The sequence below is a fragment of the Oncorhynchus tshawytscha genome, linkage group LG19, assembly GCF_018296145.1.
Source record: "Oncorhynchus tshawytscha isolate Ot180627B linkage group LG19, Otsh_v2.0, whole genome shotgun sequence".
In the NCBI taxonomy this organism is placed as follows: Eukaryota; Metazoa; Chordata; class Actinopteri; order Salmoniformes; family Salmonidae; genus Oncorhynchus; species Oncorhynchus tshawytscha.
In genome coordinates, this window is record NC_056447.1 from 25,680,253 (window position 1) to 25,801,954 (window position 121,702).

General features: G+C 42.6%; 3 protein-coding genes across 4 annotated transcripts; 1 reads left to right on the top strand and 2 right to left on the bottom strand.

The window, feature by feature from the left end:
• Positions 1 to 16,977: 16,977 nt before the first annotated feature.
• On the bottom strand, positions 16,978 to 19,518 carry zgc:158868 (uncharacterized protein LOC791147 homolog). Its single transcript, XM_024380321.1, has 6 exons — positions 19,314 to 19,518; positions 18,933 to 18,987; positions 18,089 to 18,303; positions 17,643 to 17,810; positions 17,410 to 17,520; positions 16,978 to 17,271 (listed from the first exon to the last, which is right to left on the bottom strand). Exons 1-6 carry the CDS (start codon positions 19,452 to 19,454, stop codon positions 17,158 to 17,160), a joined length of 804 nt encoding a protein of 267 aa, XP_024236089.1. The 5' UTR covers positions 19,455 to 19,518; the 3' UTR covers positions 16,978 to 17,157.
• A 20,673-nt stretch (positions 19,519 to 40,191) lies between these two features.
• Positions 40,192 to 78,329, top strand: LOC112218539 (partitioning defective 6 homolog alpha). The gene is made up of 3 exons (XM_024379407.2): positions 40,192 to 40,522; positions 50,525 to 50,747; positions 73,740 to 78,329. The coding sequence occupies exons 1-3, from the start codon at positions 40,427 to 40,429 to the stop codon at positions 74,645 to 74,647; spliced, it is 1,227 nt and encodes a 408-aa protein (XP_024235175.1). The 5' UTR covers positions 40,192 to 40,426; the 3' UTR covers positions 74,648 to 78,329.
• Positions 78,330 to 88,585: 10,256 nt separating this feature from the next.
• Positions 88,586 to 120,437, bottom strand: LOC112218540 (ran-binding protein 10). Of its 2 annotated transcripts, none has more exons than XM_024379408.2 (15): positions 119,915 to 120,437; positions 106,356 to 106,467; positions 106,051 to 106,103; positions 98,743 to 98,910; positions 98,529 to 98,551; positions 95,606 to 95,790; positions 95,396 to 95,508; positions 95,157 to 95,265; positions 94,190 to 94,338; positions 93,853 to 94,060; positions 93,587 to 93,726; positions 92,762 to 92,907; positions 92,213 to 92,324; positions 91,756 to 91,897; positions 88,586 to 91,535 (listed from the first exon to the last, which is right to left on the bottom strand). In XM_024379408.2, the coding sequence occupies exons 1-14, from the start codon at positions 120,111 to 120,113 to the stop codon at positions 91,767 to 91,769; spliced, it is 1,848 nt and encodes a 615-aa protein (XP_024235176.1). In that variant the 5' UTR covers positions 120,114 to 120,437; the 3' UTR covers positions 88,586 to 91,535; positions 91,756 to 91,766. The 2 variants fall into 2 exon arrangements, with proteins under 2 accessions (XP_024235176.1, XP_024235177.1); XM_024379409.2 differs by having other exon boundaries at positions 93,865 to 94,060; positions 119,915 to 120,435.
• Between the last annotated feature and the right edge of the window lie 1,265 nt (positions 120,438 to 121,702).

Below are 121,702 nucleotides of genomic sequence, written 5' to 3' on the forward strand. Positions count from 1 at the left end.
AACCTATTTCCACAACAACGTCAATCACTAGTTATATAGACATCTATGTTAATTGTGGATGGACACACAAGAACAAACTCTGACATTATGCACTTTTAGTGAGGTTAGTGGAGTTAATCTTATGCAACCATGATATAAAAGAGGTACTGAAAACATGTTGATAATATATCAACATATGTTAGTTTTTAATATTCTTTGTCATTGTTCATATATTTTGGTGATCTGAGTGAGGCAGCTGTTATAATTTGCACTGATTGGTTTGTATAATAAACTAGCCTACTACACCCTGTTACTGAGCAAAATACTGTACATCCGTCAGATCAACTGAGCCTGGACATGGGCATCTGCCTTGTAAATTAATAAAGAGATGTTAAACTGGGCTCCACTTCTGCCCGAGTCTCTCTCTGGGTAGACTCAGAGTGCTTTAGGGATAGAAAGAAAGGCCTCCCAAACTAGAAATGTTGTCCAAGGATAGAATTGTATAGTATTTATTTGAGCTCAATCTGTTAAAGGATCCAACTTAACCAAGCATTGCTTGGGTAAGAAGTGGGGGGAGTTGGGGCGGTGTCTGGGACACCAGCTCTGAACGGACATCTGAACTTCCCACACAGAGACTCACACATCACACATGTCAATCAAACACTCAAATGAAAAATCATACAATGTTTATGATAAGAATATTAAATATCTTACTCTCAAGGCTATGTAGTAAGACAAACATAGAGGAAGTGTAAAGTGTGTGTGTGCTATACCTCCCTCTTTGGCACCATTGCCCTTTCATCAGGAAGCACTAGTCAGCCAGACCCACACTGACATTCAAAAGCAGTTCGATGAGCGGAAACACTGGCCAGTCTTTTCCTGTGACTATACTGTCATCACAGCCCACACTCAGAACATGCACTTTATTAACATCATACATGTATTTCTAGATTATCAAATACAAAACGTGTACGCAAATTCACCCCAAAATGCCAGTTTTTTCCCGGAGCATCAGTAACATGGTTATATTTAGCTCTCTAAAAAAATATTAAGATGTAAATTCTATGGATTTAAAGGGCAACATTTGTTCACATGTGTACAGTAACATGTGACCATTATTTTCCTGTGATTGTGAGGTCATGCTGTAACCCAAAGCCCCATCCTAAACGAGGGGTGAGATAAGTACTAACAGATCAGAATACAACAGCTTCTAATTCTCACAGTCAAGTTAATAGGTCAACATTTTAAATGTAATATTTCTAAAAAAAACAACTAATCCCTTTGAAAACAGCCTATGTGGCATCGATGAGTCAGGAACACTTATACTAATGTCAAAATTGACTACAGTGTAAATAATATAATATTGGTCATGAAGTCAGTCTCATCTAAAAGGGAGTGGAACCTCAGTCACAATGAGTAAATGTAGGTTCGGTTTGGATAACAATTATCTCAATTATGCCCCCTTTTGCTTCCACCCACTTCGCATCCCTTCATGAAATGGGGCTCTGTTGTTTCATTGCCTCCACCACGTTCAAAGGATCACGGCCGTTTGAGACTGAAGCGCCCTATACGGATTGACCATGCAGCAGGATGCAAAGCCAATGACCCTATCATGCAAAATAGGTGGTTGGAGTTCGTTGGTCCCCAGTGGTGGTGAGTATAACTAGTTAGCCATACCATAGACTGCTGGTTATGTATCTGTTTATGTATATTTTTTATAATCATTATCACTAGGGTTGCACATTTTGGGGAATATTCAGAGGTGGAAACTTTCCATGGGAATTAACGGGAATATATGGGAATTAACAGAAATATATGCAAATTAATTTTAATACCATTTAAATGTAGATGTTTTTTTGCAGTGGATATATTTACCATACAGTATCATACGGAGACAGAAACAGAAACATTTTACCTTATCATAAGTAGACATAATTGCTAATGATTCAATCCTTCCAGTAGAATTGAACTTTAATTAAATGAGTTGACTCTTCGCATGGGATGATTTCACTGAAAAATAAAAGGGAATATTGATTGATCCTCAATGATCCATAGCATCTCCAAAAACGTTTTCAACATACATCTGTAAAATAATAGTCCAGAAACTAAACTTTGGTTGTCTTCCTCTCAGGCTTCCATGTCTTCTCCCTGGACCTCCTCATTGTCCACCTCTTGAAAATCAGACTTTGAGGCCTCATCTTCACTGTCACTTTCCAACCTTGTTGAGGATGGCTCATTGTCAGGCTCAAAGAAAATCAAATTTGATGGAGGCAATAGGGGAAAGAGCCTCAGATCCACAAAGTCCATTCCACCAGGTGGCTGATGAGATATGTTGGAACGACTGCCATATTGCATTTCCATCCCAAAGCTCTTGCTTGGAGGTGTACTTCGCCAGACTGCCAAGAACCTTGCCCTCATCCAGGCCAAGGTGGCGAGACACAATAGTGATGACACCATAGGCCTAGTTGATCTCTGCACCAGACAGGATGGTCTTGTCAGCATACTTGGGGTGCAACATGTACACTGTGGTGTGTATGGGCTTCAGACAGAAGTCTTCATGCTTTTTGATGTATTTCAGAACTGCAGTTTCCTCTGCATGGAGCAACAGTGAAGTGGGCAGGACAGTACGGATTTCTTCTCTTACATCTGCAAGCAGAGCCTGAACATCAGACAGGATGGCATTGTCTCCCTCAATCCGTGCAATGGCTACTGCTATATGTTTCAGGAGTTTCAAGCTGCTGGATCCTCTCGATGGGGCTGTCCATATCGGCAGACTGTGATATGGCTATTTCTTGGAGAGACTCCTTCCCCTCCAGGAGACTGTCAAACATGACGACAACACCACCCCAACGAGTGTTGCTGGGTAGCTTCAATGTGGTGCTCTTATTCTTCTCACTTTGCTTGATGAGGTAGATTGCTTCGTTAACTGGATGACCCTTCACATACCTAACCATTTCCTTGGCTCTCTTGTAGAGTGTATCCATTGTTTTCAGTGCCATGATGTCCTTGAGGAGTAGATTCAATGCATGAGCAGCACAGCCAATGGGTGTGATGTGAAGGTAGGACTCCTCCACTGTAGACCAAGCAACCTTCATGTTCGCAGCATTGTTTGTCACCTGTGAAAATATCTTCTGTGGTCCAAGGTCATTGATGACTGCCTTCAGCTCATCTGCAATGTAGGGAATGGTGTGTCTGTTGTCCCTGGTGTCTGTGCTCTTGTCGAATACTGGTTGAGGGGTGGAGATGATGTGGTTAATTATTCCTTGCCCACAAACATTCGACCACCCATCAGAGATGATTGCAATACTGTCTGCTTTCTCTATGATTTTCTTGATCTTCACTTGAACTCTGTTGAACTCTACATCCAGCAAATGAGTAGATAAAGCATGTCTGGCTGGAGGGGTGTATGCTGGGTGAAGGACATTCAGAAATTTCTTCCAATAAGCTAACTTTTTTGATGAATTTAAACAAAATTCCCAAAGTTCCGGGGCTTAACTTTCCATGGAAAATTTCAGGAAAATTACCGGAACGTTTCCAACCCTTTGAAACCATAGGTATCACTATCATTGCTAGCATAGCTGACGTTCGCTAGCTAGCAACCCTAACTAGCTAGCTACCTACCCTAACTAGCTAGCTACCTAGCTAGCTGGCTAATGTTAGCCTACCTCAATACATTTGGCTTGGAAACATGATTTCAGAAGATTGAGAGGGGTACTGTATTTTAGCTAGCTAACATTAGCATTGCTAGCTATTTTTGACGAACTTTGCTTGTCACAGTAATGGCAATATTGCTATCTCTTTTAATGTTAATTGATTACATGAAACATAATTTAAGTAAACTGTAATTATTTGTTGCTTATTTTCTACTTATTAGATGCATATAATGTCCAGCCTGATCACTGTGTTCACCATTCTATTTCACTTCACATGTTATCTGAAGTGAAAAGAAAGGTGATCAGGTTGATCATAACCAGTACTGCTAATGTAGTCAATGCTCTGTGTGTGTGTGTGTGTGTGTGACCATCCCATCAATAGGGATCTGGCAAAGACCTCACCTCCAGCCTCACCTCTTGCCTGCTCACCAACGGTTTTCGATGGGGAGGACATAATTGGGTACGTACACTCCTGTTGTATACAGGACACTGCACAGGAAGGTATGACCACCCTGACATGTTTTCCAAGGTAGCATTACCACCAGACAACATGCCGATAGGCACAGTATCTGTATTGGCTGGGAATGACAATGAAAGGAGCACATTGTTATATTGGCAGTGTTTCTATGGTGTTACATCTATTTGTTTGTTTTATTTAACTAGGCAAGTCAGTTAAGAACATTACAATGACGGCCTGGGAACAGTACCTTGTTCAGGGGCAGAACGACAGATTTTTAACTCGTCAGCTCTGGGATTCAATCTAGCAACCTTTCGGTTATTGGCCCAATGCTCTAACCGCTAGGCTACCTGCCGCCTCATAAAGTGTTGTTAATTCTACATGGACATTTTACTACATTTGAAAGTTATCAAAACACTTAGTTTAGAACATCTACATAAATTCCGCAATTGCATTCTTCTCATATTACTCTGTAGGCTACTGACCTATTCAAAGCTTCCTCCGGCATCTCACCATACATCTGCCTGTAGTTCTTGAACTCAACCTGCAGGAGGTTTGTTTGTGGTGATTGAGTGGGGGGAAACAGCTGCGGTCAATGTTCTGACAGATGGGTGAGTCTTGATGGTGGCAAGGACACAACCAAGAAACACCCACATCAAACCACACCCCCAAGCCAACTCACATTTGGCTTCTGTCATGCCATGCATTTCTTGAGGAGCAAGCCAAAAATTAGGCCAAATCAGCAGGTGCAGTTCCCCTCTAAGATTTAAGATTTCTGTACAGGATTTATATATGCAGTGCATATGATGCAGTACATGTTATGAATTTGCAGTCGCAAACTTTTTTATATGAATTGAGCAGGAAACAGTTGAGAGGACCACTCGTAAAGACTAACCACTACAAAGGACCAATTTAATATAACACACACCCTCCTTTACTGTGGTGAGTGTCCACTCGGTAGTATTTATGACCGTGGTAGAGGCACCTTACCCAACAAGGGGTGAAACTCATTGGAATGCATGATTCATAGTCTTCCTGTAGTCTACATGGATGCTATGGCTTCATATGTAGCACTCAACACTTAACTCAGTATTGTATGATTTGATCACAAGATAAAGAATTTGCATTTCTTAAATAGCAGAAATCCGTCACACAAACACACACTCGTGCACACACACATGTACGCAAGCACGCACACACACACATTCTGACTTTTCTGATTATGAGACACATTCAATTCCCTATGCCTCATTCTTGCCACTTGACAACCTCAATCAGGAAGAGAAGCATCCCTGACACAACTTTCTCTCTGTCTCCATTTCAGACCCAGTACATCTGCACCCAGCACATCTGTACTATTAAACACTTTCCCTTTCCCCATTCATAACCATCTATGTATCTCTTACGTTGCAGACAATGTAGGTTTTCCTGCCAACTTTCCTTGAGACTATTTCTTGTGTTTGTTTCCAGATGTTAGTGAGACTGACTGAAGATTAGAAATGGGTAAAAGAGGGCAGAGTAACTGTGTGAGAAAAGGGTTGGGCCTGAGAGACAGAGGCCACACAGAGATCAATGCAGGTTCAAAACTATAATGGCTCAGTGTTTTTAACAGGATGGGTGAATAATTTGTAACATAATCAACTCCGCTGTTAGCAAAAAGTACTCTGCTGTCCCGAGTACTTAATAGTTAAACTGGTGCACTGGGTCCCGGTCCACTAGTTCTCTAATAAGTTAGTTTTGTACCAGATTAACAAAGGTCTTTGTGTTTTTTCAATTTAAGACCCATGAAAACATATGCTGTAAGTTCAGTGTTTGTGTGGGCTTTGAAAGCAATGATTCTAAATTAATTACTTTTCCCTCTATATAAAAAAAAACTGGTGAAAAAAAACAACAACACTTTAGCCTTGGGGGGCCCAGGGCAAACACTACAGAGGGGGAGGTATAGAGTCATAAACATTCCTCCATCACGAGGTTGGCATGTCGTCAGGGGTCGATTCACACAGGACACAGCTAAGTAAAACAATCAACCACCAGTGTGTAACTGACTGGTGTCAAACGCTGGTCACCAACTATCCACACTCCAACCATACATATTACCTCTTAGACACATACACTTAAACAGATGTTATAGCGGGTGCAGTGAAATGCTTGAGTAGCCAGCTCCTCAAAAATGCAGTAGAATGTCAAACAAAAAGTCAAGAAAAAAGGAAAATAAATCCAAGAATTATCAGAATGAATCCAAATAACAATCTGTGCGCGTGTGAAGAGGATGAATGTACATGAAGATACACAGTACCAGTCAAAAGTCTGGACACACCTACTCATTCAATGATTTTTCTTTATTTTCACGATTTTCTACATTGTAGAATAATAGTCAAGACAAGTTAAAAAAACATAAAAACAAAATATATTAATTTTGGGGGGGATATTACATGATTCCATATGTGTTATTTCATAATTTTGATGTCTTCATTATTACAGTTTTTCTCAATTGCTAAAACACAATTTCTGAAACCTTGCTCCATTTCCTGAAAACATGAAACACAAACCTCATCTTCAAGAACTATTTACATAACCTCTGACTCCTCTCGCAAAATGAAACATTTGCCTTACCTGAACACAGGTAAAACAGTTTTACCTGTGTTCAAAATCAAACACAAAATCAAAGTGATCAAAAATATATACTCTCAAGCAGTCAGTTAACAATACACCGAAAAATAGAGAAAACATTGTTCAAAACATACAATTCTCAGGGAGAAGTACATTTTTAATCTAAAGAAATATTCATATTTTTCCGTCATTGTCTTTTGATGAACGAAAACATGTTCTATCATAGTAGCTCAAAATTGATCAGAAATTACTACTCCGCTTTGCTCTTTACAATTTTGTTTTATGTTCTTCCTCCTCCTTGTACCCCTATTTTTACAGTACTGTACACTGTATCTCACAAACGTGTCCTTTATCTCTGTGATACTGTAATTCTTGTTCTTTGTTGACATGAACCTGAAACCAGTCAAAATCTATTGAGCAGTAAGTACTGTTAATAAATGGAAAGCACAATGTTCAGGGCCATACAATTTGTCCATTGTACAGTACAATGCACTGCCTACAATGCACTGTACTACAGTATACAAAACTAAAAGGGACAAAAATCAAAGGAGTAAACATGTGATCAATGTGCTTCTTATTGTCTTTGGGCTGGGTCAGGCCAGAGCACTTCGTCGACATCACAAGCAATATTGTCCCTCCTGAGGCAACGAAGGAAGAAGCCTCTTGTGTGCCGTATCCAGCCCTTACATGATTCCTCACCTATATCACCACAGGCTAAATCCATGGCTTGCAGCAGATTTACTCTGGTGTAGGGTTGTCTATCATACACTTTCCATCTCCAAGAGGAGAAAAACTCCTCAATCAGATTCAGGAAAGGCGAGTATGGAGGGAGGTACAAGTTCATAAACTGCCCATTTGATGTTAAACCATTCCCTTACCTGAGCAGCTCGGTGGAAACTGACATTGTCCCACACTATCACATAGGTGGGAATGGGATTCTCATTTAGCTCTTGACCCTGCTGCTCTTGAACCTGCTGCTCAAATAAAATATCTCTTAGATTGGCAATAAATCTTAGAAGGTGCTGGGTGTTATATGGCCCGAGTGTAACATGGTGATGTAGAACACCATGGTTGCTGATAGCAGCACAGATTGTGACATTGCCACCTCGTTGACCAGGGACTTCAACTATGGCCCGCTGTCCAATCATGTTTCGGCCTCTCCTTCTCCTCTTTGTTAGATTGAAGCCTGCTTCATCGACAAAGATGAACTCATGGGGTCTGTCCAAGGATTCCAAGTCAAATATTGTCTGTGTAGAAATATAATATACTGTATGTAGGGTTTTGTAAGTCGTACAGAGACAGTACATATACTGTAGAGTACATTGTATGTACTGAAGAGTAATGTAATTCACATAGTATGTGTTAATACTGTAGACAATCTGGATTACAGTAAATGTTTCTGAATGTACACTTACTTGCACATACTGGGCTCACAGTTCTTTCACCCTTGGTGAGTTGTGCTCAAAAGGTACTCTGTATACTTGTTTCATTCGCATCCTGTTACGATGGAGGACACGGTCAATTGTGGAAATGCTCACACTTTCGATTCCCTGGAAGTGTGTGTTGTCTTGTATCACTCGTTCCTGGATTTCTCTGAGTCGTATTGCATTATCTTGAAGGACCATGCCAACTATAACGGCTTCTTGCTCCCGAGTGAATATAGCTGTCCTTCCACCTGCATGTGGCAGCCTTGCAATTCTACAAAAAGTAGTTGTGCAGTTACAAAACATATTCATGCAGTACAATACATACAGTGATTAACTTTACAGATGTCTATTGAAACAGCTGCATATAGTGTAGTACAGTAAATTTGCAATTACAAAAATACAGTAGTATCCTGTACCTGTTCTCTTCTCTGAATGTCCTTACTATGGTGGACACAGAAAACCGGCTCAAATTGGGTTGCACTCTAAGTCCTGGTCTATAACTGTTGCTCGAATTTCATCAGATATTTCCACTTTGTCTTCCTCTTCCTTTTTCTTGCCCTCCTCTTCCTCCTCGTCAACCACCTCGCATACGCACTCGTCCTCTCACATTGTTTCTTCTATACATTCTCAGACGTTCTCCTTCCCACCTTCAACAACCTATTTGCTCTCTGAACTGGCGTATATTGGTTGTGTCGCATCATTTGAAACAGGTTAAATCAATTTTGAGTGGTTGTGTTCAATCAATGACATGTCTTCTCTATTTGTATTTGATTGTTGCCACTTGTGTTTATCAGTATGGGTGACATGTGCATTAGAGTGCAGAATGTGTTTTGAGAATGAGAATATGTTTAGAGTTTTGCTGGAAAGTCTAAGTGAGATCTGCAAATTGTGTTTTACCATGTGAAATGGTTTAAGGTATTGACAACAGACTGCATCATTAGCTAAATGAGTCCAGGCAACTGAGAACTTTGTTCAGCCAATGGGTTTTTAGTGTTTTAGCAATTGAGAAAAACTGTAAGGGTAGGCAACAACACATCTGCCACGCTGATCCTCAACACTGGGGCCCCTCAGTGGTGTGTACTTAGTCCCTTCCTGTACTCCCTGTTCACCCACAACTGCGTGGCCAAACATGACTCCAACACTATCATTAAGTTTGCTGACGACACAACAGCCTGATCACGGACGACGATGAGACAGCCTATAGGGAGGAGATCAGAGAACTGTCAGTGTGGTGCCAGGACAACCTCTCCCTCAATGTGAACAAGACAAAGGAGCTGATCGTGGACTACAGGAAAAGGCGGGCCGAACAGGCCCCCATTAACATACACAGGGCTGTAGAAGAGCAGGTCGAGAGTTTCAAGTTCCTTGGTGTCCACATCACCAACGAACTATCATGGTCCAAACACACTAAGACAGTCGTGAAGAGGGCACAACAAAACCTTTCCCCCTCAGGAGACTGAAAAGATTTGGCATGGGTCCCCAGATCCTCAAAGTTATATAGCTGCACCATTGAGAGCATCCTGACCAGTTGCATCACCACCCGGTATGGCAACTGCTCGGCATCTGACCGTAAGGCGCTATAGAGGGTAATGCGTACGGCCCAGTACATCACTGGGCCAAGCTTCCTGCCATCCAGGAACTATATAATAGGCGGTGTCAGAGGAAAGCCCAAAAAATTGTCAGAGACTCCAGTCACCCTAGTCATAGACTGTTTTCTCTGCTACCTCACGGCAAGCGGTACCGGAGCACCAAGTCTAGGACCAAAAGGCTCCTTAACAGCTTCTAACCCCAAGTTATAAGACAGCTGAACAATTAATCAAATGGCCACCTGACTATTTACATTGACACCCCCTCCATTTGTTTTGTACACTGACTCGGTACCGGTACCCCCTGTATATAGCCTCGTTATTGATATATTATTGCGTTAATTTTTATTAAATTTTTTACTTGAGTATATTTGGTAAATATTTTCTTAACTCTTCTTGAACTGCACTGTTGGTTAAGGGCTTGTAAGTAAGCATTTCACGGTAAGATCCACACTTGTTGTATTCGGCGTACGTGACAAATAAAGTTTGATTTGATTCTACAATGTCAAAAATAGTACAACTAAATAAAAACCCTGGAATGAGTAGGTGTGTCCAAATGTTTTGACTTGTACTTTACCTTGAATGATATGCACAACAATAGAGATATTAGAGTGAGCTCCGTTGAGTATATCTAAGCACTATACAGTATGTGAAGTGACCAGTGTTCAATGTCTCTACATACATGGGACAGCAGCGAAGACGGAGAGTGTGTGTGTGAGTCTGTGTGTGTGAGCGGAGGTGTATGTCAGTCAAATGTATTTATAAAGCCCTTTTTACAGCAGATGTCACAAAGTACTTACACAGAAACCCAGCTTCAAAACCCAAAGAGCAAGCAATGCAGATGTAGAAGCACAATGGCTAGGAAAAACTCCCTAGAAAGGCAGGAACCTAGGAAGAAACCTAGAGAGGAACCAGGCTTTGAGCACCTGACATGGTCCTATGTGTGTGTGCAAGAGACTACGTGTGTGTGTGGGCTTGTGTGGATGTTTTTGTGTGAGTGAATGTTTGCAAAAAAGTGTCTAAGATGCAGGTAGGGTTGCACATTTTGGAGGATATTTAGAGATGGAAACTTTCCATGGGAATATGGGAATTAACAGAAATATGTAAATTAATATTAATACCATTTAAATGTAGATGTTGTTTGCATTGGATATATTTACCATACGGAGACAGAAACAAACCTTTTACCTTATCATAAATAGACAATTACAAATTATTAAATCCTTCCAATAAAAATAAAAACAATTTAGTTACGAATGTAACTTCAATTAAATTAGTTGACTCTTCACATTGGATGATTTCACTGAACAACAAAAGATAGGGAATATTGAATGATCCACAATGATCCATCCCAAAAACGTTTTCAATATACATCTGTAAAATAATAGTCCAGAAACTAAAGCTTTGGTTGTCTTCCTCTCAGCCTTCCATGTCTTCTCCCTGGACCTCCTCATTGTCCACCTCTTGAACATCAGACTCTGAGGCCTCATCTTCACTGTCACTTTCCAACCTTGAGGATGGCTCGTTATCAGGCTCAAAAAGCCTCAAATTTTTCCGGGTGGCCACAAGTTTTTCAATCCTTGTGTTGGTCAGCCTGCTGTGTGCTTTGGTATGTGTGTTCCCAAACAAGGACCAGTTGCGCTCTGAGGCAGCTGTTGTTGATGGGATTTGGAGGACGATGGAGGCAACAGGAAAAATAACCTCAGATCCACAAAGTCCCATCCACCAGGTGGCTGATAAGGTATGTTTGCACGACTGCCATATTGCATCTCCATCCCAAAGCCCTTGCTTGGAAGTGTACTTCGCCAGACTGCCAAGAACCTTGCCCTCAGCCAGGCCAAGGTGGCGAGACAATAATGATGACACCATAGGCCTTGTTGATCTCTGCACCAAACAGGATGCTATTGCCAGCATACTTGGGGTCCAACATGTACACTGCGGCGTGTATGGGCTTCAGGCAGAAGTCTTCACACTTTTTGACCAGAACTGCAGTTTCCTCTGCTTGGAGCAACAGTGAAGTGGGCAGGGCATCACAGATTTCTTCTCTTACATCTGCAAGCAGAGTCTGAACATCAGACAGGATGGAATTGTCTCCCTCAATCCATGCAATGGCTACTGCTATATGTTTCAGGAGTTTCAAGCTGCTTACCACTCTCTCCCAAAATACATCATCCAGGAGGATCCTCTCGATGGGGCTGTCCATGTTGGCAGACTGTGATATGGCCATTTCTTGGAGAGACTCCTTCCCCTCCAGGAGACTGTCAAACATGATGACAACACCACCCCAGCGGGTGTTGCTGGGCAGCTTTAATGTGGTGCTCTTATTCTTCTCACTTTGCTTGATGAGGTAGATTTCTGCAATAACTCGATGACCCTTCACATAGCTAACCATTTCCTTGGCTCTCTTGTAGAGTGTATCCATTGTTTTCAGTGCCATGATGTCCTTGAGGAGCAGATTCAATGCATGAGCAGCACAGCCAATGGGTGTAATATGAGGGTAGGACTCCTCCACTGTAGACCAAGCAGCCTTCATGTTCACAGCATTGTCTGTCACCATGGCAAATACCTTCTGTGGTCCAAGGTCATCGATGACTGCCTTCAGCTCATCTGCAATGTAGAGACTGGTTTGTCTGTTGTCCCTTGTGTCTGTGCTCTTGTAGAATACTGGTTGAGGGGTGGAGATGTTAATTATTCCTTGCCTCCACCCATCAGAGATGATTGCAATACTGTCTGCTTTCTCTATGATTTGCTTGATCTTCACTTGAACTCTGTTGAACTCTGCATTCAGCAAATGAGTAGATAAAGCATGTCTGGTTGAAGGGTTGTATGCTGGGTAAAGAACATTCAGAAATCTCTTCCAATACACATTGCCTGTGAGCATCAGAGGTGAACCAGTTGCGTACACAGCTCGAGGAAGAGATTCATCATCATTTCTCTGACTACGTTCCTCAATTGAGTCAAAAACTTCTGATTCCAGGAGGACCATGAGCTGTTGCTATCGATAAGGTTTCTGATTTATCATTTTCACTTCAAATAGAAGTAGAGGGACTTTTGTCAGACATTGCGTGTTGTGAGCATTGAGGGAACTTTATGCACTTGGCCAGTTGATTCTGTATCTTTGTTGCATTATTCACATATGACTTGGCACAGTATTTGCAAATGTACACAGCTTTTCCTCCTACATTAGCTGAAGTGAAATGTCTCCACACATCAGATTTTCCTGTAAAAATGAGAAAAACATTTGTAAAAAACCCCAGATACTATTTAATGTTCAGAAATAGTTAGATTAAAACAACTCCTTTGAAAGATAAATGTTTTAAATGAAACATGCATGGGAACATGCATGAATTAACACTCCTCAGTAACAGGCTCAAGCAAGCTAAACCCCACCTGGTAGCAAAAACTAACTAGCAGAAATTGTTAACAAGTTAGAAATTATTTAACCACTTTATCAAGGCGAGACCCAAATGCAGACACAGGAGGCAGATGGTTGGAGTCTTACAATGTTTATTAATCCAAAGGGGTAGGCAAGACAATGGTCGTGGACAGGCAAAAAGGGCAAAACCAGATCAGAGTCCAGGAGGAACAGAGTGGCAGACAGGCTCGTGGTCAAGGCAGGCAGAATGGTCAGGCAGGCAGGTACAAAGTCCAGAAACAGGCAAGGGTCAAAACTGTGAGGACTAGAAAAAAAGGAGAATGTCAAAAACAGGAGAACAGGAAAACCTCTGGTTGATTTGGAAACATACAAGACAAACTGGCACAGAGAGACAGGAAACACAGGGATAAATACACTGGGGAAAATAAGCAACACCTGGAGGGGGTGGAGACAATCACAAGGACAGGTGAAACAGATCAGGGCGTGACACATTTTGCTGTAGGTTTGTATTTACTAGTTAACAAAAAATTGTGTATGTCACATAAAATATATTCACCCCACCCTGTATTGTAATCAAAACTTACCAGAAAGCATATAGTCCTTGGTTCAGACAGTGTAGTAGTGTGGGCTCAATAGCATCTCATTAGTGTGCAAGATCTTGAGAATCAGCTGTACATGTGATTCCATTGAATTGGAGATAGTTTAACCAAAATATGCCACAAGACCTAGAATTGCCTTATGTGTATCCCACAAAAAGGTTCACTGTTATAAGCTAATTTTTTTGATGAATTTAAGCAACATCCCCAAAATTCCGGGGCTTCATTTTTCGGAAAGATTATCACACCCAGGGCGCTGAGTTTAGTGACGAGCAGGGATGTCGTGCTGCCGGAGTGTGAGGTAGCAGCGCTCCCTTACTATTTTCAAGTTGAGAATACAACTGGTAAAAATATTTATATAATATTTATATTTCCATATAATAAGTCCATATTATATAATAATATTCAATAGGCTGATCGAGAAATTTTTTGGCGCTCCCGCATCTAAAAATAAATAAAAATAGTACTACTGTCATGACTCCCTCCGAAGTTGGCTCCCCCGCCTGTTCGGGTGGTGCTCGGCGGTCGTCGTCACCGATCCCTTTTTCTTATCGGTTAGTTTTGTCTCATTTGTTGCACCTGTTCCTATTTTGTGTGCTTGATTTGCTTCCCTATTTAGCGTGTGGAACCCGCCCCTTTATTGTGCGGGATTGTTTTGTTGTTCACGTTGTGTCGTTAGTGCTTTGGACCTTGTTACCCGTTGTTTTGGGTTGGTCAGTGGTTTGCGCATTTCATTTTGGTGCCGCATTAAAGTGCATCTTTCCCCTGGACCTCTCTGCGCCTGATTCCTCGCTACACACCTAGCCAGCCGTGACAACTACTCCACTGGTGACGAGTTTAGAGGGCACTAACCTAGCTTCCTATCCAGGAGCGATAGTTGACTTTCTTGGTCTCAGGCAAATTATACACACACTGTTATCATTTGATCAAGGAATCAATAGGCTTGCAAAACAGAACAAGTTCAAGGTCTTGATTGGTTGATGGCTGTAAGTAACCTAAAACAAACATTCCACAGCTGAACCACGGAATGATCCAGGATTATTATTATTTTTGAACATGGTAGAGGCGGGAAGCTGAACCTACAAGTAATGGTGCATAATACTATCTTCAGATACAGTTTTCATGGATACAATACAGATTCCCTTAGACATAGCATAGATTCCCTGGGTGAGAGATTCCTTTCTGAATGTTAGTTTGTTCATGTGGGAGGTTGGAAGACAGGTGGTCACCCTTTCTCTCCTAATATAGAGAAACTCTGCCAAAAGCAATTGGGACAACGAGAGTGCAACACCGAAAGTCGGGGGGAGGTGGGCACTGTCAGTCCAGTTTCTTCCACTGGAATATCCAAGGCTGGCTCCGAACCACCCAAAACCAGTGAGCTAATGATTAAACAACAGGGCCGTGGGACAGAAAAACAGTCACATTTTTCAGTTGCCACATAGTTAACACAGTAAAATGGAAAGCCATAACAAAGTGTAGGGCTTGGGTTTAAACACCCCCAGGGTTAAACGCCCCCCTCCTAGAATTTTAGACTTTTTTTTTCAATACTTTCCCTGGATGACACTTGTCTAACTAAAAATGTCATTTGTCTCATAAACTTTTTTTGTCACTCCAACAAAATGATTTTGGGGTACGCTGATCTAATATTTTGTCATTTAGAAAAAGTTCTATATATCATCTAATGAAGTTAGATCTATAAACTGTATATATATATACACTACCATTTAAAAGTTTGGGGTCACTTAGAAATGTCCTTGTTTTTGTCCATTAAAATAACATCAAATTGATACAGTGTAGACATTGTTAATGTTGTAAATGATTATTGTAGCTGGAAATGGCAGATTGTACACCTATGTAGATATTCCATAAAACAGAGGCCCATTATCAGCAACCATCACTCCTGTGTTCAATGGCATGTTGTGTTAGCTAATCCAAATGTATCATTTTAAAAGGCTACGTGATCATTAGAAAACCCTTCTGCAATTATATTAGCACAGCTGAAAACTGTTATGCTGATTAAAGAAGCAATAACACTGGCCTTCTTTAGACTAGTTGAGTATCATGAAAATGGCCAGAAACGTACTTTCTTCTGAAACTCGTCCGTCTATTCTTGTTCTGAGAAATGAAGGCTATTCCATATGAGAAATTGCAAAGAAACTGAAGATCCCGTACAACGATGTGTACTACTCCCTTCACAGAACAGAGCAAACTGTCACTAACCAGAATAGAAAGAGGAGTGGGAGGCCCTGGTGCACAACTGAGCAAGAGGACAAGTACATTAGAGTGTCTAGTTTGACAAACAGATGCCTCACAAGTCCTCAACTGGCAGCTTCATTAAATAGTACCCGCAAAACACCAGTCTTAACGTCAACAGTGAAGAGGCGACTCCGGGATACTGGCCTTCTAGGCAGAGTTGCAAAGAAAAAGCCATATCTCAGACTGGCCAATAAAAATAAAATATTAAGATGGGCAAAAGAACACAGACACTGGACAGAGGAACTCTACCTAGAAGGCCAGCATCCTGGAGTTGCCTCTTCACTGTTGACGTTGAGACTGGTGTTTTGCGGGTACTATTTAATGAAGCTGCCAGTTGAGGACTTTTGTTTCTTCTGAGGTGTCTGTTTCTCAAACTAGACACTCTAATGTACTTGTCCTCTTGCTCAGTTGTGCACCGGGGTCTCCCACTCCTCTTTCTATTCTGGTTAGAGCCAGTTTGCTCTGTTCTGTGAAGGGAGTAGTACCCAGTGTTGTACACAGCATTGTACGAGGAGTAGGGGTGTCGATAAATCAACATTAAAAATAAAAAAAGTGTAAAAAAATAATGCAAATATGTCAATCTGCATCACCTCTTTATGTTTCCATCATCTGTCTTTCACCCATCCCCACTGGGCACGCACTCGTTGAAGCAACATTGTTTCCACGTCATTTCAATGACATTATGTTGAATCAACGTGGAATAGATGTTGAATTGAGCGGTTGGTCCTTCCATATTTTCCTCTGTTTTTCATTTCATTCTGCCACTGATCTGCTGTGATAGAGTGATGCCCATCACAGGGACAGTTGCAGGAAAACACTCACATCTATTTCCATTATGCTCAACTTTAGGATGGCTCATCATTTTGCCCATTAGTTTAACAGTTCTTATATAGTCATAACGAGTGCATCTTTTGGATACGTCCTACAAAGTAAAGTGACAAGTTATTGTATGAACAAATATTATAAATGCTGTTGGCACATTTTGTTTTGTGTCCCGAATAATGATAAACTGTTTTTAGAGGATTACAAATGATCAATGAGAGTCTTGCAGTCAGTTTATTGAGTTAAGAAATTGAATCCGAATGAAAAATGAAATTACAGATTACAGACTCGCCTTAAGGAAGACAAAAAATTATTCAGTCATACTAAGAGATTTTTCACAGAACTCAGAAGTCTAAGTCTATTGGTCCCAGAGACTGGACCATTGGCCTGGAACATCACCATGGGATACCATTCCCTTCCCAGTCCATAAGGCTGCCATTGTGCTTCTCTGTGAGGGTTGACATCACATGCAGAATGCCTTTGGCACTGTCCTCAGTCGTCACCGGTGCCTGTCGAACAGAAACCCATCACAGACAAACAGTTTTAGATCTGTGCCATTCTGCTATGACTCTAGTCCTACCTTATCTAGTCCTACCTTATTCTACACTTATAAACAAATATGTATTTTTACACCCCCCCCCCCTCACATTTGGGCCTCCCATGTCAGTTTTCACCCAGCCAGGGTGAATGGCCATGACCAGAATCCCATCCCTCTGGAAGTCCTCTGCCAGGCAACATGTCAGCATGTTCAGTGCTGCCTAGTGGAGAATAGGACAAAATAAATCACTTTATCCACATCTTCCTTATTCAGCATGTTCCACTATCAGCCAGAAGAGTGTTAAGGATCAAATTAGAAGTAGGCCTACTGATGGTGGCATACCTTGCTGGCTCTGTAAGGATACATAGGGGCCATGGAGAAAGTCTCACGACACTTCTCAACCGAGGACAGCAGAGTGGAGATGTTGATGATGGCTGCCCTGCTACAGGACATCCCTGTTGTCACAGGACCTGATTGGTCAGCTGCCTTCTGCAGGTATGACCTGAACTCCTGCAAGAAAGGACAGATAAAGAAGTCATTTTCTTAATCTCAGTGTCAATACATCAAAGATCTGGATCTTGTAACTTTTTCATACACCTTTGCCCTTTAGGAATCGATCCCCCCCAAAAATGTGTAGCATGTATTCATTGAGAGATTTACAGAGAGCAGATAACTCAAAGTACAACTTAACAACATTCCTGAGAAGGGAGTAAGTAAACAATGAAACAGTAAGACAAAAGCCTAGTCTTCTGAAGCACTTCATGGAATAGTGCATGTACAGTATCGACCTTAGCGATGAGCATGGGTCCCACTGCGTTGGTGACAAACAAATCCACCATCTCCTTCTTGCCCGTCACTGCCAGTGTGCCAGGGGGGTTATTCCCGTTGTTCACGGCAGGGCCATTAATGGCAGCGTTGTTAATGATCAGATTCAGGCTGCCGTCAATCAGTTTATCACCGACTACCCTGGAGGCCTCGGATATACTGACTGGGTCTGCAACGTCTGTCAACACAACATTTTTTAAATGTAGACGTTTAGGAAGGAAGTATAGCTCACTCAGCTCTTGTTGTCACCCTATAAGAAATACATTTTTTGCACCAAGTTGTCTCTGTGTGTAAGGGAGTGCGTAACTGGCGGCAGGGAAGTTAGGCGCAGGAGAGCAAAACTGGGTAATCAACGGAGCAGTTTTTTTTTTCATAAAACCACCGGAACCAGAACAACAAACAAATAGGTACAAAACCCGTTGCGCACCAGAGAAAACGTGCACATGCACTTACAATAAACAATTCCTCACAAAGACATGGGGGGAACAGAGGGTTAAATACACAACATGTAATGAGGGAAATGAGACCAGATGTGTTGGAAGACAAGACAAAACAAAAGGAAAATGAAAAGTGGATCGATGATGGCTAGAAGACCGCCGAGCGCCGTCCGAACAAGGAGAGGAACCGACTTCGGCGGAAGTCGTGACACTGTATTTTTATGGCAGGTCACAATATGCAAAATATAAGCCTCAACATGGGACATTTGGGCTATTGGACATTTTATTTTACAACACGTTCATTGAAATTGCAATAGAGGTCAAATTTGTTTTTGTGTTTTCATAAAGCCAAAGTAGCAGAAACCCTTACCCAATCTCACAATAGTGAGCAGTTGGGGATGCCTCTGCGCCAGCTCCTTCAGTGCCTTGAAGAAGGAGCAAATGTGTTGGGTCAGGGCAGGCTAAATTCTAGGATCTTGATTTACTCCAACAATTTCCATAGAGAATTAAGTGGATATACAAAGTCAGGTGCTAATGAATCTTACCAATTCAAATACACAACAAATGTACAGTACTTAATGAGAGAATCTACGTATTATATTTAACTCAAATATCTTGCTACATAAAACAGAAACCATGCTCAGTTTTCTATTGTTGCCAACCTCTACATACTCTGTGCCATGCATTAGGCTCTGGAGCTCTCTGATACTTTGCTACTTTCTGTATACTGGCCTTAGAGGCTGTGGACTACCTGAGCTCCATATAGATCTCGACACGCGGCAAAGATCTGGGCTGGAGCACTGGTGGACTCTGCCAGCTGACGGACTAGCTCTAGACCGATTCCACGGTTAGACCCTGTCACCAGAACACTGCCTCCTATCCTAGCCGCCATAGTCGCTGTCTGCCTATTGAATGAATTTATCCCACACTGACACTGTCCTTATGATTATGTGTAATGTATGTGCGGGGGGGAACAGTATTTAGAGTTCATAGTTAATCTTCACCTATGTTAATGTTTAATCTGCATGGGCTGCACCTTAGTACCAGCGTCATCCCATTTCACAAATAATGCCCTGCACACTCACTATTCAGCAAGCATTTGGACAACAGACTCTTTAGGGCAAGACCAGTAGGAAACGAAAGATGGACAATTACCAGGAAAACGGTAGTTGTGAAATACATACAATATTTATTTTATACTGAACAAAAATAGAAACACAAAATGTGCTGGTCCCATGTTTCATGAGCTGAAACATAAGATCCCAGAAATGTTTCAAGGATGTTCCATACACACAAAAATGTTCCATCTCAAATTGTGTGCACAAATTTGTTTACATCCCTGTTATTGAGCATTTCTCCAATGCCAAGATAATCCTGACAGGTGTGGCATATCAAGAAGCTGATTAAACAGCATGATCATTACACAGGTGCACATTGTGCTGGGGACAATAAAAGGCCACTCTAAAATGTGCAGTTGTGTCACACAACGCCACAGATGTCTGAAGTTGAGGGAGCCTGCAAGGGAGCCTCCTTTTTTATTTTATTTTTTTAACCTTTATTTAACTAGGCAAGTCAGTTAAGAACAAATTCTTATTTTCAATGACGGCCTAGGAACAAATCAAATCAAATTTATTTATATAGCCCTTCGTACATCAGCTGATATCTCAAAGTGCTGTACAGAAACCCAGCCTAAAACCCCAAACAACAAGCAATGCAGGTGTAGAAGCACCTGCAGTGGGTTAACTGCCTGTTCAGGGGCAGAACGACAGATTTGTACCTTGTCAGCTCGGGGATTTGAACTTGCAACCTTCCGGCTACTAGTCCAACTAGTCCAACGCTCTAACCACTAGGCTACCCTGGCTACCCTGCATGCTGATTGAATGTTCCTTTCTCTACCATAAGCCGCCTCCAACTTCATTTTAGAGAATTCCAACCGGCCTCACAATAGCAGACCTTGTGTAACCAGGACCTCCACATCCGGCTTCTTCACCTGCTGGATCGTCTGAGACCAGCCACCCAAACAGCTGATGAAACCGAGGACTGTTTCTGTCTGTAATAAAGCCCTTTGGTGGGTAAAAACTCATTCTGATTGGCTGGGCCTGGCTCCCAAGTGGGTGGGCCCATGCCCTTCCAGGCCCACCCATGGCTGTGCTCGTGCCCAGTCGTGTGAAATCCATAGATTAGGACCTAACACATTTTTTTAATTGACTGATTTCCTTATATGAACTGTAGCTCAGTAAAAAACATTTAAATTTCGTTTTTATATTATTTAGTTTCGGTGTTTGGGATAGAAAGTAGCCTATGCATGGGAGGCTAGGAGCTATTTATGTGTAGTTTCCTTGGGGGGGTAGTCCCTCCTTGACACTGGGGGGCAGTAAAACATAAGGTAACGGGCCAGGACCATAGACTTGGCTAGACATAACATCTCTGTATATGTGTCATGATGGTGTCTGTGAGAGGATGGGCAACGCCATTAAGGCCATCTCCATCTTGAAATAGTAAATGTTATTTTAAATGTAATTCTTTGGCTGATCCCTTTTGTCACGACTCCAACCGGGTCATCATGTCATGCCAACCAGGTCATCAGGAGGGATTAGCCAATGAAGTTGGAAGTCCCGCCCAGTTGACTAAATCAAAATGGTGAAAGTCCTCAATGGCGCTGCCCATGCTAATACAGGTTTTTGTCCAATAGAGGACTCCATACAACTGGCCAGGACATGGTTAGGTTTAAATTATAAATCAATCCTTATGTAACTTGGATTGAAAGAATAAGCACCTAGACTGGTGCAAGATATATGGTGGAAGAAAACCCTCTTGCCCATGTTTACACCAATCCAATGCCTTTTCTTTGATTTTAGTAGTACCTGTAAGAAGAATTAAGTACATTTACCCGACAGAAAGAGAGGAAAAATCATGGCACATTTGACATGTTATGTAATATTAAACATGTATCACTGACTAACCCCTTCAAATAGTGTTAATAAAAACAGCTGCAACAACAGCAAAAACATAAGCAATACAAAATGTCTTCACAAATCTATCAGTTCATAGCCAGCTAATTTGCGTGTGTGTGTGTGCGCCAAGGTTTTTATAGTAAACAAAAACTGAAACTAAAATAAAAACAATTTGAAAAACAATTTTGTAAACTGAAATAAAAATAAAAACAGTTGAAAAGCTAAAACTATACTGAACCAAATAAATTAGTTTTAGTTTTATTCTTCTAAACTTTGGGAAAAAATAAAATGGGGTTTTCAAGCTTCTGAATCTGGCAGGTAAATGCTGGCAGTAAATGCCGATGTTTCAAATAGGCTTATCTTGTGCATCACTATCACTAGCTAACAGGGAAGAAATCTGAGGGTGAGCATGAAGCTTAACTGGGCCAAGCTAGAACAGCTTGTGAAGTTGCTGGAGCCATTCGCGATCCACACCAACCAACTTCAAACTGACAGCCAGTTGCTGTCTGATGTGGTGCCCTGCCTTCTCAACCTTGAGGCAGACTTGCAGTCAACTACTGTTGCAAAACAGTTGGCACAGGTCCTCCTCAAGCCACTTCGTGAGTACTTCACATGCAAACTGAATCCTCAGGCAGCCAACTTTGATCTAACCCCTGCAGCAGCTTGCCTGATTGACCCAAGTGGGTCTCTGGCACATCGTTCAACAGAAATGGAGCCACTGATGAGGGAGGCAAGCCCTTTGTACTTAAGCAAATCAGAAAATACACTTGTGGAGCAGCAGGACCCTAGGAAGATGCCAGCATGATGAATCCAGCAAGCATCTCGACCGCATCGTAGATTGTGTCGGAGGTCACTGTCTAGCCGGAGGGTCAACAATAAGGAGGCCTGCATCTTGTGACCGTAGGGTCCGTGTATTTATGTACTGCTGGACCAAATCGGAGAGAGATGGATAGAAGCAAGCCCATGTAATGCTTTGTAGGTTAGCAGTAAAACCTTGAAACCAGCCCTAGCCTTAACAGGAAGACAGTGTAGAGGCTAGCACTGAAGCAATATGATCACATTTTTTGGTTCTAGTCAAGATTCTAGCAGCCTTGTTCAGCACTAACTGAATCCCTGGGACCATGTCTCAGGACTACCTGACGACTCCTTGCTGTCCCCAGTCCACCTGGTATTGCTGCTGCTCCAGTTTCAAACTTTTCTGCCTACAGCTATGGAACCCTGACCAGTTCACCGGATGTGCTACTTTGTCCCGGGAACTGCTGTTTTCGACTCTCTCCCTACCGCACCTGCTGTCGAACTGAATGCTCGGCTATGAAAAGCCAACTGACATTTAACCTGAGGTGCTGGCCCTCTACAACCACTGTGATTATTATTTGACCCTGCTGGTCATCTATGAACATCTTGGCCATGTACTGTTATAATCTCCACCCGGCATAGCCAGAAGAGGACTGGCCACCCCCCAGAGCCTGGTTTCTCTCTAGGTTCCTGCCTTTCTAGGGAGTTTATCACCTGCATTGCTTGCTGTTTGGGGTTTCAGGCTGGGTTTCTGTATAGCACTTTGTGACATTGGCTGATGTAAAAAAGGGCTTTATAAATACATTTGATTGATTGACCTGGAGAACAAACAGCCCTTTCAGTCAGGTAACCATGGTGACATTTCACATTCCAGTTACAGCACTCAAATTTCAAGAATAAGACTTGTTTTCACCATTCATGTTTGGTACTTTTTAAAGTCGATGGTCAAGGAAATATGTCAGTGCAAATGAAGAATATCTAAGTTCTGTAACAGAATGGAACATTCAGTGGTTCATCCCGGGAGAAGATTTAAGTTGTAAATTAATCTTGAATCCTCACGCAGTCATGATGAATCACATTGAAAAGTTGCAGATTTATGGATGAGTAAAAAAACAAAACAAAGAAGCGATCAGATAAGCTAACTACTTTTTATCTTCAAGGGACCTAAACTTCTGAACAAGCTTATGTATGCTGTGGCATGCTTGGCATTTCAACCAGACAAAAAAACATTACAAGAAGGAGTGCGTACAAGCCTGTATTCTCCTTTGGGCAACCTGACTGATTTTAGGCCATCCATAAGTAGTTCTCTCTCACTTCTGTCTCTATGCCATAGTTTGCCTCCTACAAAGTATATTAGAGTCACCCATCACTGTCAAACATTACTCACAGAGTTAAGTCTCTTTATTTTGATGCTTGACTCAGAAACATCTGAATCCTCCAGTAAAAGACATGTGGGACCTCAACAGCAACTTGTCTTGCACTCGCTACAGTGATATTGTTACGTCCATCGTTAGTGGTAGAATGACCGGACCAAGGTGCAGCGTGGTAGGCGTACATTTTCTTCATTAAATGTTCCACCACCCAATAAAAAATCAACACAACGAACGTACCGCTTCAGATTTCAACAAACAAAGACAAGATCCCACAACCTAAATGTGGGAAAAAGGGCTGCCTAAGTATGATCCCCAATCAGAGACAACGATAGACAGCTGCCTCTGATTGGGAACCACACTCGGCCAAAAACAAAGAAACAGAACACATAGAATGCCCACCCAAATCACACCCTGACCTAGCCAAATAGGGAAATAAAAAGGCTCTCTAAGGTCAGGGCGTGACAGATATACCATACAGGAATCGTTTGAGTGAAGCCCAGAGGAATGCTAGGTAGGTAGCCAGGCAGCTCTGAGTCAGCGGGTCGGCCTGGTAACCTGCTGATAGGTGTGGAAGTCAGAGAGCTGAGGGAATGCAGGGCCCAGAGCGGACAGGCTGGTCTGACAACATTACTCCCCCCTTCTAGAGCACGTGTCAAACTCATTCCACAGAAGGCCAAGTTTCTATGAGTTTTCACTCCTGCCTTGGACTTGATTGATGAACTAAGGTCACTAATTAGTAAGGAACGCCAGGTGTTAATTGAAAGGAAAAACAAAAACCCGCAGACACTCAGCCCTCCGTGGAATGAGTTTGACACCTCTGTTGTAGAGCATTCCACATTACTTCCTTCAGAACTCTGAGCCCTGTACAGGATCCACCTGCATCATCCACCTTGTGTCTTTTTACTGGGGGATGGCTTGGCTATGTCTATTTACAGTACTAATATACACTTTCATTCAATGAAAAAAAGTTTTATCTCATGAATCACTTGCTGCTTGCAGTGCCACACTAACATTGGTGTCTCTCTGAAATCCTTTAACCCTGACGAGTCTTCAGCACTATTGTTACAAGTATTCTAAACTCACTTTTGCTCAGGTAGTGGTGGTGGTAATAATATGCTCCGGTAAGTTACAGGAAAGGTAGAGCATATTCAGATACTGTTCCCTATAAAATCTTATCAGAGAAAAGGTGTGGAGACAACTTTGCCAATTAAGTAAGTTAATAATCTAATTTATAAATATTATCTTTGAGGAGGATGTGAAAATGTGAATAACCAGAGAGGTGGCAGTGAACAGGTAGAAACCACAACAGTGTGTGAGTGGCAGCTGCTGAATACAGCAACAGGAATCCCAACGATGAGACTGAGAACCGCCCTCCATTGCCTGTTTGGCAGCAGGATATGAATAGAGGCATCTCAAAGAAACATCTCCTGAATGTCATCACCTGTCCCATCCACCAGTCTACCAGCTATCACAGGGCTCTAGGTTTTTGTTAGTGCTCGTGCTTCTGATATATAGGCTCCTCGAAACTCCCTGTAGCATTTGCCCAGTAGTTTACTGTAGTTTCTTCAAATTAGAGATGTCAGACATCACACGTAAACTAATATCATATCACTTTGTTTTGGAAGAATTTTGCATTTCAGGATACCAGTTAATTTCAGTCACTAAAGAGTGAATAACATCCCTGTTAGATGAGAATGTTTTTCCATGGCAATCACCAGAAGGACAGGGAGACAGGCGTGGGAGTATTATATATCTTATCAACATTACTGCTCAGCAGCCTGACATGGCTGACTCACATAGCTCACATACTTAGGCAACAACCAGAGGAAAGTCTGATGGAAGTTGTCCTGGAAACAGATCCAATGACTCTCTCAAGGGTGTGGCTATGAAGGTGAAACTGCAAACATATAGAGTTTCTCTGACGTGCACCCTTTCCTCTTGGGTGATGGAGGCTTTTCATGAGGAGAATCTGTTTCTCTGCAGCCTGTACCATATTAAATATAATATTTGTGTTCAGGTGGGTAGGTAGGCTTGCATGCATTTACAGGAAGCTTCCTCTGAGAAGAGCTCAGGAAATTGCTTGGCCCCCTTGGCAGCGGTGTGAAGATCAAAGCACTGGCAGGCGTTAGGCAACATCCACTGAGGTTGCAGGATTATTGTCTCTCTTCACTCCTGCATTCCTGCTCTCTCTATCATCTGAGATACTGTGGGACCAGTGGAGGGGGTGAAGGGGGGCAGAGCTCCACACTACTGCATATGAGTGTGCTTCTACAGATTTGGTCGGGTGAATCACATTGATGGTTTCCCTGTCAGCTTTTAGTCAGGATGTTGTCATTGTCCCAGTCTGAACAGGTTGAACTGTGAATGAAGAGATAGATGGTACAAAATACAGGGGTGAAACAGAGAAGGTTCAATCACAAACATCTCCTTAATTAATTATTGCATTAGCTATGCACAAAATTAACAATCTAATCCTTAGTATCCTAATCTGTAACGCTTTGAGGGATTTACATAATTTAGTAGAGGCCATGCCCTACCAAACCCATGTTCCTTCGTCAGAGACACACACAGAGTGGTACTGATTACACTAGGTCATGGTACTACATCTTATTGAGTGGAGGATAAAGCTGGAGTGTCAGTGCTCAGATAATTTATGAAATCAAATCAAAATATAATTTTGTTGGTCACATATATGTGATAAGCAGATGTTATTGTGGGTGTAGCAAAATGCTTCTGCTTCTAGTTCAGACAGTGCAGTAATATCTAACAAGTAATATCTAACAAATTACACAACATATACCCAATACACACAAATCTAAGTAGGAATGAATTAAGACTATATACATTTGGACGAACAATGTCAGAGCGGAACGGACTAAGATACAGTAGAATTGTATAGAAAAGCAGCATATACAGATGAGATGAGTAATGCAAGATATGTAAACATTATTAAGTGACTAAGATACCGTGGAATAGTATAGAATACAGTATATACATATCAGATGAGTAATGCCAGATATGTAAACATTATTAAAGTGCCTAGTGTTCCATTACTTAAAGTGACCAGTGATTCCTAGCCTATGCCTATAGGCAGCAGCCTCTAACGTGCTAGTGATGGCTGTTTAACAGTCTGATGGCCTTGAGATAGAAGCTGTTTTTCAGCCTCTCGGTCCCAGCTTTGATGCACCTGTACTGACCTTGCCTTCTGGATGATAGCGGGGTGAACAGGCAGCGGCTCGGGTGGTTGATGTCCTTGATGATATTTTTGGCCTTCCTGTGACATCGGGTGCTGCATGTTTCCTGGAGGGCAGGTAGTTTGCCCCCGGTAATGCGTTGGGTAGACCGCTCCACCCTCTGGAGAGCCTTGCATTTGCGAGCGATGCAGTTGCAGTTGCAGTACCAGGCGGTGATACAGCCCGACAGGAGGCTTTTAATTGTGCATCTGCAAAAATTTGTGAGGGTTTTAGGTAACAAGCCACATTTCTTTAGCCTCCTGAGGTTGAATAGGCTCTGTTGCGCCTTCTTCACCACACTGTCTGTGTGAGTGGTCCATTTCAGTTTGCAGTGATGTGTAAGCTAAGGAACTTGAAGATTTCCACCTCCTCCACTGCGGTCCCGTCGATGTAGCTAGGGGGGTGCACCCTCTGCTGTTTCCTGAATTCCAAGATCATCTCCTTTGTTTTGTTGACATTGAGTGAGAGGTTGTTTTCCAGGCACCACACTCCCAGAGACCTCACCTCCTCCCTGCATGCTGTCTCATCATCGTTGGTAATCAAGCCTACTTGGGCTGAGCACGCACCCATATGGGACCCCAGTGTTGAGGATCTGCGGAGTGGAGGTGATGTTTCCTACCTTTAACACCTCGGGGCCAAGTTTCACAGGGCAGGGTTCAGACTCAGGGCCTCAAGCTTAATGATGAGCTTGGAGGGTACTATGGTGTTGAATGCTGAGCTAGAGTCAATAAACAGCATTCTTACATAGGTATTCCCCTCGTCCAGATGGATAGAGCAGTGTGCAGAGTGATGGCGTTTGCATCGTCTGTGGATCTATTGGGGTGGGAAGCAAATTGAAGTGGGTCTAGGGTGACAGGTAAGGTAGAGGTAATATGATCCTTGATTATGATGAAAGAGGTGAGTGCTACGGGGCGATCGTCATGAAGTTCAGTTACCTTTTCCTTCTTGGGTACAGGAACAATGGTGGCCATCTTGAAACATGTGGGGACAGCAGACTGGGATAGGGAGAGATTGAATATGCCTATAAACACACCAACCAGGTGGCCTGCGCATGCTCTGAGGACGCGGCTAGGGATGCCGTCTGGACCAGCAGCCTTGTTAGGGTAAACACGTGAGGGTAAACTCACGTCGGTCCCGGAGAAGGACAGCCCACAGTCCTTGGTAGCAGGCCGTGTCGGTGGCACTGTGTTATCCTCAAAGTGTGCGAAGAATGTGTTTAGCCTGTCCGGAAGCAAGACGTCGGTCTCGGCGATGTGGCTGGTATTCTTTTGTAGTCCATGATTGTCTGTAGTCCCTTCCACATACGTACCGTGTCTGAGCCGTTGAATTGCGACTCCACTTTATCGCTATACTGATGTTTAGCTTGTTTGATTGCCTTACTGTTTATGTTCTGCCATTTTACCAGTCCCCTTGCCATTGTTTATTGCGGTGGCTCGCGCTTTCAATTTTATGTGAATCATACTATCTATCCATGGTTTCTGGTTAGGGTAGGTTTGTGTCTAGACTATTTTCGCTCGCTACCCAAAACATATCCCATACCAGCGTTGAATTGTATGAAGCACGGGTACTTCCTGTTTGGGTTTCTGCCTATAGGATGTTGAGGAGTAAGATGGTGTCGTGGTCAGATTTGCCAAAAGGTGGGCGGGGGAGGGCCCTGTAAGTATCCCGGAAGTTTGAATAGCAATAGTCGAGAGTCTTATTAGCACGAGTAGGACAGTCAATATGTTGATAGAATTTTGGCTGCCTAGTCCTCAGATTTGCTTTGTTAAAATCCCCAGCTACAATAAATGCAGTCTCAGGATATGTGGTTTCCAGTTTGCATAAAGTCCAGTGAAGTTCTTTGAGGGCCGTCGAGGTTTCAGCTTGAGGTGGGTTGTAAACGGCCGTGGCTATGACGGAGGAGAATTCTCTTGGGAGATAATATGGTCGGTATTGAATTGTGAGGTATTCTAAGTCGGGTGAACAAAATTACTTGAGTTCCAAGAATTACACCAGGGGTTGTTAATGATTATGTATTCTGTCTCTCTGTGTTTCATAAATGTCCTTCAATTCGCAAGAGGCTGAATATATCTCACTGGAGAAAGCATCCGAACAAACGAAACAGCGCACCCTCTGTCTCAGTATGTGTAGACCATCTATCTGATGCTGTCTGGTCCAAAAGAGTAGGACACTGTTGTCGCCCTGTGCAAATACAAAGGAAGACGGCGAGCATTTGGCCTCCCTTGACAAAAAAAGTATAAAACAATAGCCAATCAACATTGAGCTAAACTGAGTGAGCACAGCTGTGAATGGTCCTGGTGGTTTCACACCAATCACATCACATCTGAAGCTAAACGTCATTGACAGAATTTTAAAAAAATTGTTGCATCTCTAAATCAGCCATGGATGGAGATAGGGATTAGGACTTTTAAAAACATAATTCTTTGTATTGGCCAATGATTATAACAGTGATTCTAATCCACCCATGTGTTCATACATTGTACCCCTGGCCTGAGAGTATGGAGGTTCAACATGTAACTAGATGTAGGAGGCTAATGGCCTGGCGCATCACTGCCCATGAAAGGAAGTTAGGCTAGCGAGCAAGAATTTTTGTCAGGTAGGACAACAAAAACTAAAAGCGTGTACTGTGTGAAAGAGTCATAGAACATTTAAGCATCATGAAAGAGGAGGGTGGTATTGGCGATTCTCTACAAGTACTGTAGGATGAGTCAACATGTTTTTTCTACTTGCACACACGCACACACACACACAGAAATCAGTAGCTAACAGGGACAGCCACATCATATTTAGCTTACATTGGTAGGACTAAATCATTTTTGGTATCTTTCAGTTGTTACTGTATTAGACTAAGCATAGGTAATTAAATGATGTTGAAATGTTGAAGTTGAAATGGTGCTGGAATAGTGGAAGCAGAGTGTTTAATTTGAATCTGTAACTCCCTGTGGTTCTAAACCAATAGTTGTCTAGTAACTCGAAAATGTCAGTAACATTAACTTGCTTGACAATGCTGTAAGACATGTTACTGTTTGTTACTTGTAATATGTTTTGTGGACTACACTGGACAGATGTTGCTCTTGGGTTTTGTGATGAAACAATGGTGTGGTTGAATTTATTCTGCCAGCTTTGTTTTCTTATTTCCTCGGCCTTAGGCCTAAATATCATGTTGTCAAGGAATATGAACTAACAGGTTATAGAGCAAACAACACAATTATCACAACACATACAGTACCAGTCAAAATTCTAGACACACCTACTCATTCAAGGGTTTTTCTTTATTTTTACTATTTTCTACATTGTAGTTTCTGGTTTCTACAATAGTGAAGATATCAAAACTATGAAATAACATATACGGAATAATGTAGAAACCAAATAAAGTGTTAAACAAATCCAATTATTCAAGATTATTCAAATTAGCCACCCTTTGTCTTGATGACAGCTTTACACACTCTTGGCATTCTCTCAACCAGCTTCATGAGGTAGTCACCTGGAATGCATTTTAATTAACAGGTGTTCCTTGTTAAAAGGTCATTTGTGGAATTTCTTTGAGACAATCAGTTGTGTTGTGACAAGGTCGGGGTGGAATGACAGAAGATAGCCCTATTTGGTAAAAGACCAAGTCCATATTATGGCAAGAACAGCTCAAATAAGTAAAGAAACAACAGTCCATTACTTTAAAACATGAAGGTCAGTCAATCCAGAAAATGTCAAGAACTTGAAAGGAAAGAAAACCACTACTAAAGGACACCAATAACAATAAGGAGAAACTACTACTAAAGGACACAAATAAGAAGAAGAGACTTGTTTGGGCCAAGAAACATGAGCAAGGGACATTAGGACGGTGGAAGTCTGTTCTTTGGTGTGATGAGTCCAAATTTCAGATTTTTGGTTCAACAGCTGTGTATTTGTGAGAAGCAGAGTAGGTGAACGGATGATCTCCGCATGTGTTGTTCCCACCATGAAGCATGAAGAAGGAGGTGTGATGGTGTGGGTATGCTTTGCTGGTGACACTGTCAGTGATTTATTTAGAATTCAAGGCACACTTAACCAGCATGGCTACCACAGCATTCTGCAGCGATACGCCATGCCATCTGGATTGTGCCTAGTGGGACTATCATTTGTTTTTCAACAGGACAATGACCCAACACACCTCCAAGCTATGTAAGGGCTATTTGACCAAGAAGGAGAGTGATGGAGTGCTGCATCAGATGATCTGGCGTACTCATTTACCCGACCTCAACTCAATTGAGATGGTTTGGGATGAGTTGGACCAAAGAGTGAAGGAAAATCAGCAAACAAGTGCTCATCGTATGTGGGAACTCCTTCAAGACTGTTGGAAAAGTAGTCCAGGTGAAGCTGGTTGAGAGAATGCCAAGAGTGTGCAAAGCTGTCATCAAGGCTAAGGGTGGCTACTTTGAAGAATCTCAAATATAAAATATATTTTGATTTGTTTAACACTTTTTTGGTTACTACATGATTCCATATGTTATTTCATAGTTTTGATGTCTTCACTATTATTCTACAATGTAGAAAATGATAGAAAATAAAGAAAAACCCTTGAAAGAACAGGTGTGTCCAAACTTTTGACTGGTACTGTAGGTTGTAATATGGCTTTTTTTCCCTGGCTTGGCTTCCCCAGTGATTTAAACCATGCACCGCTACTGCTGCTTAAACAAACCACACTGAGAAGAATTGGCAATCCAAAATGGTGACCTATGAAACACTCATTTTGAAGAAATATTAAGACATTCAAATTCAAAACAAAAAGAAATCTATAAAAAATGTAAAATTCTTGAATCAGCCATTAAATACAACCAGAACCCGTTGGATTCCCCAATAACACAAAAATAACTAATCGGGAAAAATACAGGTCCTGCAACTCAGAAAATCTTGTGGTCCTGACGTAATATTGAAGGAAATGATAAAATACACAGACCACAGAAATAAACATACACATTTATTTCCCCAAAAGTGCAGAGTAAAACAGGGGAACAACTTGAGTCTTTTTGAGCTCCAAAGGTATTGGGAAAGTGACACATGAAATGAAATGATACAATGACTATTATTATTTTTTATTTTTTGTGTTATTACTTATCAATTAATTTATACATTTATAATTAGTAGGTTTTGTTATGTGTTTAAACCAATTTGTTTTGTACTTGTTTATTAAAAATGTGTTTTTAGCTGTCTAGTTGTCGATCACTTGTTTTCTTTGGTGCGAAAAACAAAAAAGACAAAATAAAAACTAAAACTAAGGAGTAGACAGTCAGCTTTCATTTGTGGGTGTTTTCATCCATGTCGGGTGAACCGTTTCGAAATTACAGCGCTTTTTGTAAATAGTCCCCTCAATTTAGAGGACCAAAAGTATTGGGCCAAATGCACTTATATGTGTATTTAAGTAGTCAAAAAGTTAAGTATTTGATTCCATATTCCTAGCACGTAATGATTACATCAGGTTTATGACTCTAAAACATTTTTGGATGCCTTCCCTGTTTTTTTGTAGGTGTTTAAGATTATTTTGTGCCCAAGAGAAATGAATGATAAATAATGTATTGTGTCATTTTGGAGTCACTTTTATTGTAAATAAGAATAGAATACTTATCTAAACACAACTACATTCATGTGGATGCTACCATGATTAAAGATAGTCCTGAATAAATCGTGAATAACGGTAAGTGAAAAAGGGAGCAGAGGTTAGCATTTTTTGGAGGGGGGTATGATATTTGTGCGTCTAACTTTTTCACTCATCATTATTCATGATTGATTCAGGATTATCCGTAATTGGCAAAAACACTAGAACAATAAACTGCCACCGGTCTCACTCTTCACGATACAGAAATAAAATGGCTCCTGTATGCAGATAACCTGGTGCTGTCCCCCACAGAAGAGAGGTTACAGCAACAATTAGATCATCTGCAACAGTTCTGTCAGATGGGCCCTGACAGTCAATCTCAAAAAGACAAAACAATGATATTCCAGAAAAGATCCAGATGTCAGGGAAACCGATATCCATTTTTACTGGGATCCACTCATATACTGAACAAAAATGTAAACGCAACATGCAACAATTTCAATGATTTTACTGAGTTACAGTTCATCTAAGGAAATCAGTCAATTGAAACCAATTAATTAGGCCTTAATCTATGGATTTCACGACTGGGCAGGGGCGCAGCCATGGGTGGACCTGGGACGGCATAGGCCCACCCACTTGGAAACCAGGCCCACCCACTGGGGAGCCATGCCAAGCCAATCAGAATGAGTTTTAGACAAAAATACTCTTCAGTTTCATCAGTCATCCGGGTTGCTGGTCTTAGATGATACCGCAGTTGAAGAAGCTGGATGTGGAGGGCCTGGCGTGGTTACATGTGGTCTGCTGTTGTGAGGCCGATTGGACGTACTGCCAAATTCTCTAAAACAACATTAGAGGCAGCTTAGGGTAGAGAAATTAACATTCATTTGAACATTCATTTCTTTGGCAACAGTTCTGGTGGACATTCCTGCAGTCAGCAGAGTCAATGTGCAGGTGTACAAGGTAGTTGAGGTAATTGAGATAATACAGTATGTAGATGTGGGTAGGAGTAAAAGTGTGGCAATCTGGATATATACTGAACAAAAATGCAAGTCGCATAAAACTTCAGACATCTGTGGTATTGTGATGTGTGACAAAACAGCACAAGGTGCACCTGTGTAATGTTCATGCTGTTTAATCAGCTTTTTGAGATGCCACACCTGTCAGGTGGATGGATTATCTTTGCAAAGGAGAAATACTCACTAACAGGAATGTAAACAAATGTGTGCACAACATTTGAGAGATACGCTTTTTGTGCGTATGGAAAATGTCTGGGATCATTTATTTCAGCTCATGAAACATAGGACCAACACTTTACATGTTCCATTTACATTTTTGTTTAGTAGAGAACCAACACACACCTACACATATTTGGGACAACAAAAAAAAATCAGCTCCACAGGGAACTTCAACCTGGCCGTGAATGAACTAAAAGACAAGGAGGGCTTTTTATGTCATTAAAATATCTATCAAATTAGACAAACCAATTAGGATCTCTGCTCAAAATATTCAAATTAATAATAGAACCAACTGCACTATATGGCAGCGAAGTGTGGGGTCTGCTTACAAAACAAGAATTTGACAAATGGAACAACACACAATTGAAACCCTGCATGCGGGGTAAGAGCATCCTCAGAGTACAGAGAAAAACTCCAAACAAAGCACGCAGAGAGGAATTCCCTCTTCTTATTAATATCCAAAAAAGAGCCACCAAATTGTATAATCATTTAAAAACAAGTGACCCCCACTCCTGCCATTTGTATTTGTATTTTTTATTTGTTTTTATTATGGATCCCCATTAGCTGCTGCCAAGGCAGAAGCTACTCTTCCTGGGGTCCAACCACACCAAGGCACTTATATTACACATAAAACAAAAGATACAACAGTACATCATATAATATTGTTACACCACTACATATCTACAACATAAAGTATATGATACAAAGCCCTCAATTGCCATGAGGTGACCATAGAGAAGAGTCCCCTACGCCAGCTGGTCCTGAGGCTCAATTCACTAACGACTACCAACCCAACAAAGCCTCAGGACAATACTCAGCAAATCTGGCCCAACCAAATTATCACAGATAAAAAATAAAAATATATCACCTATTGGAAAGAAACCACAAAAAATTCTAAGTAAACTTCAATGCTATTTGTCTCTAAACAGACAGTACACGGTGGCAGACTATCTGACCACTGTAACTGACAGAAAACTGAAGAAAACACTAACTATGTACAGACTTAGTGAGCACAGTCTAGCCATAGAGACCGGTCGTCACAGGCAAACTTGGCTGCACAGAGAGGACAGGCTTCTTCCAGGAAGAGATAGAGACAGAGCTGCATTTTCTGTCAAACTGTGACAGATATTCTGACATAAAAAATACATTCCTCCCCAAAATTATAAAACAATACGAATAATTTGAATACCTAAATGAGGAAGACAAACTTAAATACATGCTGTATAGCAGCCAAATTTGTGGCCACCTGCCACAACCTGAAGGACAGCCAGTGAGAAGTGTATAGTGTGATTCTTCATATTTGCCTATTCTTTATTATTATTTGTTGTAATTGCTGTTAATATGAGTATCACTATCATTATTATTGCTTAATTACAAACAGTCTAGTATATTCAAATCAAATCAAATTGTATTAGTCACATGCGCCAAATAAAACAGGTCAAATCAAATCAAATCAAATTTTTATTTGTCACATACACATGGTTAGCAGATGTTAATGCGAGTGTAGCGAAATGCTTGTGCTTCTAGTTCCGACAATGCAGTAATAACGAGCAAGTAATCTAACTAACAATTCCAAAAAAAACTACTGTCATACACAGTGTAAGGGGATAAAGAATATGTACATAAGGATATATGAATGAGTGATGGTACAGAGCAGCATAGGCAAGATACAGTAGATGATATCGAGTACAGTATATACATATGAGATAAGTATGTAAACCAAGTGGCATAGTTAAAGTGGCTAGTGATACATGTATTACATAAGGATGCAGTCGATGATATAGAGTACAGTATCAACGTAGGCATATGAGATGAACAATGTAGGGTAAGTAACATTATATAAGGTAGCATTGTTTAAAGTGGCTAGTGATATATTTACATAATTTCCCATCAATTCCCATGATTAAAGTGGCTGGAGTAGAGTCAGTGTCATTGACAGTGTGTTGGCAGTAGCCACTCAACGTTAGTGGTGGCTGTTTAACAGTCTGATGGTCTTGAGATAGAAGCTGTTTTTCAGTCTCTCGGTCCCAGCTTTGATGCACCTGTACTGACCTCGCCTTCTGGATGGCAGCGGGGTGAACAGGCAGTGGCTCGGTGGTTGATGTCCTTGATGATCTTTATGGCCTTCCTGTAGCATCGGGTGGTGTAGGTGTCCTGGAGGGCAGGTAGTTTGCCCCCGGTGATGCGTTGTGCAGACCTCACTACCCTCTGAGAGCCTTACGGTTGAGGGCGGTGCAGTTGCCATACCAGGCGGTGATACAGCCCGCCAGGATGCTCTCGATTGTGCATCTGTAGAAGTTTGTGAGTGCTTTTGGTGACAAGCCGAATTTCTTCAGCCTCCTGAGGTTGAAGAGGCGCTGCTGCGCCTTCCTCACGATGCTGTCTGTGTGAGTGGACCAATTCAGTTTGTCTGTGATGTGTATGCCGAGGAACTTAAAACTTGCTACCCTCTCCACTACTGTTCCTTCGATGTGGATGGGGGTGTTCCCTCTGCTGTTTCCTGAAGTCCACAATCATCTCCTTAGTTTTGTTGACGTTGAGTGTGAGGTTATTTTCCTGACACCACACTCCGAGGGCCCTCACCTCCTCCCTGTAGGCCGTCTCGTCGTTGTTGGTAATCAAGCCTACCACTGTTGTGTCGTCCGCAAACTTGATGATTGAGTTGGAGGTGTGCATGGCCACGCAGTCGTGGGTGAACAGGGAGTACAGGAGAGGGCTCAGAACGCACCCTTGTGGGGCCCCAGTGTTGAGGATCAGCGGGGAGGAGATGTTGTTGCCTACCCTCACCACCTGGGCGGCCCGTCAGGAAGTCCAGTACCCAGTTGCACAGGGCGGGGTCGAGACCCAGGGTCTCGAGCTTGATGACGAGCTTGGAGGGTACTATGGTGTTGAATGCCGAGCTGTAGTCGATGAACAGCATTCTCACATAGGTATTCCTCTTGTCCAGATGGGTTAGGGCAGTGTGCAGTGTGGTTGAGATTGCATCGTCTGTGGACCTATTTGGGCGGTAAGCAAATTGGAGTGGGTCAAGGGTGTCAGGTAGGGTGGAGGTGATATGGTCCTTGACTAGTCTCTCAAAGCACTTCATGATGACGGATGTGAGTGCTACGGGCGGTAGTCGTTTAGCTCAGTTACCTTAGCTTTCTTGGGAACAGGAACAATGGTGGCCCTCTTGAAGCATGTGGGAACAGCAGACTGGTATAGGGATTGATTGAATATGTCCGTAAACACACCGGCCAGCTGGTCTGCGCATGCTCTGAGGGCGCGGCTGGGGATGCCGTCTGGGCCTGCAGCCTTGCGAGGGTTAACACGTTTAAATGTCTTACTCACTTCGGCTGCAGTGAAGGAGAGACCGCATGTTTCCGTTGCAGGCCGTGTCAGTGGCACTGTATTGTCCTCAAAGCGGGCAAAAAAGTTATTTAGTCTGCCTGGGAGCAAGACATCCTGGTCCGTGACTGGGCTGGGTTTCTTCCTGTAGTCCGTGATTGACTGTAGACCCTGCCACATACCTCTTGTGTCTGAGCCGTTGAATTGAGATTCTACTTTGTCTCTGTACTGGCGCTTAGCTTGTTTGATAGCCTTGCGGAGGGAATAGCTGCACTGTTTGTATTCAGTCAGGTTACCAGACACCTTGCCCTGATTAAAAGCAGTGGTTCGTGCCTTCAGTTTCACACGAACGCTGCCATCAATCCACGGTTTCTGGTTAGGGAATGTTTTAATCGTTGCTATGGGAACGACATCTTCAACGCACGTTCTAATGAACTCGCACACCGTATCAGCATATTCGTCAATGTTGTTGTCTGACGCAATACGAAACATCTCCCAGTCCACGTGATGGAAGCAGTCTTGGAGTGTGGAGTCAGCTTGGTCGGACCAGCGTTGGACAGACCTCAGTGTGGGAGCTTCTTGTTTTAGTTTCTGTCTGTAGGCAGGGATCAACAAAATGGAGTCGTGGTCAGCTTTTCCGAAAGGGGGCGGGGCAGGGCCTTATATGCGTCAGCGGAAGTTAGAGTAACAATGATCCAGGGTCTTTCCACCCCTGGTTGCGCAATCGATATGCTGATAAAATTTAGGGAGTCTTGTTTTCAGATTAGCCTTGTTAAAATCCCCAGCTACAATGAATGCAGCCTCCGGATAAATCGTTTCCAGTTTGCAGAGAGTTAAATAAAGTTCGTTCAGAGCCATCGATGTGTCTGCTTGGGGGGATATATACGGCTGTGATTATAATCGAAGAGAATTCTCTTGGTAGATAATGCGGTCTACATTTGATTGTGAGGAATTCTAAATCAGGTGAACAGAAGGATTTGAGTTCCTGTATGTTTCTTTCATCACACCATGTCACGTTGGCCATAAGACATACGCCCCCGCCCGTCTTCTTACCAGAAAGATGTTTGTTTCTGTCGGCGCGATGCGTGGAGAAACCCGCTGGCTGCACCGCTTCGGATTGCGTCTCTCCAGTTAGCCATGTTTCCGTGAAGCAAAGAACGTTACAGTCTCTGATGTCCCTCTGGAATGCTACCCTTGCTCGGATTTCATCAACCTTGTTGTCAAGAGACTGGACATTGGCAAGAAGAATGCTAGGGAGTGGTGCACGATGTGCCCGTCTCCGGAGTCTGACCAGAAGACCGCTTCGTTTCCCTCTTTTTCTGAGTCGTTTTTTTTTTTGGTCGCTGCATGTGATCCACTCGGTTACACTGGTTGTAAGGCAGAACACAGGATCCGCATCGCGAAAAACATATTCTTGGTCGTACTGATGGTGAGTTGACGCTGATCTTATATTCAGTAGTTCTTCTCGGCTGTATGTAAAGAAACCTAAGATGACCTGGGGTACTAGTGTAAGAAATAACACGTAAAAAAACAAAAAACTGCATAGTTTCCTAGGAACGCGAAGCGAGGCGGCCATCTCTGTCGGCGCCGGAAGTACTAGGTGTAGACCTTCCAGTGAAATGCTTACTTACGAGCCCCTTGCCAACAATGCAGTCTTAAAAAATATAACAAAATATTAATAAGAATAAGAAATAAAAGTAACAAGTAATGAAAGAGCAGCAGTAAAATAACAATAGCGAGACTATATACAGGGGGCACCGGTACAGAGTCAATGTGCGGGGGCACCGGTTAGTTGAGGTAATTGAGGTAATATGTACATGTAGGTAGAGTTATTAAAGTGACTATGCATAGATAACAACAGAGAGTAGCAGCGGTGTAAAAAGGGGGGGGGGGCAATGCAAATGGTCTGGGTAGCCAGATATCCAGGAGTCTTATGGTTTGGGGGTAGAAGCAGTTTAGAAGCCTCTTGGACCTAGACTTGGCGCTCTGGTACCGCTTGCCGTGCGGTAGCAGAGAGAATAGTCTATGACTAGGATGGCTGGAGTCTTGATCACGTTGAGGGAGAGGTTGTTGTCCTGGCACCACACTCCCAGGTCTCTGACCTCCTCCCTATAGGCTGTCTCGTCGTTGATCAGGCCTACCACTGTTGTGCCATCGGCAAACTTAATGATGTGTTGGAGTCGTGCCTGGCCATGCAGTCATGAGTGAACAAGGAGTACAGGCGGAGATTGAGCACGCACCCCTGAGGGGCCTCTGTGTTGAGGATCAGCGTGGCGGATGTGTTGTTACTTACCACCTACGGCCGGCCCGTCAGGAAGTCCAGGATCCAGTTGCAGAGGGAGGTGCTTAGTCCCAGGGTCCTTAGCTTATTGATGAGCTTTGAGGGCACTATGGTGTTGAACGCTGGGCTGTAGTCAATTAATAGCATTCTTACATAGGTGTTCCTTTTGTCCAGGTGGGAAAGGGCAGTGTGGAGTGCAATAGCGATTGCATCATCTGTGGATCTGTTGGGGCGGTATGCAAATTGGAGTGTGTCTAGGGTTTCTGGGATAATGGTGTTGATGTGAGCCATATTCCTATCTTTGATCATTGTAGCTATGTTAATTTTGATAATGTACGTGTTTACTTTCCAAGTCAATAAAGTATACTTAATTGAATTGAGAGAGAAAAAGACAGAGAGACTGGTGAAACTGGATGTCAATGCATGGGTCATCGCTGATGAGATAAATCCATATGTAGAACACATATGTAGAAATGTTTTTGCCAAGTCTTTTTCCATGGTATACAGTGTGAGAATACTGCAGTGGCAGCAAAGACCATTTCCCAATATTACAAGCAAGGGTAGGCCTATTTAAGTACCACATTGCCACTTTTTCTATTTGCATATATTTATTTTGTAAAAATCCTGTCCATTACCGTTTTGTCATTGAATGACCTCAGGGAAAATCTCATCATCACATCATCACATTAATTGAGTTGAATAATAGGGATTCTGTTCTTAGTCACTTCCTAAAAATTACTTTTGACACTCACTCATTGGAGAAATGTGAGTCAGTGAACCTTGTCTCACCTTCTTTATGCCTCCTGGTCTCCTGGGCAACACCGACTGAAACATTTCAGCTGACCCCACGCACGACCCCATCCCCGCCTTCAATCGGCGTGTCTAGTTGACGTCATTGTTATTGAGGCAGTGTAGCTCTGCCCATCGCGAGGACAACATTTTCCATCACAGATCTGATTCCTACTACAGAACCAGGACTGTTTAAGGACTGCTGTACCTGTGCGTCTATCAGCTCGCATGGTGCTGCGAGCAAATGCGCTTACGACGAAGTGACTGACTGACTGCCTGCTTAAACCTGTTTCGAGGAAAGCCTGTGGATGGTCCTATCCACTGGGGTTCAACGCGCTAACATGTCAAGGTACCAGAGGACCCCCTTGAAAAACACTGACAATGTGGTCGAGGTCAAGAGCAAAGTAAGTGGCTGGTTTATTAATTTCACATTCATAATGCGGTTACCGTGGACCGCAGTTTATTTGCTGATAGGTTACCTTATCAGGCACGCGCATGGATAACACCTGCGGTGTTCAGGGCTAAACCAAATCAAGCCGTATAAATTGGATCTGTCGGTATTGCGCTATCCGCTCTTGAATTCCCCACGTAACTAATCATAATCAGAGCGGGAAACACTGATGTTGGTGCCTTTGTCGCCACGACGTTTTGAGACGGAGCAGCTTGGAACGTGTCTGCCTCTATTTCAATATGTAGTAGCCTAGGAGGCAATGACAGTTCGCATTGTCGCTCTCGGCTATGAAAGTGCACTATCCGTTGCTGTTGTAATTTCTTTGATGCATGTAGCGCGCTGTTATGCTGCAGAATAGAGCGTAGCTGTTCGCGGTTAATTATAACATTAGGCCTGGCTGATTAATTATGCATGAAACATGGTATTAGTAGCGATAAACCATATGGCTTAGTAAGCTCACTGTCAATGAATTCACCGATTCACCATAACTGAATAGACCACATAGGCCATATCCTACCTGTAAAATAAATATTGACAATTTACAATAAATTATATGTATTTATATATGTATTATCAGCCTACACGGGGTGATTATTCGTTTATTATTGTTATCATCATCATCAGTGTAGCACATTAAAATGAACTGTCTGTCAATTATACTCCGTCAATGTGTTTTTTAAAGAAAAAAATAATAGCATGACAATACTTCGAACACACATTGTCTGTCATGGCAACACATGTTTTTCAGTAAAACCCATGTGTCTCTATGGACTTCTGTCACAAAGAGCAAACATTGTAACTGCGTGTATGGAAAGTGTTTAAATGGAGTTAATGACTCTGATTATTACTTTTTAAATGTTTTACTATTGTTGTTCGCTACAGGTCAGAATCTTTAACAATCTAGTATGCTCAGAATTCTCCATACTAGTGTGTATGTCAAATTCTGACAATATGCTACGGATTGTGGTGTTAACTGTAAGTTGGAGATATCTATACATGCATTCTCTGTGCAGTGCAACTGCCTCACTGTCTGTCTCTCCTCAACAGTGATTTTTAACAACTCGTTGACAGTGGATTCTATTCTAATCATGTTTGTATCTCAAGTATGTGCCTCAGCTGCAGCACAGCGTCTTAAAATGTATCAAAGGCAATGTCTCGAAGGCAAACAGGTTCTCTGTTTATTGTCAGTCTCTTCTTATTCTCTCTAATAGCTATGTGTTTGGTGGGAGAGAATATATGAATGAATAATGAAAAGAAAACACTTCAGCCTTTCACATGGTTCTACAGGAGGCTTGCTTCTCCAAACAAGTACAGACACTCATGACTCAGCAAAGTTGTTCTGCCTATTGGAGCCCTGGGATAGTGGGGGATATAGTATGATCCGCTACAAATAATAATCCAAATTATTTTCCAATCATTTCGTTCTGAACAGAAGCACACTTTTTTTGTTCTGTTCCGACCAGCAAAATAAAGTTCTCAACTGGTTAGAACAAAAAAAAGGTAACAGTTTATATCGTTCCTTTGTTCCTTTTTAAAACTTGATTTATATTTCATTTTTACATTTAGCTCGATATTAAATTACTTCACCAATCAGTGCGGATAGAGCAGCTTGCTATGGAGTGGCTAAGCGATAATTGTTTACACATACATTGGACAGATGTCAGACAAGTGTAGGGTGCGAAATACGACTGAAATGTTGCATGTGTGAAGAGGGTGGAGGACGATGCTTAGCTTGAAGTGCTGGGCATCTTGTTATGACATGCATTATCTGAATTAGGCCCACAGAATTATACCTACGGAGGAGCAGCTTCAACGGAGGAACTTTTAATGTCTTTGACCTTCAGAGAGTTGGCTTTAACGTTGGACCAAGATAGCTTGTGTTGTGCAGAGTGGCACCAGAATTCAAATAAAACACTTCTTACCTTTTTGTAGTTAATAAATCCAATGTTAAACGTGATACCTATAGTATCCTTAAACTTTTCACAAGTACCAACAAACGGGTGTGATAATTCTACAGTGGTCCCTGTTGTGTACGATCAAACCGATGTGATTAGAAGGCTTGATTAGAACGCTTATTTAGAACGTCCATTTTCGATTGACGCAACAATCATTTGAGCTGGTCATACTTTTTTTTTTTCACAGAAACATTTTTGCACAAACACAGTCCTTACAAAGTTATGTCCAGAATGTGACCAGTTTATTATAGGATGGAATAATCAGACATTCACATAAGCAGCTACACCATAACACAATCATCCAATTGAAAATATGTAGGCTACATTTGTTCTAGCGCTAACTGAGGAAAGAGTGAGGTAACACAAGCGGTCATATATATCGAAAGTAAACAGACATGGGTAGATGGGTAGCCGCCATGCTTGTTTTTGTCTCATCAACCAAAGATAATGACCTCTGTCATTGCCAACAAAGGGTATATAACAAAGTATTGAGATAAACGTTTGTTATTGACCAAATACTTATTTTCCACCATAATTTGTAAATAAATAAATTAAAAATCCTACAATGTGATTTTCTGGATTTTTTTTCTTCTCATTTTGTCTGTCATAGTTGAAGTGTACCTATGATGCAAATTACAGGCCTCTCATCTTTTTAAGTGGGAGAACTTGCACAATTGGTGGCTGACTAAATACTTTTTTGCCCCACTGTAGCTGGCAAATAGCTTAGCTCATTATAATCAGTACAACCGTCAAAAAAGTATTTTGCACACATCATAGGTGTCCATTACAATATATGCAATAATCAGAATGCATTATTTGTCACCAGTAATTGAAAACGTGAATAAAACTGTAAATACATTGTGCTCCATACATACATACAGTGGGGAGAACAAGTATTTGATACGCTGACGATTCTGCAGGTTTTCCTACTTACAAAGCATGTAGAGGTCTGCAATTTTTATCATAGGTACACTTCAACTGTGAGAGACGGAATCTAAAACAAAAATCCAGAAAATCACATTGTATGATTTTTAAGTAATTAATTAGCATTTTATTGCATGACAAAAGTATTTGATACATCAGAAAAGCAGAACTTAATATTTGGTACAGAAACCTATGTTTGCAATTACAGAGATCATACGTTTCCTGTAGTTCTTGACCAGGTTTGCACACACTGCAGCAGGGATTTTGGCCCACTCCTCCATACAGACCTTCTCCAGATCCTTCAGGTTTCGGGGCTGTCGCTGGGCAATACGGACTTTCAGCTCCCTCCAAAGATTTTCTATTGGGTTCAGGTCTGGAGACCAGTACCTTGAGATGCTTCTTACGGAGCCACTCCTTAGTTTCCCTGTCTGTGTGTTTTGGGTCGATGTCATGCTGGAAGACCCAGCCAAGACCCATCTTCAATGCTCTTACTGAGGGAAGGAGGTTGTTGGCCAAGATCTCACAATACATGGCCCCATCCATCCTCCCCTCAATGCGGTGCAGTCGTCCTGTCCCCTTTGCAGAAAAGCATCCCCAAAGAATGATGTTTCCACCTCCATGCTTCACGGTTGGGATGGTGTTCTTGGGGTTGTACTCATCCTTCTTTTTCCTCCAAACACGGCGAGTGGAGTTTAGACCAAAAAGCTCTATTTTTGCCTGATCAGACCACATGACCTTCTCCCATTCCTCCTCTGGATCATCCAGATGGTCATTGACAAACTTCAGATGGGCCTGGACATGCGCTGTCTTGAGCAGGGGGACCTTGCGTGCACTGCAGGATTTTAATCCATGACGGCGTAGTGTGTTACTAATGGTTTTCTTTCAGACTGTGGTCCCAGCTCTCTTCAGGTCATTGACTAGGTCCTGCCATGTAGTTCTGGGCTGATCCCTCACCTTCCTCATGATCATTGATGCCCCACGAGGTGAGATCTTGCATGGAGCCCCAGAACGAGGGTGATTGACCGTCATCTTGAACTTCTTCCATTTTCTAATAATTGCACCAACAGTTGTTACCTTCTCACCAAGCTGCTTGCCTATTGTCCTGTAGCCCATCCCAGCCTTGTGCAGGTGTACAATTTAATCCCTGATGTCCTTACACAGCTCTCTGGTCTTGGCCATTGTGGAAAGGTTGGAGTCTGTTTGATTGAGTGTGTGGACAGGTGTCTTTTATACAGGTAACAAGTTCAAACAGGTGCAGTTAATACAGGTAATGAGTGGAGAACAGGAGGGCTTCTTAAAGAAAAACTAACAGGTCTGTGAGAGCCGGAATTCTAACTGGTTGGTAGATGATCAAATACTTACGTCATGAAATAAAATGCAAATGAATTACTTAAAAATCATGCAATGTGATTTTCTGGATTTTTGTTTTGGATTCCGTCTCTCACAGTTGAAGTGTACCTATGATAAAAATTACAGACCTCTACATGCTTTGTAAGTAGGAAACACTGCCGATTTTGCAGGTTATCAAATACTTGTTCTCCCCACTGTACATACATACATACTGTATGCGCCTACAGTAGAAATGACAACATGATATACAGAAAATAAGGAGCTTACTTTGATAGGAACACACACATGTCCAAAGTTATTATGTGTAAGGAAAACAACAAGGAAGGCAAAGCGAGCGCCAGCAACAAAATGTTCCAATTCTTGCAAGACTGTGAAAATATATGCATACTTGATCTGCACAAACATGAGTGAAGTGCGGTGGGCTCTCCTGGAAGAGAGAAGTTTATCCGGCTCAGTAATGCCTCAAACATAAAATGTCCACAACGCTGAAATGGGCTACTTCTATGTGAATTAATGAGGAGGCGGAACACACCTCAATTCAAACTGTTGTTAGAAAATACAACTTGTTAGAAAATAATTAAAAATTGACAAGATGAAACAGCTTATAGATAATTAGCAGGCAGCGCGTGTTAACTGTCCTGTTGCGTAATAATCACATTTTGGAACAGTAAGTGCATTCTGACATCACGTGCATAAAACAACTCACGCTGGGGCGACCGTTAGAGATACTTAAACTTCTAATAAAACATTTTTTTTTCTTCATTTCTGAATTGCAGTTGTAACGTCAGTAGGCTATGGTAGCCTATGGGAGGGGCAGGTAGCCTGGCCACACACACACACGCACTGGCAAAGATTTTCTGAGTGACAGAGTGAGGGCTTTGCATAGGCGCTTTGTGTGTGTTTGGGGGGACTGGGAAAAATGACTGGAACGTAAAATAATATTATTAACGGTTCCCATGCTTTTAAAAATAAGGGTGCTGTTCTGTAATAGTATGGATCACTTTTGTTCCTGGTTCTGATTCTGTTCCCCCAAAAATGTAGCTCTGAATTATATATTTTTTTAAATAGTTTTTAAAATCTTTTTATAGAATATTTAAAACATACAATATACTTTATCTTTTATTGAACCTTTATTTAACTAGGCAAGTCAGTTACGAACAAATTCTTATTTACAATGACAGCCTACCCCTGCCAAACCCTAACCCGGACGACGCTGGGCCAATTGTGTGCCGCCCTATGGGACTACCAATCACTGCTGGAATCGAACCAGCATCTGTAGTGACGCCTGTAGTGACACTGAGATGCGGTGCCTTAGACCACTGCGCCACTCGGGAGCCCATACATGTAGTGAAGCAGCACAACAACTACATCACATTAGTCATCTAACAGCAAAGACATCAAGGACAACAAAAATCATAACAGCAAGGACAACTGAATATGTTTGAGTGCATGTATGGCATTATTTACATGTCTGTGTATGTGCACGTGTGCATTTGAACGAGCGTGTGTGTATATTGCATGTGTACAAACACCTGCACAGCCTCAGGCAAACCGGCATTAACTGTAACAACACTGCCCCTCATTGTCATTCAAACTTACTTTTGTTATGTTTTATTTAGATTATTATTTTTTTACTTTTATCTTTGAGAGTTTCAGAGTTCCTCTGTCCAGTGTCTGTGTTATTTTGTCCATCTTAATCTTTTCTTCTTATTGACCAGTCTGAGATATGGCTTTTTCTTAGCAGCTCTGCCTAGAAGGCCAGCATACCGGAGTCACATGGAATTTCTCGCATGGAATAGCCTTCATTTTTCAGAACAAGAATAGTCTGACGAGTTTCAGAAGAAAGTTCTTTCTTTCTGGACATTTTCAGCCTGTAATCAAACCCACAAATACTGATACTCCAGTTTTATTGCTTCTTCAATCAGAACAACAGTTTTCAGCTGTGCTAACATAATTGCAGAACGGTTATCTAATGATCAATTAGCCTTTTAAAATGATAAACTTGGATTAGCTAACACAACGTGCCTTTGGAACACAGGAGTGATGGTTGCTGATAATGGGCCTCTGTACGCCGATGTAGATATTCCATAAAAAATCAGTCGTTTTCAGCTACAATAGTCATTTACAACATTAACAATGTCTACACTGTATTTCTGATCAATTTGATGTCATTTAAATGGACAAAAATGTGCTTTTCTTTCAAAAACAAGGAAATGTCTAAGTGACCCCAAACCTTTGAACGGTAGTGTATATCAACTCATACACCCTGTACTATGGAATCGGTACATCAAAAATCTCTTCCCAACTATTTTCCAATCTGTATGGCACAGCTGTCAACATCCTGGTCCTCAAATGAAACTGGTATACTTTCCTATTTATGCCATTTTTATTCCTCTGCCAGTTTGATCCTTTATATTGGGCAGACAGACCAGTTCCCGACCTCCTCCCGCTGCCACCTGCCTCCTCCATTTCTTGGTGTAATGCTGTAATCAATTGGTTGTAATCTTGGATTGAGCAGACCTTCTGATACAATTCTGATAACTCCATGAGATACATAACTCTACCATTCCAATGTACAATATCATTTAAAAACAAAATACCCCTTTCAAACATCTTTCCCATAAATACAGGTATTTTATCAACCAGCACATTTGAGTTCAGCCATAATATTTTCTCTATCTTTTCAGGGAGATGAAATTGAAATTGTAGCCAGCTCTGCAATACTTGTTTGAAAAAGAGAGACACTTTAAAAAAAAAAGTATAATTTACAATTACTCGAAAATGAGACATAGCGATCATCAGGAGTAGGCAGCACCATAAGTAAGTGAGTAAACTGAGATATGACTAAGGAGTTAATCAGGGAAATGTTTCCATAAATAGACAGGTATTTACAGTTGAAGTTGGAAGTTTACATACGCTGCCAAATCCATCGTCAGTCTGTACACTACACTCACACAAACTCACACCTTGCTGTAGCTAATAGCTATGAGAGGGGAGAGAGACTAGATAGATGCTAAATAGATATATAACTACTAGATTGATAGAGAGGTAGCTACGTACTAGATACAGTTGAAGTCGGAAGTTTACATACACTTAGGTTGGAGTCATTAAAACTAGTTTTTCAACCACTCCACAAATTTCATGTTAAACAAACTATAGTTTTGGCAAGTCGGTTTGGACATCTACTTTGTGCATGACACAAGGCATTTTTCCAACAATTGTTTACAGACAGATTATGTCACTAATAATTCGCTGTATCACAATTCCAGTGTGTCAGAAGTATACATACACTAAGTTGACTGTGCCTTTAAACAGCTTGGAAAATTCCAGGTAAATTATGTCATGGCTTTAGAAGCTTCTGATAGGCTAATTGGCATAATTTGAGTCAATTGGCGGTGTATCTGTGGATGTATTTCAAGGCCTACCTTCAAAATCTGTGCCTCTCATGGGAAAATCAAAATAAATCAGTCAGGACCTCAGAAAAAAATTGTAGACCTCCACAAGTCTGCTTCATCCTTGGGAGCAATTTCCAAATGCCTGAAGGTACCACGTTCATCTGTAGAAACAATAGTACGCACGTATAAACACCATGGGACCACGCAGCTGTCATACCGCTCAGGAAGTAGATGCGTTCTGACTCCTAGAGATGAATGTACTTTGGTGCGAAAAGTGAAAATCAATCCAAGAACAGCAGCAAGGGACCTTGTGAAGATGCTGGAGGAAACAGGTACAAAAGTATCAATATCCACAGTAAAACTAGTCCTATATCGACATAACCTGAAAACCCGCTGCTCCAAAACCTCCAAAGCCACTGCTCCAAAACCTCCATTAAAAAAGCCAGACTACGGTTTGCAACTGCACATGGGGACAAAAATGGTACTTTTTGGAGACATGTCCTCTGGTCTGATGAAACAAAAATAGAACTGTTTGGCAATAATGACCATCGTTATGTTTGGAGGAAAAAGGGGGAGGCTTGCAAGCCAAAGAACACCATTCCAACCGTGAAGCACTGGGGTGGCAGCATCATGTTGTGGGGGTGCTTTGCTGCAGGAGGGACTGGTGCACTTCACAAAATAGATGGCATCATGAGGGAGGAAAACTATGTGGATATATTGAAGCAACATCTCAAGACATCAGTCGAGGAAGTTAAAGCTTGGTCGCAAATGGGTCTTCCAAATGGACAATGACCCCAAGCATACTTCCAAAGTTGTGGCAAAATGGCTTGAGGACAACAAAGTCAAGGTATTGGAGTGTCCATCACAAAGACCTGACCTCAATCCTATGGAAATTTGTGGGCAGAGCTGAAAAAGCATGTGTGAGCAAGGAGGCCTACAAACCTGACTCAGTTACACAAGCTCTATCAGGAGGAATGGGACAAAATGTATTGTGGGAAGCTTGTGGAACGCTATCTGAAACGTTTGACCCAAGTTAAACTATTTAAAAGCAATGCTACCGAATACTAATTGAGTGTTTGTTAACTTCTGACCAACTGGGAATGTGATGAAATAAATAAAAGCTGAAATAAATAATTCTCTCTACTATTATTCTGACATTTCTCATTCTTAAAATAAAGTGGTGATCCTAACTGACCTAAGACAGGGATGTATTTGGCTAAGGTGTACGTAAACCTCCGCCTTCAACTGTACCTCTCCATGGTTGCAGGATCTTGTCTATTTTTACAAGTTTTCTATTTTAATTTATTGTGGAGATCTCATATCTTTTGTGATATGAATACCGAGTATGTCTACTCCAAGTATGTCTACTCCAATGTCCTTGTTCTGATATCTTCACCCTGCTTCCTCTCTTTTCTGTTTTTGGGTGGAAATGGCATAATCAGTCACCCCTCCTGCTCAGTAAAGCATGCCATGTATTCTTCTTCAATGGAGAGGAAAAGAAGCGCAGAGTAGACCCACTCCTTTTCTGTGAGAGTCCACAATCACTGAGTGCATATCCCATTATTTGTTTCAGACTGTAAATATGGTTGGACACACAAACCAGCCAATCATGTTATCATAAAAACAGCCAATGGATTTTAAGCGGGTGGTGCACCATGCAGTACTCTACTCTATACTGTCTAGCACTGTTTGCTCATCCTGCCTATTTTTCCTTTACTCTGTAATCTGTCTCCTTCACCTGCCAATCTGTCATATATTTGTCTCCCTGTCTTTGTGATTGGGGAAGTAAGTGGCACCAAACATTGATGGGATTGCACATCGTGTTAGAGGAGTGACAACCTGCTGTGTGTGTTTCTATGTGATACGCACCCCAGAGAGAAATTCACTGGCTGTGCAGGGCAGCATCTCCACACAGACAAGCACAGCTCACATCTTGTGTTGTCCCCCACAGCGCTCTTTATGTATTTGTGCTACACGGCTACCTCACAATGATCAACAATCCACTGTGTTATCATTGGGCTGTGCCCTGGTCCCTGCTGCATCTAATAGGAAGTCTCAGAACATGACTCCAGTTGTTACATACTGGACAATGTCTACATGTCAACCTCTGTGATGTAAAAGTAATACCTAGGTTATGTTTTGCAGAATGCATGCAAGACAATGAAAAGCGATGGTGGAATATAGGTGAATTGTGAATGGTTGGGTTAGCAGTGAATGGCAATGTCATGGCCGAGGCTTATGTTGGAGTCTGTTGTTTGTTGATATCATGATGCACCATTCTTCATGAGTTTGCTTTCATGGCACAATATTCCCTGACCTTTTGTTTTCCAGTTTGAGGCGGAGTACAGACGTTTCGCTTTGAAGATGAGTGGCACCTGTGGCTTTCAGGAGTTCTACCGGCTGCTGCAGACCGTTCACCACATCCCCGGTGTGGAGGTGCTGCTGGGATATGCTGACATCCAGGGTGACCTGCTGCCAATCAACAATGATGACAACTTCTACAAAGCCCTCTCCTCAGCCAACCCACTACTCAGGATCATCATCCAGAAGAGAGGTGAGGCTGCATCATGGAGAGAGGGATGGGATGGGAGGGGGCTAAGAGTATATATATTTATAAGAGAAACCTCATTGGTAGCTTACATTGTTGGTTAAAGCTCTCTGCTATTGATGTTGACCTTATTGCAGTTGGAGTCCCTGTATTCTTGCTCCAAAGCCTGTTGGCTGTTGTGTTGAAGTGGGCTTGTCACTCTTGATGCTTGTTCGTTATCGGCACTGTCCTTGGTGTGTTTTTTAAGTTTCAGTTGTAGATCATGAAAAGGAACTTTGAGTCGAGCTAGCAGAAAATTATAGTGTGTGTTTATGACTAAATGTTATGTCTTTTGTTATTGTGCAGTCATTAGCGATAGTGGCTCTATTGTAATGTTGTTGAAAGCTGTGTTTCTTACTGTGACTGATAGTGGAGGTATGAGAGTCAGTCAGTGTGGCAATGGTGATGACGTTGCTTGTATTGTGAGGGGATGAGTGTCTGGGGCTGTGCTCATTGTTGCCATTCTGGCCTGCCTCAGTGGGTAGGACTGTCTGGCGCTGGGCCAGCCCTCAGGAATGCGAAGGCACAGCGCTGAGAAGGGATGGTGCTGGGGGTTGGCGCTAAGGGACTGGAGCTGGGGATAGGGGCTGGAACTGGGGGTCGGGGCTGGCTCCTCTCCCTGATCTCACCCCTAGCCACACACACACACACACACATACAAACCTCAGATGCTCCCTTCTCTTCCCCACCACATGCTCTCTGTCCCTCTTAATCATCTCCCTCCCCTCTCTCCGTCTGTCTGTCTCTCTCTCTCTATCTCTTTAGCTCGCTCTCAATTCCTCCAACCCTAATGCCCCATCACGGTCAGTGAGTTTGATCAAAACCAATTCTGTAGGGCAGCATTCCGGAAATGTGCCACTAATACTCTTAAAAGTTGCTCCCCCATTATTTATAGTCAAGTCTTTCTATGTTCTGTTGTTTTATTGTTTTGTTTGTTTGCATAATTCAGTTGGAAATGCTAATCTGGAAAGAGGAGAATGGCTGCTATTGTTCCCAGTTTTAGAATGCCATCCTGTTTGTAACAAAAAAAATAGCTTACATGAAATTCCCATCATTATGCTTCTTTATTAGCCATGTTGAGCTGCTTTGTGATTGCTACGGGAAGGTATCGATGACTCAATTAGCACTTTACATAATTATCCGTCAGGCTCACGATATTATCCAGGTCAGTGGAGATAGATGGGTATTGTAGTTAACCATCTCTATTTTGTGACTAAACTTAACAAACATACGAAGAAATTATATTACCAAACCAAGATAAATGACAAAATACAATGGAAGATAGCTTTTGAGTACCTTAAATTATATCTTGGCCAGAAACCCCAATTCATCAAGATCGTTCATTGAAGTTAATGGTCATTTATTAAAAAAAAACTTTTGATATTGCCAGTAATTTCAATGACTACTTCACTAGTAAAGTGGAGAAACTCAAAAGTGAAATGACAACATTGAACCACTGTATTTTTTATGTATAAAAGATCTAATAATGAAAGAGAAGAATTGCTGTTTTGAATTTCTTGCCGTTATTGTGGGAGAGGTGGAAAAACTATTGTTATCCATCAATATTGATAAGTCACCAGGTATAGACAACCTTAATGGGAAACTATTGAGAATGGTAGCAGACTGTATTGCCACCTCTCTTTGCTAAATCTTTAACCAAAGCCTAAAGGAGTGTGTCCACAGGCGTGGAAGGAATCACCCTTTGTTGCCTCTAACAGCCGCCCAATCAGTTTGCTGCCTGTTCTTAGTAAACTGATGGAGAGAATTGTGTTTGACCAAATACAATGCTATTTTTCAGAGATCAAGTTAATTAGTGACTTTCAGCATATATATCGAAAAGGGCACTCAACTTGTACTGCACTGACTCAGATGACTAATGATTGGTTAAAGAAATGGATAATAAGATGATAGTTGGAGGTGTATTGTTAGATTTCAGGGTAGGCCGTCATTGTAAATAAGAATTTGTTCTTAACTGACTTGCCTAGTTAAATGAAAAATACATAAATTAAATAAAGATTTCAGTGCAGCCTTTGATATTATTGATCATAAATTGTTATTGAAGAAACTTGCTTGCTTTGACTTTACATCACCTGCCATCACATGGTTGGAGAGTTGTATTTATCCAATAGAACCCAGAGAGTGTTCTTCAATGGAAGCTTTGCTAACGTCTGATATGTACAGTGCGGTGTCCCTCAGGGCAGTTTTCTTGGGCCGTTACTCTTCTCTATTTTTACAAATGATTTGCCACTGATCTTACACGAAGCTAGAATGACTATGCATGCAGATAATTGTACACTCTACATGTCAGCACCCAAAGCCAGTGTTCTCACTGAAATTCTAAATAAGGAGTTAGTCAGTATCAGAATAGGTGATTAATAATAAACTGATCTTTAAATATGTTTTTGACACAAAAATTGCATATACTAGTTGTTCAGGCTCTGGCATTGTCCCATCTTGATTAATGTCCAGTAATATGGTCAAATGCAGCAAAGAAAGACCTAGCAAAGCTGCAACTGATTCAAAACAAGAGCAGGATGCCTTGCCCTTAACTGCACATGCAGACCTAAGATCAACAACATGCATGCCAGTCTTTGCTGGTTGATGAAAGATGAACTGCTTCTCATCTAGCTTTTATGATAAATATTACAATTCAAGATTGTTTGCATAATCAAATAACATTCAGCTCAGACACCCATACATACCCCATAAGGCATGCCACCAGGGGTCTTTTCACAATCCCCAAGTCCAAAAGAAATTCACAGCAATGCACAGTATTATACAGAGTCATGATTGCTTGGAACTCCCTTCCAATTACTCAAGCAAACAGCAAAATTACCTTTAAAACTGATCAACATCTCATGGAACTTGCAGCGCATCAAGCATCAAAAATAGAACCAAGTTCTATTTTAGCGCCTGGCTACTCACACACGCGCAAACAGTTTGGATGAAATGATTGAATAACACGTATGTGTACATTTATTTTGCTACGCTCGCGCACGTAACGCGAGCAGTGTGGTCAGCATGTTACATACACATTATTTTTGTGTTGTATTGTTTGTATGTTGTTGGATTTTAAATTTGTGTGACTGTCCTTGTGTATCAGTGTTTTGTTACTGGTCATTGTGTTTTTTTGTGGACCCCAGGAAGAATAGCTGCTGCTTCTGCAAAAGTTAATGGGGATCCAAATAAACAAATATGTGCTCAGCTGTGTATAGAGACGAGAGAGGAGATGTGCCCTGTAGTTCAACCCCCCTCTGTGTGGTCGCTGAAGCTCTAACGGTTTAGTGTGCTATGTGTCAGTCAGAATAGAGATAGACAGTGCAGCTTAATGCTTCTCTATCCATGGCTCTCTGTGGGAGTGACTCCTGCTGCATCAGCACCAGGCACTGCTCTGCCTTTCATGGCTGGGGAGCACAGTGCCTTGCTGGGGCCTGAGATGAGGTCAACACAGGTGCCGATGGAACTGGACGCAATAACACTGGATGGAGAGAGACTAGGGTGGATGTATAGAGTGACAGAGGCTGCAATAGTAGATTTAAGGGAAGAGCAATAGTAATGCCATTTGTGAGGTACAGTGAGTGAGTGAAGCTCAGAGGGTGCCTTCCATTCAGCACAGACCAGGAGAGCAACGAGCTGACAAGGTACAAATCTGTCGTTCTGCCCCTGAACAGGCAGTTAACCCACTGTTCCCAGGCCGTCATTGAAAATAAGAATGTGTTCTTAACTGACTTGCCTAGTTAAATAAAGGTTAAAAAATGGAAAATAAAATAAAAATAAGTTTGGAAGAAAGGCCTATTTGAATAACAAAGCCGTAGCTTGCACAGTGAATGTCTTTCTGTATACAGTGCTGTGAAAAAGAATATGCCTCCTTTCTAATTTTCTCTACTTTTGTATATTTTTGATACTGTATGTTATTAGATCGTCAAACAAAACCTAATATTAGATAAAGGGAACCTGAGTGAACAAATAACACAACATTTACATATTTAATTTATTTCATAAAAAATGCAACACCCAATGCCCATGTGTGAAAAAGTAATTGCCCCCTTACACTCATTAACTGGTTGTGCCACCTTTTAGTTGCAATGACTCCAACCACTTCCTGTAGTTGTTGATCAGTCTCTCACACCGCTGTGGAGGAATTTTGGCCCACTCTTCCATGCAGAACTGCTTTAACTCAGCGACGTTTGTGGGGTTTCAAGAATGAACTGCTAGTTTCAAGTCCTGCCACATCATCTCAATTGGGATTATGTCTGAACTTTGACTAGGCCGTTCCAAAACTTTAAATATGTTGCTTTTTGGCGATTTTCATGTAACTTGATTGTGTGTTTTGGATCATTGTCTTGCTGCATGACCCAGTTGCACTTCAATTCACATACAGATGGCCTGACGTTCTCCAGTAGAATTATGATACAGACCAGAATTCATGGTTTCTTCTATTAAGGCAAGTTGTCCAGGTCTTGAGGCAGAAAAGCATCCCCAAACCATCACACTACCACCACCATGCTTGTCTGTTGGTATGAGGTTCTTACTGTGGAACACAGTGTTTGGTTTTCGACAGGCATAATGGGACCCATGTCGTCCAAAAAGTTATACTTTTGACTCATCTGTCCATAGAACATTCTTCCAGGAGTCTTGAGGATCATCCAGGTGCCTTTTGGCAAATATGAGTCAACTTTTTGGATGAGATGTGTCCCATTTATCGAAAACCAACTACAGGAAGCATTTGGTTGCAGTCATTGCAGCTAAAGGTGGCGCAACCAGTTATTGAGGGTAAGGGAGCAATTACCTTTTCACACAGGGGAATTGGGTGTTGCATAATTTCATAAAATAAACTTAATTCAATAAATTAAACAAGTATAAATGTAATTACATTTTTATTCAGGTTCCTTTTATCTAATATTAGGTTTTAGTTGAAGATCTAATAACATTCAGTATGAAAAATCTGCAAAAATAGAGAAAATCAGAAAGGGGAAAATACTTTTTCACGGCACTGTATAAAGAGGAAGCCAGCATCCGTGTATGCTCCAGGAGATCCAGCACACATGCTAATTACTCATTAGCTGAAAAAGCCTCCTCGCTTTACAGACAAAGCTCTGATCAATCATTTTAATGGCTCTGGAGGCAAACGCAAATCAGATTTCTTTTGCTCTATTTGTTCACCCAGTGGGATTTGTTTTGTTGTGCTGCAACCGACTGACAACAGAGCTACTTCCCCTGTTTTTATGGGGATGCTCTTCAGATCCCTGAACAGCTGAACACCTATCAGGCTTTAAACGGGCTATGTACAGTATGTGGCTATAGATCCAATTACATTTTATTTGTCACATACATGTGTTTCGCAGATGTTATTGTGGGTGTAGTGAAATGCTTGTGTTTCTAGCTCAAACAGTGCAGTAATATCTAACAAGTAATATCTAACAATACACACAATCTAAAGTAAAGGAATTGAATTAGGAATATATAAATATTAGGACGAGCAATGTCAGAGTGGCATAGACTAAGATACACTGTATCTGTAAAAGTTTGTGAGGGTTTTAGGTGCCAAGACAAATTTCTTTAGCCTCCAGTCAGGAAGTCCAGGACCCAGTTGCACATGGCGGGTTCAGAGCCATGGCCTCAAGCTTAATGATGAGCTTGGAGGGTACTATGATATTTAATGCTGAGCTATAGTCAATGACCAGCATTTTTACATAGGTATTCCTTTTGTCCAGATGGGATTGTGCAGTGTGATGGCGATGGCATTGTCTGTGGATCTATTGGGGCGGTAAGATAATTGAAGTGGGTCTAGGGTGACAGGTAGGGTGGAGGTGATATGATCCTTGACTAGTCTTTCTAAGCACTTCATGATGACAGAAGTGTGCTACGGAGCAATAGTCATTTAGTTCAGTTACCTTTGCTTTCTTGGGTACAGAAACAATGGTGGACATCTTGAAGCATGAGGGGACAACAGACTGGGATAGGGAGAGATTGAATATGTCCGTGAAAACACCAGCCAGCTGGTCTGCACATGCTCTGAGGACGCGGCTAGGGATGCCGTCTGGGTCAACAGCCTTGCGAGGGTTAATACGTCCTTGTTAGCGGGCCGCGACGGTGGCACTGTATTATCCTCAAAGCGGGCAAAGAAGGTGTTTAGCTTGTCTGGAAGCGTGACATCGGGGTCCGTGACGTGGCTGGATTTCTTTTTGTAATACGTGATTTCCTGTAGACCCTGCCACATACGTCTTGTGTCTGAGTCGTTGAATTGCAACTCCACCTTGTCCCTGTACTGGCACTTCGCTTGTTTGATTGCCTTACGGAGGGAATAGTTACACGGTTTATATTCAGACATTTTCCCAGACCTCTTTCCATGGTTAAATGTGGTGGATCACGCTTTTCATCCATCCACGGTTTCTGGTTAGGGTAGGTTTAATAGTCACAGTGGGTACCACATCTCCATTGCACTTCTTTATAAATGCACTCACCGAGTCAGCAAACTACCTGCCCTCCAGGACACCAACAGCACCCGATGTCACAGGAAGGCCAAAAGGACCATCAAGGACATCAACCACCCGAGCCACTGCCTGTTCACCCCACTATCATCCAGAAGGCGAGGTCATAACAGGTGCATCAAAGCTGGGACCTAGAGACTGAAAACCAGCTTCTATCTCAAAGCCATCAGACTGCTAAACAGCAATCACTAACTCAGAGAGGCTGCTGCCTACATTGAGACCCAATCACTGGCCACTTTAATAAATGGATCACTAGTCACTTTATACAATGCACTCTAAATAATGCCACTAATAATGTTTACATATCTTACATTACTCATATCACGTATATACTGTATTTTATACCATCTATTGCACCTTGCCTATGCTGCTCAGCCATCGCTCATCCATATACTTACATGTACATATTCTCATTCACCCCTTTAGATTTGTGTGTATTAGGTAGTTGTTGGGGAATTGTTAGATTACTTGTTATCCACCAGATCAGAGGCAGTAGGAATGACCATGGATGTTCTCTTAATAAGTGTGTGAATTAGACCATTTTCCTGTCTCGCTAAAGCATTCAAAATGTATGGAGTAAAAAGTACAGAATTTTCTTTAGGAATGGAGTGAAGTAAAAGTACAGATACCCCTACTTAAGTGGTACTTTCATTTATTTTTACTTAAGTACTTTGCACCACTGCCTGGAAGTATTCTCATTTTCTATTTAAAAGAGAATTAGAAAGCAGCTCTCTCACTCCCTTCACTCTTTCTCTGTCGCTCTCTCTCTTTCTTTCCCTGCCCTCTCTAGCATTGGCCAATATCTGTTAGCTTTGGCTTTCTCAGAGGATATATTTAATAAAACCATGAGGGGAACAGAAATGCACATTTCCAGAGTGGGCTTATCACTGTCAGTGACAGACGTACCCGTTCAGGGCCTGGCGCTACGAGATTACAGCTTCATCTTCTCCATGGAAGGAATGTTATTTTTCCACAGTGATGCCTTTTCATATTTCTCATTTGTTTTCAAGTGAGAGCAAATCAGTAGAGCAGTGCTTTTCATTCATTTGAACTGGTCTTGACTTCCAGTCAACCACATTTCCCTCAACTCTTACTTTCATCTCTAGAGACCATCTATTTAAGGAGACTATTGATCCTTGCCATACTGTACAGTACACATGGCATATTTTCGTTATAACCTCAGAGGACTATGGACAATCAAACCAGATGGTGATCAACACGGGGGTGAAGTTTCTGTCAGTGCTATCTTAATGTAAAGGTTGTAGTGATAGTAGTGGTGATGCTAGTCTAAGACCACGCCTAAGAAACTGGTCAATCGCTCTGACTAGCACAACTGGCCAGTCTAGCTATTGAAGGCCCAATAAGCTGCTTTCCAGAGATTGACTCTTATCTAACCTCCCCCCAGAGGTGCCCCATGATGGACACATTGTGCTGGTGGAGCCATTTAAAGCCTCTGACCAGATCCACCCTCCTCCACTCTCCCTCTGTGGGACATTAATATCACAGAGTGCTGGTCCACTGAAACACTGATGAGATTGATGGGGCTTTTAGCATGAGCTCATCTCACAGAGTGGCCATTGAGAGGCTGGCTAATGTGATTCTATAGCAGATGAGATTCAGCGCTCGCCTCCATCCTCACCCAGAATCCCAGCACAAAACACCTATGGTGTCTCTCAGCCCAGTGAGTCCACTAGCCCATCCTTGTCATTGCCATTCTCAACTAGCTAGCTACCATGTCTGTCCTCAATCTCCTGGTACAGTCATAAGAAGCCAGTAGCAAAGGTCTATGGAATTAGCTGGGCAATAGCTGGCAGTCTGAGAAACATGGATTAGTGAAAATAATATATTTTTTGTGGTTGCTAAATCTACTTCCTTGAAGATTTATTTCAGCAGACTGGGGTTTATTCGGCTAATTCACATCGACTGAGAGGAAGCAGGAAAAGGGGGGGTTAGAGATATAAAGAGGGAAGAAAGCGTTTCAATGTTAGCTAGAGGAGATCTTCCTGGATGTGTCTTCAGGGCCCTCTCTGGAGATAGTGAGCAGGGAGAAGAGAACCCTTTCTTCCCTCATTTCCCCTCTCCCTGCTCACTCTCTCACGAGAGGGCCCTGAAGACACATCCAGGAAGATCTCCTCTAGCTAAAATTGAAAGTCAACCTCCCGTCTCCCTTACCTGAACAAACATAACCACACACTACAACTAAGTTCAAAACAATTTGCACGTTCAAACCGTGCTCCAATGTAGTCATGCAGGAGTGCTTTAGGTAGTGTATCAAAGGTGTTACTGTGGGTCGGCATGCTGGTGCAAAGCCCATTGGCTGTGCTGCTGTTTTTTAGCAGAGTAGGAGATATTCCCTGATGTTCATCCAGCACACGCACAACTGAGGCTGCATCAGCTGCTCAGTACCCCGAGGTGGGTGTGCGTGCATGTGTGTGTGTGTGTGTGTGTGTGTGTGTGTGTGTGTGTGTGTGTGTGTGTGTGTGTGTGTGTGTGTGTGTGTGTGTGTGTGTGTGTGTGTGTGTGTGTGTGTGTGTGTGTGTGTGTGTGTGTGCCTGAGAATGCATTTGAGTTATGTATAGGACTGGGAGGAAGACAGAGAGCGAATGTATTTATGATGTGGTTGTAGAAGACATTCCCCCAATCCTGCTGTGTCTTTGCACACTTAATTGCATGATAGGATCTCCACTGTCGTTACAGACGGAGTGAAATCAAATATTCCTGGGTTTGGAGATCGAAAGATAGGTTGTATCAGGAAAGCAGAGCAGAGGAGCGAGAGAGAAGGGAATGAGGAAAGTAGGCAGAGTGTGAGTACTGCTAGGAACATCTGCTGTGCAGGTGTATGTACCTGGGCAGGGTTCTATGTAATGTACCTGGGCGGGGTTCTCTGTAATGTGCCTGGGTGGGGTTCTCTGTAATGTGCCTGGGCAGGGTTCTCTGTAATGTGACTGGGCAGGGTCCTCTGTAATGTGCCTGGGCAGGGTTCTCTGTAATGTGCCTGGGCAGGGTTATCTATAATGTGCCTGGGCAGGGTTCTCTGTAACGTGCCTGGGCAGGGTTCTCTGTAATGTGCCTGGGCAGGGTTCTCTGTAATGTGCCTGGGCAGGGTTCTCTGTAATGTGCCTGGGCAGAGTTCTCTGTAATGTGCCTGGGCAGGGTTGTCTGTAATGTGCCTGGGCAGGGTTCTCTGTAATGTGCCTGGGCAGGTTTCTCTGTAATGTGCCTGGGCAGTGTTCTCTGTAATGTGCCTGGGCAGGGTTCTCTGTAATGTGCCTGGGCAGGGTTCTCTGTAATGTGCCTGGGCAGGGTTCTCTGTAATGTGCCTGGGCAGGGTTCTCTGTAATGTGCCTGGGCAGGGTTGTCTGTAATGTGCCTGGGCAGTGTTCTCTGTAATGTGCCTGGGCAGGGTTCTCTGTAATGTGCCTGGGCAGGGTTCTCTGTAATGTGCCTGGGCAGGGTTCTCTGTAATGTGCCTGGGCAGGGTTGTCTGTAATGTGCCTGGGCAGTGTTCTCTGTAATGTGCCTGGGCAGGGTTCTCTGTAATGTGCCTGGGCAGGTTTCTCTGTAATGTGCCTGGGCAGGGTTGTCTGTAATGTGCCTGGGCAGGGTTCTCTGTAATGTGCCTGGGCAGGGTTCTCTGTAATGTGCCTGGGCAGGTTTCTCTGTAATGTGCCTGGGCAGGTTCTATGTTATTATGTACCTGGGCAGGGTTTTGCATGCCATATCCGATCAGAAGATAAAACACCTGCATATATCACCTATTGTTACTTAGGGCAGCCTCTGAATGTCTTCTCTAGCCAAGTCATTCTCCAAGTCTTTCAGCCTCTGAGATTCCTGAGAGCTGCTGTGATTTCTTGTTTCTGTGAAACAGCCAGCCTTGTGCATTGCTTGTTTGTTGCATTCTTGTGTCTCTAGAGGCTGGGGAAGGAGTGGAGGCACTGGCAGGAATGTACTGGCATGCAGCGGGTACACTGGAGGCTTGAAAACAGGATGTTACCAACCACAGGTTGGCGTGGTAGGTGGGTAGATGCCCAATGCCACTGAGGGTCAATAGGTTGTCAGCAGTGTGAATACAGGGCAGTATAACCCAGGGCTGTTGACCGGTTTCCTGAGCAATATTGACTAGTTGATATAGAGGTGCAGTTACCAAGTTGATTGTAACATTAACAATGGAGCGACTGTAAACCACTTTGTAGTGTAACAGAGTAATGTAGAGTTTTCAATTTCCAGTTTCCCACTCAGATTTACAAGATGAAATTCCTTCCACATACTGCATGACTGTTTTTGGTCTTATTTCAGTGGTTTGTGATCCGGCCTTCAATCTAAGCGCCAGTGGTTTATTGAGCATCACATATATAGCCGGACAGTCCTTTTCAGATGCGTTTCTTTCCAGAGACTAGCAGTATGGAAGTGTAAAAACAGAGCACCCACAAATAGAAACAGAGGCTAGAGGAGGAGAGGGCCTTTTGAAGGGACAGTTGTGAGTCTGAGCGTGCTGCCTGCTGAGGTCAGAGAGAAGGTGTGGGCATTGTTTGAGGGTTTTAAGAATGCTTGCTGGTTTTGGCAGCTGTCTACAGTCCATTTTTGGATTCTGAATGGAATGTGTACGTATGTACACTACAGTACACCTACCACGAGGATGACTCAGCTCATATTGATGGTGACATCATACTGTCTCATGATCCAGCTCAGTGTTTACACTGTCACACATACATGAAATAGCAGACTGTAAGGGAATAGGCAGCAGCAGGTGGTACAGAAGACAAGAATAGAATGCTGCCAAAATGACAAAGGAACATGGAACTAATGAGAAGTTTCAACAGTAAACATCCCTTTACCTGTTACCTGTTCCCAAACACAGGGGGGAGGATCGTCTATATTAATGATGCTGTGTTTGAGACTGTATTGTGAAAGCTATAGTTCTCCATCGTCCAGTTTCCAGAGGTTTATAGTGTGATCAGGGTTAGTCCCGTGGGGGTGGGGAGGATATAGACCAGGTCCCAGTGTTTGTGGTGTCTGGAGTGGGGCCCCCTTGTGTCTGTGCCTCAGTAATAATCCTGGGATGGGATAAGAGCTGCCCTCAATTTTAAAGGGTAATCCAAGACAAGCCCCATTAGTTACGTCCCACTGATCAGTACACACTTACATACACACACAGGTACGTGGCCTACTGCTGATCCGGCCTCCCGTGCAGCACGTGATTGCTGATCTGATCTGCTGCTCCACTAACAAACTATGTTGTCTTTCAATCAGAATAGAAGTGTGTTTGTGTGTTGATACTATGTTGCCTGTATTCTTTTAGTTGGGCTATGCAGAGGCTCCTTTCTAGATGGCAGTGGGAAGACCCATTGTTGCTGTTTATATGCGATGGAAACAGTGGGGCGTTGTCATGGTGACCACAATATAGCCTCAAAACATGGTTGGAACTATAATGTTGATATCATGGATGGTCAGTCCTTGCATTTTTTTCAACTTCTGATTGCCACTTTAAAATAGGTTTGAACAGGATTCCTAGGAACTTTTCTGAGATGCTTTGTGGATACAGGCCCTGACCAGGAAAACGTTTTCCTAGTTAGATCACAGGATTAATATAACTCCTGGATCGTATATGATCTTTATTTGGAGGAACATCTTTAAAAATGTTCTATCTGAACATTGATGAACAACAGAGATCAGCTGTTGGAATGTTGCGACAGGAATAGTTTATTCTTGGAGCAGCGCTGCAATGCGGCCAGTGGCCAGACATTGTAAGGGGATCCAGGAGATGTGGTGCCAAATAGATGCCTCCACAGTACTCTGATCTGCTTCCTGCTGGCAGCATCAGGTGTCCATCACTCAAACCCCCTACCCTGGAGGACGGGGGCTCGCTGGTGCTGGTTCTGCCAGGCCATGCTTTCCATTCCACTGCCTGGCCTGCTCACTCTGGAATAATTCATGTGAAAGCATGCCTGGGCCAGCATGACAGCCAGGGTAGGACAATGAGCTCAGAGTGGGACCCGTGTTCATGGTGATGATCGCTTTCATAATCTAGAATGAAGGAGACAAGAACAATGAGGGTGAGGAAGAAACAACCCACCAGCATGGCTTGGTGTCAGGGCAAGAGGGAGTAGTAGTGCCTGTTTGCCCCGAAGGCAGGACTCTCCCAGTCAGATTTATGTGATGTGACGGAACAGTTACTAAGTCATTGGACCATTGCTGTCTGTCTGATTAGAGCGTGAAATCAGCTAGCTGTTTCCTCAAAGGAATCCAGACAGCTAAATAGTGCTAAACTCAGCACTACTTATCCCAGCTGTGGTGGGTTCTCACTCAATACAGAGTAGTGCCAACTGTTCCTAAACAATAGAAAAAAGGCTAACGGTGCTGCAGAAAAATGCATGACATTTTTAGTATTTGTATATATGGTCCGAAATAAGCGACTAGATTTCAGCAGCCGTACAACACCTGCAGACAGCCAGTCAGTCAGTGAGATCTGTTATTCTGTAATAACCTGCCATTGTGATGTATAGCTAGTCAATAAGCTGTTCCACTCTGCAATAACACAGCATTATGAAGTGCAAACTCACAACCAATAAGCTGTTACACTGCAATAACACAGTACGGAGGTGTAACTCCACTGTCAATAAGCTATCATATTCTGCAATAGCATGTCTGTCTGAACTATAGACAAGAACGCATTGTATCAAAATGGAGGCAAACTAAACCAGTTCAAATGCCCTTTTCACCCTATTTTATTTGAAAGAGGCAGCATAATCTGCTTATGGCTGAGCAGAGAGACAGATGTTGACTCCATACCCATAGATACTTAATACACACCTCTCTGTGTAGCTTTCCTTGGGAGACCAACCCCCTCCCCCAGGTCCTGAGGACAGGGATACAGTGAATTCTCTGGGGACACCCTCCCAGGTTAGCATGGATGGCAGCACAGAGGGATCTGTCACTATAGGCTAGATAAGGGCAGGAGGAAAATTGATGGGTCTCTCTGTGTCTCTGTCTCTTTCTCTCTCACACTCCCACTCTCTCAACCCCTCTGCTCCTTGTCCTCTGTGTGTGAGAGTCAGAGAGGCTCTTGGGGAAGTGGGGTAAAGCAGCATTTCTATAGGATCCAGTGGGAGAGGTTTGAGATGTCTGAGAGGATCAGCAGTGTCTATGCCTGAAGGCTGCAGACGTCTAGCTGTATTATAGTTATTTCCAATTCTGGTAGAGTCATGAATACTATAAGCCCATCTCTCCAATGCTGGCTTCACTTCAATGTCCTCCCCTAAGGCCCAGTGCTACTGAACTCACCCACCTCAGCCCTTCTCAGTGTTTCAATCTAGTGACTGCCTTGTTGTCTTGACATGCAGCAATCTCACCTTTATAATACCAGCTTTGTTGCAAATAATGATTGTATTAAACTCAACATGCTCAAGGATATGTATGATGCCAGCAGTTATTCAGAAGTGAATTGACCTCCTGACGCTGGTTATTAACAGGTATTTACTCTCTCCTGTGCTGCAGTAACGTAATGCAGTGTATAACATGAGTCAGGTGATTCATGATGTAGCCTACAGAGATCACATGATCTAGCGAGGTGGGTAGTTGATTAATTTGATATAGTGAGGGAAGCACAGGGGGAATACGTTGCTAGGAGATCAGAGCAGTTTGTTCTGGAATGTGTTGGAGCCTCCCACAACCCCTCACCACAGGGCAAAGATTTTCCAAGTTGTCTGTGTATATTACAGGCATACAGGTATACCTAGAAATGTGTAAAAACAAAAATGTGTGTGTTTGTTCTTTCCTTTGTAAGATAAGTGGGAGTATAGATGGTACAGGACCTGGTGAAGAGATGGTTTCAATGGTTCCTCCTTACATCGGCACTAATGCAGGCACACACACACACACTTAGACATTTACACTAGGGAGACAGTATCCCTGTAGCTAGCCACTCTGCACATTAGCCTCTGATCTCACTCACCATTAAACCACATTATAGCCCAGTTGGTCAATAATACAGCTCAGCCCAGTAGAAGAACTCACAGGCCACTGGGCTAGCAATGCTTACACTGTGTACCGATACAACCACACAGACACCAGGGAGAGAAGGAGAGAGCGGGAAAGAGAAGTAGATATTGAAGTGTAGAAAAAAGGGAAATGGAGACATTTTACTCCATATGGGTTATTTCTAGTAGCAGGCATTTCCCCCGTTCCTCTATAGACAGTAGCTGTGGTCTTGCCCTCAATCTCTGTTAACCTGCATGTCTGTGTGAGTTAGCTGTTATGTCAAGACTCATTTACAGACCATTGTAATGAACTCTGGCATTCTCTCTGTGGGGGTATTGTGCACAGTGCAGAGAAAGCATCATTCAGAAGGTATTGCAGTGCTCTCTGTCCTGCAGGCTCTTTAAAAAATGTTTTATTGACACCTACTATAGATCATTGAGCAGACCCAACCCTCCTGGTCTGTAACCCTGGGCCCCATCCCTCCCTTCCTCCTGACCCAGCCCCGCACGTGCTCTCCGGTTGGGCTCACCTTCCAGCCCGCCTCCTCCAGCCTATAAGTGGGTTTAATAACAGAGGCTGCTCTGCTCTCTGTGGGGGTCCAGACAATAAAACTAATGAAGGGGGACAGGGAGGAAGGCAGGGCTGACTACAGCTCTGTGAGGACTGTGGAACACTCACAAACAGAACTACACAAACAGACCTACACAAACAAACACTTGAGTTAAACCCACCCAGGCACACAAACATGTACAGGTGAAGTCGGAAGTTTACATACACTTAGGTTGGAGTCATTAAAACTTGTTTTCAACCACTCCACAAATTTCTTGTTAACAAACAATAGTTTTGGCAAGTCAGTTAGGACATCTAGTTTGTGCATGACACAAGTAATTTTTCCAACAATTGTTTACAGACAGATTATTTCACTTATAATTCACTGTATCACAATTCCAGTGGGTCAGAAGTTTACATACACTAAGTTGACTGTGACTTTAAACAGCTTGGAAAATTCCAGAAAATTATGTCATGGCTTTAGAAGCTTCTGATAGGCTAATTGACACAATTTGAATCAATTGGAGGTGTACCTGTGGATGTATTTCAAGGCCTACATTCAAACTCGGTGCCTCTTTGCTTGACATCATGGGAAAATCAAAATAAATCAGTCAGGACCTCAGAAAAAAATTGTGGACCTCCACAAGTCTGGTTCGTCCTTGGGAGCAATTTCCAAACACCTGAAGGTACCACGTTCATCTGTACAAACAATAGTACGCACGTATAAACACCATGGGACCATGCAGCCATCATACCGCTCAGAAAGGAGACACGTTCTGTCTCCTAGAGATGAACGTTCTTTGGTGTGAAAAGTGCAAATCAATCCCAGAACAACAGCAAAGGACTGTGTGAAGATGCTGGAGGAAACAGGTACAAAAATATCTATATCCACAGTAAAACTTGTCCTATATCGACATAATCTGAAAGACCACCCAGCAAGGAAGAAGCCACTGCTCCCAAACCGCCATAAAAAATCGAGACTATGGTTTGCAACTGCACATGGGGACAAAGATCGTACTTTTTGGAGAAATGTTCTCTGGTCTGATGAAACAAAAATAGAACTGTTTGGCCATAATGACCATCGTTATGTTTAGAGGAAAAAAGGGGGAGGCTTGCAAGTCGAAGAACACCATCCCAACCGTGAAGCACAGGGGTGGCAGCATCATGTTGTGGGGGTGCTTTGCTGCAGGAGGGACTGGTGCACTTCACAAAATAGTTTTCCTCCCTCATGATGGCATCTATGTGGATATATTGAAGCAACATGTCAAGACATCAGTCAGGAAGTTAAAGCCTGGTCGCAAATGAGTCTTCCAAATGCACAATGACCCCAAGCATACTTCCAAAGTTGTGGCAAAATGGCTTGACGACAACAAAGTCAAGGTATTGGAGTGGCCATCACAAAGCCCTGACCTCAATCCTATAGAAAATTTGTGGGCAGAACTGAAAAAGTGTGTGCGAGCAAGGAGGCGGACGTATTGTGGGAAGCTTGTGGAAGGCTACCTGAAACGTTTGACCCAAGTTAAACAATTTAAAGGCAATGCTACCAAATACTAATTGAGTGTATGTAAACTTCTGACCCACTGGAAATGTGGTGAAATAAATAAAAGCTGAAATAAATCATTCTCTACGATTATTCTGACATTTCACATTATTAAAATTAAGTGGTGATCCTAACTGACCTAAGAGAGGAAATTTTTACTAGGATTAAATGTCAGGAATTGTGAAAAACTGAGTTTAAATGTTAAGGTTAAGGCTAAGGTGTATGTAAACTGACTTCAACTGTATGTTATTAACACAAACATACAGATAAATGTAAACTGTACCACACACACTTTCCATAACTGGCAAATGTTTATAGTATTGGCATATATACTGTATACACAGTGAATATACTGGGTTTTCTGTGTATTCTCCATGTTGGAAGAGCTTTTCTGTTGTGACCAGAAGATTGTTTTCACTTCATAGTGTTGAGGTCAGGGTTCACAGCTAGTCTGGCCAGACTGTCACCCACTTGTTATGTCTCATGCCCTCTAGCTGAGCCTGGATATACATCAAATCCTAATTTTATCCATCCCTTCATACAACAGCCTGTGGCTTTGGTCAAATCTGTTTGTTGTCATCCATAAAACCTATTGGCAATTACTAGCCACTAGCTAAGTGTGCTTTTACCAGTTTTGAATGTTAGGATCATATCCACTGCATCCTCCATGATACACATTAGTCATACAGTGATCTCCCAAAGCTCTCTTTCTTTTGCCATGGTCTCTCTAAGGTGTTGATGACTTCCTATGTTTCACCCTCTCAGCAGGCAGTGCTCCACATAACCACATCCAGACCTCTCCTCCGTGTCTTTCTGAGAAACAGGATCACACAGCACATCCTTCTCCGCAGTTTAAAAATAACTTAAAATATTCTCTCCTCCCCAGCAAGTGTCTCTTCACATTTAGAACAGAGCCCTGAGTGGTTCCTCCCTGTGCTGCTACCTGCCAGCTAGCACTAAAAACAACACATTTTGTTTATTTCTGTCACACCAGAGAATGTGTCAGGTGGGTGTGATGATAGAGCTAGGCTGTCTTGGCTGTTTAATGTAAACAGTGGGGACTGAAGCGGTGATTCATCTGACTGGTATGCAATCTGATTCTGTTTCACAACCTCTGACCCCTCAGTAGTAGTGGTTGAGAGTTATGGAAATCCTCACTGTGTCCTTACACATACCCCACTACCCCTGCTCCATCTCTGACTGACTGTCTGTCTCTGGGGCAGGTTCTGAAGTACTGTTCTCCTGTTCCCAGAAATCTCTGCTCTCAATCAGCACAAGGTTGCTCTGTTGTCCGGACCTCTGGCAGTCTCTGTGGGGGTGCCACAGGGTTCAATTCTCGGGCCGACTCTCTTCTCTGTATACATCAATGATGTCGCTCTTGCTGCTGGTGATTCGTTGATCCACCTATACGCAGACGACACCATTCTGTATACCTCTGGCCCTTCTTTTGACACGGTGTTAACTAACCTCCAAACGAGCTTCAATGCCATACAACTCTCCTTCCGTGGCCTCCAACTGCTCTTAAATGGAAGTAAAACTAAATGCATGCTCTTCAACCGATCACTGCCTGCACCTGCCCGCCCGTCCAGCATCACTACTCTGAACGGTTCTGACTTAGAATATGTGGACAACTACAAATACCTACAGTCGTGGCCAAAAGTTTTAAGAATGACACAAATATTAATTTTCACAAAGTCTGCTGCCTCAGTTTGTATGATGGCAATTTGCATATACTCCAGAATGTTATGAAGAGTGATCAGATGAATTGCAATTAATTGCAAAGTCCCTCTTTGCCATGCAAATGAAGTGAACCCCCCCCCCAAAAAAATTCCACTGCATTTCAGCCCTGCCACAAAAGGACCAGCTGACATGTCAGTGATTCTCTCATTAACACAGGTGTGAGTGTTGACGAGGACAAGGCTGGAGATCACTCTGTCCTGCTGATTGAGTTCGAATAACAGACTGGAAGCTTCAAAAGGAGGGTGGTGCTTGGAATCATTGTTCTTCCTCTGTCAATCATGGTTACCTGCAAGGAAACATGTGCCGTCATCATTGCTTTGCGCAAAAAGGGCTTCACAGGCAAGGATATTGCTGCCAGTAAGATTGCACCTAAATCAACCATTTATCGGAGCATCAAGAACTTCAAGGAAAACGGTTCAATTGTTGTGAAGAATGCTTCAGTGCGCCCAAGAAAGTCCAGCAAGCGCCAGGACCGTCTCCTAAAGTTGATTCAGCTGCGGGACCGGGGCACCACCAGTACAGAGCTTGCTCAGGAATGGCAGCAGGCAGGTGTGAGTGCATCTGCACGCACAGTGAGGTGAAGACGTTTGGAGGATGTCCTGGTGTCAAGAAGGGCAGCAAAGAAGCCACTTCTCTCCAGGAAAAATATCAGTGACAGACTGATATTCTGCAAAAGGTACAGGGATTGGACTGCTGAGGACTGGGGTCAAGTCATTTTCTCTGAATCCCCTTTCCGATTGTTTGGGGCATCTGGAAAAAAGCTTGTTCAGAGAAGACAAGGTGAGCGCTACCATCAGTCCTATGTCATGCCAACAGTAAAGCATGCTGAGACCATTCATGCTTCTCAGCCAAGGGAGTGGGCTCACTCACAATTTTGCCTAAGAACACAGCCATGAATAAAAAATGGTACCAACACATCCTCCGAGAGCAACTTCTCCCAACCATCCAGGAACAGTTTAGTGACGAACATTGCCTTTTCCAGCATGATGGAGCACCTTGCCGCAAGGCAAAAGTGATAACTAAGTGGCTCGGGGGAAAAAACATCAATATTTTGGGTCCATGGCCAGGAAACTCCCCAGACCTTAATCCCATTGAGAACTTGTGGTCAATCTTCAAGAGGCAGGTGGACAAACAAAACCCCACAAATTCTGACAAACTCCAAGCACTGATTATGCAAGAATGGACTGCCATCAGTGTGGCCCAGAAGTTAACTGAGAGCATGCTATAGGGCAGATTGCAGAGGTCTTGAAAAAGAAGGGTCAACACTGCAAATATTGACTCTTTGCATCAACTTCATGTAATTGTCAATAAAAGCCTTTGACACTTATGAAATGCTTGTAATTATACTTCAGTATTCCATAGTAACATCTGACAAAAAATATCTAAAGACACTGAAGCAGCAAACTTTGGAAATTAACATTTGTGTCATTCTCAAAACTTTTGACCATGACTGTAGGTGTCTGGTTAGACTGTAAACTCTCCTTCCAGACTCACATTAAACATTTCCAATCCAAAATTAAATCTAGAATTGGCTTCCTATTTCACAACATAGCATCCTTCACTCATGCTGCCAAACATACCCTTGTAAAACTGACCATCCTACCGATCAAAATAGCCTCCAACACTCTACTCAACAACTTGGATGCAATCTATCACAGTGCCATCCGTTTTGTCACCAAAGCCCCATATACTACCCGCCACTGTGACCTGTACGCTCTCGTTGGCTGGCCCTCGCTTCATACCCGTGGCCAAACCCACTGGCTCCAGGTGATCTTCAAGTCTCTGCTAGGCAAAGCCCCGCATTATCTCAGCTCACTGGTCACCATAGCAGCACCCACTCGTAGCACGCGCTCCAGCAGGTACAGTGCCTTGCGAAAGTATTCGGCCCCCTTGAACTTTGCAACCTTTTGCCACATTTCAGGCTTCAAACATAAAGATATAAAACTGTATTTTTTTGTGAAGAATCAACAACAAGTGGGACACAATCATGAAGTGGAACAACATTTATTGGATATTTCAAACCTTTTTAACAAATCAAAAACTGAAAAATTGGGCGTGCAAAATTATTCAGCCCCCTTAAGTTAATACTTTGTAGCGCCACCTTTTGCTGCGATTACAGCTGTAAGTCGCTTGGGGTATGTCTCTATCAGTTTTGCACATCGAGAGACTGAAATTTTTTCCCATTCCTCCTTGCAAAACAGCTCGAGCTCAGTGAGGTTGGATGGAGAGCATTTGTGAACAGCAGTTTTCAGTTCTTTCCACAGATTCTCGATTGGATTCAGGTCTGGACTTTGACTTGGCCATTCTAACACCTGGATATGTTTATTTTTGAACCATTCCATTGTAGATTTTGCTTTATGTTTTGGATCATTGTCTTGTTGGAAGACAAATCTCCGTCCCAATCTCAGGTCTTTTGCAGACTCCATCAGGTTTTCTTCAGGAATGGTCCTGTATTTGGCTCCATCCATCTTCCCATCAATTTTAACCATCTTCCCTGTCCCTGCTGAAGAAAAGCAGGCCCAAACCCTGATGCTGCCACCACCATGTTTGACAGTGGGGATGGTGTGTTCAGGGTGATGAGCTGTGTTGCTTTTACGCCAAACATAACGTTTTGCATTGTTGCCAAAAAGTTCAATTTTGGTTTCATCTGACCAGAGCACCTTCTTCCACATGTTTGGTGTGTCTCCCAGGTGGCTTGTGGCAAACTTTAAATGACACTTTTTATGGATATCTTTAAGAAATGGCTTTCTTCTTGCCACTCTTCCATAAAGGCCAGATTTGTGCAATATAAGACTGATTGTTTTCCTATGGACAGAGTCTCTCACCTCAGCTGTAGATTTCTGCAGTTCATCCAGAGTGATCATGGGCCTCTTGGCTGCATCTCTGATCAGTCTTCTCCTTGTATGAACTGAAAGTTTAGAGGGACGGCCAGGTCTTGGTAGATTTGCAGTGGTCTGATACTCCTTCCATTTCAATATTATCGCTTGCACAGTGCTCCTTGGGATGTTTAAAGCTTGGGAAATATTTTTGTATCCAAATCCGGCTTTAAACTTCTTCACAACAGTATCTCAGACCTGCCTGGTGTGTTCCTTGTTCTTCATGATGCTCTCTGCGCTTTTAACGGACCTCTGAGACTATCACAGTGCAGGTGCATTTATACGGAGACTTGATTACACACAGGTGGATTGTATTTATCATCATTAGTCATTTAGGTCAACATTGGATCATTCAGAGATCCTCACTGAACTTCTGGAGAGAGTTTGCTGCACTGAAAGTAAAGGGGCTGAATAATTTTGCACGCCCAATTTTTCAGTTTTTGATATGTTAAAAAAGTTTGAAATATCCAATAAATGTCGTTCCACTTCATGATTGTGTCCCACTTGTTGTTGATTCTTCACAAAAAATACAGTTTTATATCTTTATGTTTGAAGCCTGAAATGTGGCAAAAGGTCGCAAAGTTCAAGGGGGCCAAATACTTTCGCAAGGCACTGTATATCTCACTGGTCACCCCCAAAGCCAATTCTTCCTTTAGCCTCCTATCCTTCCAGTTCTCTGCTGCCAATGACTGGAACAAACTGCAAAAATCACTGAAGCTGGAGACTAATATCTCCTTCACTGGCTTTAAGCACCAGCTGTCAGAGCAGCTCACAGATCACTGCACCTGTACATAGCCCGTCTGTAAATAACCCATCCAACTACCTCATCCCCATACTGTATTTATTTATCTTGCTCCTTTGCACCCCAGTATCTCTACTTGCACATTCATCTTCTGCACATTCTACCATTACAGTGTTTAATTGCTATATTGTAATTACTTCGCCACCATGGCCTATTTATTGCCTTACCTGCCTTATCGTACCTCATTTGAACATGCTGTATATAGACTTTTTCTACTGTATTATTCATTGTATGTTTTGTTTATTCCACGTGTAACTCTGTGTTGTTGTATGTGTCGAACTGCTTTGCTTTATCTTGGCCAGGTCGCAGTTGCACTAGTCTACCTGGTTAAATAAAGGTGGAGAAAAAAAGAAAAAAAAAGTGTGTGTGAGGGACAGACAGACCGAGAGGAGAAATGGGTTAAGAGCTATTGGGAGTGGTAACTATGAAAACAGTGGAATAGAGACTCACTGTTTTTGAAAATCTCAGGTCAGATTGTTGACATCATAGAAATGAGTATATAACTTCACAGGGCCTCTATGGTTGACATAATATTTGATCTTAACGAATCCCCAAAGAAAAGCCAAAAGAAACATACAGCAGGATAAAGTGAGACCACTGCATTCTATATCAATAGGTGTATTTGTAAAGTAGGGAAATGAGACTTCCTTCTTGAGAGTTGAAAGGTGAACTTTCTCCACATCTTAAAGTTAGGTTTTGACGGTTTATGCATGGAAAGACAGACGAAGGCATTAGAAAAGATTAAAGGAGATTTAAAACCTGTGCTGTTTCCCTTCCTTTTACTCTCCAACTGACCAGATTTAACCCATGTCTTACCCCCAGGTTAGCTGTTGACATCTTGAACATAATGCCCTTACTGTCTCAGAGCATACTACCATTTATTTGATGGTCCATATTTGGAATGAACTGAGACTCTGGTGCTGCCTTGTCATTTTATGTCTTTGTCTGACATGGCTTTTGTCTGTGCCTCTCTCTGTCCTGTAGATGTGGATGAGCCTGTGGTCTTTGCCACCAACTCCCTGCAGAGGAGGAAAAAAGGCCTGGCAGGGTTGCGCCCGGCGCAGCAGAAGGCCAAACCAGGCCTGATGATTGGCCTTCCCCAGGATTTCCGCCAGATCTCCTCCATCATCGATGTCGACATCCTGCCCGAGACACACCGGCGTGTCCGCCTGCACAAGCACGGTACCCACAAGCCCCTGGGTTTCTATATTCGGGACGGCGTGAGCATGCGGGTCACGCCTCAGGGCGTGGAGAAGGTGCCTGGTGTCTTCATCTCGCGGCTGGTGCGTGGAGGCCTGGCTGAGAGCACAGGCCTGCTGGGGGTCAACGATGAGATCCTGGAGGTCAACGGCATTGATGTGGCCGGCAAGTCTTTGGACCAGGTGACAGACATGATGGTGGCCAACAGCCACAACCTGATCGTGACGGTGAAGCCAGCCAACCAGCGCAACAACGTGGTGCCCCGGGCAAGCAGGGTCTCGGCAGGGGGGAACAGCTCCTCTGGATCCGTAGGCTCCGCATTCTCCCATGACTCAGCCCCCAGCACTGCCTCTCAGAGTGTCAGTCACCATAGCAACAGTAACAGCGTGGCGGAGGGCGACAGCGACGAGGACGGAGACGGAGACCTTATCATTGAGACTGACAGCCTGCCACCTTACCTGCCCCATCGCTGTGTGTCCAATGGTAACGGCAGCCACAGAGAGTCTCCATTGTCCTCGTCACTGGGGCAACGGCCCCTCCCCCAGAGCATGTCCCTGCCCAGCAGCGGCTCTCTGTCAGACAGCAAGGCCTCCCTGAGCTCCATGACCACCCCTACACACAACGGCAGCCCCACCAAGACCAGCAGCAGCCAGGAGAGCATGAGAGAGGATGGGAACATCATCACACTGTAAAACCCGGCCATTAATAACAGAAGACAAAACATCACAATTGGCGAAAATCAACACACGAACGTTATCTGAACATAAAACAACAATTTGAATTGTTACCTCATAACAGAAAACAACTCATAACAATGATAAAGGCAATGATGATGGCTTTAACTTTCAAGTATCTGATGTGTATTCCATGCAACTAAACACTGTGGAACCAGCAGTCGTCATGTAATGAACTCAGTGGTCAGTGTAGTGTGAATCCTGATGCCTACTTATTACAAAACAAATGTTGATCGCTGTCACCACCACCATAATGGAAGTGCCTTACGGCTTTCCGCACAACTCGCCTTATTTTTATCACTTTTATTTTACTTTCAAACAAGACCACCTCTCACTTCGATTCGAAACAGTGCCGTTGGGTGTCAGTGCAAAGGTAAAGATTGGTAGAAGGAGAAGCAGACAGAATGTGAAATGTTATGTCTGTCTGTCTGTGTGCAACATAGCCCTTTTCTCTTGCTCATCCTGCATTCTGCAATACTTCCTCAGCATGTCCAAACAGTGTGTTCTCTTCCGTGTCTGTGACAATCATTGCTGATTGTGCTGCTGGTTGTTCGGCTGCTGAGCTGACAATAGCTTTTATCAGCGAGGAATAGGCGACGCAAGGTTTTACAAAATCTGTCCACGAAAATAAGCCCACAAAGTGAGGAATTTTTGTATGAAGGTGCATGAGAGTGTTGAATTTGGTCATCAAAAAAATGCAATTGCTAATTTGCTAGGTGAGGCTTATTTTATCGAATAGAAATTTCGTAATGGTTAGGTTGTTACGAATGCACTGATATGAGTGGACGCACGTAGGGTTTCGGCAACTTACCCAAAAACAACTTTAAATCAGAGAAGTGCCTGTTGTCATAGAGATAGAGGACTCATCATGGATATAACCCGTTTTACCATGGACATTGCCATTGAGGGCTTCCACCATTTTAAAGTAGTCAATTGGGTTGGGATTTTTATGAGTTGGAGGCAATAAGCCAATGAAGAAAACTGACTACTTTAAATAGCCTATGGTGGCACAAATACAAATAAATGTCCTCTATCTATCTCTATGGTCTGTTGTTCACACGCGTCTGCCCGCTTATTGGCTAGAATGGTCCCACCTGATCTTGCCTCCCATCTTTGAGGACATGTATTTCCATTGTTAGTGCTCACTCAAATATCTTGTCAATATAATAGACAGTCTTTGCTTTTATTCCTCTGATTAGAAGTCATTGTGAATTGGATTCACATACAGCACATCTCGAAACATACCGGTCTTCCTCTGCTCATCCCCAGGAGGAATGTCATGGTATTACTGTACACACAACACAACAAAGTCAAGTGAGGCTTTTACAATGTGTGCTTTGATCCCTGGGTCCCTTCTGAACATCCCTACATCAATTCAATACACAAAGTTATGGCATATCATACTCTTTTCAAGGAAAATATGTAATGCGGCTGTTAATCATCATGGTGTCAGTATAGGAAATAGGAGGGAAATATGGTCCCCTGTGTCCCGATGTAGAGGTAAAATCATATTTATTTGACTTTCAGATAGTGACAAAGTTTACACACTGACAAGGGGTTGCATTATAGCAGTATATCCAACCAATTGAATCTGACTCAGAACCATCTTCAAGAGAATACCACCAACAGCCACCAAACACTTGCCTAATCTAAAACATAGTCAGGTGATCTGGCTTTGTATTCCTCTTTCATAGTATCTGCTTCAGTGAAGTCAGGGGTTGCTTGGAGTTATAGAGGTCCCAGGATGAAACATTAGATCCTGGAGAATTTCCCTGGCAGACTTGCTATCTTGCTTTTAGAGAAACCAATTCCATTTTCCTTCAGGACAAGGTTTCTCTCCCCTGAAAATTTGACAGAGGGGGAACACAACAGAAATAACATGGAGTGCTGTTGCTCCAGAAGGTCACGGCCTCTTATAGACCCAGTTCTCTACAGGCCCACTTGTGACTGCCGTGTTTTTGTGTAAAATAAGGAAATTCCTTTCATGTTTGAAAAGCCTAGAGCTCTGCACATTGGGACCTTGTTCATACAATTAACTCCCTTCTTGATATCTAAACCAGAGGAGCATGGGGAGGGAAGGAGGAGTGAGTTCCTCTTACTTTTGAGACTTTGGGGATCATCTTGCAGGGAGAGCTGTGAGGCAGACGTTCTAAAATCTACAAGCTTGGCCTCCCGAGTGGTGCAGCAGTCTAAGGCACTGCTTCGCAGTGCTTGAGGCATCACTACAGACCTGGGTTCGATCCCAGTCTGTGTCACAACCTGCCATGACCGGGAGTCCCATAGGGCGGTGCACAATTGCCCCAGCGTCGCCAGGGTTAGGGGAGGCTTTGGCTGGGGGGGCTGTACTTGGTTCACCGCGCTTTAGCGACTCCTTGTGGCAGGCCGACTTCGATCATCAGTTGAACGGTGTTTCCTCCTGTGTTTCCTGCAGCTGGCTTCCGGGTGTTAAGGAGGTCATGTTTCAGAGGACGCATGACTCGACTTTCGCCTCTCCCGAGTGAGTTGCAGCAATGAGACAAGATCGGAATTGAAATTGGGAGAAAAAGGGGGTTTTAGAAAAACTCCAAGCTTATGGTTGTTGGTTCTGACCCTCACTACTCCTGAACACAAGGGCCCCCTGACCCTCTGTTAGTACTGGAGTGAAGGAAAACTTTGACTGCCCTCACAGCTAGCAATGCCCACGACATCCAGGCTAGTTGATGGGCTGTGTCTGTTTCTGGCTGTGTCTTAATGTCTGGAGTGAATCACAGAGACAGCAGGAGCATCAGATGACCTACCACACCAGAAGGACAATATTGTGTTTTACATGGACATGATGTAGCTGTAGGTCAGCACTCAATCTGGAACCAACTGGAATATCACTGGAATAACACGAGTTCATTAACTCCCCATCTTAATGTTGACTTAGATTATTGAATTGACCAATAAGACACAACAAAACCAGCAGAGCATGAAGACCTCCTATGGCCTGGTCGTTATTGTTTTACTAGAGCTGCAGTTGTGTGGGTCACTGGCACTGCTCCACCAGGTGGCAGCCAGGTAGCATGGTACATTAATTAACCTGAGAATGAAGATGTTCACTTTGATAAGAGGGGAGGGGCAATTATCTATTGAAAGAGGCCATCATAAGATGCATTTTTAAAACTTGTTCTCTTTATAATCCAAGAAACACAAGTACATAGTCCTTGGACATCCTTGTAGAAAATACAAGAGAATCACCTTCACAGATACAGTATGGTCTTTTAATCTACTTACAGAAATCTGCACTCATCTATAACAGAAAAGCTACCACGTACTGTACTGAATAATATTTTCATGTATGTAATTGTATATGTATAGATACAAATGAAAAATTATATAAACAAGGGATTTTTTTTGATTCACTGGGAGATTTTGTTGGAAAAGAACATTTTATAAATGTGTAAAATATGGAGAGTATTTTTCTTATTCTTGTACTTTTATTTGTATATGAGAATCCTGGAGAGGACATTTCTATTTCTTTGAGTACCGGGAACCAAACGGAGGAACAAAGTGTTTATATAAATCTAATGGGTCAGGGTGTACAATACTGTGAATGTCATATAGAGATATGCTGTTTGTGAAATTACATATTATATTAAAATATCATTTTTTTTTTAAATACAGTATTCTGATGTTTTTTTGTGGTCGCATAGGCCCCACCTCTCTCTCTCACTAACTCCTATCTCAATATGCTTTAAAGGCCCAGTGCAGTCAAAAACGTGATTTTCCTGTGTTTTATATACACTTTCCATGACATGGACTGACCTGGTGAAAGCTATGATCCCTTATTGAAGTCACCTGTTAAATACACTTCAATCAGTAGATGAAGGAGAGACAGGTTAAAGAAGGATTTTTAAGCCTTTATACAATTGACATGGATTGTATATTAGTGCCATTCAGAGGGTGAATGGGCAAGACATAAGATTTCAGTGCCTTTGAACAGGATATGGTAATAGGTGCCAGGTGCACCGGTTTGAGTGTGTCAAGAACTGCATTGCTGCTGGGGTTTTCACACTCAAATGTTTCCCATGTGTATCAAGAATGGTCCACCACCCAAAGGACATCCAGCCAACTTGACACATCTGTATTTGTATTTTGTATTAATATTTATTATGGATCTCCATTAGCTGCCAAGGCAGCAGATACTCTTTCTGGGGTCCAGAAAAATTAAGAGAATTATACAACACATTAATGGCCCATGTACACTAGCACAAGATGGCATGTGGTGAAACATTGCTTCCCATTCATTTCAATGGAAGGAAAGCGGAGAGGGCTGGGGACCATTTTGCGGCGCGAAGGTGGCTTTTCCCAACATTATGCAAATCACCAGCGGTGACCGCTGGGCGATGACCGATCATATCGAGTGGTTCCCATGACGAATTTGATGCTATGCGACCCAAGGCTGGAGACTTTCTTCAGCAAAGATGGCTGACAAAAATACTAGGATGGAAGCAAATGTAAGTGATTATAACGTCATAACGAATCTTTGTAACGGTCTTTGCTTCCATCCTAGTATTTTTGTCAGCCTTTCGGAAAAGCCCTTTGGAAAAGCTGACCACGACTCCATTTTGTTGCTCCCTGCCTATAGACGGAGACTAAAACAGGAAGCTCCCGCACTCAGATCTGTTCAACGCTGGTCTGACCAATCTGATTCCACACTTCAAGATTGCTTCGATCACGTGGATTGGGATATGTTCCGCATTGAGTCAAACAACAACATTGATGAATACGCTGATTCAGTGAGCGAGTTTATTAGCAAATGCATCGGTGATGTCGTACCCCCAAGCAACTATTAAAACATTCCCAAACCAGAAACCGTGGATTGATGGCAGCATTTGCGCAAAACTGAAAGCGTGAACCACTGCTTTTAACCAGGGCAAGGTGACCGGAAACATGACCGAATACAAACAGGTTAGCTATTCCCTCCGCAAGGCAATCAAACAAGCTATATAGAGACAAAGTAGAGTTGCAATTCAACGGCTCATACACAAGAGGTATGTGGCAGGGTTTACAGTCAATCACGGACTACAAAAAAAAAATCAGCCCCATCGCGGACCAGGATGTCTTGCTCCCAGATAGACTAAACAACTTCTTTGTTCGCGTTGAGGATAATACAGTGCCACTGACACGGCCCGCTACCAAAACCTGCGGACTCTCCTTCACTGCAGCCGACGTGAGTAAAACATTTAAACGTGTTAACCCTTGCAAGGCTGCAGGCCCAGACGGCATCCCCAGCAGCGTCCTCAGAGCATGCGCAGACCAGCTGGCTGGTGTGTTCACGAACATAGGCTGGGTTTCTGTACAGCACTTTGAGATATCAGCTGATGTACGAAGGGCTATATAAATAAATTTGATTTGATTTGACATATTCAATCAATCCTTATCCCAGTCTGCTGTTCCCACGTGCTTCAAGAGGGCCACCATTGTTCCTGTTCCCAAGAAAGCTAAGGTAACTGAGCTAAACGACTACCGCCCTGCAGCACTCACTTCCGTCATCATGAAGTGCTTTGAGAGACTAGTCAAGGACCATATCACCTCCACCCTACCTAACACCCTAGACCCACTCCAATTTGCTTACCTCCCCAATAGGTCCACAGACAACGCAATCGCAGCCACACTGCACACTGCCCTAACCCATCTGGACAAGAGGAATACCTATGTGAGAATGCTGTTCATCGACTACAGCTCAGCATTTAACACCATAGTATCCTCCAAACTCGACCCAGCCCTGTGCAACTGGGTACTGGACTTCCTGACGGGCCGTCCCCAGGTGTTGAGGGTAGGTAACAATATCTCCATCCCGGTGATCCTCAACACTGGGGCCCCACAAGGGGGTGTACTCCCTGTTCACCCACAAGTTTGCAGACAACACTACAGTGGTAGGCTTGATTACCAACAACGACGAGACGGCCTACAGAGAGGAGGTGAGGGCCCTCGGAGTGTGGTGTCAGGAAAATAACCTCACACTCAACGTCAACAAAACAAAGGAGATGATCGTGGAAACAGCAGAGGGAGCACCCCCCTATCCACATCGACGGGACAGTAGTGGAGAGGGTAGTAAGTTTTAAGTTCCTCGGTATACACATCACGGACAAACTGAATTGGTCCACCCACACAGACAGTGTGGTGAAGAAGGCGCAGTAGCGCCTCTTCAATCTCAGGAGGCTGAAGAAATTCGGCTTGTCACCAAAAACCCTCACAAATATTTTACAGATGCACAATCAAGAGCATCCTGTCGGGCTGTATCATCGCCTGGTACGGCAACTGCTCCGCCCACAACTAAGGCTCTCCAGAGGGTAGTGAGGTCTGCACAACGCATCAGCTTCTATCTCAAGGCCATCAGACTGTTAAACCGCCACCACTAACATTGACTGGCTGCTGCCAACATACTGACTCAACTCCAGCCACTGTAATAATGGAAATATTGATGTAAAAAATGTATCACTAGCCACTTTAAACAATGTTTACATAGCCTACATTACTCATCTCATATGTATATACTGTACTCTATACCATCTACTGCATCTTGCCATCTTTATGTAATAATGTATCACTAGCCACTTTAAACAATTACACTTTTATATGTTTACATACCCTACATTACTCATCTCATATGTATATACTCTACTCGATACCATCCACTGCATCTTGCCTATGCCGTTCTGTACCATCAGTCATTCATATATCTTTATGTACATATTCTTCATCCCTTTACACTTGTTAGGTTAGATTACTCTTGGTTATTACTGCATTGTTGGAACTAGAAGCACAAGCATTTTGCTACACTCACATTAACTTCTGCTAACCATGTGTATGTGACAAATAAAATTTGATTTGAATCATGAAAAAAATGAACAGTTGACAGGAATATGTTAATGTCGAGACAAACGATTATACATATTTTTATCATAAAGTTAAGTTACGAAAATCGCGATTTATCTTTATGGGTGTTGTGACATGAGTAGAAAATTGTAATTCTGGTTGTTTAATGTTTTAGGGACTCCTGCAACAACCAGCAAACCAGGCAGTCGTCTTGTGAAACAGTGGATGTAAAGAATCTAGCTAGCTAAAGCATTTACTGCTAATTGAATGTACAATTTTGTAAGCTTGCCTTGCTGATATTTCCCATGCAATACAGATAGATGAAATAACGTAGCAAGCTAACTATTGTTTATTGTGCAGTGGAGGATACAAATACCTGTATGCCAATGGATGTGTAGTTAGTTATGTAGCCGATCTGTCTATGGACCCTAAAACGTTTGTTATACATATTAGTTCAGAACTAAGCGAAGAACCTCGGCTATCATAGCCAGTTGTATCAACTTCAAAACAGTCTGAATGACAATGAAGCTTATTGGTTGAGTAGATTATAATATAACTTTGTGCCAAGGATGCAAGTTGTATATACATGTAGTTATTACCATGCATGTGATTCCCTACATCGTAGCCTGTACATTTATATTCACTGATCATGTACTCTACCTTGGCAAATAAAGGTGCAGTTCAGGTTTGAATGTCTTTGAGATAATTTTTCAGTCATATCCATACCAGGAGTATCAAATTTCAGTCTTTGAATGATGCTATGTATGTATTACAATTATACACTTCAACAGTGTTTACCAATCTTGGTCCTGGGACATCAATGGTTACACATTGTAACTATGCAATAGACTAGAAACATGACTTAACTAGTGAAAGGCTGATTTGTAATTCATATATACAGAAATATAATTAAAAAACAGTACACTACACATCCTATGCATCATGTAAATACTCTTAAACCAGTTCATTTCGATATCTAATTTCCTTAATCTGCATTGATCTGATAAACACAGGATAGGTGTAGTATTTCATCAAATGAGAGACTTAATTTCAACCAGTAGAGAACGTGAAATGCTTTATTGGAAGTTCATTATCCAAGTGTTATAAATTCATACTTTACTTCAATGCACATCTGTTGTGCATTATAAAAACAGAGGAAGAAAGAGGTGGCGAGAGAGGTGTAAAAGACAGAAAGGGAAAGAGGTAAGAACATAGGAGCAGAAAAGGCAGCACATGATTAATCACAGTGGTACCCTAATATTCTCTCAGTTCATCACAATTACATAATAGTGTCTCTAGTGGTGTCTCCTAACCAGCCTTGGGCTCCCAGTCGGCCCGAAGGTTATCTTAAGAGCGGGTGAGGTGGCGATGATGGGACTGGGGGTTGGCGTCCTCTCTCACATCAAAACATACCTGCAGACGAGAGACCGATGGAGAGAGAGAAATATAATTTTTTTTAAGCACAAGGCTTAAACATGCTAACACTGTCAGTCATCATAATTATCAGGTGAAATGCAAAACTGACCTTGGATCATTAACTCTGGGACTACTGCTTCTCTATCTGTATTTCAATGTAAAGCATCTCTTTAATAATACTTCCTGTTGACCTGGCCAAGTGAGCTCTCACCTATGGTCATGCTGTGCCCTCTTGTAGCCAGTTCAGATGTGGGAGGGGTTCACCGACACAGCTGATATAACCTAAATGATTTAGGGAGAAGGGGAGGGAGGAGAGAGACTGCTATTGAGAAAATAAGGTAGTTAAAGAGAGTGTTCAACATGAATCTGTGTGTGTGGCCTCATCTGGTGTCGACACTAAGTGGCTTCAGAGTACTTTATGCCGAAAAACATGAATGGATACACGAGGACAAACAATATAGCATCACAAATGAATACATAAATACCACTTGAAGCTTGGTGATGAGTTGAACATTTGAATTAGCTGTGCAGTGCTAAGGCAAAAACAAAAATGTGCACCTCTTTGAGTCCCCAGGACCAGGACTGAGAACCACTGCTCTTCATTGAGACCTCTTCATCTGTAGACAGGCTTTCATAGCCTTCTTTATCCGAGGACAGAAAACCTCACAAGAAACAGACTTCATTATACTCAAATTACACTGCACTGAATATTATGTTACTATTATCTATGTTACTAGTTATTATTATTATGTTACTAGTACCTACCCTATCCAGAATAGCCTTCTCGCTCACATTGAAAGTTGGGACTACTAATGTTAATGTTATCCTCCATGGCTGTTAGCTAACTACCTACAAATGCATTTGGAGTTTGTTTTTTTACATCAAGATAGCTAGCTAATATTTAGTTAGGTAGCTGGTGATATTTCATTAACTTAGCTATCTATCTATACAGTATGTCAAGTTGGTTAGATAGCTAGATAGTCAACTAGCTAAGTTAGCTCATTTAGCAGCTCATTTGAGTTAGCCTGTACTGTAACGTTAGCTAGTTAGCTAATTAAACAAGTTTTTTTTACATTTTCAAAATGTATTGACTTACTTGAATAGGTTCACCCAGCCTTGTGGACAATTGGAAACAGGGCAGCAAAGTGTGTTTGTCAACAGAGCGTTTTAGAGCATATTACTATTGAACTATTTACCCATTTAATAACCAGACCTTCATACAAACTTGCTATGCTGAATTACTGACGCACAATTGAACGTGCTACTAAACTCAGCAAAAAAGAAATGTCCTCTCACTGTCAACTGCATTTATTTTCAGCAAACTTAACATTTGTAAATATTTGTATGAACATAACTGAGACATAAACTGAACAGGTTCCACAGACATGTGACTAACAAATGGAATAATGTGTCCCTGAATAAGAGGGAGGGGGGTAAAAATCAAAAGTAACAGTCGGTATCTCTTAATGCAGCTGTTACCCCACTCTTCCACCAAGGCACCTGCAAGTTCCCTGACATTTCTGGGGGGAATGGCCCTTGCAAGTTCCCTGACATTTCTGGGGGGAATGGCCCTAGCCCTCACCCTCCGATCCAACAGGTCCCAGACGTGCTCAATGGGATTGAGATCTGGGCTCGTCGCTGGCCATGTGCAGAACACTGGCATTCCTGTCTTGCAGGAAATCACACACAGAACGAGCAGTATGGCTGGTGGCATTGTCATGCTGGAGTGTCATGTCAGGATGAGCCTGCAGGAAGGGTACCACATGAGGGAGGAGGATGTCTTCCCTGTAACGCACAGCGTTGACATTGCCTGCAATGACAAAAAGCTCAGTCCGATGATGCTGTGACACACCACCCCAGACCATGACGGACCCTTCACCTCCAAATCGATCTCGCTCCAGAGTACAGGCCTCGGTGTAACGCTCATTCCTTCGACAATAAACGTGAATCCGACCATTACCCCGGTGAGACAAGACCGCGATTCGTCAGTGAAGAGCACTTCTTGCCAGTCCTGTCTGGTCCAGCGACGATGGGTTTGTGCCCACAGGCGACGTTGCCGGTGATGTCTGGTGAGGACCTGCCTTACAACAGGCCTACAAGCCCTCAGTCCAGCCTCTCTCAGCCTATTGCGGACAGTCTGAGCACTGATTGTGTGCGTTCCTGGTGTAACTCAGGCAGTTGTTGTTGCCATCCTGTACCTGTCCCGCAGGTGTGATGTTCGGATGTACCGATCCGGTGCAGGTGTTGTTACACGTGGTCTGCTACTGCGAGGATCAGCTGTCCGTCCTGTCTCCCTGTAGGGCTGTCTTAGGCATCTCACAGTACAGACATTGCAATTTATTGCCCTGGCCACATCTGCAGCCCTCATGCCTCCTTGCAGCATGCCTAAGGCACGTTCACGCAGATGAGCAGGGACACTGTGCCTCATTCTTTTGGTGTTTTTCAGAGTTTATATATCTCTATATGCATCTTGGCATAGATTGGCATGTCTCTGGAACTCTATTGGAGGGAACCGCCACCATTCTTCCACAAGAAATTCCATAATTTGGTGTTTTGTTGATGTTGGTGGAAAACAGGCACCACTCCAGAATCTCCCATAAGTGTTCAATTGGGATGAGATCTGGTGACACACACACACGTAGAAGCACCTGATTTCAATATACTTTGTATCCCTAATTTACTCAAGTGTTTCCATTATTTTGTCAGTTACCTGTATGTGTTTATATAACAAATAAAACAAACAAATGTCCAATACAGAATGTAATAATGTTCAGAACCTAATTCAACAAATACAAATTGAAAAGGACTGACTGACTTATTCTCTCTCTCTCTGTTTTGATTGTGTCTCATAACATTCCAAAAGCTGCTGCCCACATCGAGCAAATGGGAGTCACACGACCCACACCAATAGCACAGGCACTACCAATACAAACCCTCAGCGACCCCTGTGGGTCATTAACTCTAATTGTGGAGGATAACAGTGTCCCTCCCATAGACGTTTTAATATCCTGTGACATTATTTGATTAATTTAGGATGATTATTTACTGCTGGTATAGCTGCAGTTAATGCTCACAAGGGCAAGAAGTGATTGCAAAACCAGATCATGTCAATGTCCTTCTTGCCCATCACTCTGGATGTTTATATTAAATCTCAGACACTAAAAATGTCCCAGACTGAACAATGAATGTTTGTATCTTTGTGTTAAAGAGTGTATTCAAGAATGAGAGAAGGCTACCTGTCTTTTTCTCTAAGTACTCCCCTACAGCTATTCACTTGTAGGCTACTTGAGTCATTTTCTATTCAGTTATCTTAACTTTTACTCAAGTTTGAGAATTGGGTACTTTTCCTACCGGTGGCACAGTATACACTTTATAGGCTACATTGTATAAACCACGACATGATTGGATTTCTTCATGGTTATAATCTAATTCCAACTGTTCAGCAACGTTTACCACACACGCTTCAACATCCTCGCCTTATCTGCCTTTATGTTTATGTGGTTACTTTTGTCACTCACTGGCTGCAGTGAAAATCTCTCCCAAAACCAAGTAAATATGGCACCAAGAGAACATTGCAAATATCTCTAGGAACTGAGGATTTTCTAACATATTTCCATGTTTCAAATCACAGTATATCAACAAAATAACCTATTATCTGATTACATCATCACTCCACTGCAGTGGATTAAAGGCTGTGATGATCAACTGCAAGTTATGAAGATTAATTAAAAGAGCATGCAGATCTTTCCATTTTATGGAACTGGAACATGTTTGCTCTTTGTGGGTTCCTCTGCACCCATGGCTTTCAGAAGGTAGCCAGGTTAGTGCCTGAAACCATGCATTTGTGATATATGTATTGCAAGGGAAACGGCACAACATTCACTGACCATAAAAATGTTTTTGTTTTATTTTAGCAAGGTTTCGGCCTACAATGGCCTTCATCAGAATAATCACACAAAGTGAATGGGCCTCCATTTCAAAGGGAGGACACTCGCTTTGTGAGATCTTGGAATTGAAAAAGTTAGCAAACACAAAAGCATTAGCAATGTTGCCAAACACCAAAGATCGAGAGAGACGTTCTGGATCCATTCCTCAGACCCTTCAGTCCCCAGAAGTCTTATCCTAGAGAAGGACTATAGTGTTAGCCCATTGACAACCCCCCTTTGTACTTCTTGTTCATTCCTGAAAAAAATAACTGTTGTGTTAGTCCATTTTGCTGATGCTTTTGATATTGTTTGGTTATCCCTAGTTTTGCTTAGCCCGGTTGTTCATTTCCTAATACCTAACATACAGTAATGGTTTTACATCAATTATATCTACTGCAGTTGAAATATGCTTGCTCTGTTTTACTGGTTCCATTTCTGCCCTTACGAACAAAAGCTTGAAGTCAGAGTGCAGTATAACTGCAGTATGCTGCAAATACTGCATATAAAATAAGTATGATTTGCCGCAGTAAATTCTCAGTGTAACTGCAGTTATTCTGCAATTACTGCGTCCAAAATACCACAGTCGACAGCAGTTACTGCACTTATACTGCAGTTTCAAAACCCCAAATCTTTTTGGTGAGTGTATTTTACCACTAGGTGGAGACAGACCATAGTAGCCCTCACCTTGAGGCTCAACCTGTATATTCTACCACACCCTCTCTCATTAGCACCACCAGCTGAAAAGTTTGCATGGGGAAGACATATTTTGTAGACAAGTGTTCTTCATCAATTAATAATTTCTCCACTTGCTCTTTAGTTTTGGGCTCCTGAATGGCGCAGCGGTCTAAGACACTGCATCTCAGTGCAAGAGGCGTCACTGCAGTACCTGTTTCGAATCCAAGCTGCATCACATCCAGCTGTGATTGGGAGTCCCATAGGGCAGCACACAATTGGCCCAGTGTCATCCGGGTTTGGCCGTGGTAGGCCATCATTGTAAGTAATAATTTGTTCTTAACTGACTTGCCAAATTGAATACTGATTTACATAGCTTTAATAGTGCTGGTGTCCAGTAGGGGGCTCTAGTGAGCCATTTACCACACCTGCATATTCTGTTCCTCAACCACAGGTGCAAGCCCCTTCCAATCACAGTTTGAACCAAAGTTCTCATATATACAGTACCAGTCAAAAGTTGACACACCTACTCATTCAAGGGTTTTTATTTATTTATTTATTCTACATTGTAGAATAATAGTGAAGACATCAAAACTATGAAATAACACATTTGGGATCATGTATAAGTGCTGCATCAGATGACCTGGCCTCCACAATCACCCAACCTCAACCCAATTAAGATGGTTTGGGATGAGTCGGACCGCAGAGTGAAGGAAAATCAGCCAACAAGTGCTCAGCATATATGGAACATCCTTTAAGACGGCTAGAAAAGCATTCCAGGTAAAGCTGGTTGAGAGAATGCCAGAAGTGTGCAAAGCTGTCAAGGCAAAGGGTGGCTACTTGAAGAATCAAAAATATATGTTGATTTGTTTAACACTTTAGTTACATGATGTTGTGTGTTATTTCAGTTATTTCAATGTAGAAAATAGTAAACTTTTGACTGGTACTGTAGATGGACATATTTAAACTTTTCAGCCAACCTCAAGTCACCATCATTCAAAAGCAGTACATCCACAAAATAATGACAAGAGACCAAAACTATGTTTATGGATGTGTATTTTAATAAAAATAATTCTGTCAAAATTAAACAGAATACAATATTTCTTCATCATGTTTCTAGTACATAGGTATGTTTTTTATTTTTTTATTATCATTATAATCTCTCTTTTTGTGTGTATATATATATATATATATATATATATATAAAACAATATATATATATTGTTTTAAAGGTTCTAAAAGTTTCATGCCAAGTAGAGGGTAACTCACCTCACAATTGCTAAACTCAAAACTCAATATGAAATTAAAATAATAATAGAAAATAATAGTAAATTGTGCACAGCTTGTTGTTTTTAATTCCTAATTCCATTCCCTTCGCCTCTCCATTTGAAGCATGGAGAGCTCCAATTGAAAAACATAACACATAAAAGGAGAACAGGGAGATTGTTTGCTACAGTAGGTGTAGGTGTGTCTATAAAAGTCCCAGGAGAAGCTCGACAGATTACGATCTTTCTACGCACACACACACCTAAACATTAGTCATTCTATTTCATAATGAATGATCTTAAAATGGAAATATACATTTTGGGTGGCTATAGGAGTTTAAAAGCCATTTCCAGTTTTTGAAAGCCTTCAAGAGATGCAGGCTTTGCTATAATGTCATAAAATATAATCAAAATCTATCTGCTGGCTGCTTCCAATATTGAAAGTCTATCACTGAAGGTATTGTTCAGAATTACTGGTAAACTCTATAGTGAAAACTCATGCGAATGGATAGCGCCACCTAAAGATTTAACTAATTAAGCAACATTAATTAAAACAACTAAAACCTCATCCAACATGGGTTACAGTGTGTATAGGTGTGCTTGAAAGATGATGTGCCCCACCCAGTATGTCAGTCTTTAACAGGTTCGGGATAAAGGGCCCCCGAGTGGTGCAGTGGTCAATTCCAGGCTGTATCACAACCGGCCGTGATTAGGACTCTCATAGGGCAGCGCACAATTGTCCCAGCGTCATCCCGGTTATGGTTTGGCCGGGGTAGACCGCCATTGTAAAAAAGAATCTGTTCTTAACCGACTTGCCTAGTTAAATAAAAGGTAAAATAAATAAAGTATTTTACTTCCTACTGCCATACAATATTTATTTTTAACCTTTATTTAACTAGGCAAGTCAGTTAAGAACAAATTCTTATTTACAATGACGGCCTACCGGGGAACAGTAGGTTAACTGCCTTGTTCAGGGGCAGAACGACAGATTTTTACCTTGGCAGCTCGGGGATTCAATCCAGCAACCTGGCCCAGCAATCTAAGCACTAGGCTACCTACCGCCCCGGCCGTGATTGGGACTCCTGTAGGGCGGCGCACAATTGGTCCAGCGTCGTCTGGGTTAGGGTTTGGCCAGGGTAGACATTAAGTTAAGGTATTTGTTCTTGTTTTTGTATATATTTTAGTAGGTTTAAGCCCATGATGCCGATAGATGTTGTCCAAATGTAAAGTTTGGGTAAAAAAAATCTAAATGGCCTTTGTGAACATATTAAAGTCTACCAAACACTAACAACACAGAAGCTGATGTTTTCTACTCCCACCACCCCTTTGCTTCACAAACATGCTTTGCAGGATTGTCAAAAGAGTTAATGAAACACATTGCAATATGTCTTACAGGTACAGGGGATGTCAATATCAATCTCATGGTGGCCAGCAGCAAATCTGAAGCACAAACATAATATAATCTGCTAAACTACATTCAACACACAGTGGAGCACCTCCTGCTGGCTGGGTGAAATACTGCGTTAATACATCAATGATCGACAACTGTCCCATGTGCCAAGAGAATATCTGTTAAAAATAGGAGAATACATACTGTAATGAAAGAAAGAGAGGAAAAAAAATAACATATTCAACTGACTATAATAAACAAACAAAAACAAAGGAACAAAGTTAAGGTCACATGTTTGTAAAAGTGACCGAGTCTATGTTGAGTTTATGTATTAACGCGACAGCTACACATTAGTTGTGAGAAAAATAGAACCGCAAGAGAGCGGAAAAATAAGCATGTTCGCGATGATAAGATAATGGCTGGCTGTCAAAGCACTGGTATGAAAAGACTTAATGACTGACTGTATGAATTAAATGTGGCCAATGGCAAGTACCATTGGTTATTAGAAAAGGGGAGGTCAAATTAAAAGCCTTGTATTTGGCAATCAGTTGAACTTTTTTATTGAATATATCATTAAATTGTGTGTATATCAAGCTAGTGGAGACACTTGATTGGAAATATACTACACTTATATTGAAACTCACAAATTAATCAGTGTCATCATTGTTTGATCTGAGGTGAATGCTGCTGTATGGGGCTCTGAGGTGACCAGCAGGTTAGTGGCTTACAGCCATGTGTACTTTCAGAAGCCAATTCAGACCTTTAACTTTAAATTAAATTAGCTTCTGGAGTTAAGTCATACTAAGTAGTAAGAATTTGAACCAAAAAATGCAGGTCCTAAATTGGAGCCACTGAACAGCTAGGTAAACATACCTCTGTCTACAATATCCCATACTGAGTTGACAAATGTGCTGTGAATACCTGAGTTCTGAATGGAAGAAACCAGAGTATCTTGCTTGGTAACGACAAAGCATGCCAACATTAATTTCTTTGATATGATGAACATCTTTAAAATACTGTGTAGGGAATTGAAATCCACTCAAAAACAAAAACGGAATTAGATTTTTTTTCCTTCCAAGATGAGCACAACAAACTGACTAAATAAAACGTAGAACATGACTAGATAAACAGAATAATAATGAATTCTTTAAATAGAGTCACACATTTTGTATTTGATAATACTAAATTAAAAATAAGCTTTCCTGTCATGTTCTACTCATTCCCCTGTCCATCTGTTTCTGCCAAATGGCAAGCGACACACACATTCAAACACATGCTTTCCTCAGTCATCTGGCAACCCATTGGAAAGACCTCTTCTTAGTCCTGAACATTGCCTTAGGAATGAAATAAACATTTTTGGAACTGCTGTATTGTAATCTATACAACACTATTACTGTACTCCAAACAGTAACCCTACAATCCAACTTGACGCTAACAGCATGGGCCATGTGTAGTCAAAAACATTCCTAAAAAGTTCCTTATAGGTAAAACAGTGCATTGATGTGGTGCTACAAGGGGAGGGAAGTAAGTATGTGTGTGTCTGTCCAGACTCACCTGGACTGGGGCTAGTGCAAAAAGTTGTCTACTCTGGCGAAGGAACAGGACCCTGAGCGGACCCTAGCCATGAGCTGGACACACTCTGTGGCCTGACCCAGAGCAAGCATCAGAGGGGGCTGCTTAGGCAAGTTCTGAGACTCTGAGGGGCAAAAGACAACATCGGGGTGTGTACATTAGCTAATAAAGCATGTGTGAGTCAAACATGTACATGGGAAAATGTGCCGTGTGTATTCATTAGAAGAGAGTTAACATACACACTACCAAGCTTATTACTTTTGTGGTGCTGGGAGTTACTGCCCCCCCCAAAATATTGTAGAAAAAGAAAAATAGCTTGTGTGAGTGAAAGTTATTTTTATCGGACTACTCGGACATTATGACATTATTATTTTTATCGGACTACTCGGACGTTATTATTTATCGGACATTATGTACTGTGTGTGAAACTTAGCCTTACCCAAGATGGCGCTGTTAAGAGCAGAGCAGATATTCTCTCTCTGCATTGGGTCTAGCTGTTGCCCCACTGGGCAGTTCCAGGGATCTGAATATGCTAATAAACTGAAGGCATCCTGTGATAAAAGTGAGAGAGAAAGGGATAGGGAGATAGAAAACAGCAGGATCAGAAAACAGCAGGATCAGTAAAAGCCCATTAAGGACTATGATTTGGAGGCAGTATAATGGTCTGTCTTATACAGAGGGAACATCAGACACTTTCAGTGGCTCTACCTTAATTGTTAGAGAACAATACTAGGGACAGACTTTCCAATGGTCATATACAAGTAGTAGTGTGTAAACTGCAGTATAACCCATAAACCAAACCTTCCCCATTCGGTGGTTGACAATTATACAATTCGTAAGTCACAGGCTGTGTTTACACAGGCAGTCCAATTCTGATATTTTTTTCACTTCATCAGATCAGCTCTGGAAAATATCTGATGTGAAAATATCTGATGTGATTGGTCAAAAGACCAATTAGTGGGAAAAAAAAATACTACCCCCCCAGTACCTGCAGCATCTTCTTGTGTGTGACGTTCTTGCCGTATTCACGGCACAACTGCTCGTTGAGGCCCTGCAGTTCACGGCCAAACTGGATCATCCTCTCTGTGGCTGCTTGGTTCCCTCCACACAGCTGTCTGGAGGCACAGCTATCCTCTACCAGGACACACACAGCCACAAGAGTTTGACACTTTTTTGACACTTCACATAATAACGCACTCACTGTGGTCACTAAAGATCCCATGGCAATTATCGTAAGAGTAGGGGTGTTAACCCCTGTGTCCTGGCTAAATTCCCAATCTGGCCCTCATACCATCACAGCCACCTAATCATCCCCAGTTTACAATTGTCTCATTCATCTGCCCTCCTCTCCCCTGTAAATATTCCCCAGGTCGTTGTTCTAAATGAAAGTGTTCTCAGTCAACTTTCTTGGAAAAATATGGGTAAAAAAAAAAAGATGTATGGACAAACATACACTTTCATTCAGTAAGTTTCATAATGTCAGTGAGACACCTTGTCTATTAATAAATTAATAAATGCTGCTGTCTATTTCATTTAGCAACCTTGACGACACAAACATCTGCCTGACTGGATTATGTTTGAGCTCAATTTAGAAACACACATCCCCAGATATCCAGCCAGCCAGAAAGGAAAAACGGAGAAAAGCAGACACACAGTGACAGTCAGAGAGAGGGAGAGAAAGAATGACAGAGAGATAGACAAAAGTGACCAAGAAAACATTGTGGTCGTGACATTGACACCTGGGACAAGGTGTGTGCGCCTGACAATCAAAACAGTAAGCGCATGTGTGTGCGCACGTGTCAAGCGTCTGTACCTGCCACTCCGTTGCCCAGGCTGATGTCCTGAGCCTGCAGGATTTCCTGGTGCTTGTAGGTGCCATTCATGATCCGAGCAGAGGGGTTCTCTGCCACCCCGTTAGTGTAGTGCTCAGCCTCAATCTCCATCTCACTGTCACTGCAGAGGAGACAAACACAGGGACAGGTTCAGTCATCTGTCATAATATCGCAGATGGTCTGCTTTTCTCCCACACCAGTTAAAAACACAACCACGCTAAAAAACAATAAACACATAGACCCTTGCCTTGCCACACACCTGGTCTCCTCCTGGTTGCTGGTGCCACTGTGAGGCTGGGACTTGGTGGAGTCAGTGGAGTTGGACTCAGAGTAATTGACAGAGGAAGGGGAGGAAGAAGAGGAGGAGGAGGCAGAGCTGACGCCTGGATACTTGTTGTGGCTCTTGTTCTTGTTGGGTGGGGTGACCCCGTTACTGCATGTGGGGCTGTCTGCTCCTGGAGATGACAGAGAGCCAGGGTGAAACAGACACAAACAATAGATAGACAATACTCTCGTTTATCTCCTTTGTGTTTTTAACACACTGGGCAGATAGATAGGCAAGTGTGAAGGTGTGTTTCCCTTACCTGCACTGTGCAGATTGGGGTTGGTGGCTCCATGTCGGGGGCTCAGGCTGGGGGAGCCAGGGTAGCTGTCCTGGGACTTGGGGGAGCGGACACTAAAGCATCGTACCTCACTGTCTGTACCGTTCACCATCTCCACAAACTGCCGACACCTGGGCAATACAGGCAACCATAACTGTGTCTGACATCTAGTCTACAATCTACTACAATGTCTGACATGCTTTGTCCTGCAATACATTGTACCATCTGATATTAAACCTTTCATTCTGCTTAACTGTCAGATATCACTTGCTTGAACAAAAACAGTCTGAATGAAAACTGTCAACTATAATTACTGCAAAACTTCAGTTGCTTTCAGAAGTCGGCAAAGGTGGGGCTGTATAAGATCATGTCTTTGTGCCCAGAAATGTGTAAATGTAATAGGAACAAGTCAGACTGGTTACGGAGTATGAGTATTTGGCTTTATGGATACATGTCACTATGACCGGATGAATGTCAAACAGATCAACGCCTGTTCTGTTCTGCTCACTCGTCTTCCATGACAAAATGGAGCAACAAGCATGACCAATCATATCAGGAGTTCCCTCGGCGGCAACAACTGTGACCTTGTGCTTACCCTGCCCCCTCCCTCTCTGTGTAACTGCCACAACAAGCCCCTCTCTTCCTCTATAAGAGAGACATAAAAAATGGCCACCTAGCTGTGGGTCTGCATCTCCAAATGTCTCTCAGCAGACCACAGTATTTATTAATGTCATCTAATGTCTTTGTGCCATAAACACACAGCTGGGCAGCAGGCCAGAGCTTTACTGACTAAATGCTCCTGTGGTTGTGTTGTATGTGCCTGACTGAGCCTGCAAAGACACTACAAGACCAGCAGCTTATTTAAGCCTTACAATTCCAATACTTCTTAAATGAAACCTTTAGATTAACACTCCCATAAGAGTCCCATAGTTGGTTCAAGGCTGCTCACTTCAACATGAAGAGTAGATTGGGGTTGTGTTCTAGAAGTCCAGGGTACAGCTGCTGTGTGGCTTCGATGGCCTCTCCAACACGCCCTGCCAATACCAGCTTCTGTATTCCTGTGAGTAGAAAGAAGAATATTATCATTCAAAACTGATTGAATGTATGACTGTGAGTAAATGTATGACTCTGATTGGTCCTCAGTGTTTCTGTGGTACTGTCAGTGTGGAGCCTGTGTGTGGTTCTCACTCTGCCGGTTCTTTATGGAGGTCTGATCCTCCTGGATCAAGGTCTCTGTAGCCCTGGCAAAGGCTGTGGCCGTAGCACAGTACCCATGATGCACCAGGTAGGTGGATACCATACTGGAAGAATCAAAGACATGGTTTAGCCTTACAGTAGTAGAGAAAGACACAGTAGTCTATTAGGGTGAAAAGTGTCATGTCGATAAGGATCCCTTACTTCTGCAGCACTGCCTGCCACTCCCCCAGTCTCTCGCCGATAGGGAAGCGGGCGATCATGCCATGGATCTTAGCCCTCCATTCACTCATATAGTCCTCAATGTCAAACACAAAGGGCTGCTGGCCAAAGTTAGCATCCACAATCTCTCCAGGAGTCTGCAGGCCCACTGTGGGGTACAGGTTTGGCTGTGGGTAGAGGGTAAGGTGTGAACACAGGTATATACAATGTTCACTTTGCACACCTTGGCAAGCGCACAATTCCCAATCTGGCCATAATAGGACGAACTTGCCTTTAATTTTGATAATTTGATCAAATCAAACTATTTGTCACATGCGCCAAATAAAACTGGTGTAGACCTTATTGTGAAATGCTTACTTACAAGCCCTTAACCAACAATGTAGTTCATGAAAAAGTTAAGTATTTACCAAATAAACTGAAGTAAAAAATAAAAAGTAACACAATAAAATAACAATAACGAGGCTTTATACAGGGTACCGAGTCAATATGCAGGGGTACAGGTTAGTCGAGGTCATTTGTACATGTCGGTAGGTGGGGCGGACGGGCTGGGGGGGTCAATGTAAATAGTACGGGTGGCCATTTGATTAATTGCTCTGCAGTCTTATGGCTTTGGGGTAGAAGCTGTTAAGGAACCTTTTGGTCCTAGACTTAGCGCACCGGTACCTCTTGCTGTGCGGTTGCAGAGATAACAGTCTATGATTTGGGTGACTGGAGTCTCTGACAATTGTTTTGGCTTTCCTCAGACACTGCCTAGAATATAGGTCCTGGATGGCAGGAAGCTAGCCCCAGTGATGTACTGGGCCGTACGCACTATACTTTGTAGCGCCTTACGGTCAGATGCCGAGCAGTTGCCATACCAGGCGGTGATGCAACCGGTCAGGACGCTCTCGATGGTGCAGCTGTACAATTTTTGGGAGTATCTGGGGACCCATGCCAAATCTTTTCAGTCTCCTGGGGGGGGAAAAGGTGTTGTCGTGCAAGCGTTACAACTCTTGGTGTGTTTGGACCATGATAGTTCGTTGGTGATGTGGACACCAAGGAACTTATAACTCTTGACCCGCTCCACTACAGCCCCGTTGATGTTAATGGGGACTTGTAGGGCCCGCCTTTTCCTGTTGTCCACGATTAGCTCTTTGGTCTTGCTCACATTGAGGGAGAGGTTGTTGTCCTGGCACCACACTGCCTGGTCTGTGACCTCCTCCCTATAGGCTGTCTCAATGTTGTCGGTAATCACACTGTTGTGTCGTCAGCAAACTTAATGATGGTGTTGGAGTCGTGTTTGGCCACGCAGTCATGGGTGAAAAGGGAGTACATGAGGGGACTGAGCATGCACCCCTGACGGGCCCCAATGTTGAGAATCAGCGTGGCAGACGTGTTGTTGCCTACTCTTACCACCTGGGGGCATCCCGTCAGGAAGTCCAGAATCCAGTTGCAGAGGGAGGTGTTTAGTCCCAGGGTCCTTAGCTTAGTGATGAGCTTTGTGGGCACTATGGTGTTGAATGCTGAGATGTAGTCAATGAACAGCATTCTCACAAAGATGTTAATTTTGTCCAGGTGAGAAAGGACAGTGTGGAGTGCGATTGAGATTGCGTCATCTGTGGATCTGTTGGGGCTGGAGGTTTACTCACTCGCCTACGAATTCTCAGAAGGCAGCCCGACCTCCACTCCCCTTTCCTCCGTCTTTTCTTCACGCAAATGACGGAAATTTGGGCCCGCTCCCTAGAAAGCAGTATATCCTTTGCGTCGGACTCGTTAAAGAAAAAATCCTCATCCAGTTTGAGGTGAGTAATCGCTGTTCTAATGTCCAGAAGTTCTTGTCAGTCATAAGAGACAGTAGCAGCAACACTATGTACAAAATAAGTACAAAAATAATTTAAATGTGAAAAAACTAACAAAATAGCACAGTTGGTTCGGAGTCCGTAAAACAGCAGCCACCCCCTCCGATGCCATTGGCATGGCAACCCTGAATAATATAGGACATTCAACCCTGAATAATATAGGACATTCATATCATCATCATTAATGGAAGGAGCAAAGCTACCGCTACTGAATTACCCTAATTTAAAGATGACAGTCATGCTATTCAAAATAATATTCAAGGCTACTACACATACTATTAAAATGGCACCAGTAAAGAATGTCAGATGAGGAAGTCAAAGAAACAGTAGAGTACTATACACAGGTTTTCAACTGGGGGTTCTTGCAGGGGTTCCGCAACAATATAAAAATATGTTTTTATGAATATCGCTAGCAACAATGAAATCAAATGTATTTATAAAGCCCTCATTACATCAGCTGATATCTTAAAGTGCTATACAGAAACCCAGCCTAAAACCCTAAAAAGAAAGCAATGCAGGTGTAGAAGCACAACAATAGAATAATCATGTTTTGAATTACATATCTACAGTAGAAAATAGGAGAATATCTTATTTCTAATTACATGAACTTTGTTTCTCAATTCCTAATATTGAGCAAATTACACTCATTTGGAGCTAATTACACTCACTGGAGTATCTGACATAGGCATTGAGAAAGCACTGGTAAACAGGCTACCAGTTCAGCAAGTGTTGCTGGCTGCTGGTAAGCTTTCTTGACTTGGACATTCATTTTGCTAACACATGACTAACCTTTGTTTAACCAGTTAAACAGCTGCTCATAGCAAAAATATGTTTGGAGTTACCTTTCTAGCTAACAGGCTGAGTTTACACCTCTTACAATTATAATTGGACGTAAAAAAAACAGTTTGCGAACGTATGATGGGGTTCCTGGGTTGCCGGTTTGACTGGGAGGGGGTCCCTGGGCAAAATTGGATTAAGACCCCTGCTATACAATATACCACACATGTAAAACAACAGAAGTCCTTGACATTGAATAAAATATGTCCACATTTCAGTATAATACTCACAGGGAGGTCTGTAAAAGCTACACCTGAAGAACAAACAGAGAGAAACAAATGTTAATGGAGTGGAAGATACTAAAAATGTTAGAATTTACAATCAAGTAAACAGAATGGTATACATCGCCTGGGAACATATCAAAATGTGTGAAGGATAGTGCGTTTTCATATAACAGTTAACTTGGATGTTTATTCCCCTGCACTGTTGTTGTGCAGTTCTCACCTAGACTGATGCCATTCTTGGTGTAGAAACAGGTGTTGTTAATTAGGTTCACACAGCAACCAATCACATCGCCAGTGGTGAAGGTTGGGCCATATGGTTGGCCAGTCCCTGAAGAGCAGAAGGAGTGTCCATCGTCACCGTGGTAACCATACGAGTGCTTGTCCCAACCTGGGATAGGAGACAAAGGCAGAAGTGATGAAAGGAAATCTAGACCTATATGGTACATGAATATTACACATGAACAACATGGTGGAAACAAATCGAGAAACTCAACACTTCCAAAAGCTTCCAACTACAGGTAACCATTCTCATCTGACATCTAGCTAGATGAATATGCATCTGTTAATGGTTAGAGCAGTGCCACTCATACAGAGAGGGGAAGGAGTGAGATGGGCGATAATATCCCCATAACAGGAGGAGCTGAGCCTGACAAATGGTCTCTTTCATTTGGATATCCCCACTTGTGTCCTGTGTAGCATGTGCAATACTCTGGGTGGCCAGCGAGAGGCATCAGTCTCTGAATAGGAGCACTGACCGATGAGTCATACTCAAAACAGAGCCTTACATGTGTGTGCATGGTATCAATAGGGACAGGGAAGGAGAGTAGACTGCATGGGCAGAGGGAGCTCTGTATGGAGAGATCTTCAGTGCATGTGTTTGTGTGTGGGGGTGTACTGTGTCGGCTCGTGTGTGTCTGCAGATATGTATATTGTCGGCTCAATCAGTGTCTGTCACCAACCAAAAAGAGAAAGTGGCGCAGAGAAAGTAGGTCGTGTGTGAACTGTGAGGTATTAGATTAATCTGCGGAGCAGCGCCGACAGGGATATTACTCCTAAAGCTGGGCTCAGTGTTCCCTACATGCTAATGAAATGGGCAGGGCTCCACTATGGGATCAGACACACAGAGGTCAACAAGGAATTCACAACTATTACAGCCAGGACCTGAACAACCACCTACACAAATGTACAAAAGTCTGTTGGCATATATTGTACTAGAAACCCAGTAACAAAATAAATATTCATAAACAATGTTCATACAACTAAACTCTCCAACACAACAGCGCACCCCATTTCCACCATATTCCAACCATTGTGTAACACAGATACATTTGAAGCAATCAGAGCAGGGTGTGAATGAAGAGCAGTTGAAATCAGCAAGAGCATGTAGAATTGGCTGGATGAGTCCAAAGCATTCCAAAGACCTCAGGCGCCATGGAGAACCCAATAGGCAGGTGACACAGCCTGGGGAAGGGGTCATACAATTGGTCAGCGCAGCTTGGAGGAATGATCTAATTGGCAGGGAATCACATCGGTGGACAAGAGGAAACATAGCTCCCATGGGCCTAGGTCAGAAATATACCCACCCTCCTGTGTCACACCAGCCACTAACAGTCAGTGATCTCTTCTTGTGTGTGAGATAGTGTGTGTGCCTGCATAGGTGTGGGGGGGAAAGGGCGAGAGAGTACTTGATGGAGTAAAGCAAGAATGTATTCTCTACATGCACTTTATGCTCATCCCCCATTGCCTGTTCTTAAGTTTCACCTTTGCACCTTTTATTTTCAGTTTTGTACACCAGCTTCAAAACGCAGAAAATACTATATTTTTAGTTATGGAAAATATATTTCAGCGGTTTAGATGGTACAATGATTCTCAACACCAGTGGTCGTACCCCTTCAAACATTCAACCTCCAGCTGAGTACCACCTCTAGCACCAGGGTCACCGGACTCTCAAATTTGTTTTTTTGCCATAATTTTAAGCCTGCCACACACGCCAAATATGACACATTTATTAAACATAAGAATGAGTGTGAGTTGTCGTCACAACGCAGCTCGTGGGAAATGACAAAGAGCTCTTATATAGGACCAATAATAAATACATTTGCCATCTTACAAAAATGTTTGATTTGTTAATCATAAATTGTGAATAACTTACCACAGATTAATTAGAAGGGTGTGCTTGAAATGATGCACATAACTCTGCAATGTTGGGTTGTATTGGAGAGACTCAGTCTTAAAATCATTTATCACACACAGTCTGTGCCTGTATTTAGTTCATGCTAGTGAGGGTCGAGAATCCACTCTCACATAGGTACATGGTTGCAAAGGGCATCAGTGTCTTAACAGCACGACTTGCCAAGGGAGGATACTCTGAGAGCAGCCCAATCCAGAAATCTGGCAGTGGATTCTGATTAAAGTCCATTTTCACAGAACTGCTTGTTGCAATTTCAATGTTCAGATATCGGTAAGTGGACTGGAGGCAGGGCATGTAACGAATCCAGTTGTTTGTGTCATCCATTTCGGAAAGTACTTTGCTATATCACATGACATTGTCCATAAGCTTGCGTTCAATTGCACACAAAAAAAATCATACAATGATGGAAAGTCCTGTGTGTTGTCCTTGTTAAACGCAGACAGAGAAGAGCCCCAACTTCTTAATCATAGCCTGAATTTTGTTCCGCACATTGAAAATAGTTGCGGAGAGTCCCTGTAATCCTAGATTCAGATCATGCAGGCAAGAAAAAAACATCACCCAGACTGGCCAGTCGTGTGAGAAACTCGTCATCATGCAAGCGGTCAGACAAGTGAAAATGATGGTCAGTAAAGAAAACTTTAAGCTCATCTCTCAATTTAAAAAAAACATGTCAATACTTAGCCCCTAGATAACCAGCGCACTTCTGCATGTTGTAAAAGCGTTACATGGTTGCTGCCCATATCATTGCATAATGCAGAACATTCAAGAGTTCAGGGGCCTTGCTTTAACAAAGTTAATCATTTTCACTGTAGTGTCCAAAACGTCTTTCAAGGTGTCAGGCATTCCCTTGGCAGCAAGAGCCTCTCAGTGGATACTGCAGTGTTCCCAAGTGACATTGGGAGAAAGTGTTTGAAAGCGTGTTAACAATCCACTATGTTTCCCTGTCATGGCTTTTGCGCCATGAGTACAGATACACATCCTGACCACCAAAGGCCATTTGATGTCACAAAGCTGTCCAGTACTTTAACAATATCCTATCCTGTTGTCCTGGTTACCAGAAGAGGATGCATTCCATAAATGACCCCCCCCCGTAAACTTAACATACATATACCAGGAGCTGAGCCAGGCCCGCCACGTCTGTTGACTCATCCAGCTGTATATATAATTCACTGGCTTGTACGCGAAACATCTCCTGCCATGTCACTGATACGTTGTGAAACAGTGTTGTTTGATGAAGGCATTGTCTGTATAGTTTTTTGGGCCTTTTCTCCCAGCCATATCCGAAGCAGCAAGAAGAATTAAGTCCTCCACAATAGTATGGGGCTTGCCTGTCCTAGCCACTCGGTAGCTCACTATATAAGACGCTTCTAGCCCCTTCATATTAATGGAATCTGTTGCTTTTATAAATCAAAACTTATGCGCCGAATACAACAGATGTAGACCTTACAGTGAAATGCTTACTTACAAGCCCTTAATCAATAAAAGATAAAAATAAAAGTAAGAGATAAGAATAACAAATAATTAAAGAGCAGCAGTAAATAACAACAGCGGGGCTATATACAGGGGGCACCGGTGTCGAGGTAATTGAGGTAATATGTACATGTAGGTAGAGTTATTAAAAAGTGACTATGCATAGATGACAACAGAGAGTAGCAGCAGCGCTCCAGACTGGGGGGGCAGCGGCAATGCAAATAGTCTGGATTGCCAATTGATTAAATGTTCAGGAGTCTTATGGTTTGGAGGCAGAAGCTGTTTAGAAGCCTCTTGGACCTAGACGAGGTGCGCCGGTACTGCTTGCCGTGCGGAAGCAGAGAGAACAGTCTATGACTAGGGTGGCTGGGGTCTTTGATAATTTTAGGGCCTTCCTCTGACACTGCCTGGTATAGAGGTCCTGGATGGCAGGAAGCTTGGCCCCGGTGATGTACTGGACCGTATGCACTACCCTCTGTTGTGCTTTGCGGTCGGAGGCCGAGCAGTTGCCATGCCAGGCAGTGATGCAACCAATGCTCTCGATGGTGCACCTGTATAACCTTTTTGAGGATCTGAGGACTCATGCCAAATCTTTTCAGTCTCTTGAGGGGGAATAGGTTTTGTCATGCCCTCTTCACGACTGTCTTGGTGTTCTTGGATCATGTTAGTTTGTTGGTGATGTGGACGCCAGGGAACTTGAAGCTCTCAACCTGCTCTACAACAGCCCCGTAGATGAGAATGGGAGCGTGCTCGGTCCTCCTTTTCCTGTAGTCCACAATCTCCTTTGTCTTGATCACATTGAGGGAGAGATTGTTGTCCTGGCACCACATGGTCAGGTCTCTGACCTCCCTTCCTATAGGCTGTCTCATCGTTGTCGGTGATCAGGCCTACCACTGTTGTGTCATCAGCAAACTTAATGATGGTGTTGGAGTCGTGCTTGGCCATGCAGTCATGAGTGAACAGGGAGTACAGGAGGGGACTGAGCAAGCACCCGAGGAACCCCCACGTTGAGGATCAGCGTGGCGGATGTGTTGTTACTTACCACCTGGGGGCAGTCTGTCAGGAAGTCCAGGATCCAGTTGCAGAGGGAGGTGTTAAGCCCCAAGGTCCTTAGCTTAGTGATGAGCTTTGAGGGCACTATGGTGTTGAACGCTGAGCTGTAGTCAATGAATAGCATTCTCACATAGGTGTTCCTTTTGTCCAGGTGGGAAAGGGCAGTGTGGAGTGCAATAGAGACAGCATCATCTGTGGATCTGTTGGTGCGGTATGCAAATTGGAGTGGGTCTACGGTTTCTGGGGCAATGGTGTTGATGTGAGCCATGACAAGCCTTTCAAAACATTTCAAGGCTACAGACGTGAGTGCTACAGGTCAGTAGCCATTTAGGCAGGTTACCTTAGTGTTCTTAGGCACAGGGACAATGGTGGTCTGCTTAAAATATGTTGGTATTACAGACTCGGACAGGGAGAGGTTGAAAATGTCAGTGAAGACACCTGCCAGTTGATCAGCGCATGCTCAGAGTACACATCTTGGTAATCCGTCTGGCCCTGCGGCCTTGTGAATGTTGACTTGTTTGAAGGTCTTACTCCCATCGGCTGCATCGAAGTGGGCATAAGAAGTTATTTAGCTCGTCTTGGTAAGCTTGTGTCACTGGGCAGCTCTCGGTTGTGCTTCCCTTTGTAGTCTGTAATAGTTTGCAAGCTCTGCCACATCCGACGAGCGTCGGAGCCGGTATAGTACAATTCGTATTGACGCTTTGCTTGATGGTTCATCAGAGTACATAGCAGGATTTCTTATAAGATTTAGGGTTAGAGTCCTGCTCCTTGAAAGCGGCAGCTCTTCCCTTCAGCTCAGAGCGAATGTTGCCAGGCTTCTGGTTGGGGTATATACGTATGGTCACTGTGGGGACGACGTACTCGATGCACTTATTGATAAAGCCAGAGATTGATGTGGTGTACTACTCAATGCCATTAGGAAGAATCCCAGAACATATTACAGTCTATGCTAGCAAAACAATAGTTTAGCATTTGCTTAATCTGACAATTAAAAAAAATATATATATATTTTACCCCCTTTTCTCCCCAAGTTCGTGGTTTTGTTAGTAGTAATTGTTAGTAGTTACTATCTTGTCTCATCGCTACAACTCCCGTACGGGCTCGCGAGAGACAAAGGTCGAAAGCCACGCGTCCTCCGAAACACAACCCAACCAAGCCGCACTACTTCTTAACACAGTGCGCATCCAACCTGGAAGCCAGCCGCACCAATGTGTCGGAGGAAACACTGTGCACCTGGCGACCTGGTTAGCGTGCACTGCGCCCGGCCCGCCACAGGAGTCGCTAGTGTGCGATGAGACAAGGATATCCCTACCGGCCAAACCCTCCCTAACACGGACGACGCTATGCCAATTGTGTGTCGCCCCACGGACCTCCCGGTCGCGGCTGGCTGCGACAGAGCCTGTGCGCGAACCCAGAGTCTCTGGTGGCACAGCTAGCACTGCGATGCAGTGTCCTAGACCACTGCGCCACCCGGGAGGCCTCTGACCACTTTTTTTTATAGACCAAGTTGCGGTGAATGTGATTGGATGTTTCATTTTATTTTTGGCAGTGAAACGAGACTACTCAGGCAAGGAAAAAAAAACTCACCCAAATTCTATTTGGACTAACCCTGGGGGTACGCACACCCCAGTTTGGGAATAGCCGCTCTACACTATACTTGCTTGCTTGTTTTATCAAACTGAAATTAGACAAACTATTATAATTTTAGCAACCAGGAAATGAGGGAGCGATTTCTGCATAGTGCACCTTTAACTGGTGATGAAATGAAAAGTGTTTGATTAACTATTTACTGCTGAGCAGTGGGCCAAGCCAGGGTGCAGATGGCCCTGTATTCATACACTGATACAGCTCTGTACTCTCAGTGTTTGGTGGCAAACACTCATCTACTAGCCTGTTTGGTTACATCCAATCACATCAGGTCCTGGAATGAGAGTGTCTCTGCTTGGATGGCTTCATTCACTGAACCAGAAGTGCTGCAGACTAAACAATTTGATCTATATTCGAACTATTCTACAATGGGCTAAACATAACTGTATTGTGGAATATATGATTGAGGAAAATACTGCATTGAGAATGAAATGGCCTTGAGAGGATTACTAAATGAACAACCATTACAAATGTATTTCTCCCTTCCTCTTCAATGAATGTGAGCCGTCCTGTCTGTGGCAGCTCCACTTTCACCTGACCTTCATACAGGTCAGACAAAGGTATTGGGTGGTATTTTGCATGTTAAATGTCATCTCTCATTACTAAAGTCTCTGCGCAAACAAGTCCAGGCATGTTCTGTAACAGTGACATTAAATCTCGATCCCAGGTTCCCCAGACTTAAAAAAAAATATATATATATATATATATTTATGAATTAAATACCCTTTCTCAACTAGGCAAGTCCGTTAATTAAGATCAAATTCTTATTTACAATGATGACTCCCAATCACGGCCGGTTGTGATACAGCCTGAATTCGAACCAGGGTGTCTGTAGTGACGCCTCAAGCACTGAGATGGAGTGCCTAAGACCGTTGCACCACTAGGGAGCACTGACAATACATCTGGAAACAAATCTGGATATAGATTTTGTAGATGAACAATGTCTGAGTTGTGATAATAAAAACAGAGGTTTAGTTGTCCACAATCTATTACAGCCGAACAAGCAAACCTTACACACACTGACTACTACTCCTTGTCCTTCAATACTTAACCAATCAAGCAAAGATTATGGGCAGGGTTCTAGCTGTGAACCCTATGACCTCCAAAACCCACACTCATCCTACAATCTAAAAATTCCAGTCTGCCACCGCCTTCCCTCATACTCACCAGGCAGTCTGTTCATGTTGACTCCCTGGGCAGACAGACCAATCCCCATGTACCTGGAGACAACAGGAGATCAAAGGTCAGCGACAACATCATCAGTTTAGACAACATGAGTCAGTCTGATGAGTCAATAGCTGCTGATAAATCCTTTCAGTCCCCAAATTGCCTTCAGTTATTTACTGCTCTCTTTAGTTTCTTTACACGCCATTTTCAATAGCTAACATTGGTAAACAAACCACAAGGTTCAAATAAAAAAGGTGGGAGGTCGGAACAGTCAGTGGGGTTACCAAGTATCAGCAAACCCTTACCCATCCCTGCCCTTGCTGACAATCTTCACTTCAAAGTAGTAGATCCCACATGCGGCTGGTATGGGATGAGTGGCGCGCACAGACGCGGCATCCTTGTGATTCTTCCCATGACCTACAAAAGGAACAAAACGTTGTGTTACAGTCAGTATAGTACAACACACAAACAACCCACTGCTCTGTCAACCTGGAAAGGTCAATGTCAAGAGTGCAGTAATCTAACCAGAAAAAAATAGCTTTAAATGGCTTCTCTTTCCAAGGACCCTGAAAACCCTCATACTGTACGTATTACTAAACCCTTTCAAAACTCAACCATATCCCTGTCAATCCTACCTCAATTTACAATCATATGTCATGCAAATTCATACTCAAATTCTATGACACGAAATCTGATAGCTCTTCAAAAGTTCCTTTCATAAGAGTATACATGCATGCTTAAAGAGTTGCCATTTTCAGAAATCACTGCCATTTCCTGGTTGCTAAAATAATAGTCTAATTTCAGTTTGTGACAAAACAAGCAATGAACAGTGTAGTCACTGTGTCATCTAAACTGCTGTGAAATATATTTTCAATAACCAAAAATATTGTATTTTTCAGCTGTTTGAAGCTGGTGTACAAACCCAAAAGTAAAAGAGCAAAAATGAAATGGTAGGCATAGAAATAGCACACATAGAACAGATCCACCGCTTTTAAGACCTGCTTTCAAAGCGATTAACAGATCTATAACTCAGATTTCTAAGTGAATTTGGTCAGGTTGCCACAAAGTTAGATTGCAGCTGCAAGGTCATTTCCATGAGCACCAACATGTGAAGTTCATAGGAGCATGTCAAATGAAAGCTAATAGTATATATACACATACATACATACATACATACATACATACATACATACATACATACATACATACATACCAATTTTTTAAATGAAGGCATATACTGTGGGGCAAAAAAGTATTTAGTCAGCCACCAATTGTGCAAGTTCTCCCACTTAAAAAGATGAGGCTTGTAATTTTCATCATAGGTACACTTCAACTATGACAGAGAAAATGAGGAAAAAAATCCAGAAGATCACATTGTAGGATTTTTAATGAATTTATTTGCAAATTATGGTGGAAAATAAGTATTTGGTCAATAACAAAAGTTTCTCAATACTTTGTTATATACCCTTTGTTGGCAATGACAGAGGTCAAATGTTTTCTGTAAGTCTTCACAAGGTTTTCACACACTGTTGCTGGTATTTTGGCCCATTCCTCCATGCAGATCTCCTTTAGACAGTGATGTTTTGGGGCTGTTGCTGGGCAACACAGACTTTCAACTCCCTCCAAAGATTTTCTATGGGGTTGAGATCTGGAGACTGGCTAGGCCACTCCAGGACCTTTAAATGCTTCTTACGAGGCCACTCCTTCGTTGCACGGGCGGTGTGTTTGGGATCATTGTCATGCTGAAAGACCCAGCCACGTTTCATCTTCAATGCCCTTTTCACTCAAAATCTCACGATACTTGGCCCCATTCATTCTTTCCTTTACACGGATCACTCGTCCTGGTCCCTTTGCAGAAAAACAGCCCCAAAGCATGATGTTTCCACCCCCATGCTTCACAGTAGGTATGGTGTTCTTTGGATGCAACTCAGCATTCTTTGTCCTCCAAACACGACGAGTTGAGTTTTTACCAAAAAGTTCAATTTTGGTTTCATCTGACCATATGACATTCTCCCAATCTTCTTCTGGATCATCCAAATGCTCTCTAGCAAACTTCAGACAGGCCTGGACACATACTGGCTTAAGCAGGGGGACACATCTGGCACTGCAGGATTTGAGTCCCTGGCGGCGTAGTGTGTTACTGATGGTAGGCTTTGTTACTTTGGTCCCAGCTCTCTGCAGGTCATTCACTAGGTCACACCGTGTGGTTCTGGGATTTTTGCTCACTGTTCTTGTGATCATTTTGACCCCACGGGGTGAGATCTTGCGTGGAGCCCCAGATCGAGGGAGATTATCAGTGATCTTGTATGTCTTCCATATCCTAATAATTGCTCCCACAGTTGATTTATTCAAACCAAGCTGCTTTTACCTATTGCAGATGCAGTCTTCCCAGCCTGGTGCAGGTCTACAATTTTGTTTCTAGGGCCATAGTCTTGGCCATAGTGGAGTTTGGAGTGTGACTGTTTGAGGCTGTGGACAGGTGTCTTTTATACTGATAACAAGTTTAAACAGGTGCCATTAATACAGGTAACGAGTAGAGGACAGAGGAGCCTCTTAAAGAAGAAGTTACAGGTCTGTGAGAGCCAGAAATCTTGCTTGTTTGTAGGTGACCAAATACTTATTTTCCACCATAATTTGCAAATAAATTCATAAAAAATCCTACAACGTGATTTTCTGGATTTTCTTTCTCATTTTGTCTGTCATAGTTGAAGTGTACCTATGATGACAATTACAGGCCTCTCATCTTTTTAAGTGGGAGATCTTGCACAATTGGTGGCTGACCAAATACTTTTTTGCCCCACTGTACATTTTCTACCCTAAATGTATGTGTGTGTTGGAGTGTCAGTGTAGTATGTGTGAGGGAGTGCATAGAGCCAGTGCAATGGAATCAGTGCAAAACAATTAAGAAAATTCAATAATAAAAAGGAGGTCAATATAAATTGTCCGGGTAGACATTTGATTAACTGTTCAGCACTCTTATGGCTTGGGGGTAGAAGCTGTTCAGGTGCCTATTGGTCAGACTTGGCTCTCCAGTACCACTTGGGTGGCTGGAGTCTGACAATTTTTAGGGCCTTCCTCTGACACTGCCTGGTATTGATGAGGTCCTGTATGGCAGGGAGTTCAGCCCCAGTGATGTACTGGGTGGTATGCACTACCCTATGTAGCGCCTTGCGGTCGGGTGATGTGTGTTACATACTAATATAACCCTCCTTGCTGGTCGATGAAGGGCTGGGCGGTATTCCGTATTTTACGATATAATGGTATGGATGCCTGCAACGGTTTGGTATTTGGTTTGTTAAATGTGATACGTGGTGTGTAACAGGGGACCCTGTAATCTTTGGCTACATTTAATGATTTATTTTATCTACTTCATGTAGCTAACATTATTCATGCTTCGCCTATTCCTCTTTGATTTAGAAGATACTGTTGCACAAACAACATGTTGATTTAGGTCTAAACAATCACTGGAATTATCAGGCTAAATAAATTCTGACTAAGTACATTAATTAGCTAGCTAGCGATTAGCATCAACGGCTAACAAGATTTAGGCCCAACTTGCTAAAGACAAATTTGCATTTGTTGTTGCTTGATCACAAGACACTTGTTGCACTTTGCCAGATGATTACATGACCCATCATATTAACCAGGTGTGTCTGATGGGGTTTACAGCTATCTATTGTATAATAATGCTAAAATATTTGTATCTGGAATTTGTCTTTCAGCATCAGTAGAACACACCGGACTCTCCTCCACCAGTCAAACAAGGAGAATTGTCAAATGTCTCCCATCAAAAATAGAGTTGGCCCAAGCAAGCACTTGTTCAGAGTGAGCGGTCTGTCCACCAGAGGATGGTTGCTGACTGCAAGACCACCTGTCAAGAACCTGCAGTTGTCTCCGAGGACCCCTACTGAACCAGTTGTCTCCGAGGACCCCTACTGAACCAGTTGTCTCCGAGGACCCCTACTGAACCAGTTGTCTCCGAGGACCCCTACTGAACCAGTTGTCTCCGAGGACCCCTACTGAACCAGTTGTCTCCGAGGACCCCTACTGAACCAGTTGTCTCCGAGGACCCCTACTGAACCAGTTGTCTCCGAGGACCCCTACTGAACCAGTTGTCTCCGAGGACCCCTACTGAACCAGTTGTCTCCGAGGACCCCTACTGAACCAGTTGTCTCCGAGGACCCCTACTGAACCAGTTGTCTCCGAGGACCCCTACTGAACCAGTTGTCTCCGAGGACCCCTACTGAACCAGTTGTCTCCGAGGACCCCTACTGAACCAGTTGTCTCCGAGGACCCCTACTGAACCAGTTGTCTCCGAGGACCCCTACTGAACCAGTTGTCTCCGAGGACCCCTACTGAACCAGTTGTCTCCGAGGACCCCTACTGAACCAGTTGTCTCCGAGGACCCCTACTGAACCAGTTGTCTCCGAGGACCCCTACTGAACCAGTTGTCTCCGAGGACCCCTACTGAACCAGTTGTCTCCGAGGACCCCTACTGAACCAGTTGTCTCCGAGGACCCCTACTGAACCAGTTGTCTCCGAGGACCCCTACTGAACCAGTTGTCTCTGAGGACCCCTACTGAACCAGTTGTCTCCGAGGACCCCTACTGAACCAGTTGTCTCTGAGGACCCCTACTGAACCAGTTGTCTCTGAGGACCCCTACTGAACCAGTTGTCTCTGAGGACCCCTACTGAACCAGTTGTCTCTGAGGACCCCTACTGAACCAGTTGTCTCTGAGGACCCCTACTGAACCAGTTGTCTCTGAGGACCCCTACTGAACCAGTTGTCTCTGAGGACCCCTACTGAACCAGTTGTCTCTGAGGACCCCTACTGAACCAGTTGTCTCTGAGGACCCCTACTGAACCAGAAAGCAAAGACATCAGGATGCATTACAGCTTTGATTTTGCTCAACAGGTAAGCAATATGTCCTCCTTTATACTGATTAAGGACATAGATGGATAGATACACACATGAAGCAGGCAAATGCCTATGACTGAGCTGTGTAAAGACAGACTGACAGGGGTGAGACAATTCATTTGAATTTATATGAATGTTATTTTGTTGTTTGCAGGTGCACTATCCTTCCGACCCTATGCAGCCAGGTCCCATCTACTTTTAAACTCCTCGCAAGTGTGGCTTGTTTGGTGTCTGCTATGAAGGAATACATGTCAATTACTTCATTATGAAGGCACGTCATCCAGCAAAGACAGCAGCACAGTCATTGGGGAAAGTTGAGGAAACACGTGTGGACCTGAATTGTGATAACTGCAGCGGACCAGACACAAGCTCCGCCACAGTCTGGACCTTCACTTCCTGATCACAGGCCACACCAAGTTAACCTCCAACTGGTGCTTCGGCCTCATCAAGCAGTGCTTCAGAAAGACCAGAGTGAACACTGCTGGTGTTGTGAAGAACAGCACTGTGACGGGGTTAACATCTAACAGCTGGTTGGACTGTGTATGGTACGGTGCTGGTGGAAAGCTATGGCCGGTAACAACACCTGTACTTCAAGGCCACAGTCACAGATCAAGCAGTACCAGCACTTCATGTGAATATCAGTTTCATTGCATGGTATGAGGTTATTCTTCTTATCTAAAATAGGGAGGAGAATTGATGTTATGCAAGGTTGTAGTGTCAATCTTTTTAGTTATTTCCTGTTTTACAGATTTGATGCTCTGTAGCCTGGTGTTGTTGTCGCCAAGGAGCGTATGGACTAAGTCGGGACCACGTTTCAGCTGCTGCGCAACGCTGACATCCTTCCTCCCATAGATGGTCTGCCTGAACAAGCACCACCTGGACTGGACACAGCTAGACAAACTATCTTTTTGACAAGATCAGGGAATTTTGCAACGAAGAGGCTATAGACATCAAATGCCCTACAACAAAGTCAAGGGCAGGACAGAAACAGGCTCTCCGAATAAATATTCCCATGCGTGGTTCGGACTGACCAGTCATCAGCACTATCTGCAGTGCCTCTATTCACATGCCTCTCTCTTAACACAACAAACATTGCTGCTACTATTTATTTATCCCGCTGCTCAGCAACTTTACCACTGATTGTATGCATATACAGTTGAAGTTGGAAGTTAAAAATACACTTAGGTTGGGGTCATTAAAACTCATTTTTCAACCACTTTAAGACAAGTAATTTTTCCAACAATTGTTCACAGACAGATTATTTCACTGTATCACAATTCCAGTTGGTCAGAAGTTTACATACACTAAGTTGACTGTGCCTTTAAACAGCTTGGAAAATTCCAGAAAATTATGTCATGGCTTTAGAAGCTTCTGAATGACTCAAATGACATCATTTGGAGGTGTACCTGTGGATGTATTTCAAGGCCTGCCTTCAAACTCATTGCCTCTTTGCTTGACATCATGGGAAAATCAAAGGAAATCAGCCAGAAACTCAGAAAACAATTGTAGACCTCCACAAGTCTGGTTCATCCTTGGGAACAACTTCCAAATGCCTGAAGGTACCAAGTTATCCGTACAAACAATAGTACGCAAGTCTCAACACCATGGGACAACGCAGCCGTCATACCACTCAGGAAGGAGACGCAATCGGTCTCCTAGAGATGAACGTACTGTGGTGCGAAAAGTGAAAATCAATCCCAGAACAGCAGCAAAGGACCTTGTGAAGATGCTGGAGGAATCCGGTACAAAAGTATCTGTATCCACAGTAAAACAAGTCCTATATCGACATAACCTGAAAGGCCGCTCAGCAAGGAAGAAGCCACTGCTCCAAAACCGCCATAAAAAAGCCAGACTATGGTTTGCAACTACACATGGGGACAAAGATCGTACTTTTTGGAAAATGTCCTCTGGTCTGATGAAACAAAAATATAACTGTTTGGCCATAATGACCATCGTTATGTTTGGAGGAAAAAGGTGGAGGCTTGCAAGCCGAAGAACACCATCCCAACCGTGAAGCACTGGGGTTGCAGCATCATGTTGTGGGGGTACTTTGCTGCAGGAGGGACTGGTGCACTTCACAAAATAGATGGCACCATGAGGAAAGAAAATTATGTGGATATATTGAAGCAACATCTCAAGACATTAGTCAGGAAGTTAAAGCTTGGTAGCAAATGGGTCTTCCAAATGGACAATGACTCCAAGCATAATTCCAAAATTGTGGCAAAATCTCCGAAGGACAACAAAGTCAAGGTATTGGAGTGGCCATCACAAAGCCCTGACCTCAATCCTATAGAACATTTGTGGACAGAACTGAAAAAGTGTGTGCGAGCAAGGAGGCCTACAAACCTGACTCAGTTACACCAGATCTGTCAGGAGGAATGGGCCAAAATTCACCCAACTTATTGTGGGAAGCTTGTGGAAGGCTACCCAAAACGTTTGACCCAAGTTAAACAATTTAAAGGCAATGCTACCAAATACACTCAATTAGTATGTACATTTCTGACCCACTGGGAATGTAGTGAAAGAAATAAAAGCTGAAATCAATCAATCACTCTATTATTCTGACATTTCACATTCTTACAATAAAGTGATCCTAAATTACCTAAGACAGGGAATTTTTACTCTGATTAAATGTCAGGAATTGTGAAAAACTGAGTTCAAATGTACATGGCTATGGTGTATGAAAACTTCCGACTTCAATTGTAGCTACCTCATCTATCACTGGTATCATTGATATTGTTTTTGTACATACTGTATATTATATTTGGTTCTTTCGCTACTGGCATTGACACCTATTTTTTTTCATTATATTGACACCATCTATTTTTGATATTTCTACTATGCCCGTAACCATTTTGCAGTACCAAATTAGACAAGAGTGTCATCAAATATTTTTATCTGGACACTTTGTTTACCTGGAATGTTTCCTTATTGTAGGCTACTACTTTTACCAATTAGTCTTAATCTTTACTACACCACTCCCTGTTTAACACATGACCTCACGTGTGAATTCTTAAAGAGATAGGTGGGGCTGGCGTAAGAGGGTGTGAACAACGCTGAATGGGTGTAGACAAATTAGAGCTCTCCAGTAGGTGTACCAAAACATTCGGGGCTATTTTCTCAAAAGTGGGGATACAAGTTTATCAACTTTCAAAGCAGAATTACTTTCCCATTGCTCCTCACATGCAGTGTATGACATACCATTTTGTAGCTCTGCGTCTCTGCTTTCATCCAATGTAAAAAACACAATTTCAAATGTTGCTACATAAGACTGAATCAAGGCGGTCAGTCACAGTTTATACATTTCCAGTTTGTTATAGACAGGCCATGTGTAGCCAATGTGATTTATACGATACTTAATTTTATCAGGATATTTTCTTTGCAGGCTGCAAAGTTTTTATTTGTTGGCTTTATGTAACCTTTTTTTTTTTACATAGTTGTCAATGGCAAAAAGTTACTTTAGGATTGTATCATTTTAATTTAGATAGAATTTTGATTACCCACATGACAATGATTGAGATATGAAGACGTTACTTTAAATTAAATGAAACTGTTTCACGGAAATGTGAATATGAAAACCACAACTGACATGAAGATTGGTAGAAATGGTAAGATAGACCGCTGCGCCAATTGGGAGGCCCTAAAGCACATCATTCCAGTGATAGAGGTGTCGCTACAGATCCAGGTTCGATCACGGGCTGTCGTGCTGTGTCGCATGGAGACAGCGCACAGACAACGCTGGGCCAGGGGAAGGTTTGGCCGACTGGAATGTCCTTGTCCCATCATTCTCTAGTGACTCCTTGTGGCGCCGGGCGTATGCACGCTGACTTCGGTCGCCAGCTGTACAGTGTTTCCTCCAACACATTGGTGAGGCTGGCTTCCGGGTTAAGCGAGCAATGTGTCAAGAAGCAGTGCAGCTTGGCGGGGGCGTGTTTCGGGGGACGCATGGCGCTCAACCTTCGCCTCTCCTGAGTCTGTACGGGAGTTGCAGCGATGGGACAAGACCACCTACCACTTGGATATCACAAAATTGGGGAGAAAAAGGGGTAAAGAATACCCCACAAAAATAGCAAATAAATGGTAAGATAAATATGCATTCCACATGAGAAATGTTGCAGACTCCTCGTGTAGCCTATTACTGCAACTTCATGAGAGTAATGGCAGAATCTGCGAAAGCCAGAAGGAGCAGGAAAAGGGTTGGGCCAGGTTTGTGTTTTTTCTTATGGTTATCTAGATCTCAGGTGCCCTCGAGGCATTTGTCTTATTTCATGAAACCATAAGCATCAAGCATCAGACATTCTCAACGAGAAGCATTGAAGATCCCGAAGAACACACACACCAATCAGGCTTCTTTGGTAGAGTGGCCAGACGGAAACCATTCCTCAGTAAAAAGCATATGACAGCCCACTTGGAGTTTGCCAAAAGGCACCTGAAGACTCTTAGACCATAAGAAACAAGATTCTATGGTCTGATGAAACCAAGATTGAACTCTTTGGCCAGCATTCCAAGCATCACATCTGGTTCAAACCTGGCACCATCCCTATGGTGAAGCATGGTGGAGGCAACATTATGCTGTGGGGATATTTTTCAGCGGCAGGGACAGTCAGGATCGAGGGAAAGATGAACAGAGAGATCCTTGATGAAAACCTGCTCCAGAGCCCTCAGGACCTCAGACTGGGGTGAAGGTTTACCTTCCAACAGGAAAACGACCATAAGCACACAGCCAAGACAATGCAGGAGTGGCTTCGGGACAAGTCTCAATGTCATTGAATGGCCCAGCCAGAGCCCGGACATGAACCTGATCGAACATCTCTGGAGAGACCTGAAAATAGCTGTGCAGCGATGCTCCCGTTCCATCTTGACGGAGCTTGACAGGATGTGAGATATTCCCAAAATGCAGGTGTGCCCAAGTAGACTCGAGGCTGTAATCACTGCGAAAGGTGCTTCAACAAAGTACTGTGTAAACGGTCTGAATTACTTATGTAATAGTGATATTTCAGTTATTTTTTTGCAGAAATTTCTATAAACATGTTTTTGCTTTGTCATTATGGGGTATTTTGTGTAGATTGATGAGTAAAAATTGATATTTAATACATTTTAGAATAAGGCTGTAATGTAACAAAATGTAGGAAAAGGGAAGGGGTATGTATACACCATGTAAATGGTACTGTACCTCTTCTCTGTACTGTGTCCCTGTCAGTAAAGCACAGCCATCTTCATGATCATATCGTACAAATCCACTAATCAACCAGTCATGCTTTGCCACAGTCATTATGACTAATAGAGAAGCAGTGTACTTATTATCACCTTTGATTTCATCAGCAACATTAATCACTTCTATTTTCAGCCCTCTCCTTTCTGTAACCAAAGCCCAGCAGGCCCCTCTATGACCGTACAAACAGCCATAATAAATACAACACATGAACACACTTGTGCCTATAAATACCTCCAGCTAACACCACCACCTCAACATACAGCACTCAGAGCCACATAGTCCTGGGAGTGAGACTCTCTCGCTGTCTCCGTCAATCACACACACAATTATTTAGAGGCCAAATGTTGTTTAACATCCACATAAGCCTAAGTAGTTGGTGAACAATGTGTTATTAGAGCATAATGTAAGGATACTCAAATTTTGCTATTAACGTGCACCATTTTATGCTGTGTAAACAACATGTCTGGTTATAGAGCAAATTGTTGACCATATTGTGGGGCGTTCTTACTCCACCGTGTTTTTACTAGTTCCATTTTTTTTTTTAGAAACTGCTCATGGATTCTCTCTTTCTAAGTCCCCAGTCCAGAGTCAAAGGATCTCCCTCATGGTCAAGTCAGTGGTCAAAACAAGAATGTAGCGCAGTACTACCCACGACAGAAGACAATAGACAATAAGGAAACAGAAAAAAACGAAAGAAAATGAGAGGAAAAGCATGAGGGAGAAACATTAGCAAACGCTGCATCACAGCTTCACACAGAGACTGGGGGAAACCAACACACAATCTGGTGATGTCACCTCTGACTGAACATGCATGATTGGTTCTTCAGACGGCAGAAAACCCTCTCTATGGGCAAACATTACAAATCAGCTTAAAGGAATCGCAGGGCATGCTTAAAGTCAGCCATGTGTCCTACAGGCTATATAATTACACAATAACACTATACAACCTTAAGGCATAAAATAGAAAACTTGCAGAAATCTATACAGGCTAAATCACACAAAAAAAAGCAAGTACAAAGACCAATAATTTACAATGGGTGACTATGGTACACAAATCCAAATCCTATACCACCACTTCATAAAACACACTGATGAATCAGACAATACTGTAGCTTAGGCTATGTTCAACAGGTAAGCTGATGCCCTTTTCTGGAAAAAAACTAAAAACAATGATGAGCACAGGACGTAAGATCATCATCAATAGAAATTAGGAAACAACGTTGTAACTAAAGGTGGCCCTCCTTTCATTAACAATTAAGGTCAGGGATAGAGGGCCTACACAACTAAAATGTCAGAGGAACAAGGCCTTAAAAATACGTGCCGGTTTGAAAAACAAGAATTTTAAATGTCAATAGTCTAGGCTGAAGATAGACGTTATTATTACTCAGGCCTAATCATAGGGCCTTATGGGCCAGATGGCAAATGTTTGCATTTATCCAGGCAGCCCAATTCGGATCATTTTTCCACTAATTTGTCTTTTGACAAATCAGATCAGCTCTGACGTGAAAAGATCTGATGTGATTGGTCAAAATATCAATTAGTGGAACAAAGATCAGAATTGGGCTGCCTGTCTAAACGTAGCCTAACAGGACTATACAAGCCTTAACAGTCTCCACAGCATTGTCTTATGTCAAATTCTGCCTGTACTGAGGTTGATGGACAAGGGTCACGTAGGAGTGACACCACCTGACATAAGACAAGGTCTCCTCAGTATAGCTCGGGGCCTTACATGAATCAGTGGAACTTATACTGTGCATGCCTTGCAGACATGCAACTCTTTAATATCTCTAGGCTTGAGATATAGGCAATCCTGAGATATCTCACACCTCCAGCTCCACCATGTATAATCAACAGTACCAAGGCCAAAAGGGAAACTGGCACACTGGTCAAAATAGCATAAAAAAGTAACAGGAACTGACAACACAGTGGCTTCTGTGATTTTAGAGGGAGTAACAAGCCTATAACTTCAGATGACAGACTAGACCTAATGCTGTATTCATGCTTGCTGACAATTATGATTACTAAATGTAAAAAATATGATCACAAAAAAAGACATCCTCAAAATGTCCCCCATCCGACTGCACTGTAAGTCCCACAATCCCGCTACACGACCAACCATGTAACACAGCCTAAATAAAAAACACGCAGCTTTTGAGCCACCATCAACTAATGGGATTATGCAATTATCAGTCACAAATTATCATAAAATCCTTGTCAACCTTCAACTCCAGACAACAATTGACCAAAGCAGTGTACCTAGGCCTGAATCCAGCACTACCACCGCAGCCACCTAATGTTAAGAGAATTGTATAGCTAGCCTATTATTTCTGTAGATTCAAGTGCATGTTAATACCAGGACCTTACACTGACCAGGGCCTTGATCTGTCTATTAATGAGGTGTGATTTTTGTTTTCCTGATCTTGTGTTAAGCACAGACTATGGTCCTATAATGACTCAATCATAGCACTGTTGTGCGATTAGACTTGACAGTTGACTAAACATGTAGCATGTTACTCTTTCTATGATTACACAACACACATTATAGCATGATGATTTCTAGATGGAAAGCTGTCAAGTCCTACTTTTGATTTTCTGCAGAACACTTAAATAACTATCTGAACCAATTGTATTTATACACCCGGGCTACTGTCTGCACACCAACAAGTTGTTTGTGGTAATAAAAAATATATATCGCTAAACTACCTGCATAAATCTCTGTGCAGGTCTTTATACACAACAAATGCGTTGAGGCCTTCTCCCTTGTCGCAACTGGAAGTGTAGCTGCTGGCTGGGTTGAAATGGTAGAGGATTTTGTTATTTTCAGTACATGAAGATCTCTATTGAATCCTTAGCTGTGCTCAGTAGTTGGATCCAGAATGTATAATGATTTAGAATAATAGTCCAGCCACAGAACGACTTCATGAACTGGCATGCCAACAGAGCACAATGTTTCCCTGTTCTAAATTGGTGCTTATTTTATCACAAAATACAAACACATTCTAACGTCTAGTCATATCAACTGTATGAAGACTTGCTTTTAGCCAGCTAGAACCAGAGGAAGAGGCGATAGCAGCTACATAGCTAAGTAAGCTAACGTCAGAGTTCAGTTTTAGCTAGCTAACATTAACGTTATTAGCTACATTTTATATTGTTAGTTACTCATATATATAAATAAAACAATGGTGCATTTCGATAGTACTAGTTAGCTAATGTTTGCGTGCTATTATTTAGCTAGTTACTGCATTGGCTAACAGCGATGGCGTGCAATTAGCATTGGCTTGGATAACGTTGCTAGCGAACTAGCTGTGTGTCGCTTGTCATTGCTAGGTACCTAGCTATAAATTGTGGCATAGTAGTTAGCTGTCACAATTTATAGTTAGGTTAATATTTCGATTATGATCAAATTTAAGCGGTAGCTAGCTAACTTGTAAAGACCAAGTGAACTGTAAACAAAGAGACCGTTTGAGTTGAACGTTAGTCAAAGAAACGGATATGCTTGTCATGGTTAGTGAGTTCACTGTCAACCATTTGGGCAATGGGCATTCCGCTCTGCTATTGTGAAACAAAGCAAAGAGGGACCGAGAGGCAGCTCAAACTAGATCAGGGAGATTGTATACACATAATAGCATAGAGACACGACGCTGAACCTCCGGAGAGTCTATCGTAAATAACATATTCGAGGCATCTAGGTACTAAATGTTATACCAGTTGTCACTTCTGTATAACTTTACCTTTGTAATGCACCCGCAGATTGTTCTGTGAGAGCCCGATGTAGCTGTATTTATCCTTGGGGCTCCATGATCGGGGTAAGGGGGTCTCATCCTCATTTACGGCCGGGTAGAGCCGCTTCAATCGTTCATTTAGCTCGGCTTCTTGGTAATTAAAAGCAGGATCCCCCAACAGCAGGCTCCCCGCTCCAAGCTCTGCCATCTTCGGCTTGAAATGTTTTATTTTTTATTGTCTTCTACTAGCTATGTCAATGCGTTGATACAGGGGGAGAGTGAGATAGACAGTGGTGTGATATCCCTGACTAACCAACGCTCTCGAGTAGGACTGACAGTGACGTGTGGGTACTGTAGTTGAATACAGGGCTATTCGCTCGAAAGATTTTCAGAATCGACTACAGAAGACCCGCTCCGAACCCCTCTTTGGTCATTTTTTCAGTTTGAGTCCGTGAAAAGGAAGCTAGGAAATGTAGTTTTCGAGTGGTTGTATGCGGCCGTATTTGGTTGATGGTCAGGACCAGGGGTGTATTTATTACGCCGATTATGTTGCAAAGCGTTTCTTAAACGGAAGCAAAGGGAACGGGGAGGGACCTACCTGAATGTGTCCAATAGGAACCCTGTTGGAATTGTTTGGACTAATGATAACACCCTAGGACATAATGAACTCCCAAGTCTTATTATAGCAGATAAGCAGACATTTGTGAAATGCAATTCCTCATATTATTTACATTCTGGCATGCATTCATTAAGATTTTGTGTCTCAAATGTTTCTCAAACTAATCCATATTTTTTTAAATGCAATGTTAGTGGATTATGTGTGCCAGTCACAGCCAGTTTGTCTAACGACTCAAACTGAATTATTCCGCTGCTCTGTCGTTTGAATAAGAAACTAACGGACCACTACAACTAGTATTCCAATTCCTAATTGAGCCAGACAAACTGCCAGCTGCATCCATTTCAACTCGAGAGCGTTGCCTTTCCCTATGCTGATTCTGAAATTGGTATGCTTGATAGATGTATTTGAGCTAGATTAGTGTTTGCAAACTCATCAAGGGAGCAGAAGAAAAAAAGCATTTTCAAAACTGTTCCCGTTCCATACATTGACGATTCACTACATTACTAAATCCTGAGCCAACTATTGTTTTACACATTCTCTTTGGCAAGGTTCTCCTGGGATACAAAAGTATCTGGAGCGGGATGGGCTACTATTTGGGGTCCTTCCTAGGTCCTTAATTTCCATGGTAACATTGTTGTTAACGTAACAATGCATCCGGGTCCCTGAAGCTACTAGCTGTATTCGCTAATTAGCGCCCCTGTTTGCTTCATCTAACGTTGACGTGTTATTACAGTAATGTATTCGCTAACTAGCGCCCCTGTTTGCTTCATCTAACGTTAAACATTCGATTACCACATTTGTCGTCGTTTGAACGGAAAGTGGCCTCTAATTTAGCTTGCTAGCTCACTCAGATAGTTTAGCGATTTATCTAGCTATGATGCTAGCTAATCATAATAATAAATGTTTCTATCTAACAATTGATGCTAGCTAATCATAATAATAAATGTTTCTATCTAACTATCTAATTGTAGTAGTTTCCATATCACTTCTCAGACTATCAACAACATGACGCCGAAAAAATAAATGGCCGGCAAGTGGCCATTGAAATGGCCGGCTCATCAGTAGAGTCTAGCATCAAACAGAGTAAGATAGATAATGTTAGCAGTTAGCTAACGTGATTTTAATATTTTGGATATAGCGATATGGACACATACTAAACTATTATTTCCCCTCGCTTG

Excerpts from the sequence above, each read along its gene's own strand:
- LOC112218539 (XM_024379407.2), top strand. The coding sequence starts at position 40,427 with ATGGTCCTATCCACTGGGGTTCAACGCGCTAACATGTCAAGGTACCAG. Across the intron at positions 40,523-50,524 it reads TGGTCGAGGTCAAGAGCAAA|TTTGAGGCGGAGTACAGACG; the intron begins GTAAGTGGCTGG and ends TTTGTTTTCCAG. Across the intron at positions 50,748-73,739 it reads GATCATCATCCAGAAGAGAG|ATGTGGATGAGCCTGTGGTC; the intron begins GTGAGGCTGCAT and ends TCTGTCCTGTAG.
- zgc:158868 (XM_024380321.1), bottom strand. The coding sequence starts at position 19,454 with ATGGCGGCTAGGATAGGAGGCAGTGTTCTGGTGACAGGGTCTAACCGT. Across the intron at positions 18,988-19,313 it reads GAGATCTATATGGAGCTCAG|GCACTGAAGGAGCTGGCGCA; the intron begins GTAGTCCACAGC and ends TCCTTCTTCAAG. Across the intron at positions 17,811-18,088 it reads GACCCATGCTCATCGCTAAG|GAGTTCAGGTCATACCTGCA; the intron begins GTCGATACTGTA and ends CCTTTCTTGCAG.
- LOC112218540 (XM_024379408.2), bottom strand. The coding sequence starts at position 120,113 with ATGGCAGAGCTTGGAGCGGGGAGCCTGCTGTTGGGGGATCCTGCTTTT. Across the intron at positions 106,104-106,355 it reads GTCAGCAAGGGCAGGGATGG|GTACATGGGGATTGGTCTGT; the intron begins GTAAGGGTTTGC and ends TGTTGTCTCCAG. Across the intron at positions 95,791-98,528 it reads TAGCTTTTACAGACCTCCCT|CCAAACCTGTACCCCACAGT; the intron begins GTGAGTATTATA and ends CTCTACCCACAG.